This window comes from Amblyomma maculatum, chromosome 9 (genome assembly GCF_055883805.1).
Source record: "Amblyomma maculatum isolate TAMU_Amacu chromosome 9, ASM5588380v1, whole genome shotgun sequence".
Lineage (NCBI taxonomy): Eukaryota > Metazoa > Arthropoda > Arachnida > Ixodida > Ixodidae > Amblyomma > Amblyomma maculatum.
Genome location: NC_139352.1, coordinates 121,521,164 through 121,656,181, shown reverse-complemented (window position 1 = coordinate 121,656,181; position 135,018 = coordinate 121,521,164). Strand labels below are relative to the sequence as shown.

Below are 135,018 nucleotides of genomic sequence, written 5' to 3'. Positions count from 1 at the left end.
ATGAACTAGGACATACGCGTTCGACGTGCATATAGCCATGAGCCTGTATATCGACGTCCGCCGTATCTTTACGAGAATCGAATGGATACGTCGGACGTATCTTTCGACACTTCGTATATGGCGTCGCTGCCGTTTCCACCATGGTTTCCACGGTGTCCGCACCGCACGCAAGCTAGGCCTCGCGGCTCGCCGCCGACAGCCATCGGCTGGGCAGTTGCCGTCTGCTTGCGGCGCGCCGCCGACCGCCGTGCATGCCGCCGGGTCGCGGCCGGGCGCTCTCAAAAGCATGGAGAATCAACACGCGCGTCCTACATTCGGACATGACGTCATAAACTACAAATTTTGGGCCAATCAGCGTTTCCAGCCGAGCTACCCCGAAACGCTTGTCTTGGCCAGGGCGTTCAATGGTTCAATCTGGCTTCGAACTTTTTATTCTTTGCCCGGAGAAGAGCAAGCTCACGTATAAAAAAGGAGCTGCACAAGAATGCTAAATTGGGCGAGTTGGTGCATTCGCATTTTAGGAAACGTAGCGCAAAGAAGACAAGTGTGTGTTTCCTTCTTTTTTGTCCTTGTCTTCTTTGCGCTACGTTTCCTGAAATGCTCACCTATAGACAAGCGTCATGTTTGTAAACAAAGGTGGCGCTGCGATCGGCAGCGACATGGGGTGTAGGCAAAAGCGCAGCGTGCCTACACTGCGCAAAGCGATGCTGCCTTCGAAACCAGTTCGCGCGTGTGAATATAATAAAACGTAAGCTTCGCCTATGCGTAGAAATAGCTTGGTTTATGCCTAGAGAGTATTTCCGCACATTATCAGCCGATTACAGCTAGAATTACTTGGCGAAGAGCGCTGCATTGGCTTCCTTCTCCGTGGCCTCAACAGCGCTCGGCTGCGGTACGCAGGCGACGGCCGTGAGTGATTAAGATAAATAAAAACGAGAAAGCGCAATGTATAAGAAAGACTAATAGTCAACCCTGTTCAACTCCCAGGCCTATTCCTAGCGCATGCAAGGAGGACGACAATATGAATGACTGGAAGTGTGTTTTTCATATGACGAATCTATTGACTGCCTTTCTGTTGCTTCAAGCACTCTATTATCGGCAATCACATTTCTAGCTCACTTTACCGGCAACTTAAGTCATAGAATTTCGTATCTAATAAGAAGAACTCATCTTTTAGATCTTTTTAACATGTTGGCAAAGTGCACTGCAACTTGTTTTCGCCTGCATGCCCGATAAAAAAAGACGTTGACGTCTATCTCATCTTACAGGTGTAGCAAGGTCATTCACAGGTTAATATGTACATGAAGGCCAATACGAAAGCTCTCATTTTGTTCTCGAGACGCATGAGTGCAGATGAAACGTTCTCCACGATCGCTTGCAGCGAAATTTGCGTGATCTGCTGAGCTTTTTTTAATATACTTGGAAATTTTTTATTCCAATGCGCATCATGCATCTTATTCTGCTTATTTTGCACCCCTGATAGTCGATTCCTCTTTGGGACATTGAACTCCATGTGCCATTTATACTTGTACGTGGATATTTAATTCGTTCGTCAGGATCTTATAATGACCTCCAAAAATAAAATTTCGAAATGAGAAATAATGCTGCGGGACTGCCCGGATCATAACAATGTTTACTATAGAACCGGTACAAACAGAGAAAAGCTATACTTTACAGGTCCGGGCCTGTTATAGCCAGCAATATCGTACTGGAGTGACCGCGCTCAAAGTAATTGCAATTGCCTTCACAGCAGCGTTTGTGTCCTTTCTGTGTGAACATATGCACGGGCAGCACTGCAAGTGAATAGAACTCACAGTGCAGCTTCCCTGCGGGATCATACGCACACGGAATATATCGCGTCTGAACTTCTTACAACTTATAGTATATCAAAATGGGCACGAGCTGCAGGCGTTTGTTCTTGAGCTATTCGTCGTACCGCCGAAAAGCAATAATGATAATTAAGGGTTGCAAACGAACTGATCTAGTTTCGGTGAAGAACTGCAACGCATGTTAGTCGCGAAGGCAATCCGTCACCGAAGAGTCTACTTGTCGCGCTCAATGCCGCTGCCCTTCGCTCTCATCTTTATTCTACCACGAGAAACGTGTTAAAACAAGTTGCCATTTTGCTTTTTGTTCCTCGTGGCGCAACCAACCGCACCACAGCTCGTAGAAATAATGGGAATTATGCCCGAAAACACAGCAATCGCCGCGCATCCAATGCAGACGGCCCGCGCTTTTTGCCTACATCACGAAAGTCACTGCTGTCGCCAGCGCCACCGCATCTCCGCTGACGTCACGGGCTGACGCTTGTCTATAGGATAGGATAGGAAATACGTTAGTTTCTCTACGAGGGTCTTGTGCTAGTAGCGGAAGAGTTCCATCTTCCGTCTTCTCACAGGGTCGGTGCCCCTATTCCAGGGCTCCGCTGAGCTTCGCTGCTCGCTGGCGTGCTGGATTAAACCTAGTTGGCAATCCAAATCGCCGCTGGAGAGCCGGCTCTCCACTGTTCCGCACTCGGGTCTTTACGAAAGCTGTCGTTATTTTTACATTGCCACGTGATGTGGTATAGCGAAGGTTTGCTACCACACCATGGGCAGTGTCTCGATATTGTGACGGGTAAATTTTGCTCAGGGTATGCAGGTTAGGGAATGTTCCTGTCTGCAGTCTTCGCCAGTACACGGCCTCTTGTTGTTTTAGATCCCGATGAGGCGGCGGATAGCGGATCCGTACCCCCTTATAGTAGTTAAGAATGTCGGAGTACGTAGGGCCGACTCGCTCGGGTAGATCGTCCGATTGGGAGGAAGCTCGGCTCGTGTACCCTCGAGCTACCTGATCGGCGCGTTCGTTCCCCGCTATGCCGGTGTGTCCTGGCACCCAGTAGATGTTGTGTTTGACTTTTGATGGGGTCGTGCTATGGAGGAGCCTGAGGGCGGCGCGACCTATGCGGCCGTTCATGTAGTTACGGCACGCTTCTCTAGAATCTGTAAGAATGGTAAGGGACGTGTTGCATCGATACCCGGCTACCACCGCAAGAGCAACGGCCAGCTCCTCCCCTTCGGTTACCGTACATTCCCTGACTGAGGCGCTAGCTAGTTCCTTTAGGTTGGAATCAATAGCTACCGCCACGGCGCTATTATGTGAGCTTCCTGTATACGAAGCCGCGTCCGTGTATACCGTGGTGGATCTTGTAGCTAAATTTAGTTGTACATACTTCGCCCGGGCTGCTCTACGGGCCACATGCAAGTTGGGGTCCATGTTCCGGGGAAGGGAGCTAACCTTTAGCGTCTGGCGAATTGCGTCCGGTATGATCGCAGTACGGTTCTCGATTTCCGCAGTTGCACCTAGCCCCAGTCGCCTAAGAAGCGAGCGCCCCGTAGGAGTCTGCTGGAGCCTGGCTATCTGCGTGACCAGTTGGGCTTCTTTGATCTCTTCGAAGGTGTTGTGAACGCCAAGAGCTAGCAGTTTTGCGTTAGAGGTGTTCATTGGTAGGTGCAGGGCTGTCTTGTAAGCTTTGCGGATGATGATATCTGCACTTTCCACTTCTCCTTTGTTGAGGTTGAAATACGGGAGGGCGTAGCCTACGCGACTGAGTACCAGGCTCTGAACCAGGCGCAGGGTATCCCCCTCTCGCATACCGCTCCGCTTCTGCGACACACGCGTGATCATCCTGGCGACCTGAGTGGTCGATTGCTTGAGAAGGCCGAGCGTATGGCTGCATCGCTGATTGTTCTGAAGCCACATTCCTAAGACTCGTATCTTGTCTCGTTCGGGAAGTAGCTTTCCTTCGAGGGAGACATTGAGGGTCCCTTCTTTGTGTTTCCCTTTGTGAACTCGCAAGAGTTCGGATTTTTCTGTGGAGCAGGCGAGACCTCGTGCATGGACATATTCTTCTACGCAGGTAGCCGCTGCTTGCAGCCGTTCTTCTTTCTGGCCGAGCGATCCGGAGGTAACCCAAACCGTGAAGTCGTCAGCGTACATGGCGTGCTGTATGCCTTCGATCTTCTCAAGTTGTCTAGCGAGTCCGATCATAGCCACATTAAAAAGTAGTGGCGAGATGACGGACCCTTGAGGTGTGCCTTTGTTGGGGGTCGAGAATTTATCGCTGCGAAGGTCTCCGAGCCCAACCGTTGCAGTTCGGTTGGAAAGAAAGGCCTTCACGTAGCTGTGAATCTTCTCGCCACAGTGGAGGTTGTCGAGTCCTTCCATTACAGCCGCATGGCTAACGTTGTCAAAGGCCCCTTTAATATCAAGGGCCATGACCGCGTTCTCGCCAGCGCTGGGGACATTGGTGAGGACTTCCTCTTTGAGTTGTATGAGGACGTCCTGCGTGGAGAGGTGAGCTCGGAAGCCGAACATGCTGTGGGGGTACAGGTCTTCATCCTCCATGTAATTTTGGAGCCTCCGAGTAACGACACGCTCGTAGAGCTTGCCTAGGCAGGAGGTGAGTGAGATAGGTCGGAGGTTTTCGATCTGGAGTTTCTTACCCGGTTTTGGGATCATTACGACCTCTGCATGCTTCCACTCTTCAGGAACCGTTCCTGCGGCCCAGTGCCCGTTGAGGAAGGTTGTCAATTGGTCGACTGCCCCGTCGCTGAGGTTGCGTATGAGTGCATTATGGATCTTGTCTGCACCCGCCGCCGTGTTGCGCGTGCATACCTTTATGGCAGCGAACACTTCTTCCCTGGTGATCGGTCTGTCCAGGTGGGTGTTCGGTCTTCCCAAGTATGGTTTCGGGTATGCTGCAGGCAAGGTCGTGCCGTAGCATTTCTCTTTTACTTTATCTAACAGTTCCTTCTCCGTACCCTCGAAGGTGTGGATGAGTCTGCGGATAGCTTTCCCGCTTTCGGCCCTGGTTTGGATAGGGTCGAGAAGGGTCTTGAGTATACGCCACGTTTTGGCCGTGCTGAGGGTGCCGTCCAGCGAGCTACTGAACTGCTGCCAGCTCTGCCTGGCCAGTTGAGCTGCGTACTCCTCCGCTATCTTGGTGACTTCTGCAATCTTCAGCTTGAGTTTCCTGTTAAAGCGCTGCTTCTTCCAGCGCTTGGTGAGCCCTCGGCGTGCCTCCCATAGCCTGAGGAGCCGAGGGTCCACCTCTGGTGTTTGCTCGGTGCGATCCACTTCTTGAGTGTACTGCTTCTGGATGTCTTTGAGTTGTTGACACCAATCATCTATGGAAGTAATCCTCCCTTCCAGGTCCGCGCATGCCTTGCGGAAGGCCGGCCAGTTGGTGATCTTGGCCGTGCCGAGCTTGCGCTTGATGTTGGTGGCTGTTATTGTGATCTTCAAGATATAATGGTCACTGCCTAGATTCTCCAGCAGATTCTCCCACGTTGCATGTTTCGCCCCCCTGGCAAAAGTTAAGTCCGGACACGTATCCTGGCAGACAGAATTGCCAAGGCGCGTGGGTTGAGTTTCGTCCGTTAAGAGGGTACATTGGATCGCTTCCGCCGCATCCTCGACCTCTATACCTTTCTGATTATTTGTGGGGTATCCCCACTGCTGTCCGCGAGCGTTAAAGTCACCTACAATTAGCAGCGTGTTGCTTTTAGCAAGTTTGCTGGCCCCTAGAAAGAGTTTATGAAAATTCGCGTCCCGCTGGCGAGGCGGGCTATAGAGGTTTACGAGAAAGACACTCTTTTCCTTGTGCTTCTTTTTGGGAATAATTTCCGTCACTAAGTGCTCAATTTTCGTGTTGGGAATCGGGTCATGGGCTATGGTTACCAACTTTTTGCTCACCAGGGTTGCCGTGCGTCCGGTATCGTAGCACGTATATCCCCTGAGTGTCGGTGTCGTGTTAGTTTCCTGTAAAGCTATTATATCGGGTGTGGAGTCTTGCGTGAGTAGAAACTGCATTAGGAGTCCCTGTTTTTGGCGGTACCCCCTGCAGTTCCATTGCCAGATTTCTAGTGGTGTTTGTTTAGCCATGGCTTTGGGCGTTGTTCGGATTGGAGCCTTCAGTGACGAAACGGCGCTCTTGTATGAGCCTGTCCCGGGCCTCGTTTGTTATTCGTCGCGTATTTTGGCTTTTGACGTGGTCCTGCCACGCAACGTTTTGCTCTATTAACGTGACTTTCTGTTCTAATAGGTTGGTTTTGACATACATAGCATCTAATCTTGCATGAGTTTGGCGAAACTCTTCTTTGATGCGAACCGTGAAATTCTCCACGTGCTGCATGAAAGCTCTTAATTCCTCGGGGCTCACGTCTAAGGCGGACGGGGGTCGTTGCACTTCTGCCGGCGGGATCGGGGTCCACGGTACCTGCCCTGTTCTTTGAGCCTGCATCTCTTTAATGAGGTCATTGACTTTTTTACGGAGATATGCATTCTCCTCTCTTAGAGCTTTAACCTCTTCCGAGTTACGCGTAATATTCTTTTGATCCGAGTGCGTAAACAGCGAGTTTGGAGGGCCCGCTCCCCAGCTCACCTTAACGCCGCCCTTCTGTTGTTGCTTCTGCGACTGCTGCTGTCGCTGCTCCAGCTTGGCCGTTGACCGGTTTAGCGGCGGGAAAGAGTCCTCCCTGGATCGGCTCTGGCTGCGATCTTGCACTATGCTACGGCCTTGGCTCGAGGAGCGGCCATGGTCCCGCTCCGAGCTCAGCCACCTGGGGCCCGATCCTCGACATTCGCCTTTTCGGCCATGTTGTGACGTACCCGTGACGTGTAAATTGGGGCGGTGCTAAAACGCGTGTACACAGAAATTGATGACGAAATTTAAAAAACAGAGAAAAAAGTTACAAAAAATTAACGCCGTCGTCTGCTACTTGGCGCCGATTACAAAAATGCCAACGCTGCGATGCCGAGAAGCTGAAGGGTCGGTGCGAACCGTGTTTACGCTGCAGGGTAAGGCTGAGGAGATAGTGAGATACTTACGTATATATTGCGGCTGTACTGTACTATTAGTTATGGTCGTTGCGACCACAGTGAATCATAGTACACACGCTGTCGGACGTCCAGCAGCAGCTAGGCTGAGCGAACGGCGGTACTCGACGCAAACCCCACAAACAGCCGGTCGTCAAGTGTGAGCGATGCCTTACTTGAGATGCGTGCATGTGGTTAGCTGTGCGTAAGTTTCATTTATGGACTTAGTCGCGCAAAGAAATCGGCGAGTATCAGGATCATCTTTGCACATTCACTTCTCAGCTAGTGGGTATAAAGAAGTTGTTTACGAATACTGAGAATTGGAAGCGCCCAGCAGATTTTCGGGCTGCAGTTGCCACTAGAGAAGAGACACACCTGTTCGACAACAACGCTGGCCTTCTCAAGGTATCACTGCCGTTGGAAACTGCCTGCGGCAGCCCACCGTTTCCATCATGTTATGTCTGTTACGGCTACGTGTCGGCTTCAGTGGCGTAGCGTGCGGATATCGGCCCGGTGAAGCGGCGTAGTGAAAACACGCATAGTGGAGAGCTCGATTAGGCCATATATCTGGCGATCTTAGCCTGCGCTGACATCGGACCACCTTTAGGATGGAATTAACACGCTGGCGTGTTAATTCCATCGAAATGCGATCGTCGTGACTGGGCTACGCACATATACTGCGGGTCAGAGAGCCGGCGTCTGCATGGTTACACTTTTTATTGAGCCATCGCGGCGGGGACGTTTTCACGCAGCCGCAAAAATAAGCAGATAAGATTTTCTGGCAGCAATGAAAATGCAATAAAAAGTGTAACCAGCAACAGGTTAGGTTTCACGCTGATGGCATTTAATGTGCCCTGAATTAGACGTACATAGCACGTTGTATGCACATTTCACCGCATGCAGAGCGTCACTGTGTTGTGGCAGATGTATTAATTATCTCGTTAAAATAAAATAAAAAATCTGTCGGTATTATTCTCCTTGGTTTCTGAGCATGTTGCATAAAAACATTTTATAAAAGTAGCAACACTGCTCGTCTGATGCAGGTACACATCACACCACAATGTCACAAGTGAAACAAAATTTGTCAGGTACAGCCTAGTTCCTTTGCTACTGTTTACCAGTTTTGCACTTGCAATAGCATCTGGCACTTTCTTTCAGTGCAGCAAGGTTCTTCAGAGGAGAGAAGGGTGAAGAGGTCAGCTAGAGAAATGCCTTCACTTTTTTTATTTGACGCTCAGGAAGTGAAGGAATACACATGAAGAGTGAATATGATATATGATGCCTAATTACAATGAGCTAGATGCAGTATGGAAACCATTTTCTTGAAGCAATTGTCATTGAATGTAGCATTCATGCACACATTAACCAGTGCACATGCTACACAAAGCCCGAACCTGTCTCTGAGTGAAGCAAGGGAGCCAAAGGGGAAAACAAGCGTGACTTTAAGGACACCGTAAGTAAAAAGTAACAGCAACAAAAAAGGAAAACAGAAGTATGCACAGGGACAATATTAGACAAAAAGAAACATGAATTGCAAGGCTGATGTGGCCTGCAGTACATTATTTTTAGGAGAGACAGCAACACAATCGGGTGGTGTTCTGGATTTTTTGGCAAAGGGTCATTATTGCCAGGTGATAATACTGTATGATTTGTATTGGCTTTGCCATCCCCTGTGTGCTCTTCCAGCAATGCATAATGTCCAACGTGCAACTGTCTAACATCCACTCTCTACACTCTAACTCAAAAACATGCTCAAATGAACCTCACCTGAATATGGGCATAAATATGGGAATAAAGCATGGAATTTACTTTTTCGATATTCTGATTGCATATCATTGGAAAACTAAACGTGATGGCTTGTTTAAATGAGCGTATGATTTGCAGCTAGTGTGTCTTGTATGCATGGTTTTTCCAACAGGTTGCAGCATAGCTTCTGTCCTTTATTTTGGCAAAACATGCACACTTTAAGAGACCTGCTACTCACGCAACACATTCCCTGTAGCTTTAAACAGCTCGTCGTTGACTAACAATTGGTGTATTATTTGCTTTCGGTACTTTTTGGCATTTTTTTTACATGCACCTGACATCAAGCCTTGCTTATAAGAAAACTGAAAATTACAATATACAAAACAATACAAAATTTATTTACAGCACTCCACACTCTACAATACACAGCCTAAAAAATGAAAGGCTGTCACACATTCAAGTAATTACAGTATTGTACTTGTACAGCTCATCGCCATATCTGAAAGGTGGCACGGCCTTGGAGACCAAATAAGAGAAATTAGTTATACAAAGCAAGGGAACACAAGATAGGGTCAAAAACCCATTCTCCAAGTGTTTGGCCCAAGATAATCCCAGCACCAGCAAAGCAAGCACCCACTGTTTTACCAAAGAGTACCCAACACCACTGAGGATTGGTCCCCAAATGCTCAAACCACTAGGCTGCAACTACAGTCAAGGGATGCTATGCGTTTCGCAGTATTACCAGTATCAAAGTGATGTCGTATGTGCCAAGAGTTGATGTATTTAAATTTTCGTTTCTGCCTAAAACAATCATTGAATGGAACAACCTTGACCGAAGCGTATTTGAAAAAAATTGTTCTTTAGGAACTTTTGAGAAAGAGTTGGAAATTTGTTGTGCTGCTTGAATGTACATTGCCCACCCTGTAACAGCCCGGAAGGGCTAACAGTACTTGCAAATAAATAAATAAATAAATAAATAAATAAATAAATAAATAAATAAATAAATAAATAAATAAATATGGAACTCGTCATTTAAATGGTAGTCGGCACCTGCGACAGAGCAAGTATTCCCTGATTCTGTTATGGACAGGGCAAAGGTAGTTATAGTGTGTGTAAGAATGATTTTACCTGTGCATAAATGCCTGCCACACCTAGAATGCTCCCTTTATGCAGTCTACCAAAAAGCAGAAACGTTTGTCTCAGGAAGACAAGCCTTAAGCATTATTTCAGCAAGTCACTCAATGTGACGGCTATCAGGCAAACTAGCACAGCACTTGAAAACTTCATGCTCTAAAAACAATTGTGGGGACACGCAAGCTCAGCATTTACCGCTATGACACGACAGCTTTTATGGCTCCTGTCTGCAGACTCTCATTCGTGTGAATCGACTTTGCTACTGCTAACACCTAGTATTTATTCTATGATACATATCAGTAGCGTATACCTGTAAGTTATCCAATTATGTGGAAGACCACTTGTCTAGATACCTATAAAGCCCACTGTAACCAAGCTGTACGGATGCGTTTCCATGGCCTAAGGGTTGCCTGTCTTATTACCCAAAGATCCTGCAAGGTTTATCACCTCACACATTCATCTCAAAGGTGAAGCCAGAGACATCACATTGAGTACTCGGCCATGTCACCTGTCTGAAATGTGCCCAAGATTTTCCCCTCACAACGTCACATTTTGTGCAGAAAAGAGGCTTTAACGTTGCTGCATCAAAAAAAAAAGCAAGAAGCCAATAGCTGAACATCTACGCTACATTAGGCTCTGCTGGCTCGCAAGACATTTGACCACGGTGCCAACAGCCAAGTTATAGATGTAGCTGTGGCAGAGGCTGTACCACAGAAACAACAGACGAATGTGGTCAAGATAAATTGAAATCGCTTTGTTCACAAATTCTTCAATACATCATGAAAAAGAATGGCTCACTTATGGATAGTATGACGTCTACTGTGTTCAATAGGATTGTACCTTCAGGAAGTTATCTTTTGAATGCAATCTTAAGAATATATTGTAGTGTTCAATTTAGGCTGTACACATAGCAGACGTGCAAAATATGGAACACATTCTGAGGGTTAAATGCAGAGAGGTTTGCTGAAGCTGATATAATAGGAAAGCATAGGGATACTAGATAACGTAGAAAACAAATGTGACAATAGGATAGGTGTAAGTGAAACTAGTGCAGCTGTCACTTATGAGAGCAAAAAGTTATACAACTCAGTACTAGCACAATGGTACAAAATGTTGAAAAGTGATGATGAAACAAAAGTGTCCTTGAAAGTGCTTCCACATAAATGAGATGAAAGTGATTGGCATAAAATGTATGTCCCTTCCTTAAAATTCTCAATTTAAAGCTCACAAAGAACAATGAAGATAAGGCTACAAAAGCAACTAAAGAAAAAAAATAATGAAGCAGTTATACACAGCTGCAATCATTAGATAAACATCTCGAGTGATGAAGCCATGCTTCAGTGGCTTAGAGCATGAATATGTGAGCTTTTATGACTTGCAGATTATGACTAGCAGCTTACCGGTATCGCTCAAGAGGAAAGTATACAACAGTTCCATCTTACCTGTACTCACCTATGGGGCTGAAACGTGGAGGCTAACCAAGAGAGTTCTACTTAAGTTGAGGACAACCCAGAGGGCTATGGAACGAAAAATGGTAGGGGTAACATTAAGAGATAGAAAGCTTGCAGAGTGGGTCAGAGAAATAACTCAAGTTACCGACATTCTAGTGGAAATTAAGAAGAAGAAATGGACATGGGCAGGACATGTAGTGCGAAGAGAGGATAACCGATGGTCGCTTAGGGTAACAAACTGGATTCCAAGGGAAGGAAAGCGTAGCAGGGGGAGGCAGAAAGTTAGGTGGGCGGATGAGATTAAGAAGTTCGCAGGGGTCAAGTGGATGCAGCTAGCACAGAACCGGGTTAAGTGGAGAAATATGGGAGAGGCCTTCGCCCTGCAGTGGGTATAATCAGGCTGCTGATGATGATGATGATGTGAGCTTTACCAACCCTCTTTTAACATATGTGAGTGCCGGAGGGCATGTGGCAGCAGCAAGAATGTGTCAAGAAGCAACTAGCCCAGATAGCAGCCTCATAATAGGGGTATGGAAGGTCTACACACAACGCTATCATGGAGGGAGATATTTTATGGAACAAGATATGTAGCAATGTACAAAAGGAGCAAAGCATTTTGTAGAGCTGCAGTCAAAAATTTATGAAGGACAATCTTATCAAAAAGTTTTTATTTCATTCCTGCGCTTGTGCATCATTATTGTGACTATGGGTTATATAGTGTAACATGAAATGTCAAGCAATTTATCTCGTACACAAATGAATGCATTCTTTCCCCGGCGAAGCCACCTTCAAGAACTTTTGCCAGTGGGTGCACATGCACATCAATATCACCTAGTTACAAAACAGAGAAGTCAATAGTTGCCTTTGTAAAAAAAAATGAATACAAAAATGTTCATTGATAGCCAAGCCTCACAAATGATGCAGAGGTTAAACAGGTTATCTGGGATCTTGATTAACATGACTAAAAAGCATCGGTAATTGCAGTGCAAAGTGAAAATGGCAAATTTTGCAAAAGTGGAATCTAAAATTGCCAAAATGGGTTGACAAGTTGGCGGGGCCCTCATTTTTCGTGCATACAACAATGAAAGACATTGACCACCAAATAGATGCACAAATTATCCTTGGGAAAACTAGTTGATTGCTGTTCATCTACATTCAGCATATGAAGGAAGCAATAGAAAACAAGCATAAAGGCAACCAAATACAAAGAAGCACAGCTCGCTTCACTCTGCAGTTTGTGGAAAAACACAGTGGGCACCTCACGTTTCACCCTAGTAGCACACAAGATAGGTGTAACGAAATGGACTCTGCTATGGTAAACGACTGCAGACACATTCACCAGGGTACACGTATGTCAAATATTCTCACTGAAGTATGTCGCAGACTGCTTGCTTGCCACAAACACCAAAGTGAATTGTGAACTATATGTGCACGCACGTCCTACTTAGAATGGCACTTCTGGAGGTAGAAGAACGTTTTTGTACCTTCCTGCGTTTCACTGACATGAAGCACTTAATAAAATGCACACTGAGTTTAAGCAGAACACAAAAAAGCAAAGTATACAACAAAGAATGACAGCTCTCAGCGAGGGACACAGCACTTGTAGAATACACTCAGTATGTCTACAGCTGGTAGACAAAAAATTATAGCACCAAAGAAAGGTTTGGTTTGGTTTGTGGGGTTTAACGTCCCAAAGTGACTCAGGCTATGAGAGACACCGTAGTGGAGGGCTCCGGAAATTTCAACCACCTGGGGTTCTTTAACGTACACTAATATCACACAGCACACGGGCGCCTTGCTTTTCGCCTCCATCGAAAAGCAGCCGCCGCCCGCGTTTTTGGCAACAGTAGTCGAGCGCCGTAACCACTGCGCCACCCCAAAGCTGAACTTGGTTCTTGCATATGCTATCAACAAAATGTACACCAAAGAGATGGTTATATCCCAAAACCACAGACCAAAACCACAGAAAAAATTAAGACTTGGACGGCTTTTCAGCAGTATGCTATCGAACATGAAGCAGTAAGAATGTGCACATTGATCACTTGTGGCATATATCAAAATCATGACAGCGAGTGAAAATCTCAAGTGCAGGTGATCAAGTTGTTCTTGTCCAAGTTAATACAAATGTTGCACGTCCTCTTCCTTGTACTTGTCGATGTTCCTGCTGCGATTACCATTTGCAGGTGGCGTCAATGTCATGTGATCTGCACACACTACAAGCTGTAACGATCTTCAAAAAGAGCTGTCCATCTGCATAGCACTTCACATCTGATGTGGCCGTCCAGGGACAAGGCGTGGCCTCCCAGATTATACAGATGTTGAATATGGCCCCAGGACTTCTCACCATATGATGACTCAGATCGGAAGTGCTGCAACGGCTGCACAAGGTCCACACGATCACCTGCAAACGTTTAGTGCCTAAATTATATGCAAATAAAATATCAAACACGCATGGCACAGGAACATTCAAAATCATCAATGCTGCAAGCTAAGCTGCGGTAAAGTGTAATCTATGAATGCAAGAAATGGTCAGTGCAATACCTAAGTGAACCATTTCCGTAACAGGTAAAGACGGGTTGGTGGCGGAAATTGTAGTGCGAAGGTTAACTTTTTCTATTTTGCAACTAAAGGAACGACGACTTATATCAGGCGATTTCACGTCTTTCCTTTCTCGGTCGTCGAAACCATTAGCCAAGAAATCTTGACAACTACGAGCACACTCAGGTTGTTTTTTTTTTTTTTTTTTTAGTTCGTGCAGTGTAGAGAAGTTGAAGAAAATTATAATGCGTCGTAGAAATAGGCAGCTAAAAGCAACGCAAAGTGCTGATTAAAAATACCGGATTCGCCGCATGCGTCCTGTAAGTATTCCTTTAATCTTCAGTCATTTCCCGCCTGTGTACAACTTGAATGCGAATGACGCTGTATGAACAGTCACCTTTGCAGGTTTTCCTATTGCGCTTACCTCTGTGATGCTCGACGTGCTGCAGCATTTCCAGCAGATTGACTGCGTTGCCTTGCTGGTCGACACCCATCGAGAAGCCCGACACATTCCAGGAGCTCGTTGCTCGGCCGAACGAATACATTTCGTGCCATCCTACATCAGAGGCGTTCACCACTGCCGATTCCACCCGAAACACCAGTAGCTCAACAGTTCAACACTCCGAGCGCAGGGCAATTCTCGCCTCGGAGCTTGCAAAGCCGCCACACTATACTCCTCAGATCTGACGAGCTATCTTTCAAGACAATTTGACAGCATTGCTGTGCTGCAGCAAATCCTCGATCACTACTTGCAGACGACGAACGGCACGAAGACCACTCGTAAGCGTACCTCCCTCCAAGGCCGCCGCCATTGCTGGGTTATTATAACCGCGCAGACCAATAATTTCTTACCATGGGAAGAAAGGGTTTGAAATAAGAAAGCAGTTAGCGCCGTCACGCGGCCGCACGCTTCTGCCCCCATTAGAGATTGTCTCAAACGTCCTTTATTTCATACGCGCTCATAATTTGCCTTTCTATTCCGTTTAAAAAGCCATACAAGGTGTATATAAAGTTATCCTTTTACTTTTAATAACAAGCTAAGAAACTACGGTAGGCTAACGGCTGCATAAATCAGCTTGCCTGTCACCATAGTCTCATTAGCATAATTCGGGCACCTCGCCACTCGGCGAAATTATGGCGGCCAAACGTCAGCATTTTCGGTAATGGCGGCACGTCAGTTACGTCATGACGCGTCAATTTGACGTAATCTAAATATGCTTGCGTATCACGTGTTTCACGTGACATAGCTCCAGCCAATCAAATTTGAGCATCCGCTCCTTCCCAGTATGCCATTATTTTCATCACATTGGTTAATCGAGCGTAAGTGTTCTCCAAACCACCATCAGTAACTTTGCTTCCACTCCAAAATCATTCGTATTTGTCATCCAGGCAACAAGGATAGCTCCGGTTGAAATCAATTTTCACGGCTACGTCATTTTGACGTAACCGCTAAAAGTGCTTGCCACAACTGATGGTTTCGCGCCACAAGTTTGAAGCACGTGACTCTTTTCTGAGCCAATCAGAAAGACAATATGGCGCCGCCAGGGAAAGGCGAATATCGAGGATCGGGCCCCTGGTTCGGCGCTCTTGACTCAGGTTCCGGTTCCGCTGCTGCTGCTGCTGCAATTGTTGCAATTGCTGCTGGGGCTCCCACTGCAGCTGCTGCAGTTGTCTATAGACCAACACCGATCTGTGACGTAAGCACGATGCGGTGGCGCTTCTATCGCTAGCGTGGTCCGACTGGGGGTGAAAAATAGGCTTAGCGCCCATAGGAATACATGGAAGCGAAAGATTTCATTTCAGTTTTCTCATTTCAGAGAGCGCCTATGATGTCGTTATTCGGTACAGAGCAACCATGAACATCCTAGAACAGATCACGATAGTATGAAATCTCATTAATGAGGAGAAGTATTTTTAAAACACCGCGAAACGCATGCGAGTAAGTTGGGAGGGCGACCCATAGAAACACATGTAAACACAACTTACCGCAACATTTTGCTCGTTTCGCAGAGCGCCAGAATTGTGGTGGCCGGTCGAAAAACATTGGCGAGAGCTTTGAAGATGTGTGTGACAAGGTATGCTGCGTCATTACGGAGGCAATCTACATTTAAAACCACTCGTTGTCTAAAGGCCCGTTCACACTTGCGACTAGCAGCGGTCGCGCGACTAGCGACCAGCGCGACTGTTTTGGTCGAAAAGCGACCGTCACAAATCGTCGCACCGGTCGAAAAGCGACTGCCGCGGGCCGTTCGGGCACTGCTCAATTTCGCGATACATGCATGCCGTAATAAGAAAACATTTTGAGGCTTTATAAACCGACGTCCGTGCAGGCATGGTCTGCGCCGTACGGAAAGAAGAAAGAAAGACGAGGAGACCGCAGAAAAAGGGCAGCACGATGTATGACAGCCACAGCGATACCCCGGGGAGAAAGAAAATAAACGCTGAAATGTGTGGTACCGTAAACTGCGGGTTTGCAGCTGGAAGTAATTACACAAGAGTACACATCTGCAGTACAACTTCATCAAACTTACCGTCTACAGGTATATCCATATGATTATCGATCGCCATAAGCACGAATATCTTCGTAGACACGCGCACTGCACAAATCACTCCTCTGCACTCCAGCCGAAAACGGGCCCGCGACCGTTGACTTCTGAATGTCATAAAACCGCAAAAACACTCTCGAGCACGTAGCATATGATGCGTCAACGGGACTTCCATGGGCCGCGCAGTATTCAAACGAGCGACGAGGGCAGCGACGGTGTAGCAGGTGAAAGCAAATCCGCTCCAAATGCATCCAAAGTTCAAAACTGGAAGTGCGTAACATATGTATCGCTAGCAGGATTCCTGTCCGGACTCTCAGGTACCCTTTCGGGTTCGAAGGACGTACCGCACACCATTTCATGCTAACCGTTACGACCGTTATGACACAACTTTTTCAACCGAACATACCTTCTGCTGCTCATTGGCCGAGCCGCTCCAGCCAACTCGCCCCTTGCGGCGGGAAAAAAAGAAAAAAAAACCTTAGAAAAAGTTCAATTTCAGCGTTCTTGAAGCAGTATGTTCAATAAAGTGATCAATTGTTGTGTTCACGCATGTGTTAAAGCGAGTCGTATTTGTTGACCGGAAACAATGCGGGAGTGAAAGCGAAACTGAGATGGAGCAGACGACGCGGTTCACCTGAACAAAAAGGTCGCTGGCCGCAGTCAAACACGAGCAGGTTTATGCACCACTGAAATGCCACATTGGTGTGTTGCTGTCGGCTGCAATGAATCGTCGGAGAACAAAAATGCCAGTTTTCATCGATTTCCTGCCGATGAATACCGAAGAAAACAGTGGATTGTAGCTGTGGGCCGGCGACATTGGCGGCCAGGAAATCATGATCGTCTGTGTAGTCTGCATTTCGTGACAGGTAAGTACGCGGCTGTCAAATAACTTCCTCCTAGGACTTCCTGACGGCACCTTTACGTTCTTGTTTTTATCTCATTGCGCACAGTTCTTCGAAAGTTGCTGTAATTGAAAAATAATTGAAAAGACCACACTGCATACATATATATGCGGGTTGTACGTTGTTGCTACAGAAACGTGAGGAGGGAACACGAGTCATACATAATATGAAGTCGAATATCTGAAAACGTCGCATGAGCTGTGTTCTTTCTTTCGTTTTTTTTTTTCTCTCTCGCCGTCTACTAGCGCCGCAGCGCGAATGAGGTTTCAGCGTTTGCGGCAGCACTTCTATGGCCCTGGAACTTCGATTGCTTCGATTATCTCCGGATGCGCGCGTATCGTTTGTTGCTTTTGTTTCTTGCTATGAAAATGGAAATGTTCGGTTCGTCCAAGACAGTGCACTGAGTAGCGTTGCGTGAAAATCAAACGACCTGTGGATCGAGGATGGTGGAAGCGAGTGCGTTTAGTGTTGGCATAGGTTGTAGTGGCTGAGACACAGCACTGCCAGAAAATCAGGCGATCTGTGAGACAGGCTACACATCGCGATAGGCGTCCGTGGATTACGACAGTCTGATGTGGTCGTCTCCTTTCATTGCCAGTTACAAGGCTCGATAAAGGCCAAGACGCGCAAAAGAGTGGTTCCTGTGGTTTCTTCCTTTCGTCCCCGTTTGTTCGCGCTGTTTTTGGGATGATGTATCACCAACTCGCCCGCTTAACTATCCTGTTAAAAAAAAAAAAAAAAAAAGAGTGGTGTTTCACGGATGTGCTATCCGGCACTGATCGCATTGGAAGTGGTGTTCTGTGAGAAGTGAAACATGTACGATAGGTTGTACAGATATGGTGCCCTGATGAAAGAGGCTTCAAGTACAGCGTCATGATAAAGGCGGCCAGAGTGCGACGTGCCGCCTCGAGACATTATTGGTGACTGCATGCAAATTTATGGAGTGATTTTTCTCGCATCAGCTGTTTGTGGCGGGAACGATGAAAACACTAATATTATGTGGTAGTATAGTTGCTGTAACTGTGTTTACAGCCAGAATTTAAATATTCATAGCACTGCAGTACCGTTATATTCGGAAGTGAAGCAGGAATCGGTGCCATAGTAGCGTCAGCTGGTGATTAAGTGTGTGGTCTGAAATTACGTCCAGCGAAACTTGCAGATGAGCTACCTCGCTCAGAGTTTAAGACAGCACCAAAGCGGAATATGATGCATTTCTGAATGAATGTTGTACCCCGCGGTGTGACCTCTGCAAGCTGGCCTGATCCACTTGACTTGAGCGTCGCAATGCGCTGTTCACAGAAAATGGGCCTCCGGAGTAGGAATTCACAATAGCCATGTCCAAAATCTCTGATTTCTCAGCAGCTGCAAATCAATCAATTAGTCAACTTTTATTTCCAAACAGAAATACACAGAGGGGTATGCTGGCCAATCTAAGCACGCAGTGCTTGCAAAAAGACCAGGTAGTCAGTGTTGCACGTTTTAGAGGAAATAGTGATTACAAATTTAGAAGGATTCATCATTAAGAAAAAGGAAAAAACAAAAAAATACCAAGTTTTCCACTAGGCGAACAAAAATGACTCACATATTATAAGGCAAAGTTAAATGCCACTTGCCATGCACCTTTTAGTATTTTAGTTCGTGATATCCATTAAACATGATATTAAACGTGATATTCATATAATGTGATATTCAATAAACATCTCAGGTAAATAACAATTTCTGGTTTTCTTTCTATATTTATAATGCATACCCTCGGTCTAACATATCTCTCAGTTTCTGCAATGATACATCTTTCTTTACTAATATCTTAAATGTGTTTGAATAGATAGCAGGTCAGTACAGCATGTTCAAATAGCTCGCTTACTGGAAGAATTCCTAGAATGCGGTATTTTCCCTCTGTCTCTGCTTATTGCCATTCTGTTGCATAGGCTATGCTGGTGACAGTTCTTTTATTTACATGGTTAACAGTTTTTTTTTATTATCAGAACATGTACCATATAACATAATACCGTATGCAATTACTGATTCGGCTATAGCCTTTTACGTACACAGTTCTTCTAATGGTGACAGGACTTTTCCTCGCAGTCAATACATCACAGCCGTGACAGCCCTCAGCTTTCCGCAAACGTACGTGACATGAATGCTCCAGGAAAAATGCTGATCAAGCAAGATGCCTAAATACTTAAGTACTGGCTCGAACTGTAATGAGTGGCAAAATCATACGTTACAATTAGAGGTATGCATATATATGTTCCTTTACGAGAATTCCTGAAGCACATTAGTTTCGTTTTGTTGGTATTTATGAAAATTGCATTAGGAGAAACGTTCTACGACTGCTGATATGTCCTCTTGGAAGACTTCACGGCCCGTGTTAAAATCCTGAATTTCAAGCGCAAATGCCTTGTCATCTATGTAATGAAAAATGTTTTATTTGAGCAATAACAGGCCGATATTGGAAACCTATATGTTTAATAGCACTGGCTGTAGTGTGCTTCCTTGCAGCACACCAAACTTCACTATTTGAATTTCACTGCAGCAGTCCTCTAGTTTAATGTACTGTAGCCACACAGAAAAACAGTTCAGAAAAAAAACTGATAGAACATCACCCAACATGACGGTATTCAGACAGCTCCGACAGCAAGCTGTACAGCTAGTTTGCTGTTTTATAATGCGAAATGTTATCTCTTGTTACGGTGTGTAACAGAGAAGCTGTGCCAGCTGAGATGTAAAGGAAGATGTTTGAGACGTGATGTGGAGCTCTGTGAAGGAAGGAATACATCTTTTCAGCTTTATGCCTATTACAAGCTGCAAACAGTGAAACTGAATATTTTTAGCATGTATTCTAAAACCGTGCTCAATTTTTGCTACATGATGTGATTGACGTCTTATTGGCCAGATACAATCACTATTTTTTTTTGTGTACCTTTCTGCAGGGCCAAGAAGCAGTCCATTCTTGCACAATGTTAGATGCCTGGTTTATAAATTTTCAGTGCTGGTAGAATATTTCGGATGCCTAGTGCATACCTTTAAGCATCAGGCTCGACCAAACACAGCATTCCCACAGTACTGAACAATATAATTTGAGCCAGGTGCCAGAAAACAGCATCTGCAAACAGTAACACTCTTCACGCAGTTGTCATTCACACGTGAAATGTAGTAATTAAGTAAATTAGAAGGCTTTAGTCGGCCAAAAAAGTCGGTCTGGGCTGGCTATTCTACTCGCATGAGTAGTGTCACGGACAAACTTTATACTTCACCTCATGCTGCTATGTGATGTGATTAAGCATCTATGCATTCTCAGAGCTTGTTTTCAAGAAGTGCACACTGGTGGTCAGTGAGATTCTTTATGTAGCTAGGATAATAAAGTGCATGGAAATAGGCCAAGATGAAAGTAAATATATTTTGCTTTGCATGTATTCAATAAGTGTGAAGTAAGGAAATTCTACCCATTTCAAGTAAGAGAAAAGCATTTTAGATAGCATGTTGTATTTCTGCATCAGTTTTCTGGCTGCAGTTCTCTAAAGAATGCTTCCTTCCATTATGGAAAATGAAAGGACAAACTATGAGCACCCTGCTGCCAAATGTTTAGTTTTTTCATAACTACCGCTGCTTTGTATGGGTTAACTAGCTCTCATTAAATCATATATTTTTGTTATACTATAGTGTCAATGCATTTTGTTTGTTCCCAGTTTCAAAGTGCAATGCAACCTGCACTGCAAATGTTTCTTATTCAACGATTTTGTTTTCTGGGAGGACATTTGAAAAGGTGTTGCAGTCTGACAAGATTAAAAAGGTCAACTATGTGCTTGTTACACACATAGAATGTGGTGTTTACTTAAGACAGGTCTAGCTTATTTGCCACTGATGTGGAGAGCATGGTTTCTTTTGCAGTGGAAGTAGTTTCAGTTTGCAACAGAAAAGCAATGTGGATTGGCATCTTCTCTAGCAAATATTTGTGTATAAACAAGTTCAAACGTGGAAAACTGGTCTATGTGATACCGCGGTTGCGATGGCCAGAGCATTGCTTCTCTCCAGGTACCATCTTTGTCGTCAGGCACTTCTCCTTTTTAAACCCTTCTTCCTAGCCTGCTGCCTTGCCTATTTACTCAAACTGACTCGAGCCATCTAGTTTATTGTGTCTTTGTTCCACCCTTTGTGTAATACTCCTAACGGTGTCTTTAAGATATTAAAGTGAATTTAAATGAGAGAATAGAAGGTGGATGCATGCATGTCAACATGCTGCATAGACAGAACTGCGGGTTACATTGTCTTGGGTGAAACGTATAGTTTGCTGATAACTAATGTCCCACTGCAGAGTGTGGGCAGAAGCAGCAGAAATTATTGCAAATTGTATTAACTGTGGTTCTATCACCATGTTTCGCTTAAAGTGCAAAGAACAGGATGAAGACATGAGGTGACAACACAACGAACCAATTCATCCTATCACCAGCTGTTTTCACCCTGTTCTCTGCAAATAAAAACCAACTAGACAGACTGTAACAGTTCTTAGACTATGCTTTTTGTTTCCAAATGTATCAGAATTCTTATTTTTTACTAAAGTCTCCTTTGAAGAGGGGCAATGTGAGGTACGCGCTCTTCCAGTGTTTCTCTAATCAGTAGGTTTAGTCTTCAGCCACATAGTGATGACAAGAGGTGCATGCTAGTTTGCACGAATTCGATGTTGATTGAAATTCAAATTCAGAAATCATTTATTGCCTTGTTTCTGTCGGTCCTACCTTGTAGTGCCATGGCAATGCATAGAGTAGCAAAAGAAAGAGTTGCTGTAAATGCCTGTTGGAACCTTTGATAACGGCTCTGGATGAGTTCTGATAGATAAGAATGAGTGATCAGCAAATTAGATCCAGTAGTGATTGGCTGAATATTGGCTAATCTAGCAGAATGGTATATATAACTAGTAGAGCACTTGAGCCTGTTCATAAAAAAGTAACTTTCACTTGCAATAGTGACATTAAATGCCACCATGATGTAAGCATTCGTGTGTGTCATACTGGAGTATTGTCTATAAGTGCATTGAAGGGTTTGTGCTGACCAGTGATTGAGCTCTTGCAATCTGTCTATGTTAAGAAAGGTGTTGTACAACATGCCTATGTTCTGCATACAGGCAAACCATCATCGCTAAAGCAGCACCCAGACTATATACCATCACTGTTCCCCCACAACAACAGGGACAAAGAAACTGCACTGGAACGTTTGAGAAGAACAGAAGTGCGAGCTGCTGCTCGCGCAGCTGCTCGAGCAGCTTCCCGGACTGAAAATGGTAACAAAACCTCTGACAATGCTACTGGTCGATGTATTGCTGAATTTGCTGATGGCATTACCACAGGACATGATAACACTGATGCTATGCCTGCTGAAACAGAAGCCCCTGTTGAAATTGCAACTGTTGGGGATCTGCATTCAAGAACCACCAACACAGGCAAGAAGTGTTAACAACCCTTGTCCACAGTACTGGCCATTTTGTGTCTGCAATATAAGCACACCTATTTTGCAAGCAGTTGTTGGACGCATTTTAGGAATCATTTTTTGTAGGTGATAGACTATGTCCTTATTATGATACTCAGCTTGCCAATAGAGCTTGATGCTTAACTGCAGTGTAAGGTAAGGAAACATGTCGGCTTGTTAGCTTGCTATTGATGTAACGATGGCACCACATCTGTGTGTTCTTTCTTTCAAACATATTTAACATGTCATGTCTCAGCGTTCCTATCCTGAGCAGATATCGCCACATGAAGGCAAAACATGAGAGAAACCTAAATCACGTATGTTTAAGCTGAATTGTAGGGCTGTCATTATGTGCATAAGCATAAATTTAGTAAACAAATGTGCACCATGAAGTAGACATAACAGCCCACTATATTTAACATTCCACATACCTTTAGATCACAAGCATGTTATGCTATGACTGGGGGGGGGGGGGGGATAAAATTTACAGGATGCAAGACGAACAGGTTGTGCTGATAAAATGTTCATGCTGCCTTTCTTATGCATCCAGTTTCTTCAATTGTAATGGCGCGTTTGCTTGTTTGTGACTGTGTTTGCTTATTGCACCCATTCTGTATGCGGCACTAAAAGAGATGCAACAATTATGCCATTACATTTCCAGTTTTTAGGTCTCATGGTTAGCTTACTTCGCAGTGGCAGTCAGTGCAATTGCGTTAGCATGTATTGTTATTAAATGTGTCAGATTTCTGTACACAGTTTAGAATGAGAAGTATATTTGTAGCACTCTTCCAAGGGCTCTTTTGCTTAAATTGCACAGTCGCAGCCATCTCAACAAAAAGTAAGGCATTGCAGACATTTCTTCTCAGCTGCTGAATTGAATGAAAGGTAGCAAAGTGCAGAACTGTTTGTGGATAAATGAATGCTGTTGTGTTTCTTACGAGACTTCATGCATTCTTTACAACAGACGCAATCATTTTTCTAGCATAACAGCGAGTCATAGGCTGGTCAGGACTAAATTTTATTGCATTCTACTGCAGTTCACATTTTTGCACAGGTGTTTTAGCACAAAGTGAGAAATCTGCATGAAATGGCTTTTCATTGCTAGATGCATTTTACAGCAACTGCATGCTTGTTTTTGTTTTCCTTCACAATGAAGGGTAATTGTTCAGAGTGATTGCATATTTTAACTTGGTCACATTTGCAGAGCCCGAACTGGCATGCACAAGCCAAGCCACAGCAACAGACTTGATTTGTCAGGTGTCTGTGCCTTGCTACATTTGTAGTAAGACACCCTGGAAGCTTTACATCTGATGTGACCTGACATGAATGTGTTCGGTCAACATATTTTTATTTGTGATATGCACATATGTGCCAATAATGCCAACATATGGTATATTATGTGACGGATAATCAACTGAAACTGCGGTCGCTATCCTGTACGAACACCCATAAATAATTCCTTTCTATGCAGGTTGTGGTGAAGTTAGCATAAAAATGAACACTTGACCTAACATTGCGGTATTCACAGAGAGGTGCCCTGGGGCCATTTAATGCTTACTGTTTCCTTCGTGGCAGGATAATGAAAGAATGAATATGCAACATAGTAGTACGAATATGGATTACTGTGAGAGAATGCTGTAAAACTTCTGCCATTGCTCTATTTACTAAAGTATGAATGGTTCAATTTTCCAAAGTGTCACTAGCTATACGAGGTGCCATAGTGGAGGACTCCGGTAATTATGTACCTGCAATTTTCTAATTTTGCAATGCCTTACATTATCCATCAATTGCAATTGGGTCACCGTGACTGGGATCACACCTACAGCGGAGGGAACAGATGATGCAAACACTATTCACCAAGCTACCCTACAATTCAGCAATTACAGAACAGGTTTGATTAGGTCACTGGAACAAACATCTTAAAAGAGTGTGCATGAAATCATACAGTGAAATTGCATATTATCAGGTGCAGTATTCAGTGAACAAGATGTGGTAGGAACTCAGAATAATCAGCACAGTGAGCTCATGGTGCTTAATTATTGTGCACTTTGTGTCTAAGCTGAGCAATATAGCCTTAATTGTTAACATTATCCTGCTTTTGTTTTTTCATGCACTGTTATTCATTCACTGAGTGGTTGAAGACACCACTGCATCACCCCCGAAGCTAAGCAGGTCATACTGAGCATGCTGTGTTTCGATACCAGTCATAAAAACATATAATCATAGTGCACATTGTAAGCAATGCTAAGCAGGTATAGTTTCTTGTACATCTGCTGTCTAACTGAAACAAACACTAGTGCAGGCAGAAAATAATTCCTGAGTTAAAGACTTTAAAGCAGGCTTTGTTGCAGAATGCATATTATTTTATGTGCTATATATGTGAAATGTTGGAAGCTTTGATGTTGTGAAACGTGTGTACTACCTGTTACTGCAAGGCTTGTAGTTCATTGACATGATATTAAGAGGTGTCATGAGCACAGTAAGAAATTGGCCATGTGGAGGGGAAAAACATTTTTCCCACATTGACAAGCAGAACACTGATATGCTGATACACTTGCTGCACCCATAAGAACTGTGAGGCACAGCTTTCTTCGCAGTTGTGACATACATATGGCTGCCGGTATGTTCCACTGTTCCTAAATGACGTCTCAGGTGGTTGATCTTGCCAAAGTGGTGTGATACTTTTGTTATATTCGGTGGACCTCCCTAGTGCAGAGTTAACACGTTTCAAAATAATAGAATAAAAATATGTGTAAGACCAAAGGCTAGACTTTAAAATTAAGGCTCGGTTCCCGCCAATATATGGAGACACAGATGTCGGAAATGCAGTCACAGGTGCAAAGGAAACAATTTTCCGGTGCTTATTCAGTCAGCCAACTTTTGGCTGTGAGTGGCAACTACATTATCAGCCTGCAAGGACCAAATCAAGAGAACATTTTTGCTTATGAACAGGTAGCTAGCTTACACTAATGTGCATGATGTTACTCTGTGAGTTTGCGCTAGCACAAATGCAAGGTTTTCGGCAGTCATCTGTGTTAAAGGCACTAACACGGGAAATTTTAGAATGTGTTTAGGCTGGATGAAGATGAGACCGGGGGTCTACAGTGTCGCACATAAGATGCCAAGGCCACACTATGGTGACCTTATGGTGGTAGTCTCCGTAAAATGCTTCGTTATAAAATATTACCTCAGTTGTTCATTGGCATGTCATAAAAATGGAAGATCCTTATTGGCCACGCCGTCTTTACAGTTATATGCCGCATGACACGTGTAGCATTCTTGCCTGTTACATTATTCGGCACTCTTTTTTCCCTGGCATTTTATTGACAAGGCAATGCGCCAAGTTTTCGGGTCAGCTATTTTTTATGCTCTGGCCCGGCAGCATAAATGATGGAATGTTTTTTTTTTTTTGTATTTTAGCCTTACGGTGATTTTCAATCCATTCCTAGCAATACAAAGGTAACTGGAACTAACACAGCATGCGAATTATTACATATTACTCTGCAATCATAAAAACATCTGTGAAAAAAAGATATCTTGCCTGAGAGTGCTGCCTTAGGTGGTTACGTTCCTGTCTCTGCGGCAAAGGCAGGACACCATTGTGCCTGTGCTGGTGGAGATCTGACGAAGGCAGATCTTGGCGCCACGTGTTTTCTTTGACAGACAAAAAAGTGTGTAGCTGCAGTCATCCCACTCATTTTGAAACTGAAAAATTTGCACCCATATTTTCAATTGGCACCAGGTCTCACTACGTATTATCGTGACACGAAGGTGGGTAGATAAAATTGTTACTAGAGCACTGCACGGGCCTGATTTTGCGGCCCGTTCCCGGCTCAAGCCTAGCACTTAAAACCCAGCCCGGGCCCATGGCTGCAAGCCCGGGCCCGCCCTTACATGAAGCAGGCCCGAACCGAGCCCGTGCTGCAACGACTTGGCCTGGCCTAGGCCCGGCAGTCAGTCTGCGTGGACTCCTTAAGAATGTACAGTTAAGGCGAGTAAAAAAGCTTAGCTCCTTTTTATTCCATCATAAATGACCTAGTCTTGATTGACATCCAGCAGTATATAACAGAGTCCACATCCCGAATAATGCGAACAAAAATTCTAAGCACATGGAAGAAAAAAGATTTTCAAAATACTGCCTGGAGACTGCCTTTTTTATTGAAAGAGTGCGAGACTGCACTGCCAAGGCTCTTATTTGGGACTGTTAGTTGCAAAAGTCGGATGTAGTGGCCATCGCACGAGGAACTGCCCAACTGCCTTCTGTATGCGTCTTCCACGTGTGCTAGCCACTGTGTCCGAATCGAGGTTGTAATAAACTTACCAATAATATTGTATATTGTAAGAGTCGTAATTCTCTCTGTTGTCTAAATTGCTAGATCCGCGATGATAGGTGTGCTGTTCACATATTTTTTTTCGTTTGCTCATGACTGGATTTCATGTGTAATGTCTTAGTTTGCTACTATGAGTACTTTTGATCTAAGCAACGCATTCCTATCTTAGCCCTAAATAGGACTGATAATATTGTAAAATTAAATAAATACTAATAATCAAGATAGGAGGAAGATTTGACAAAATATTCTCGGCAGAGGGGGAGGGGGGGGGGAACTAGGCCACAGGAAACTGTGTGATCAAGGCCAGGAAAACAAAAAGATGTACAGATTCTTGTGCAACAATAATCTATTGAAGAACTCATGGCCGCTCTCTGCATTGTTATGGAGACGGGAACAAAATAAAATGACTGTTTATCGTGCATCATTATGTGTTTGAATACCCGAAGATTTCTAATACAATACGCTCTTATTCAATGGCGTTTCTTGTAGTGTAGAGATGCTTTTTTTTTTTCTGGGGCGGGGGGGGGGGGTGCGAGGTGAAGACGGCTGCCTGCCAAGCAGTCGATTAACGGTCCTTGTCCATTGGCTTTTGACTCCAAATGTCAAGTAGTCGACGGTAACATGAAACAGAAATGATACAAGAGTGTCTTCTGCTAGATCCGATGGAGTGTGCTCACTGATGGCTGAAAGATCCCAAGCTAGCATTGTTCTGTACTTTAAAAAGTGCGTATTCATGTTAACAAGCCATGTGTCATGCTTTGCAGCGCTTCATAAGATCTGCACTGTAGTAGAACACACTGCAGAGTTTTGCGCATTCTCTTTTTAACTTTTTGGCTTGTGTTGTTGAATGCCGAGAGGCTTGCGCACCCAATTTGACTTGAAAAAACCACTGAGTGCAGCTGATTAAACTCAGTCTACAACTGAGCTTTCTCTCATTCGGCTTTAAGAAATGCACTACACTTAGTTCATTCATAAACCACTTCAATGATTTTAGCGCCGCGATTTCTTCATTTCCGAAAGTAGCCGTACACAGTTAGCCCCAGCCCGGCCTGGGCCCGCCACTTCAAGCCCGTACCCAGCCCAGGCCTGTAACTTCAAGCACGAGCCCGACCCGGTACTGGCAAATCAGCAATTTTCAGGCCCAGTCCAGCCCGCGAGCCAGGCTGGGCCCGGGCTTTCGGGCCGGCTGGAGCCCGTGCAGGGCTCCAGTTGTTACACACATTGCCAGTATCATACAGAAAGGCTCATGGGGGCTAGAAGCGCATGCAACTACGCCACTGTTTTCTTTGATGCTCTCGGAGTGGAACAGCAAGAGAAACATGGGAAATACACAAATAACAGCCACTATATGTGGCACACCAAGTAAGTGGAGAGAAGGGGAAAATCTGTAGCAGTCTTCTTGTCAGTGGGATAAGATTTTTCATGCTGTTACTTTGCAACTGACTTCATGCATACTGCAATAAATAGTTTAGTTGCAACTGGCTGCAAAAACGTTTTTTAAGGAGCAGATCTGTTGCTGCAAAGTTCGCATTAGATGAACAAATTTTCAGTACCATTCGGGTTTGTTCTATAGGAATTAAGTGTCCAGGGTCTACCCCAACAAACAAGGAATAGTACCCATATTTATCCTCGTGAATGGCGCTGCAGTGCGTTAAAGGTTATTTTATGGCCTTGTGAACAAAAGTATTAGCACGTGTCACTTCAGTATATTTGTGTGTAAAGTAAGAATTGTACAACATTTAATTTTTATTTAATGCAGTGCTTATTTTGGCACTCCCCTAAGATGTGTGGCTTGTGTCTCTTGCATTCACAGAGAAAGAGTTCAAGAGCTTGCAAGAACAACTGCAGGCATCTCGCAAACAGAATGAAAAACTGAAAAGGGATGTCGAAATTCTCAAGAAGGCACAACACAAGGGAAGTGGCAGATGTACAGCAGCAGAACTGGACAACAGGTCTGCTAAGTTTTACACCGGTCTGAACAGCTTGCTGCTGTTTCAGTTTGTGGTGCAGTTGGTGCAGCATGCCAATATGTATGTGCCAGAAGCGTTATCGCTTGCTGATGCTGTGCTTGTTGTGCTCATGAAGCTAAGGCTTGCGCTTTTGAACACAGATTTAGCATATAGATTTGGACTCTCTGAAACTGTAGTAGGGAAAGTCATGCAAAACAATATACCAATACTGGCAGGACAACTCAAACGATTCATTATTTGGCCATCCAGACCAGATAACAGCTGTCACCTGCCTAGTGTAGTGCGTCGAACCTTTCCCAATTGCGGTTGCATCATTGACTGTTCCGAGTGTCGAATAGAAAGGCCATTGTCTTACACAGCAAGATCACAAACCTACTCTCACTACAAGGAAACTAACACTATAAAATTTCTACTAGCAATCACACCGCGAGGTGCAGTCTGCTTCGTTTCAAAATGTTGGGGAGGCAGAGCATCTGATAAAATCTTAATTCTTTCCTCTGGCCTTCTAGAAAAACTTAATCCTGGAGATCAAGTTCTTGCTGACAGGGGCTTCTTGGTGCAAGAGCATTTTGCTGGGAGAGGTGTCTCTTTGATTGTGCCAGCCCTCACGCGCAACAAAAAGCAGTTGTCCGCTGAAGAAGCTGAACAAGCTCGACGCATGTCCCGAGTAAGAGTGCATGTGGAACGCGCTATTGGTCGGATAAAAAATTTCCGCATTCTGAGAGACAGGCTCCCAGTGACCCTTGTCCGCTATGCCACAAGCATTGTTACAATTGCAGCTGCACTGACAAATTTCAGAGAAAAACTTCTTTAATAAATTTGTTTACATATTCCAATGCATTGAGAAATCAAGGAGTCTATGCCACAGGACAAGGGCACCAAGAGATCAATAATATAATAGAGAATATGCGTATAGATAGTCTCCAGGGGCAGTTGGTTTGCAAGTTGTCTTGCAGAGGAAGGCTTGCAATTGTTTTAAATGTGTCTGTTCTACTGCATGCATCAAGGATGGTGGCCTGATGTTTGTAATATGGAAATAGAAAAATCGGATCGAGGGAACAAATTAAACTTATGCATGCATGCTGCCTCGGCACTTTTGGTGTGGGTTGACACCTTTTTATCTGCTTGGACAATATATGGAGCGTCAGCTGCAATCCCTCATGTCTTCTTGCCATTGCAACCTATGAAAGTGAACACATAACATGCACATGTTGCCCGAAACATGCTGCTGAACATCTAGCCAAGTTAAAGGACCGAAAGCCAGAGCTGAATTCCAATAGGGGCAGCAGCCCATCCATGTAGAGCCTTCTTTGAAGGAAGTCGTTTGTAAACGTTCCTCGCCCTCAGTGTCCCTGCCAATCCACAATGACAGACAAAGTGTATTGTTTCGTTTTTTTCAAACCTTGTAAATCAATGCTGGTAAATGTATGACTTTCAGTTAGTTTCAGCATTTCTATGCTCCTGATCTCTCAAAATGAAAGGTCTGGTCCCTGTGGTAGCACTTGGAATAATTTGTTTTCTGCAGCCGCTTGTCAGGAACCCTTAACGGGGCAGTTTGTTTCAATACATTTCAGGTTAAATTTGTGCCGTAATGTGTACATAGCTATGTATATTACATGACAGTGGTAGATAACAAATTGTGAATAATCATGTTTCGCATCCGTTTTCTCTGATCCATAAACATGCTTCTTGTTGACTATGCTACCTTTAAGCTTATCATTGTCAAACAGTGCCACTGTTTTGGATAGTGTACCTCTCAGCTTGCTGCTAGTGATGTTCAGTGTTGTAGGCACCTCTTGCTGTGTTGAAAATCTCACACACCCACTCCTGCACCATAAACGCACATGCAAATCCATGCATACGTTTAGATTTTTAGTTCCATTCATTTCACTTATCATCCCAAATGTTGAAACATTTTCGCATTTCTTACATAATTGCCCCTGTGGACAACAGCTACAGAATAGCATATAATAACGCTACATTATTGCGTATCATCAATGTCGATCCTAACAGTAATACTTGATTTTTGAAGTGCACTATATAGCATTTATTTTAGTTCACTCCCGTTCCATTTCAGAAACACTCCTTGAATAGCCAGCAATTTCATGTCACTTTTGCTCTGTTAATAAGTGTTGCCTGCACTGCTCGAATTCTGTTAGGAAGTTTATATTTTCCAGCCTCATTTGTGCCATCGTATTAAATGGATACTTCGTGAAAGCTGTGTGGAACTCAAGGCAGTAGAGTTTTGAGAACCAAATTTGAAAAACCTATTACCGCTCACTCATGCGACAACAATTTCAGTTGCACCTAGCGGTGTACACAAAGAGGTACTCAAGAACATTTTTAATGCCCTACAAGTCAATAAAGTGATGCCTCTAGACAATAACAGTTGTCTTCTTAGGTGTGATTGGTAGCATTGGTTTACAGCTGCAACATGATGCTGCACAGCTTCCCTTAGCTGTTGCTTTAATGCAACAGGGGCTCACTGGGACTTAAATTTAGATGTATGAAAAACATTTTCAAAGAAATGCGCAAATTTTGCAGCTATGGAGACTATGTCTAACCACAGTAAAGTTTTAGAAGTGAAGCATTTGATTTTACTGCAGTAGCTAGCTACTAAAAGTGCATCCTTTGTTTGCTCATATTCCTCTCTTCTCTTGATGTGGCTGATCTACTGCTAGATGTTCATCTTTCCCAGCAGTGTATGTTGCTTGCTGGATTTTTGTGCAGAGCACCATTATATATATTGGTTTCCTTTTTTACCCTCACCATTAAAATAATATTTACTGCAATCCTTTGCCTGTCATACTTTTAAACTCTGTCTCATTATAACATTCTTTACACAACACTTAATGAATTAACATAAAATAAAGAGAAAGCAGGAAACACGAAAAATACAAAAACTCAGACGGCCAGAAAATACAATCACAGCCTTGGCTCGACACCCCATTGCAGTGGTAGAACTGTAAGTTGGCGATGGTATCTTCACCCGCGTCAGGCAAATCATTCGACTATATTTGCGTTTCCTTTGTTTACAACTGGAAAATTATGCTCCTCTCATTTATATCCTTACTGCTTTGTAGTCTGTATTGCCAATGCAACGCCTCAGTTTGCCAGCCAAGACAACGTTTCGACAAGTGCTCATATGAAGACAAGTCACCTTATCGAAACGGTGGCTTGACTTACAAACTGACGCTCTCCCTCAACTCTTGGTCAGTCGTATTTCATACTATGTAGCCATCTTTTTCTCATTCTACCCTGGATCTAGAATGAACTTGAAATTCCGTTTAACAATGGCGTACACAATGATTTCTGGTTGTGACAGTCTTCATCTAGCAGTTAACAAATGGAAGCATAGAAACATGCAGGAAGAGATCTGTATAAATAATCTGAAATTCCAAACCTGCGTCATCTTGACCTAACATTCAGTATGCCAAAGGGAAAAAAAATGTTGTGCAAAAAATGGCAGCATCTGCTAAGTCCAAACCACTTTGATAGTGTCCACCAAAAATAAGCAATCATTCAATCAAGATATGTCTTTTTTTAATTTTTCCTAGGACAATACAGCACAGAGAATGGTGTCTTCCATGAGGAGAATACTATGCGCAAAGTGCTGAAGTAACAGAAACTGCTTGAAAATTTATTTTTGTGCTGTTCACGAAACAAGGTTGTGTGGGAATTACACTCGCAAGTTGGTATATGTCCTCATAGTATTAGGGAACAAAGTTATCTACAGCTCCAAATGAATGCAGTAAATTCCAGTGTATGGTAAGCTCGGCATGGTTTCTTTGCGAAAAGCATTTCAGTTTGCAATCAATGTTTCTTGACACGTTCTTTATCAGCTTCTTCACTAGAATAACACACCAAAAATGTTTGTTGCACCCTGCAAAAAATTGGGATTGCAAGAAATATGGAAAAGATAGGCAGTGATTTCTGCAGTGCCATTTCGTGTTTCCACCTGTGCGTACAGTACACAGGGGCAGTTAGAGTCTATGCTTTTCATCACGTAATGCTACAAGTCACCCTGTAAACATTCCTCTATATGCATCATTGCATACCATTCATTACTAGCTGCTCTTATTTCAGGAGCTCGGGAGCTATAAATGTCGACCAAAAATTTTGTGCTTTTCTTCTTACGGGATCAAAAAATTCCTTGTCATACACAATATCTTGCACAAGAAATGCATGAGGACTCCACACAACAAAGTGGGCAATGTTTTTTTGGCACACATGTAACTGCGCCTGCACTTGGGTGTAGTAGGAGTGTGTCGCTTTCAATTTGTAGCCACTGTCAAGCCAATCTACATCTTCCAATGATGCGTCCGGCTCACGCAGAGACCAGGGGCACTTGACTTCCAGTATGCCTACTCCATGACAGCTACACTCCCAAAGACCATCAGGAGATGCTCCAAGGAAAGGGCTCTGTGACAAAAAATCCCAACCATTATTACAGTGCTGTTGTAGTATTTTATATTTCCTCATGTGATACAACGTACTAGGTTAATTGTGATGTTAAGGAAATTTATTTACAATTGAACATAACATTCACCACTTTTTGCCTGCTTAACACAGACATGCACACAGGGAGGTCACTGCGCACAGGGAGAACATGGGGGAGGGGGGGGGGGAGCTCTTAATCGTCTCAGGAGGGCGCCAAGTCGGCCCGTACTTTACTCTGTCGCACCTGCGCCGTCCTTTTTAAAGGTGCAACATTATGTCCAAGCAGGTTTTTTTTTAAATACTGGCAGCCGAGGACCCGTGCTGTTCATTTACACAGGCTGCTTACTTTAACGCCCGCAAAGCCAGCAGCACAAAAAATCATTGCGAGAAGTACATTGTTGTGCCATTTTCAATTTCATATACATGGCAAAGCTTGTTTTGTTATATAAGCACACAATATTTTGTATTGGAAGGGGAAAACAAGCGCTCTGGAAGCCACATAATGAGGAAAGAAAATGACAGGAAAAGCACTAACTCACCGGTTGTGTTGTAGTTTTCTTCCCTGCACGTGCACTTGTCAGTGCACTTTTTTTTCTCCCTTCCATATTAAGCTATGTACCATCTGGTACAGTTACAAGTTTTGTTAGTACTTTGTTTTTGTTGCAATTTCATCAAATCAAGTAAAAATATTTCTTACAGTAATTCCTCACCTTTGCACGGCATTTTGGCCGTAGGGGCCTTGCCGGGAATAAAGCTCAGGAGGGGAGTGGGGGGGGTGCTGCGGTGAAACTTGGCTCCCCCTAATGCAAAACCCTGCACACACATATGCTGCTTAAAACTCATATATGCGTGCAAGTGGTACTTGGTGCAGCCTCGGATACAGAGTGCTTGCCCAGAACATTCTTTGCTAAAAATGTGATATTGTTTCACTTTCCCGTAGTACAATGGCTCCTTTAGGTTCTATAATAACGAGCCCCTCATTTCCCCTTCAATTGTCTGCTTTCCCATAGTACATGTTTCACCCTTGAAGGATATCATACTCCAGCTTCTAGCCATTTAGCCACTTTTTTCCACATCACTTCTGAATTCTCATTCACAATATCATAAGGACATGTGGATTTAAAAAGTTGGTTGGTGATATGTTATGTGAATATAAAAGCACACATCACATCACAGAATGAAAATCATCCATTCATTCCTCGGCAAAGTATTAAAAAGCTGCTACGCATTGTGCTACAAAAATTTCACTGTCACAGTGCTCTACAAAGGAAACAGCAAAAAAGATGGGTATGCAGCAGCACATGATGGGCATATGCACAATGCTGATTTCATTTCTACCTTTGTGTCTATGACGAACCCAATGTCGTGTAACTTGAAGTCTTTGTGATTTGACATCATGTAATCTGAGTAATCCTTTTTCGCTGCAATCTCATGTTGCTTCCCCCACTGAATTGCCTCGGTATTCAAAGAGTAGTTCTCTTGCAGGACAGCATTTATAATATTCTTCGGATCTGTTGATGACTGGTGTGTCTTGATCTGTAATGTTTAATGAAAAAACACATACAGACGACACTAATGTCCACAGTAGAGAAAGAGGAAGACGATGGCTACACAGCATGCAACAGAGCCAAACAATGGTTGAGGGGAAGCCACAGGTTGCAAGTCAATGCAATGCAAAGTTTTGTCAAGCAAACTTTTCTTCATAGGCTAGACAAGTCCTCTTGTCAAAACGTTGCCTTGGTTTGCGAATTGAAGTAGTTCCTCAACCTTTTTTCATTTCTTTTTGCACTTATATGTGCACTGCCATATGTTGCGTGACTTTATTTTGGCCTCGCGGCAGGTCACCATGTGTGCAGGGCCTACTGGGAAGACAGTTGCGCAATATGATCACACCTTGCCAGGATAATTTGGAATACAGCTTTCTTGTTCATCTTTTAGACTCCATTGCAACTTTGCATTAAAAATATCAGTAGTAGTAGAAAGGCAGGTAATGGCACTCTTTTTGAGTGCAGCAGAACACTCATTATACCAACACTGTCCTGAAACATCTTACTTGTCCTAGTGTAAGATATATTAACAAGTTATTACAACTTTGTCCATTCACAGACACAACGCTTTAGAATATGTGGGATTTGCCCATACTGCAGTTGTATTCACTATTGAAGAGTGTTATATAGTGCAAGTTTTGAGATTTTCGGTACCGCCGCAAACATCGCTTAGAAGGATGTCTCACTGTCCAAACTTGCATTGTCACTTATCTACACTTTCAGGTTTCAGAGATATTTTAACTCGGGGTGGTCCATTGCAGTACAGTACCACATTTAAAAAACAATTTACAATTGGAGCATTCAAGGCTCAAAAGCAGGGGCTAATGAGGTACAAATGTTGTCCTTGGCAGCCGCTCTCACAAGCTATCTGTGTTGTTCACCGCATCCATGACATGTAATCCCGAGATTAGGCAACAATCGCGCTCACCTCAAGCTTATCCACATGGAATTTTACAAAATATTTAGGATGTATACTAACTATATCTATTCTTGTTTCAGTTTGGTGGTAAGCATCTATTGCTTTTTCTGCATTTCTCAGGTGCAGGATTTGCAAAATCGCTCAACAACAAAAGTAGAATTGTTATGCTTCACTCTCAATATATGCATGGCATGAAAGCCACAATAGATTTCTTGATTCCTCACCCTGTGAATGAGGGAAGCAGTGATTCTGCCAAAGCGGGCTTCAAACCACATAGGAGTGTTGCTTTGTTGCCTTGTTGCTCTTTCAACTTTTTGTATCTGACACAGGGGCACAAACAGGTCCTCTAGAAGAGAATACTGTGTTGAACCCGTTCTCTTGCAATGTCTGCATAATGAACAGATTGTGTAAGGCGAAATCCAGCAGCATACAGATTCAAGAAAACTATATTGAGCACTGAGCAGCATTGCACCCACTCAATGCCTTTTCTACACCAAAATGCACTTTATTTCCTCTGTTGAACATGCCCATGACAGCACAACATGCGAGGTTACGAAAAGCATATTTTGAGATTTCCTATACGTGCAGAAAACATGCACTTTGAATTAAATGATCAAAATCTCATGCGTATAGCATGGGGCATTTCTGTTTGTTTGAATAGCTACATTTCCTTCCCAAAGTAAGCTGCTGCTGTAAGTCAAAAGCATTATTGAGCTGGCCCTTTTGTGCATGACAGCGACATAATAAATGCACGTGTGTCGTGATGAAATAGCCTGAAATACCAGAAAATAATATATCCTTGTAGCACATAATTAGCATTTTTTTTAATAGAAAAATAAGACTGCCTGTCGTTGAGCTGACTGCTGCCATTTTTTCTATCGTGAGATATATTAATTACTAATTTTGTTGCTTGGTCAACCTGAATCTCCTCAACCGTACTAAGCTTCATTCTGTGATAATTTGACCATTTCCTCATGTTTTGCATGTAGGCAGCTGTTTCAAAACAGGTAGGTAGCCTCGGGAAAAACTGTAACGAAATTAAACGCAATACCATGTTCGGTTGTGCTGTTCTGCTGCAAGCTCATAACTGAAGGCACCTGCCATATGAATGTGTGACCTGTGGTCGGCTTTACATGGTTTAAAAATAATATTTGAAGCTCTCAGGAAGTGATGCTGTGATCAACTATTTGCACAGCATAGCAGAGAAGCTATGTGACTGCACAATTCTGTCAGTCTGAAATGCATTGTAGTGGTACACATGTCATTGTGAGCAATTCACTTTTGGAGGGGCTAAAATTTCTGCACATATTTCTGCTGGTAGAGCCACTGATTATATTCGAAGTTAATTCCCTCACCTGAATTTCCATCCTCATCTTTTTACAATTTTGTACTCTTTCGCTATGTATTATCAGGAAAGAAATGCAATAATGAAGGTCTCGCTGTTATTACTACAGGGGAGGAAGTATACGCGCTGTTGCACAGCTGAAAATGAACTGAATTAATGACTGAATTGAAAATACTTTTTCTCTTAGAATTCTTTCCTTGTGCTCTCCCTCTATCACCTCCAATATTAATGCTTATCTTTCATTATGTTTACTGCTAGTTATAACTGCAGAAACTGCTTCAAGTGCTTACCAGTTGCTTAAAATAAAGTATTTTCACAATAAACTAAACAATATGGCATATAGATCATACATGAAATTATATCATAAAACCTATATGGCCGAGATTCACTATTTTCTCATTGCAAACAAGGTACTCTTGTAGTGGGGTTGAAGTGTCTATGTAATAAATGATTATGATCGGTCCTCGAAGCTTTCCACCACTAAATTTCTCGACCACACAAGTTTGTATCAAATCGATCGCGGCCTTCAGTCTGTTCACAGATTTGTGCGACCTGATATTTTGGCCATTTGAACATAACTTTAATAACCAGCACAGACTTATATATGAACCCTTCATTTTCATCTTTGTAATAAATATTTCACCTCACTCTGGACAATGTTTGTAGGTAAGTTTTTCTACACTGTGCTGTAAGAATCATGTTGCTTTAGAAATGAAAATATTTGTGCACTGGTAACATACCTCAGAAATGTGTAACATTCTTCATCTTCCGATGCCGAGTCTGTCTCCTCAGGATCCAGTTTTGGTATAGATGTAAAGATTACAGCTTCTGGCTTGACTTCTTTAAGGCGTTCAAAGATAACCCTGTCTGTTTCATGAAATGTCTCGCTTATGCTGTCCGGTTCCGTAGGCAACAGACGCTTCTCTTTGCCTGGCTTGCTGAAGCTAATGCTGTCAACTGGGACCATTTGCACCTGTATGTTCGACAATACACTGCTATAAGTGTTCCTGTCCCATTACAACATTTAAAAACACTTTACCTGCTTTGAAACCTTTGAGGACCATGCACAGGGATTTGATGTGCATGCACCTTTTTCAGCTGCCATCCGCACTGTATATTCCATGGCATACAGCAGAGCAGCTACGTGACTGCAGACTTCTGTCAATCTGAAATGCATTCCAGTGGTACACATGTCACTGTGAGCAATTTACTTTTGGAAGTGCTAAAAATTCACATATTTCTCCTGGCAGAGCCACTGATCATATTCGATGTTAATTCCCTCACCTCCATACTTTTCCTCACATTTTGACAATTTTGTACTCTTTGGCTATGCATTATCAGGAAAAAAAATGCAAACATGGAGGTAACACTTAACCTATTTTGTTCTTGCTCTGCTCATGTGTCCATTAGACCTTTGATGACTGAGGTGTATTGCATGGCGTCAATTTACGATCCTCACACTTGTGAAATAAATGTGCTTTTTTGAACCTTCACTAATGAAAATATGTTGTAGCAATTATTCAACAAAGCAGCTTTGCTCACAGCAGTTAAATATACTGTACAATTAGGTGTTGCCATTGTTCCTGAAAGGTAAAAGCCACCTCTTAGCTGAATGACTTAACTTTGTTTATTTGCTCCTACACTGTCCGGCTACCCTCAAATTTCACTGACTGATGTGCCACATAAGGTGAGAATAATTACTATGCTTCAGGCATTTCTATGCTCGGATAACAGTGCTTTCAGTCATCAAACAAATAATGTTGAAGCAGTGCTCGGAAGCCGTGGTTGAAACCGATTGCCGTTTGGCATGTCACAAGCTTGAGGCAATTTTTTGTGCGTACAATAAGAATGAGGCATGCAAGATTCAAAAGTTCCTTTCTTCCAAGCCGACCAAGTACTGCATGCTACGGGTCTTCAAATTTCACTCACAATTGTAACCTATTTTTGAGCTTTCTGGTTGATATTTTTCATGATACGAGAGCTGCTGGAATTTCAAATCGCGCCGTCAATATATTTTACGTATGCAGTTTCTGCCATATGAGGGATATATGTGTCACTGCATCCTTCAATTGTTTTGAACTTGCGCCTACGGCAAACAATGAATGCATGTTTACGTTTTCTGCATTTCTTGTGCAAGTGAGCAGGAGCAGAACAGAAAGAATATGGCAAGACTTATCTCTCATGCAAGTGTACACCCAGTCCGGTACTGAATGCTGCATTAAACGACGGTTGCATATTATTGTGCAATGTTGAATGTAAATGCAGATACCCAGCTTTGCATGTGCAGTGGCCGGTTCGCACTTGGCCCGTCACGCTACACAGTGCAACCCATGCGCGGTGCGGGATTCCAGTGGGCTGTTGTGATGGAAGAATTTTCGCGCATATGATATGCACATTGCTGCTGGCTGACTTCCACATTTTGCAGTCCCGAACAAGGCCTGCAGAGAAGAAATATTTTTCACAATCTGGCGAAAAGCATGCATGCCTGTTGATGACCTTGCGTGCACCCACCTGATTCAAAATAATTGTATGCCTCTAGGGACTTGTATGCTTGGACGGTCTCTGCAGTGAAGCGACTCGGAGAAAAAATTAAATACACTACAATGTTTGCCATGCCCAATGGTGGCAGAGCGCCCGCGTCAGTTCGGAGGACTTCCCAACTTGTTTCGGGCAAATCAAATGGGTCCGGGTGCACAACGCCGTCAATGCACAGCTTTTCATTATAGCGCTGTTTATCCGCTTCTGACAAGCCTTTCACGTAGTCCGGCATCGCACACTACGCTCCCTTGCAAGTACTGCAAGTCTGACGATTTGCGGGACTGCGAGCACAGCACAGTAAACTGACCGCGCACAGTTGCAGACGACCATACACCACGACGCCGTCGCTAGCAGACGCTCTGGAGCTGGAGGCGGCCGCGTTGGGTATCGCCAGCTGCGCCGTCGTCTACAGCAATGGGCGATTCTCGTTTGGTCCATATTATCGTGTGGCGTTTGACAACTGCTTTTTAAATGAGCGGCAGTATTATCAAGCTATTTTACACCATGCGGCAGCGTATCGGCACATCTGGTGCGCGTGAACCGCGTCGTCTGCTCCATCTCAGTTTCGCTTTCACTCCCGCATTGTTTCCGGTCAACAAATACGACTCGCTTTAACACATGCGTGAACACAACAATTGATCACTTTATTGAACATACTGCTTCAAGAACGCTGAAATTGAACTTTTTCTAAGGTTTTTTTTTCTTTTTTTCCCGCCGCAAGGGGCGAGTTGGCTGGAGCGGCTCGGCCAATGAGCAGCAGAAGGTATGTTCGGTTGAAAAAGTTGTGTCATAACGGTCGTAACGGTTAGCATGAAATGGTGTGCGGTACGTCCTTCGAACCCGAAAGGGTACCTGAGAGTCCGGACAGGAATCCTGCTAGCGATACATATGTTACGCACTTCCAGTTTTGAACTTTGGATGCATTTGGAGCGGATTTGCTTTCACCTGCTACACCGTCGCTGCCCTCGTCGCTCGTTTGAATACTGCGCGGCCCATGGAAGTCCCGTTGACGCATCATATGCTACGTGCTCGAGAGTGTTTTTGCGGTTTTATGACATTCAGAAGTCAACGGTCGCGGGCCCGTTTTCGGCTGGAGTGCAGAGGAGTGATTTGTGCAGTGCGCGTGTCTACGAAGATATTCGTGCTTATGGCGATCGATAATCATATGGATATACCTGTAGACGGTAAGTTTGATAAAGTTGTACTGCAGATGTGTACTCTTGTGTAATTACTTCCAGCTGCAAACCCGCAGTTTACGGTACCACACATTTCAGCGTTTATTTTCTTTCTCCCCGGGGTATCGCTGTGGCTGTCATACATCGTGCTGCCCTTTTTCTGCGGTCTCCTCGTCTTTCTTTCTTCTTTCCGTACGGCGCAGACCATGCCTGCACGGACGTCGGTTTATAAAGCCTCAAAATGTTTTCTTATTACGGCATGCATGTATCGCGAAATTGAGCAGTGCCCGAACGGCCCGCGGCAGTCGCTTTTCGACCGGTGCGACGATTTGTGACGGTCGCTTTTCGACCAAAACAGTCGCGCTGGTCGCTAGTCGCGCGACCGCTGCTAGTCGCAAGTGTGAACGGGCCTTTAGACAACGAGTGGTTTTAAATGTAGATTGCCTCCGTAATGACGCAGCATACCTTGTCACACACATCTTCAAAGCTCTCGCCAATGTTTTTCGACCGGCCACCACAATTCTGGCGCTCTGCGAAACGAGCAAAATGTTGCGGTAAGTTGTGTTTACATGTGTTTCTATGGGTCGCCCTCCCAACTCGTACTCGCATGCGTTTCGCGGTGTTTTAAAAATACTTCTCCTCATTAATGAGATTTCATACTATCGTGATCTGTTCTAGGATGTTCATGGTTGCTCTGTACCGAATAACGACATCATAGGCGCTCTCTGAAATGAGAAAACTGAAATGAAATCTTTCGCTTCCATGTATTCCTATGGGCGCTAAGCCTATTTTTCACCCCCAGTCGGCTGCGGCGCCGCGAGCGCCCCCTTTGTTTGTAAACACGGTGTTGGTCTATGGGCCTGGTGCGCTGCAGCTGGGCGAGACTAAAACCCGCCATGAATAGGGTTTTTTCGGCTGAAATTTTGTCCCTAGATTTCCCCAAGCGCATTGAACGCCATGTTTTTACAAAGTACCTAAATGCTGACTATTATGTGCCTAGTTGAGTCTGAATTTGTCCCCAGATTCGTGGCGGGCTGGCGGGCTTTTCGGCTCTTTCCTCGTTGTCGCCGACGGCGTCCAGAGCTTTTGGATTAACGAGCTCTGGACGACGCCGTCGTCGGCGCATTCGGGCAGTGTTTGTAAAGTCTCTCAGTTTATTGCCGTGGTTTTGCTGCAGGGGAGGTAGTGCAACGCACCCTTAACATTAAACCATTCAACTGCAAAAGTCGGACGTTCGATTCATGGGTGCCGAGCAAATTTGCGATGTCTGCGTCAACGATCTGACATCGGCCGTCGCTTCTCACGTAAGCCATTGTCATTGCTGTTGTTTTTTGACATAGTGCGCTGAGTGCAGCGGTAGGTGGGTGTCGTGTCCATTTTTGTCCGCGAAATCAATGCGAGAGGTGTCATTTAGCAGTGCATTAAGCTAAACAGCAACCTGGTACTTAATTGTTTTTGAAATTAGCGTGCAATTTGTCAATTACTTATATCTCTGTGGCATGGATGCCACCTTCTAGCTTTGGAAAGCAATCTGAAGACGGTGCAAAACTCGTGTGTTTTATCAGAACATGTATGGATATATAAACAGTATAGCAAAAATGACTTTGGAAGGAATTAAATTGTTTCCAACAAAGCTTTGCGCAAATACATTTTTTTTTTCTATCAGGAGCTTGCGACAGCGCAACACGACAACGTAGGCACTATACTGTGTCAGCTTGCTGCTTATCTGCTTATCTGATTCTAATTTAAGATGATTAGCATTACCAGCATTTGTTGTTTTAGTGGTTATTTTATTACATATACAAAAGGAAAGAAAAGATGTTTGCCAGCCCCGGTATCTGATATCTAAAGCACCTGAACAGGGGCGGTGGAATTGAAGGGATAGTGAGGAAGGGGTAGAGGAAATCAAAGAGGTGAACGAGAGGGAGAAAGGGCAGGGTAGGTAAAAATAAAAAATATATATGTATACACTATGACACAATATACAGTAGTTCGCTTGAGGCCCAGAGTAACGAATGCAGCGAGCTGCCAAAATACGGCCAGGAAGGTAGCTTGCTTAACTTCCTTCAGGTCACTTGCAGCTGCCTTGTTACTGTATACGTGTTAGTAAACTATAAACTTTGTCTGATATCTCATATGCAATGCTGCTTGGTAAAGCACTCACTTCATTTCAGTGTTTACATGTGTATATGCCATTTTTTGTTTTTACTGTCAGCAGTCTTGGAGACGCAGCCGCTCGTTTATTCTGGACAACTTTCGCATCCTTGGCTCCCTACATGTACAGTACATGTACCAAGGTATATATATGTGCATTATATTCAGTATTTTCATTTTATTTTTCAGTGCATGAGTATTGTTTCTGCTATGGATAGCAATTTGTTAAGTGACTGAAAAACATTTATAGCTACAATTAAAACATATGAGTGTCAATCTGTGAGGCCACATTGTTGCCATTGTCGTTGGTATTGTCTGGACATGCCACACCCTATACCCAATGAATTACCTGTATAGTCATTCCACCAAACTGAAATTGAATCTGGGTTGCAATACACACTTATACGCTACAATACCCCAGCACTCAACCCAACACTACGTCTCGTCTCGTAACTGCCACACTTGTTGGCTGCTTACTGCACCGAGCTACTCCAGCACTTACTGTTAGCACTACACACCCATATATTGTTTTTTATTTATTTATTTATTTCAAATACCCTAAGGGCCTTTGCGGGCATTACATAGGGGGGGGGGGGGATTCATCAAATAAACACAAATAATTTACATTACAAGCAAAGAAAAAGCTGTAAGCAGAAATAGGTGCACAAAAAAAACATGAACAATTTATGTAGCGACATCTAGATGCTAGAATCTAAGAAAGAAGACATCTAGAATGAGAGCAGTTAGGGATAAGAGTAGATGGAGAATACCTCAGTAATCTGCGATTTGCTGATGACATTGCCTTGCTAAGTAACTCAGGGGATGAATTGCAAATAATGATGACCTAGACAGGAAAAGTAAAAAAGTAGGCTTGAAAATCAATATGCAAAAGACTAAGGTAATGTTTAATAGCCTAGGGAAGGAAAAACAGTTTACGTTAAGTAGCGAAGCACTGGAAGTAGTAAGCGAATATATATCTATTTAGGACAGGTAGTAACAGCAGATCCGGACCATGAAAGGGAAATAACAAGGAGAATAAGACTGGGATGGAGCACATTTGGCAAGTACTCCCAGATTATGACTAGCAGTTTATCGGTATCGCTCAAGAGGAAAGCATACAACAGTTGCATCTTACCTGTACTTACCTATGGGACTGAAACGTGGAAGCTAACAAAGAGGGTTCTACTAAAGTTGAGGACAACGCAGAGGGCTATGGAAAGAAAAATGGTAGAGATAACGTTAAGAGATAGGAAGCGTGCAGAGTGGGTCAGAGAAGTAACTCAAGTCACTGACATTCTAATGGAAATCAAGAAGAAGAAATGGGCATGGGCAAGACATGTAGCGCGAGGAAAGGATAAGTGATGGTCGCTTAGGGCAACAAACTGGATTCCAAGGGGAGGAAAGCGTAGCAGGGGGCGGCAGAAAATTAGGTGGGTGGATGAGACTAAGAAGTTTGCAGGGGTCAAGTGGATGCAGCTCGCACAGGACCGGGTTAATTGGAGGAATATGGGAGAGGCCTTCGCCCTGCAGTGGGTATAGTCAGGCTGAGGATGATGATGATGATCTAGATGCTTAAATTAGCATTACCTCATGGTATAGACATCCGCTCACTGGTCCTTGTTGTCATCCATGGCTTGGGCTTGCAACCTCCGACTGCTTGCTCCTTCACACCCTCGTAGGATAGTCGTGCATGGCGTGTGAGTGCCGTACATATAAACCAGTATCCTTCAGTGCTCTAACCTCACCCAGTATTATTGAGCACTAGACTGGCTTCAGCATTTTGCGCTGCCCTAGCTTAAGCATCTGTTGCGAAATTAAATATTAGCAGCCACATTCTCCTGATGTTATTCTTGCTTTAAATGGACATCAGTATACAGAACTACAGAATGATGATGGGAAATCGTATTTCCACAGATACAACACAAATGGAGTTTTAGGCCTCAGGAAAGCTTTAAATAAATATTTAACTTGATCTCAAACAATTCAGGCCTGCCATAGTCAAGCCCCCACTTCGCTAAAAAAAGAAAAGCAAACAAACAGCAACTGCACGCTAAAATGCAAATGCATATGGATACATTGACGTCATTTGAGAGGCTACACATTTCACATTCATGCGACGCAATCGTGCGCAGCCACTGTCACTTCCTTGATACTGTCCAGACCTGTACCTGCTCATTGTTAAAGTTAAGTTAAATTGGTTCACAGGAAGGGAAAGGCGCAGTAACTGTCACACTTGCTCTGTGGACACCCGAACCGCGCCGTAAGGGAAGGGAGGAAGGTGGGAATGAAAGTGGAAAGAGAGAAAGAGGAGCCGTAGTGGAGGGCTACGGAGTAATTTCGACCACCTGGGGATCTTTAACGTGCGCTGACATCGTGCCTTACGTTCCCTATTCCTGTGAACTGTTTCAAAGCTTTCTCCTTGTCAGCGGCTTGTGTCACCTTCTTCCCACGCTTACAGCCACTTTTGCCCTTGCATGCAACATGCTTGATTCCATGATCTTGAAAAGGCTATAACAAGTTCTGCATGCACATGGAAGCAAATTTGTAAATATGTTGTAAGGCACAATGCTTTGGTGTTATACTGCTACACTTGTCTGTTTATTTGTTTATCTGTTATGTCTAGGCAAGTTCTGTTATGTCTTTTTTTTTTTTTTTTGCCCTACTGTTATATGTGCTTGGTTTTTCCATAACCACTTCTCTTGATGTCATACGACTCGAGATGCTTGGGGCATTAAACCCCATAAACCAGTTACCAACCAACCGTCTCTTGGCACTAGCCTGATTTCTTTTATTCCAGTTTTTCAGTCGCAAGAAATCATGCCGTCATCAATCTTTCCTTCCTCCATCCTTTTGATCGCTATGTGGTTATTTCTTTCCCTGTATCATATAAGGGGGACGCTCTCCCATGTATAGATAAATCAGCAACCGTGCGGTACCCGCTTATTGCAACATTCTTAACAAACCATATTCACTGCAGCTTAAATGTGGTGCTGTCATTATATCATAAGCAGAACAGGCCTCTCGGCACCCCTGCTCCTGACCTGAAGCTCCGGATTCTACACGGCCTACCCCGACGTGAAGCAACTTTGCTGTGCTGCCTGTGGGTTTGTGTAGCATTCACAAATTCTCATTCGTTTGTGATAGTGATAATGATAAGTGGGAGGCTTAGCGTGGAACAGACAAGGACAGGAGAGGCACACAGGACGATCGCTAACTTACAACTGAAAATTGGAAGGGAAAAAGTACGAACTCGAGGAAACAATTCATTCATCCATAGACTAGGAACCGATAAGTGCGTAAGTGAAACGTCGGTTGTTCTGTTGAAAAAGGAAGCATCGTTTTTAAATGCTGTGTAAGTTTTTGTATGCTTCCGGTATTTCGTCTCTATACTGTTTTATCTGCCTTTGGGTGGCCCTAGATTATCTTGAATTATCTTCCCAGTCATGCAAATTCAGGGCTTTATAGAGCATGCGCACATATTGTTTCCTCGAGTTCGTACTTTTTCCCTTCCAATTTTCAGTTGTAAGTTAGCGCTCGTCCTGTGTGCCTCTCCTGTCCTTGTCTGTTCCGCGCTAAGCCTCCCACTTATCATGTATTACCAACTAGCCCAGAACTCTACTTTGCTCTCGTTTGTGATAGGTATGGCTAATAGCCCTGCATGTGCAACCTGTGGGTCTGACGAGACTATAGGCCACATTCTTTGCGAGTGGACCACATACAATGCGGAAAGACAGTTTCTCTGCCCTGCACTAGAGTGTCTATATGGACACCCGCTGACAGAAATCAAGAATATATGCCATTGGCTACGGCGATCGTCTGCGGTGAAGACCTCCCAGGCACTGCTCTGCTTCATGAAAACCACGGGCCTGATCGGTAGACTGTGATTTTGCTGTGATGCGACGTGATATGGCTGTGATGTGACAGTGCTGACTTCATATTTCTGTAACTTTCTTTTACACATCACTTTTATATCCACTTACCCCCTTCCCCCAGTGCAGAGTAGCAAACCGGTTTCTTCTTCGGTTAACCTCCCTGCCTTTCCTCCTCTTCCAACACCCCTGCCTATAGTTACACTCAGAACTTGCCTGTGCAATGAACCTAAACCTGAAGTTGCAAACCAAGATGAGGTGAAAAGCAACAAAGTACTGCAGTTCATGTTCAAGACTTTTATAGAGACTCCAATTATAGTTTGATTCAACGGCAAGTATCCGAAGGCTTTTTGCTATGCAGCACGCACAGTGTGGATGTTCTTGATTGCATACAGCTCCCAAATTTATTAAACTGTCAGCACATAGAAACGAAAGAATGCGTCATTTCAAGCATTTAGTCGAGTATCGAGCCACGGCCGCTCGATGGAAGCGCACTGGGTGCGGCCTGCTGCGTCGCGCCACCGTCAATGGGCAAGCGCGTCCTTGGGGAGTTTACAATTGCGCCCGCTTTTTCTGCTGAGGGCGCCACTGTTCGGGGACACGTCGCCGCCGGGGTCGCCGGCTCTAAGCGCGCAGTTTGCTTCCTTCCTGAGCGCGTTCGCCTCGCGTCTGCGTGGTAAACGCAAACTTTTTTGTGCGCGCGTGTGCAAGCACGTTAACGTTGAGACTGGATGCGTTTGTTTTTTAAGACGAAAGCCGTTCTAGGCCCATGGAACGAAAATTATGCGCAGAAGCTGTGCCTGTTATCTGTGCGTCGCATCTGTGCACTGGTGTGCCAGTCGCAAAAGCGGAAGTGCAAGGAGGGAGATTAAGAATGAAAATGATTGATGGTGATAGGTAATCAATAAAAGTTATAGACATTGTTAGAGATAAGGACTAATGCTAATATCTAATAATGGTTAAAAATGACTAAATGATTTGTAATGACCAGTATATCAAACTACGACATGTAATGACCGCAATTGATTAGAAATGAGTAAAAGTGCTTAGCAATGTGTGGTAATGACTATAATAGCTAGGCATGACTTATCATTACGGTTAATGACAACGAAATTATCAATATGTGAAGCGACATGTAATGACCACTGCTGATTCTAAATGAGTAACCTGCTTAGTTATGAGTGATAAGGGCTACAATTTGACTACGCAGGCAGACTCATCATGACTGAGAAACGACCAATATATCAAACGACGACTTGAAATGACGAACTGTGGCAAACGATGAGAGGCAAATGATAAGAGAAGGGTAGGCTTTCGCCGTCCTGCTCTTAAGAGACATCTAAGAGACCCTCTAATTTTATCTGTTGAGCTCGCTGCAGGCAAAGACAGCAGCGAGGAGTGGTAATGCACTCGCTGCCTCTGAAATGAAAGCGGCGTTGCGGTTAAAACGTCCAGATGCTGAAGCATAATGCCCTATCAGCTGCCATTGAATTTGCTACAAAGGACAGCAGATTGGACTTGTTGGTGATTAATTATAGGTTAACCGTGCAAACAACGCGACGGGAACACAGGAGAAGACGGCATAACCACGCTAGTTGTGTGGTCCTCTTTTCCTGTGTTCCCGTCACGTTGTTTAACCTATTTAGTTACCATGGAGCTTGCCAGTGAACTAGGATTTTTAACTATGTGTTTTGAAGCAGATGAACACGATGAGGTAGCACCAGAAGCTTTTCTCGCAGGTTATCTTGCGAGGACATATCAGAAAAAGCTACGAAGGTTTTTTTTTTTATATAAGCATGCAATTTGTTCTAAATTTTGCCGCGCTAGTCTGAGTGGCCTTGCAAGTAAAGGAGCCTGTGCGTACAACATTTGTTTATACTGTTGAGACTGTTTGAGCCGATGCGATAAAATGAAAAGCCACGTTCCACAGAAAATCCGGCGCCCGCTCTGTCGGCGGACAGTCGGAAAAACACCTCTCTGGTAAGAGGCACTTTAGTTGGTGATATGGCCAGACACCTTTGGCGCAATGAGAACACATGACATGTTCAATGTGGCAGGAGCTGCCAAACCAGAGAGAATCAATGAGATGTAAGGATGAAATGGGAATTATTGAAAGCGGGACCCTTAGATCCCAAGTCAGGCACACTATACTCCTATAGGGCACGTTCGTACGGCTGCGGTAAAGAGGGGCTTTATATAGCTATTGTAGGGTGCTATTTCATATAATGCGGTGGCTTAAGGCTGCATTCTAATGATGTGAGACAGAGGCAGCAATTACGGGATACGGTGAATAGGCAGGTAGCAAAGTGCGGGCACTCTAACGAGGCTCCTCAAGGAGACTTAAGATCCCCAAGTTTTGTTTATTACTAGGTTGTTGCTTAATTTATGCGATATTTGGTAATGGTTTTGAGGCAACATGTCAGTCGAGCAAGAGCCTGTTGCAGGAAATATAGTCAACTGGACCAGTTACAGGTTAATGAAAACCAAGGACAATGGAGGCTTGATATACCCCGCAAAGGAAGTAATCAAGCTTTGTCAGCTTACGAGCACCTTCATTAACAGGATGATGAAGTCTGAAGAGGTCCGGTTAAGTAGCAAGCTGTGTAAACTTTTGGTTTCATCATCGTTTTCTCACTGTACACAGTACCTGCAGCTAATCTGTAAAAACAATTATCGTGCCCATGCTAAGGCGCTATGCAAGATATCTTTAAGTTGCTGCCCCCCCTGATAGCGAGCTGGGCTGGAAATGTCAACTCAACAGTGGAGCGATGTGTATGGCTATGCATAAACCTCTCTCAAGAAAGGTTTTCCGTCTGCGATTGGTAATTTTCTTCCTTTTTTTTGTGTGGCCATTAAATAAGCGTACTTGGCTACTCGCTGAATCTCGGCTGCAGTTGCGCTCTGACGCGTGAACATTCTTGTGATCACAGCTAATAGTTTCACAACAGCAACACTCGATGTGCGTTCTTCCATTGAAAATTACGAACCAGCAAAATTGTAAGGGTTTGAGAGCAGCCAATAAAAATATTGTTAAAAACTTTCGGCGCATATACGTAGCACCTTGAGGCAGACCGGCTCTATCAAGCGCGCTTACTTTGTCCGGTCATGCAAAATGCGGGGAGCCATGACGGATAGCGTTCTGGCGTACAACGTTTAAGGTCTCCAACTGAGTCAAAGATCCCAGGTTATCATCTAGATTTAACCTAATAAACATCTTCATATTTCCACCGTAAAATTTGTCACAATGAGATAGAAAGGTTGGTTACACGTCGCATTTTCACAGAGGTTGCTCATAGTAGGACATTGTTTTATTGGATAGCGCTGGCAGCTTAGAACCGGTTGACATCAATTTCTGTATAAAAGCTGTATGCAGGAATGAGTAAATGGTATGAAAATGACACACGGAATTCGCGACACAGTTAAGTGGTTATGCATATAGCAGCTGAACAGCTTCGAATTGTTCACAGCCGGGTCACATTTTAATGTGGCGAACAACTGGATCCGATGCAACATCACGGTAATGCGACCTCTCCATTCGAGTGGCCTTCAACCACCGTGACTATAAGTTTTTCGGGGTACACTCCAGTGTACATCCTTGCCGAGCAAGCGCTAAGTGCTGACATGGTCGCACTAGACATGACAGTATATGCTAATTCTTGTTGCCAAATTGTGTGAAGCGGAGCTCTTATATCCTTAAAATAAAGCGCTTCTACCACGCCGACGCCTCCCTCAAAGCGCAGCCAGGCGCAGCTCTCCGCGCGCGGCTGTCCCCGAACGGTGGCGCCGCGGCGGTGGCGACTGGAAGTAGGCGCCTCCCGCCGGTTTCGGGCGATGTAGCAGGCCGCACCTAGTGCGCTTCCATCGAGCGGCCGTGATCGAGCACACTGGTGATATGTTCATGTTCTCCTTCTTTCCCCTGGCGGTCCGTGAATGGAATGGCTTAGCCGATGAAGTGGTTAATTGCTCATCACTAGATGGGTTCAGTTCACGGCTGGCAATTGTTCCTTGAGTACCCTATATATGTGTAGCCTGACCTCTGTACAAATATAGTGAAACATGTCTTCAGCATTGTATTGTATCATATCCTTCTTTTCCATTTCTTGTTCCACACTGCCATATAGAATTATATATAAATTAGACAAGTGTGGATTGCCAGTATTCCTGTCATTTGCTGTTTCTATATTATGCCCCAAACCTGCAACAGCCTCCAAAAGAAGGCTAGCAGTATGTATGAAATAAAATAAACCAGTTTAGAAAGCTTGTGCCTTTCCTTGCTTTTTGGACGGAACACAAGTTCTCGGGCCATATAGGATCTGCAACTGCTATGGAGGGTCGCACAGACAAGCTAGGCGCTGCCCGATCAGTTCATGTTTCATTGTCAGTATATTTTATGTATATACTAAGGGATACCCCCCCCCCCTTTTTTTTTTTTTTTTCTCACTGTGGCCAAGGCCAGACAGGAAAGGAAAGAGGACAGGCCATGGTCCTCTTGCCTTGTGGAAGGCGAGGGGACGGGTGAAAGGGATAAATTGAAGAGAAAGTGTAAGGTCACTAGGGGTGAGTTGGCTCTTTTTCCAAGGCTAGGGAACATTGGCCTATCTTGCCTTTTCTGCCTAGCCTTGGCCACGCTGCCATAAGTTGTCTCCGAGTGTAATTGAAGTCGAAAATGACTATTAGTGGGATTTGTTTTTATGCTATGTACGGCGTAAATTTTTTTTCGTAGACAAACTGAATCTCCCTTTCATGCCTGGCGTCTGCCTATAAACTCGTCGAATTTGCGCCTAATTTAAGCGAAACACGCCACCCTTCTGCGCAAATTAAATTTTCAAAATTCGCGGCCATTATCATCATTATCGTTTTTGTAGCGTCTTGCGCCATCTGTTGTGTATGTACACCAAAAAGAGAAAAAAACCAAAACATTCAAGATGGCTGCCTCCATGTTTTGCGCTGAGACGCATAAGTGACCGTCTTTTTTGAAGATTTCTCGTCCTGAATGTATACCCATAACAAAGTTTCACGGTCCTCGCTAATAAATAACACGTCCCGCATCCAAGGTGCTGCTTTTTCTTGCAGGTAAGGACATAAGACGTCAAAGGGCCGCCGCACGTCCTCGCGACGGCGCGATTGTTCAAGCTATACGAGATGTTGAGTTTTGTTGCGCCGGTTGTTTTGTGCTTTATGAAAGTTATATCTTTGTGCTTAGGTTCAGAAGTGTGCACCTAAGTGCCAAGGAATGGGTGACGCCGGGACTAAGGAGGTTGAATCAGGACAAAAAATGTAGGCTTTTCTCAGGCTGTCCGAACTCTATTGCTTACCGCTGTTTTTGCCCGAAGTCCATCGCTTTTAATATAATTTATTAACCTTTTTTCCTCGGCCAGCACATTGATGAGCACTGCGGCTACGTAGGGCCCATCGCGCGGTATTCGAGGGAACTGCTCTTGATGGCATAGAATGCCACCACGGTAGGGAAGATTTCTCCTTTGGCTGTACTACTCTTGTCTGCACCCCTCGCTCTGTTGATGACATTCGAAACGGCACCGCATTTTCATTTACCTTATGGAATGAAAAACGCAAGCGGTTTAACTACTACCGAGGCACTTTTTTGTGCGACTTTTATGCTTCTGAGTGTTCTTTGCTAGAAGCTCTCCGGCACCGATGCTTGCTGCTTGTGCTAGTGGAACGGTAGAAGTAGTGGCGTTCACGGTTTACATTGCTTGAAAGCAGTTTGTCTAGTGAACACTTCGCAGACTTGCAGCTTGTGTCAGCAATACGGCTATTTAATGCAGCAAAATAGAAAAATATTAATGCCATTGTCATGAGGCGAGCCCAAGCTTTTAAGAATGGAATTATCTAGTGGTTGCATAGCGTTTGACCCAACAGACAGATGACTCCACAGGCTGAGAATATTTAGTCAGCCATTTCCTTTCCTGTCCTGTGTACGTACCCTCTCTCTATTTTGTAATGTTGGTAATTTCCTACACCTAGAATAAAGCAGCTTGTGCTCTGCCCTGTGAACCATTTAACCATTTAACCTGCTCAGCACGAGTGCCAATGCTTTTTTGTGGGTAGTGCACCAATCAGGCCAGTAGAAGACTTTACTGCCAAATAGTGCCATAAGCTTGAGCTTATTGAAGGCACTGTGCAGCTGAAAAAAGCCATTTAGCAATCGCCATTCCTTGCAACTTTCAGGCTCCAGGGTGTTTCCGAAATGCAAATTTATTGAAGAACCCTGGCTAGTTTTGTTCAAGCTTGGTTGCGGGTTAAAATGATGCACATTAGCCTGCTGGCAAGCTTGCACTGCAATAATTTGCACAATGCTAACGAATTAGGCTGCTGGCAAGCTTGCACTGCAATAATTTGCACAATGCTAACGAATTAGGAACAGCCCAACAGCTTGAGTAAGCTTGAGGCTTTGTCACTGCAGCCTCCTTGCACACAGCGCAGGTTGTGCACAAATGTTGCTTGTTTGCCAGGCAAAATCTTCTAGAAAATGTTTCTGCACCTGAAAAATGTTTCTGCACCTGCCTACAGGTACACCAGCTGGGAAAACTTTTCATGCCGTAGATCTGTTTTCAGCCATGTTCACTTGTACCCTGCTGTGGTGGCTCAGTGATAAGAGAGCTTGATTGCCGATCCCAAGGATACAGGTTTACTCTCAGCTGCGGTGGCAGCTGATGGAGGCGAAATGCAAGGCGGCTTTGTACTTTGCGATGTCAGTGCACATAAAACACCCAGGTGGTCAGAATTTTCTGGAGCTGTCCGCTACAGCATCCCTCATTGCCTATAGACATTAAACCCCATAAACCGAACAGAACACTTGTCAACTGTAAACTTCCATAAGGAGAAAATCTATGCAGCTCAAAAGCAGGCCCTGTGGCTGCAGACAGTTCACCAAAATGTATATGCGAAATTAATTGCAAAATAAAGTACAATCCCTTTGTGCACGTTACATAAGGCATTGCAATCCAAGGCAAGCACAGATGGTGAAGGTAGGGCAGCGTATGTCTAGTTATCAAAAGGCAGTATTTCTGTGCATATCAGCAAAGTATATGGGGTTTTATTTCCAGGCTGTAGGAGGGCCACAATTTTAGCCTCTTGGGAACCTTTATTGTGCACTACTAATACTGCTGCATATCATACGGGCATTTTCGCATATTGCCTCTATTGAAGCAGCATCACTTTTCTATGTAAAAGTGAACATTCTAGTGTCTCATTGCAGGTCTGCAATAATCATTGTAAAAATGTTGAGAATCTTTCAGACGACTGTGTACAAACTTGACTAACTACACATAACTTTCCGCATCCACAAAACCATATGCTGGCTTAGTCCTTCATCTCAGAGCTTCATTTGTCATTGGCAATTGTGCCAGTATTGCCAGTGACAAGTGGCACTTGTCCAACCTGCTCTTACATTGCTTGCACTGCCAATGAAAAAGGAATAGATTTGGTAAATACATTGATTGCATTTTCAACTCTACAGAGCAATAGTTATCCATGGAAAAAAAATGCGCATTTCAGCCTTTAGTACACATTTTTGGCATGACAGAAGTCATTTTATGATAGTGCCACACACAAAGAGTGCCGGTGGCGGTGATGCCTCAACAAAAAAGAGCTCTTTCGTAAAGTAGTTCAGACAGCAGCTTCGCTGACAATCTAGAATTTGTACCTGACAGTTACTCTGACCCCGTTTGCGATGTGCGTACACTGGTAAAAAAAACAAAACAAAGATGGCAAAGTGACAGCATGCTTTACTAATGAAGGAAACTTTTTAGAATTAGAATGGTATGAAAAACATTACAACTAAACCTGCCGATGTTAGTATGTTTTTCGGGAGTTAATTTGGCGGTTACCGGGTTAACGTGCAGCTAACTCCATATAATTAGCATCAATTAAATGCTGTGTATCTTGGGGACCATCATTAACAATGTGATGCATGTGAGCCATCACATGCTTGAGTTCATTAAACATACAAGATACGTAGGCACCTTTTATTCAGACAGCATTTGTATACAAAATCAAAAGCACCATGGCAATGTCAGAAGCAGCTTAGGCATATAAGCACAGCCTATTTTGAACATGATGTGGAACAGGTTCCTTAGCCCTCTTATTTTTCAAAGTCGGCTAACAAACAGATGTGCATTTGCAAAAACCTGCATGGTATGCAGATGAGCCATTCCTGCCACTAACAAAATGAGCCACTTCACAGATTTCCATATGGTCCTTCCAGTCTTTGAACTCTGCAAAAAGAAAGATTTTCCAAGTTGTCAAAAGTGAGTCTCAAAAAAAGACAGCAAGAAACAGAACTCTTGTAGACTGGAAAATACAAAATGTAAAAAAAAAGTACAGGTATTGCCAACACCAACGGATTGCACAAGTAAACTGCGTATGTTGACATCAATTTTTGGAAGCAGATTTCAGAGGCTAGGCTACACTGCCATGCAGTCAGCCATAACTACTGCTGGATGAATGTCAACATATCCAAAATGAGTTATCAAGTTGTCCTTTGTGTGCCTTCATAGAGGCTCTGACTAGGCTCAAACATGGCAAATAGACTTGTCCTCCGCACTCATTGGTTCTTTACGATGCCTGTCACTGGAAAGGCCTAAAGCTTTTCCTATTGGTTCATTGACTTGAACGAGAACATCTTCGGTGTAACTCCGCCTGGTTGGGTACTTGAAACAAAAGTTTAAGAAACACCATCACCAACCAAATTTTTTATTAGAACCCGACGTTTCGGGTCCAACTCGATCCCTTCCTCAGGGGCGACTAAAGTTTGAGGCCCGCAGTAGCAGGCACACGTGGCGAAGTCCAATTGTGTAGCAGAGCCAGGGTAGCGTCCCCAGATTCCTGTTCACTGCTGCAGCTGTCAGCCGGATGAACCGAAAAAAGACGCGACGTCTTTTGAAAGGGTTGGTCTCCACCACATCAAGTATGTTCACCTCGCCAAAGGCGATTTTGTGGTCGGCGCATTCGCAGTGCTCGGCGAGGGGGGTTGCTTTTCGAGTTCAATTGCCGGGCGTCATTTTTGTGCTGCAATATGCGCAGACAGATTTTTTGTTTCGCCGATATAAGAGGCAGAGCACTCTGAGCACGAGATTTTATAAATAACGCCTGGTTATTTTTCTCTAGGAATACGGTCTTTTGGTAGCGGCAGAAAACGGCAGACTGTTGAAGTGGTTTGTGCGACACACAGACGTGTTTGCGCAGGATGCGTGCAAGCGCCTCACTGGTGCCCGCCACGTATGGGAGCACAATGCGAGGGCGCTTCGTCGTTTCCGTGTTGACCGACCCTCTTGTCCTGCAAGCTCGACGGCGGAAAGCACATTGGAATAAAGGCGCGTGTATAGCCATTCTTCTTCAGATCGGCTAAGCATAGGCCGCTGCCTGCTACTGCGGGCCTCGAACTTGTCGCCCCTGAGGAAGGGACCGAGTTGGTCGCGAAATGTTGGGTTCTAATAAATAATTTGGTTGGTGATAGTGTTTCTTAAACTAGTGGTTCATCACACTGATTAACAAGCTAATGGCAGAAGGAGCACAGGTAACCTGTTCAAGAGCCTACATATGCTCTTTGCAACCATGTGTTCTTATTCCATCATTTACTATCAGCCAAAAAGAACTCAGTACTCTGTTTGACAGCATTATCTGCACATTGGATTCACTTTCAGAGTTTATTTCGTTGCAACAATGTGCCAATCACGACAAAGGCACTGGTCATCGAACAACAGAATGCCCAGTGCTCAGTTTAAAGGCAACAAGGAAACAGGTAAACCTGCCAAGTACAACGATCAAGAACAATGTAGAAGCAGTGTTGTGTTGTGGCAATCATTCGAGGTAAATCTCTGTGCATCATCATTGTACAACAAAAAGAGTAAAAGCTGCATCCAGGTGGCGTAAAGCGTGAAAAAAAAAAAAAAAAAAAAGCTTTGCGGTATGACTTCCCCCTCAAAGAAGCATCGGCCCAATGCTCTACATTGAATAGAAAGGTAGGCAAAAATAAACATTAAGCAAAATATAAATAGTGTCCATCAGTTATAATAGGGCTTTAGGCACACAACATACAATTTCTGGACATGTATCACCCCTGGGGTACTGTCAGTAACATCTGGGGACAATTCCATAGCCCATTTCATCTAGATGAGTGAACTTGATTTGCGGAAACAGCAGCGTAAAATTTATAGTTTTCATTAAATCCACGATGGTGATTCAGTACCTAAACCTAGAGTCGGTCTGCTGGCTTGTAATTTTCATTGTCATTGTAGGTTACGTTAGGCATTGGTGCCTTGCTGGCTTTTTATGCTCAGCTGGGCGAGTCGTCGGGCTGCTTCTGCACGCCGAAGGTAGGCAGTGACACTGAGGCTGTCCTTTTCCGTTACATGTGGCATCAGCATGACATCGAGTGCTGTATTAAGGCGAAAGCCTTTAAAGGGAAACTGCACCAGTTGTAGATTTTGATGAGTTTCAAGGAATCAAATGATTACAGCTTTCAGGTTAAGCATGCAAGATATCTTCGCGCTAGCATTTCAAACAATGGCGCAAATAGCGATTTAAACCGCTTCAGCTATCGAGCTTCTCCTCACCACACAGCGACGCTTGGGGGGCACATAATGACATCATTGACGGCACCAGTATGTTTCCCGCATGGAATGGCTTGGTTGGAAGAAGTAAAAACAAGGCTACCAAAATTGAAGGCCCAGAAATATTGTTTGATGGCATCAAAAAAGGCACCGCATGATGTGGGCGAAGGTAACGTAAAGAAAAAATATTACCGTCCGTGATGTCATCATCGAGCTTCTACGCAGTCCTTCAGTGCTGTGAGGAGAAGCTCGAATTGTAATCGTTGATTACTTCATCAGTTTTAAAGATAGCACACAAACACTTTGCAAGCATTACCGACAGCTTATGGAGAGTCAAATTCTTGAATGTCGCAGAATTCTCGAAAAGTGATGCAGCTGCGCTTTAATGGCTCATACTGTCGGCGTTCATTCGGTCACAATATAGCTTTCAATCAAATTACATCACCTGAAACCGAAACTAATGTCATCGGAAAGGTAAAAATCCTGCATCCACCGGGAATCGAACCTGCATCCCTCGCATCGCCAGCCTAAGCTTTAACCAACTGTGCCACACCCGGGATCGTGAACTGCACATATATCTTGTCTACAGTGATTTGGTTTGGTTTGGTTTGCCGGGTTTAACATCCCAAACCGACTCAGGCTATGATAGATGCCGTAGTGCAGGACTCCGGAAATTTCGACCACCTGGGGTTCAATAACGTGCACTGACATCACATAGAACACAGGCGGCCTTGCTTTCGTCTCCATTGAAAAGCGGCCGCCGAAGCCCGGTTACGATCCCGCATTCTTGGGAACAGTAGTCGAGCGCCGTAACCACTGCGCCACCCCGGCGGGGGCCTTGTCTATCATGAGGATGAGTTAAAACACACATCATAATTCTCCTTGTCTGCGTGATGCTAATGCGGCCACTCCCCTTTGTAGCGAGGGATCACAGAGTTCTTCATTAGGCCAATAAATAAAGGAGTAGAAAAAGAACAAAAACTATACCAACGGCTGTGCATTGGTCAAAAGTCTAGAAAAAAGAAATGAGGAAGGAAAAGGGGGAGTCCTTCAACAATCTTTTCGTTTACGCCACCAGTCAAGGCGGTGCTTTGTCACCTCTACTGCCCTACCCAGGGTGTGCTCTTTGGGTGGTGACATCGACTGCAGACCAAGTGCTGTCGAAAGAGTCTCCATCAGTGCTGATGTCGCAGTTGTAGGGGGGAGGGCCACAGTTTCGGGCACTCGATCACAACATGCTGTATGGTTTTATCGGCTGCGTCGCACTCGGAGCACTTGTGCGCAGAAAACCACTCCGTGCCTCGCAGAGTAACCCGCTGCCGTCCGCTGTCTCGTGTGTTGTCATAGATGTTCTCATTAGCGATTGTGTGTTTTGTGCTGGAGTCCACCGCCAGGGATGACTTTGCCCGTGCTTCGCTGTGCCATCTCTTCATTTCTGCTTCTCAAACCTGGTTATGGATCTGCTCTCTCCACGCAAGCTGGAATATCTCCAACAGGCCGGCTTGTGGAATTCCGTACTCCTATGCCAACCTTCGCGTTCAAAGCATCCATCTGGTGTTGGAGCACTTGAGTACGATGTACTTGTATACCTCGCTGGACCATCTATGGCGAAGTGCTCAGCTGGCGCTGCAAGGCAAGCTTGCGGTTGTCTCACATGCGACGATAGTAGCGCTGACAATGACGCTGCAATTAGTGATAATGACAATGACGGCATTAGCAATGATAACGGTGCATTTAGTTAATAATGATAATGAGAGCAAACGGATGCACCGTGTGCACCAGCAACGCTCAGCCTTTCGCACTTCTGCAGTGTAGATTCCACAGTGCTTTTGGAATTTTCGGGCTCCCTGCCATACACAAGGTGGAATGGAGTTGACCTGCTTCTCCGCTCCTAGCCGGCAGCAACAGCGCGGCAGGCTACTGTGCTGACATTAAAGCGAGAAACTAGTTACATCGGCTTAACTTTCAGGCCGACTGACTGTTAATGCATGCAAGGAGGACAATGCCACGGACAACGAGAAGTGGGTTTTTTACACGACAGATATGATGTGCTTCTCGCTTTCTACAACGATAATTAGTCTGAAGAAGCCTTTGGCCCTTTGCTTCGGCGTTGCGAGTCAGGTAGTCAGTTGCTACTATTATCCACTTGTTGCTAGATGTCAATGTCGGGAAATGACCTAGTAAGTCCATGCCGATCTGTTGGAATGGCCTCGCAAGTGATTGGTTTGGTTGTATATCCTGCAGTCTTGTTAGCAGTGTTCGGTGGCGTTAGCAGTCACAGCAACTCCTGACATAGTGCGTGACATTAGCAGATAGACGAGGCCAATATGGGCCAATATTATTTAACCTGAATGCGACTCAGAGTAAAATAAAGTTTAGACGCCCAGCTGTGGGCTCATCATGAGGGGCCTGTAGGATTTCATCGAGAAGGCCCACAGGGACAAGTAAGTAGGCGGTCAGCGTGCGAACGCCATTATAAAGCGCAAGGGAGGATAGTCCACGTTTGAACACTCTTAAGTGGCAAGGATGACTTTCCTTCAAGGTAGTCGAAGTCTGAAGGTCTATTCACACTTGCGACTAGATGAAGTCGCGCGACTGGTAGTCGCGCGACCAGAGGAGAGGAGCTATGTTCACACTTGCGACTGTCGCCTTTTTGAAAAACGAGTTGGGAGTAGGAAAGCTGCAGCGCGATGACAGCGAACGTCGGTAGCAGCCGCTTGCCAGACACTTCAGCTTTTTCAGACGATAACGCCAACGACGAATAGACGGTGTCAATATAAAATGTTGCGCCTGCGTGAAAAACCCATTTCTCTAAAGTTCATAGTGCTTACCGGATAGTACGAATATCTTTCCAATCTCCTCCCAGGCCATATCCTTCTCCCTGCATGCCTTTGAATTCCGGATGCCGTTTGTTGAAAAGGTAGGGGTATCCTTTAATTGCATTGAGAAGGTGCTCGATCTAGTACTCCGGGACCTCGCTGATTGGAGAAATGGTTTGCGACTAGTAGTCGCGCGACTAGAAATTCGAGCAGTGACCGATCGGCCCGCGGCAGTCGCTTTTCGACCGATGCGACCATTTGCGACTGTCGCTTTTCGACCAAAACGGTCGCGCGACCGCTGCTAGTCGCAAGTGTGAACGGGCCTTGAGTGCTGAATTTGCGTGAAGTAGGCCCCAAAATAGCATCGTTATTGTCTTCTTCCAGCACTTTTGGACAGGGGCTCGTGAAAAGCAGTACCATGTGTGCGTGGCCAAAATAGGTGTTTAGAGCAGCTCTTCGAGCAAGCAAATATGCTTTTTGGAGCAGCTAAATGGAGCAGAAAGCAGGACAGACGTGCTGAAACAGCTATGGAGCGGAAATGTTAATGTTTTATAGCAGAAATATCGGCTTTTTGAAGAAACTTCAGAGCATGTGGTCAATTAAATCTCCAATAAGTCATAAAGGCCTTTCTACCCTTCTTGGCAGCAGAAATTGTGCTGCTTACAAACAGGCCCGCTGTGTTCTGAAGATGTTTTACTGCACACTGACTGTAACCAACATGTGACCAGCGTGCAGTTTAAAGGCCCATTCACGATTGAGGATTGCAAAGGGTGTGCGATTAAGGAACCGCTCAGACTGACCGATGTTCACACTTGCAAAGGCAAACGGTGGGTCGCTTTCCCAAATTGGCCTCATTCAGAACGAGACTTGTCGACCTTGACTGCTCACCAAAACAGAAGCCGAATGTAAACCGAACTTCGATTCATATCAACTGTGTTGCTGATTGGTTACCGATTTAAGACCAGGAAGGAAACGTTGGACATGTGCCTTTTTATATATGGGAGTGCTTGTTGCAAAACAAGCTAACTCTCAAAACGTAAGAATAATGTGCTTCAGATTGTATGCTTAAATAATACAGCATGAGCACATCTATTTTGGCCTTCTCGACAATCTCTAGACGAAGCCCAAAACAAGTCCAAGGATCGCTAAGGTTGCACACTATAGTGAAGGCTTGCCAAAGTAAAAATAATATGCGAATGAAATATTTTTGCTGAAGAAAGAAAAAGGCTCTTAGTGACCACAATCCACGGCATGCATGCAAGAGTGCCGCAGTCACCATGAATAGCAGAAAGCATGGGGATGATATCGTGTAACGTCAGCGCCCAAGGTTGCCAAACCATAAAGCTGCTTTCGCTATTAATAATAAAAAATCATTATAAACTATCTACTGCACTTTATGTGAATGGAGTGAAATGCAATAATCAGTTTATGCTCAGATTTTAGCTGTCATGACCCCTTTAAGTGAATATAAATAGTTCAAGCATATGGTACCAACATAAGAAACACTACAGAATTATATGAAAATGTCACTGAACTACGAGCACGTGAATGATTAAGCTGCTAAATTTGAAAATAATACACAAGACGCGGGCAGGGTCATTAAACAGAGCCCTAGAATATAATTTTTTCCATCTCCTCACCTTCAGGTGCATTATCTGCTCTGGTTTAGAGCTCTGCTCTTAGTTTAGTGACTTCATATAAAAACAGAACCTCATCTGGACGTAGAACTTCTCTATGCGAAGAGTAATTTTTCTGTCATGGGCAGAATATCCAGGCTCGGGAACATCTGGGCTTTTCAAAAACATCGCAAAATTATGAATGTTGCTTGTCTTAATCTCAATTATTGAAATGAAATAAATAATTTAAAGAAATCGAATTTTCCAGCGTGTTTACGAGCTTTGCAAGCTCTGCAGACGTATAAAGAAGACCTCGGTGGTCAAAATTTGAGATGAATTCTTTTTTTTTTTTTGTTTTGTTTTTTTGCACACATAATTTGCTCAAAATTAGATACAGAATAAGTACTACATTTTGATTTGTGCCTGAACTTTCGAGCCACATATCTTGCAATATACCGGGTGCACGAGGCATTTGAGGATGCAATGTTGGCTTCAGGCAGAGAATATCTCCAGCAAATATATATATATTTTCACCAAACTTTAGGAGATATTTCTCTTACTGTTTATTTTCACATTACTCAATGAATGCGCCACTTGCAGCAATAACCAATTCAATTCGGCTTCGGAAATGGCTGCATGCACGGATCAGGTGGTTCTTAGAGGTACTGCCCATTGAGTTCGCAGTGGCGACCTTAAGAGTTTTTTGTATTATGTGGCCTTTTGTCGGCTTCTCTCTCAACGACGCCAGTGATTTCAAATCTGGACAACTAGGAGGCCACAAGTTGGGAGTGATGTGGTTATTGGAAGTTGTTGGCCAGCCACTCGTGGGTGACGCAGGCGGTGTGGGCGACGCAGGCGGTGTGGGCGAGAGCCGAATGTTGCTGAAAGACACAAGATTTTCCTTTCGAAACAGTATCAGTCCAGGGCTTCACAACGGTGGCAAGCACCTCTGCGTACTCGGCAGCATTAACGCGGAGTCCTTCTGCAAAACAGTGTGGCAGCATGACATCACCCTTGTTGCCGACGGCTGCTGACACCATCACAGACAGAACTTTTGTGTGCAATGCTGTCGGCACCTCATTAGCGCTTCCGTAAAGCCATCTTTCATTATGGAAATTAGCTTTTTGGTCTTGATCGAAGTTCTTTTCATCTGAAAGAAAAAAAAAGCATTCCAGGCTCTTCAGCTTGCCTAGCAAGCGCTTGGACCAGAGCAGACGATTCTCTCGACCTTTACCAGAAAAGAATCACGCCCTCCTCATCACACAGAAATGGTACCGCACGTCCTCGTGCACAGCAAGCCTGGCAGCTGACTCTACGACATCGAGCTCCTTTGCAATGTCCCACATTGACTTCTCTGGGTTGTCACTCACGATGACTTGCAGCCTCTGAAGAAAATCAGGTGTTCTGACGACGTCTGACCGCTGACTGTGCTTTTTCCTTTTCGCCACAGCGTCACAGCACATCAGTTCTGTCCGCACTTTGTTAACGAAAGGCTTCGCAACATTCAGAAAGTTGGCAATTTCCAAGTCGCTGTGGCGCACGGCCAGTGCGATGAGGACTGCATGGCGTTTCATTTCCTGTGTCAACTTGTGCTTCCATTATGCAACAAACTGCGCAGTATAAATGATAAGGGGTCAACCAACAAGAAGTCGCATGCCTAGATACATATGCTGAGCCTGCTGGTGTCTATGGCGATAAGGAGTAGTAACCTCAAATACCTCATGCACCCAGTGAGCTACGAGACTGCTATAACTGTGCCTAGTGACGGGCAATCAAAGTAGCTTCAACGTCCTCGAGCCTTCCCTCGTGAAGCAAGTGGTCAAATTCATCATTCGCAAAGAACACGCAGTGAGCAAAAAAAAAAAAAAAAAGAGAAATTACACGCTCTCAATTTGTGTTGGAAGTTTTTAGGTGCAATCAAATCCATTCGCTACAACCCATCATGCTTCGAAAATCTTAATGAAAAGCATAGGTAAAAAATTGTTCAGAGTGCAGTATGAAAGACCTGCAGTAGACCTGCAAGTAGTGCTAAAGGAACACTGAAAGAAAAAGTAGGCTTGCAGCGATGGTATACTGGCTCCTAATCACAAAAACACCACTTTCACTGAAAACAAAACTCTTATAAGGTAGAAAAAAGAGAACAGAAATGCAGGCATTGCAGAAATACAGAAATCACAAATGCATGCACAATGACATGCAAGGGATCCCGGAGGCTGCCTAACATGTATTATGGTTGCATGTTTGAATTGTTAATTTTTGTTTCAAAAATGGCAAAAAGACAGGCTAAATATTGGAAGCCAAAAATAAATTTGCGCTTGGCAGTGCCACAGGCAGTCAGTTTCGTTGTGGTATGTTTTGGTTCTTCGAAGTCACAGCTATGCATTTGGCATGCCCACATGGTTTCATTTTTGATATACATGCTTTGGTTTACAAGTGTGGAGCAGCAGAGTTTTCCTCTGATGAAGTTCATGCCTCAGTAAGCGCTTCTCTATTGAAAAATCTGGGATGAAATGCACACAGGATTAAGTTATAACTTACTGGGCAGAATAAACCTGCACAGACCCGAGTGGAGCTGGGAAAGAAAAGAAAGGCTGGAAAAAGTAAGATTTAAATTGCATGGGTGCTTAAGAAAAAAAAAAAAAAAGCGACAAAAAAAAAAGAAGAAAAAAAAAAACGGCCTCGAACAGGATTTAATTCTAAGTCCTTTGGAGTTTTAACTGAATGTCTTAGCCATTGCACCACACGAACAGCTGAGACCTCTCGCATTACATTACTTGTGTAGTGCAATTGCATTTTTTTACACACATTTTTCACTCACCGCTAAACAATTGCATCCCAAGTGTGCTGAATGCTTTTGCTGGCTGTTAATAGTGTCACCGATGTCTCATATCTATGATAAGCATAGGAGTTTGCCAAACTATCTCGTAATATTTCTATTTCTCTATTTTCTACTCTCCCAGTGTGCATGCACAGACCTTACTGGCACATCAGTTTGCCATCTGCAGGGCAGCGACTCTAGAGTGCACCACATAAGGTGTAGACACCCAAGGAAGCATTGAGCGAAAGGGAGCTCAGTTGGTTCATATTAAGAAATACAATAGTGAAGGAAACTAAATAAATTGAGCAAAACAGGCCCTGTGTACCCCTTTTTTCTTTTAACTTTCTGCCACAATGCATTGTTCACCCCTTGCTGCTATTCAAAAAAGACGGATCTGTAGCAGTCTTTACTCGTCACTCGTGATGGTAGCTCGGCAATGTCTGTGGCTGCATCCATAGCTTCGCTAGCTACAAACTTTGCCGCCACGCCGGCACTCGTACATTCTATCCTGTTAGTCAAGTGACCTCAACTCTAAAAAGCACCGCATGCTCTGTGGGTGCAAAGGTCAAGATTCACTGCGAGAACTTTGCAGTCAAGCTCAAGATCTATGCCTGGTGCAAACAAATAGACGGCTTTGGCGAACTGTAGCTTTAATTTCAGCTGCTGCTAGATTGCACTGCTCGCTATGCATCAAGAATCACGGAGTCTATGTCTACACCATCGTTTGCATCATTTTCCCAAGTCTAAATCCCTTGGAAGGAAAACAGACCTCTTCAACTTCAAATCGAAATATCTCGGCAAGAAATGTGTCTTGCTGCCGGACAAGCGACAAAAAAGTCACGAAACACTGCACTATTAGATTCTGGCAACAAAAAATATTGTGATGGGTCCCATACTGCAGAAAATCTGGCATCCATGAAAAATTATGGGCATGTATCTGGCAAGTGGCAGGAAGGTGACGCAGCACTGCAATGACTGTCCGTTGCGTGACATCACAAGGCCACTTGACATGACCAAGTCAGCAGGTGCTGCCACACAGGGTGCTTTTTATGGTATCAAGTTAAAAAGGAAAACAAAGAGAACATCGCTTGGAGCAATTACGCACCACTATTTGTTTCTTGCAGGTGTATCCGTGACAAAGGTGCATGCAGGGCTACCTGGAATCACTTGAGGCAAATCCTTGAAGCCTTTGTTATGAAATATTAAATATTGCAGACGTTCAGCTCTCTTTGAACCAAGTCAAAAGCATTAGCCATCGGCCGGTGCCGCATTTGTAGCTGCCGCTTCAGTCTTGGCTTGATTCCGCATTTGGTAAGCTTCTCGGCAATAGGCTAGTCTGGCTTCTCGTTCGATGTCTTGGCAACCTGTCTGGCATGGTTGCAGTCTCTGTCTTTGACGCAAGTGGATTCCTCTACACCACACTGCCTCCTTTTGTCATGCCGCCTGGTGAATTCACCCAACACTATGCTCGCGATCTCGACTGCACTTACCCAGAAATGTTTTAAAGCAACGAACAGAATATGGGCGCACAAAACACAGACAACAGAACATGTTGGTGCCGCTGCAAATGAATGAACAACGAAATAGCTATTAGAAATGACAGCAGTGCCTACTCTGCTGGCAGAAATCTTGAGCAAAAATTTCTCGTCAATTGGCCCTAATTGGCTATACAAGGCCATGCGACATTTTCCCATGAAAATAGCAGTGACTGAAATTTTTCATACTTTCACAATCATCTTCTAGCAAATAATGACCTCCTTTTGTTTCGTACTACATGCGCCATAGTGTCAGCAAATAAATTGCAATGCTGTTTGTACAGCAAGCGACTGCAGGCAAGGGACACGTCTGGGTGATATTTTTGAGGTAGTCGTGTAAGCAAGTTTCCAGGGCAAAAAAATTATGGCATGTAATTTCTTCCTAACAAAGATTACCAAAGTACTGCCTGCTGAGAACTTATTCTCTGCAAATAATTTCAACAGTGTATGGAGCAGAGCATAAATTCGGGCAGCCCGAAAACCTGGACCGGGCTGGAAAATTGCCGTTTTTATGGGTCTGGACCTGGCTCGGGCTTGACATGCAGGCCTGGGCTTGCAGCTTGCAGTGGCGGAACGAGGCCAGGCTGGGTAAAGCTGTGTATGGCTTCTTTTGGAGATGGAATTCCAGCACTAAAATCATTCCGGTGGTTTATGAATAAACCACTACTAGTACATATGTTGACAGAGAATGAGAGAAAGCTCATTTGTAAACAGAGTTTAATCAGTGCCACTCGGTGTTTTGTCCAAGTAATTTAGTACGAACATGCCGGGCTGCATTCAATGACACAAGTGAAAAAAGTTAAAAAAGGAAAGGCTCAAAACTCGATAGCGAACTGTACTACAATGGAGGTGTTATGAAGTGCTGTAACCTGTCATGCATGACACAGCCCGTTTGCATAAGCACGTGCCTACTGAAGTACTCAACACCATCAGCTTAGGATTTCTCAGAAATCAGTGAGCAAGAGGGTAGCTTCTAACCTTTGTGTTACCGCTAACGGCTGGACATTTGAAGCCTTATAACAGCCCCTGGACAAGGACCTTCAATTGACTGCTCGGCAGGCAGCCATCTGTTCATAAAAATTCTGACTGCCCCCCCCCCAAAGAATGTCTCTACGCTACAATAAATGCTGTAGGATAAGAGCTTATTGCTTTAGGAATCTTTACATATCCAATAACATATACATGCAAAATGAACAGACACTACCGCTTTTCGTCTCCACAGAGATGTGACAATGTGGCTGTGATTTCTTCAATGAATATGTAAATTTTGGTTTTTTCTGCCCTTGCCCACTAATGTTCCTGGGGCAAAGTTGCCAGGGGCAGTATTTTTGTAGGTGATTAAGCAAAGAACTTGCACCAAGAGCCAATTGCTTATAAGGAGTCATAGTTAAAATGCCCATAATCCACACCTTTTAAATGTACATTGTGCTAGATAGCTTTACATAAAATGTCTTGTCAAAATATTCTTCACCATGCCTTTGCTTCTGTCGGTGCTTTAACTGTGCCCTTCTCAACCAAGAATATTTTGCAAGGTTTGTCTCTCATCTTGATTTAATGTTATGTGCTAGTTAAGCAATACATTTTTAAGGCGCCTGTTCAGACTTACTTTGCAGGTTTGGCACAGGCCCTGTCGTGGAAGCGCAGGCCGGGTCCGGGCCATTAATCATTGCCGATGGGCTTGGAACCATGGATCCGGGATGGTCTTCAAACGTGGGCCAGGGAAGGGGCTGGAAAATCCAACCCGTGCAGGGCTCTAGTAAGGAGTGTAAGAAACTAAAGGTACAGGAAAAAAAAAAACACACACACATAAGGGGAGTTCAGTAGCGAGTTCATTACTTCGAAGCACCTCTACGTGGTCTCCGTGCTACAATGGAGTTGTCTAAACGGTATTTACGTTATCATTTCTGTTGTCTCAACAGAGCTTATCCTTTTGTCGTACCCGACGCAAACTAGGCAAAATCTCATCAAGGGTACGCAGAATATCATCCATATAGCTGCCGCTTTTAGCTGTGAAAGGTTCAGTGCTAGTTTCGAGCTTTTGGTGCTCAATATGTATCACTAGTTTCAAGCTAGTGATGCTCGAGCGATATCATAGGCAAGTACTTCACCCGGATGTGATCAAAACGAACAGCGTATGGAGAATCGGGGCCAAGAACGTAAAAAGCATAAAATGAGCTTCGTCGCCCTAAGCAGCTAATCACTGACGAGTGCCGTGAGTATCTGGTTGATAGAAGACAAAGCATCAAGCGCCAGTTAGCAGCATCATAAGACAGTGCAGTGCTCGCCTTCAACAGTGCTAAATTGGCGCGTGCTGCAAGTGCATACCTTGGCACAAATCCCTGCAGTATGTGACAAATAAGAACGGTAAGCGGACAGCATATAACCACGAACATTGCACGCAAAACTGGCAGCTAAAATTTGAACATGGCGGCACCTTCATTGGCATGCTTTGTCCACAACTAAAATATTTTCACAGACCGGGCACTAACCTTTCTGTACCGAAGCCGCAGCAGATGTGCCAGGGTTGTTCATGGCGCGCACACCAGTAAGTTCGATCGCACCCGTCCGTGCAACAGGCACAGTCTCGTTTACTACAACAAAAGCCACGGCACCAAACCGCCGCCGCGGCACCGGCGGCATCCCCAAGCAGGGTGGGTGGCGGGCGATGAGCGGTGGCCCGCCGGGCCCTCAACTAGGGACAATCCGACCTAGGGATTGCTAGGGATTCAGGGCGGCTGTCCAGCAAAAATCCAGGCAACACTGGCATTATTCATGGCGAGTTTTAGCCGCTCCCCTGCAGCTTTGGCCGAACATGTGGCGCCGTCTGGGAGGCGCCGCTGTAAAAGGCGGCTGTCTGGATCCGCAACCGTGGGTAGCGCCGACGCTGTGTTCCGATTTCTTTTTGGTTCCCCGTAAGAATAAAAAATAAACAGCGACTGAAACAAGGGCCTGTACTTACTTAGTCATTTCGAATCTCATATCGCACCCATTGCTTTTCGTTTCGGCTGCGCATTTCCCACTTTTCTTTTTTTTTTTTTTTTGTACAGTACTTGACGCTAGGTTTCTTTCAAGCATGCACGAGCGATCTCTTTGTATCGAGCGCGCAACACGCGAAAAACACACACAAAAAAAAACGGGTCTTTTTTTTTTTTTTACTTCTGGACCCAACTCGAGCTCTAAAAGTTGTAACAACTACTAAAAGTTGTTGTAACCAGCGCTGGCAGGTCTTCGGACACAGCCTGTGTTGTAGAGAGCGCGGAGCCAATTCCTGCCCAACGGGAGCCTTTTTTTTTTTTTTTTTCTAACGACTTCCTAATGATAGTTCTCAGCTGTTCTCGGTGCTCGCTTTTGGGAAGCCTAGCCTGACGTAAAAGACGTAGAAGCACGACATGGAGAGCGAAGCACATTGCAGGAGTGTGCGCTTGCTGACTTGACACACGTTCATGGCTCCCCGCAAAGAGAAAACGTCCTTTTAAACTAACAGCTCGATCTGCTGTTGTGTTTACGGGTGTCATAATAGTTATAAAAAAAAACCGTCGGGAGGCAATCGAAAATCAAGTTGTTGTTTTTTTGCGGTTTCCTTGGAAATCATACGAGAGCGATGTGTCGCATCGTTAACAGTGGCACCCGGCCTTGCAGATGCAACAAGGCATCCGTGATATTGCGTGGGTTTGCCAACAACTACATACAAAAAAAAAATGAATTACATATGTGGTGAAGAGACGCCGAAAGGGCCGAATAAAACTTACCTCCAAGCTGACGTCGTAGAAGGCGGTTTTCATTTCGATAGCGCATTTTCTGAAGATATCCGAGGGCCCTTCTGCACTGTGAAGTTCCCCGTGCACTCCACGTACGTGCTGGCTTCGTACAGTTTCTGACCGCGCACCAAGTCTTAAATCAAGTGTCAACATTCCCGATCACGCGAAATCCCCCGAACAGCACGCGCTGTGGAGCCTGCTCATCTATGGCTGTTTTTCCGCGCACTGAACCGTCACCACTTATTTCGACGCATCGAGTAGAAAATAAAAACTACGGTAGAACTGCCGAGCGCCGAAAAAGCACGTGCACGCGAGGCCCGACGCCTTAGGGTACATCTCCATATACAGCTCGTCCTGTCCTGGGGAAGACGTGATTTCTTTTTTCCTCTTTCTTTTTTAAGAGCCTTTCTATTGACCAACGGAGCCCAGCTCTCGGCTGTCGCTTCTGGGGGGTCTAGCATGCCGTTTCCACATACACTGCCACCGAGGGGAAAAGCCAGTGCTGCTCATTGCACACTGGCTTAGTTTAGTTTATTTATCTCCTTACTTTCAAAGTGCCATATTGTTCGGGTTCCGAATTCCTACTTCAAAGGGAAAAAAAAAAAACGTAGAGCCGCCAGCAGAAGCGCTCGCGCGCCGACGATGCGCTGCGCCCAAAGCGCCGGCGGCCTTCTACCAGACGGCATGAATGGGTAGCGGCTTTCTTCGCTTTGGTTTTGGTTTATTTTTCAACACGCACACATGGTACATGTGTCTGTTATGTACGCGTGTGACACGAGGCAGGAAATGACCGACAAAAGTTTTCTTCTCATAAGGTTTCTGCCGAGAAGAGTAGACTTCGCGTTCACTCCGCCGCATCTCTTCGACGAGCAGACATACCACATATGGGTGCGCCGGCGGGAGGTGGCGCTACTTGTTCCGGAGCAGTGGCGCCTCCATACCAGCGCACTAGGCCCATAAGTTCAGCTTCGAGGAGAGAAGGGGAGTTGGGGGAGGTGGCAAGGGGAGAGATGAAGGAGAGGAAGGGTGGAAGAACGGGCTAGTTGGTAATTCATCCATATACAATGAAGGAGAGGACCGGGAGGCGACTCTATGTGTCCAACTGCCCACCTGTGATTTTCCCGCTGGGGTACGCCATCAACAACGCCTTTTTTTTTTTTTCTCTTTGAGGTAGGAATTCGGAACCCGCGCAATTTGGTACTTTGTAATTAAGGAGACAAATAATACAAAAAATAAGCCAGTGTGCCATGCGCACCCTTGGCTTTTCCTCTAGATCGGTGGCAGTGTATGTAGACGGCATATGCTAGACCCCCCGGAAGCGAGAGCCGAGTACAGCTGGGCACCATCGGTCAATGAAATCGCTCTCAAGAAAAGAAAAAAGCAAGCTTCTTCGCAGGACGGGACGAGCCCAGGTTGCATCAGGAGATGTGCCCTAAGGCGCCGGGCCATCGTGCACGTGCTTTTTCGCCGCTTGGCAGTTCTGCCGTAGTTTTTGTTTTCTAGTCTCGGTGCGTCGAAACGAGTGGTGACAATTGTGACAGTGCAGTGCGCGGAAAAACGGGCATAGCTGAGCAAGCTCTGCAGCGCGTGCTGTTCTGGGGATTTCGGGCGATCCTAGAATGTTGAGGCTTAATTTAAGAATAGCTGCTTGGTGTACGATCGGAAACTGTACGAAACCAGGACGTGTATAGAGTACGCGAAAAAACTTCACAGTGCAGCTAGAGGGACCCTCGGATATCTTCGGAAAATGCGCTATGAAAAGCGCCTTCTACGACGTCAGCTTGGAGGTGAGTTTTATTCAGCCCTTTCGGCGTCTCTTCACCACATATGTAATTCTTTTTTTTTTTTTTTATGTAGTTGTTGGCAAACCCACGCAATATCACGGATGCCAGTTGCATCTGCAAGGAGGCCGGATGCCACTGTTAACGATGAGTCGCATCGCTCTCGTATATTTCGAAGGAAACCGAAAACACTTGATTTTCAGTTGCTTCCCGGCGGTTTTTTTATATAGAACTTGTATGGCACCCATAGACACAGCAGTAAATCGAGCTGTAAGTTTTAAAGGACGTTTTCTCTTTGCGTGGAGCCACGAACGCGTGGCAAGAGCGCGCACTCTTGCAATATGTGCTTCGCTCTCGATGTCGTGCGCCCTCAGGCTAAGAGCGCCAAGAACAGCTGAAAACTATCACTAGGAAGTCGTTAAAAAAAAAAAAAAAAAAAAAAACATATCCCGCTGGACAGGACGGCTACGCGTTCTCTACAACACACAGGCCGTGTGCGAAGACGTGCCGAGCACTGGTTCCTAGCATGCACGCATAGTACAACTCTTAGGGCTTCAGCTGGGTCCAGAACTAAAAAAAAAAAAAAAAAAAAAGAGGAAGAATTACCCCGTTTTTTTTTTTTTTTTTTTGCGTGCCGTGTTCTCGATACAAACAAGCGATCGGTCGTGTGTGCTCCACGGCTGCGGATCCAGACAGCCGCCTTTTTCGACGGCGCCGTACATATACGGCCAAAGCTGCAGCGCACCAGGCCCATACAGCTAGTTTGATAGTCCGGATCTCTAGCCGATCGAGGAAGGCCTGGCCCCGATCTATCCCGCCCTCATTTTCCTTTAAAATATACTGCTAGAAACTCAATGAGACGCTTGCTAGCTTTGACTACAGCGTTTTCAAGTCAGTTGAAGATATTTGCGAAGGTTATTTCTTCTCGTCAGCAGCTTGTGACATTAGTCTTTTCGCCGCGCAACCACGCGCTGTCTCTCGCAACCTCCCGATAACTTAATTATCTCTTCATTTCTCCGACCACAAAGTTTCCTTCATGACAGTCAAGAACTGTTAGTGGAGTGTTTCTTGAAGGAATATGTGTTAAAATAAAATAGTTGTCTGTAATTGTACTTGTATTTTTTGCTCGAAATCTTTGCCTCAATCTATCAACAAAGATGAAACAACTGATGAGCTGCGTTCAAATTTCGCATTAGGAAGTAACGTAATCGTCGGCATATTTTTTTTTTTTTATGGCTCTTGATCAAAAGGGCTGTCTTTTTGTAGCGCTTTCACACGCCTGTCTGGCCGCTGAGAAAGCCACGTTCTTTTCTCATGTAGCTGTTGCGGTAACCCACGACATATGAAGAGAGAGAGGCGAATATGAGCCCATGAAGTGCATTTGTAGTGACCGTGAAGACCTTGGTGTTCCCAATCATGGAGCTTTTTTTTTTTTTTTTTTTCTTCCATGTTTCCAATGATCGTCCAGCGGACTTCTTCAGTTGTTCCGGACATTTTTGCGATCTGTCGTTTGCTCGATCCTTCAAACCGCCTAAAACATATTTCAAAAAAGCCGCTTTCTGAATGAAAAAAAAAAAAAAAATTGTACACGTCACGTGGTTTTAACGTCACAAACGTTTTCGCTAATCCGCCAGTCGCACGGATTGGGCAAGGTCGATGAGTGGCATGGAGGTCTGTCGCGGTAGTGGCGTGTCGTCGACCCTCTGCCGTCTCGATCGTGTGGTAAACAATATATGCTGTCGCGTGTTGTGCCGCCGTGAAGGGCGCTTTTAAATATCACTGGCGCGCCTTCTTGCTGCTGTCGTCCGAGCCAAAGTAGAGTGAAAAGCACGACGTGAGACCCAGGTATGGCCCCTCCGCTTGTGGAATATCCGGACCTCTCGTCTTTCCCGCCGTCGTACAGCGAGGCCACCCGGCAGCACGCATCTCTGGGCGGAGCACTGACATTCGTGGACTTTCTGCCGTACTGCATCGATCCGGGTGGTTTCACCAGCTCGCCAAAGTTCGAGCCCTTCGGGTAAAATTTCCTTTCCATTCGAGCCATGTCAATGTTGTTTCTCAACGCGCCCAGCGAAATAGAAGCGACGGATCGAACTACAGGGAGAGCGCGATTTATCCCAAGTTATCCCTCGGCAACAGGTGCGATTCCGTTCCGGTACGTTTAGTTGTTTCAGTTCGTGCACTGTGTATTAGTGCGCCACCTCAGCCAATTCTTCATTGACCTAGCTGTTATTGAACGTGATCGACCTTGGATGTTGCGTTGATGGTTTACTGCCGCCACTTATAGTGCCGTTGGATGTGAACTCTGTGGACCTTTGCGTGCTACGTGCAGGAGGGCTACGCGCGCACACGCACGCGCACACGCACGCACACACGCACACATACACACACAGAGGAGATACGACTGCATCCACATTGCGCACGTTTACTCTTGATGTCGTGTGCTGTCTTGTCGCTCGGGACTGAAAAAAGTGATCTAACACATTTGAAATGTTGAGAACCATCATGCATGGTGACATTTGCTAAATAATTAACTATACATGTCAACTTAAAAACTGAGCTGGCTCGTTGGCGGCCTTCTGTTTCTAAAGGAAAAATTAGGAAGTTGGCTAGACATTCTGTTAGGATAAAAATTTCAATTTGAGTTGTCTTTTAATGGCACGTAGCATAAAAATGTCTGCCAATTGCCACACAAAATTTTAACCTACACAAACTGTCCAGAGTATCTTTCATTGAGTTTGCAAGAAAAGTCTGTAATAAATAATTTGAGAAACAGGGTATCATATTCCAGCATGCGGTATTGTATTGTATATCGGCCTGTACACGCAGGGTCCTTGTGCAGCGTGCCAATGACTGGTTGAAGGAGAACTACACGTGGGAAGTGAAGACATGTGAGAGCGTTGAGTTCAAGGCATCTAAGTCGATCAACATAGAGCGCATGACCTACTACGAGTATGGCGAGTACAGCACTTGCTACATGCGGGGTCTCAGGTATGCATTGCTTTTTCCACCTATCTTTGGGCCTTACTTGGACTGAAACGAGACATATAAAAGAAAACCTATTTTCAGATTCTTGTGCATACTGTTTTGATGCCAGAACTATTCAAGAATGCATTCAGAAAGTTTAATCCAGATCTGTTTGCTAGCAGACAAGAAATTTGCATTTATTTGAGTACAAAGTGGAAGTTTCTAATGAGAGGATAAAATAACGTCACAGCCTCGTGCATTGAGTGTTGTTAATAGCATAGCATAAAATATTATTGAAATGTATTGTTCTGTTTTCACGAAATAGTTTTCTCGAGTAAGCATGTAGTCGAGCATTATGGTATCGCAGTGCTGGCAGACGAGGACAGAAGGACGAGAGAGACACACGCAACTGCGCTGAACTTTCAACTTTACATTGGACATGCTTTGATCTGTGCTTTATATTTGACAGAAGGGCATCGATGCGCAAGTGCACCTACAAGGCCGATATGACGATCTCAGTAGCCACGTTTTTTTTTTTTTCTCACGAAAAAACATGAAGAAAAGTCAAAGGCCGGCCCACAAAACCAACGCTACGCAGAAAACGCTAACGGGGCTATAAACAAGGCATAGAAGCAAGTAAAAACACAAGGCAAGATGACAAGTGAAAAATGGCAAGAAAGAGCGAACAATTAACAAGGCAAAATTCATGAAAACGTGAAGACGCATGAAAAATAAAGTAGGCTAACAAATAACATAGCAAAAAACTTCATAATAAAGCTAAAGATAAAAGCAGGTAAAAGAAATTCATAAATGAGGCAACGATTAATGACCAAAAAAAGAAAAGAGCTAAAATCAGGGGACAGGAGGACATAAGTGAGGCAAAAATTGACAAATGAGGTAAAAATAACAGCCGAAAATTCAATGAGAGCTAAAATCAGGTGAAAGGATGATGTGAGACGATAATTAACATGCCAAAACAAATGAGAGATGTAAGAAAAAGGTCTTTTACATGGCTTGGGATGCAGAGCAATCAAACGACCTGGACAAGAAAGCGATCTCTTTTTTTTTAGGAGGGCTGCTTTCAGATTGTTAATGATGGCAGCTTCAATTATTTCCCGCGTCAGCTGGTTCTTGTTTTTGCCAAGATTCTGGTGTTCGCAAAGTTTGGAGGGGTGGCTTTTGCAGGGTGAGCAGTCTCGACAGTTGATGGCCAAGTTGCTAGTTTTTTTGTCTTTTACATTCAAGTTATGCTCCTGTAATCTTTTGTTTACACAACGACCTGCTTGCCCAATAAATTCTTTGCCGCAGAAAAGAGGAATAGAATGCATGTAGTCACTTTAAATCTCAGTCTCCATATCTCCTGGTACGTGGCCTGATAATCCTGGCTGCCAGTTTTCAATGGGGGCAAAAAACAAGGTGACCATGTACTGTGTGGTGTCTGTGCATGTTAACAAACCTCAGATTGGCAAAATGTCCAGTGCCCTCTGCTACAACATCCCTCATAGCCAGAGTTGCTTTGGGACGTTATATCTTATATACCGAACTGAGCATAGAGTAATTATATTTGGTAGAGACGGTTCCAGTAGAACCCTAACTGCACCTTATGAGTTTTATAGAAACTGGTCCAGCAGTTTAGAAGCTTATTTTTCTATATATCTACCCCATTAATACAAAGTTCTCTAGCTTAGCATTTATTGAGGTAATGCAGTTTGAATGATATAGGTGCAAAAACTAACAAGAAATACTTCACAGCTACTGAGTTCAGACTTGTCGTTAGTTCGAAGAAAGGAAAAACTGCGCTGCAAAAGACAACGACGAAGGGAAGGAGCAAGCACAACACGACAGGTGCAGTGGTGTTGTCCTTGCTCCTTCCCCTTCGTCATCTTGCAACAGTTTTTCCTTTCTTCAAGCATGAAGCGACTAGCCCGCAAGGACATTCTTTTTCTTAGTGTTGTAGTAAGCAACTCAGATGATGAGGATGATGGTTAAAATGCTTGTACTCATAGCCACATTATACTACACTATGTAGCTGGTGCTCGTGTAATGGTCACATCTATCAGTGCTGCTAAGGCATCTTCTAAGCACAAGTAGTTTTAAAAGGCAAGTGTTCCTTGAACAGAGAAGGACTTGATGACCATGCTCTGCCAATATGTGGAAAACCTCTAGATTATCACTTTCTTGCTGGATCTTCATGGCATAGACTGCGTAGCAAATTCAACGAGGCTGAAGATAATAGCCGCGTTAGCTTTGGTTGTGAACCAGCACGCCAAATTTATTCAGCGGTTTCATTTATAAAAAAAAATTTGCCGACAATTACGTTATTTATTTATTTGATACCTCAAAGGCCCCTGGTATGGGGCATTACATGAGGGATGGGCATGAGAGTTAAACAACAATGGTCTTAATAGCATTCTTAAAATGGATGGCGTTAGTATGATGCACGGCATCCTGTGATAGATCATTCCAGTCCTGGAATGACGTGACGAAAAAAGGTAGAGAATGAGCGGTAGTTCTTGCGGAGGGGGCGTAGACAGTCTTATGGTGATTAATACGGCTTGAGAGACGATAAGCAGGTGATATGACTGATTCTCCTGAAGAGGAATGATAAAATATGTGAAAGAGGCACAATCGAGAAATTTTCCGTCGGGCGAAATTTGAGCGCAGCTCATCAGCTGTTTCACCTTTTTGATAGATTGAGGCAAAGATTTCAAGAAGAACACATATGTACAATTACAGACTTTTTAAAATTTTTCACACGTATTTCTTCAAGAAACACTTTACTAACAGTTCTTGGCTGTCATGAAAGAAGCTTTGTGTTCGGAGAAATGACGAGAGCAATTAAGTTATCGTGAGGTTGTGCGAGGCAGCGCGTGGGCCCATAGAAACGTTGCGGGACAAACAGATAGCAGCGACTGACTGATGCCGCTGACGTTGCTAGCGAGTGAAGAGAACGTGACTCTGCGTTTTGGCTTGGGATGCACGCACTGTGATCCGCTGATAGTGAGCCGGCGTTTCCGTAACCGGAAAGCACCCTTACTGCTACACAGGAAGAGGGGGCGAGGGGGGTATAAGCAGCGGCGAACGGGGGAGCGCGCGCAGCAATCAGATAACACGCGTGGTTGGCGCCACGCAGGAAGAGGGGGGCTGAGCTGGTTACGAGGTGGACGGCGACGTCGACGCGAAACCCAGGCCGTCGTTGCGAAACCCAGGAATGGGCGCCAGAGAGCTGCGCACTAAAAGAAAAATGCTGTGTCTTCAAACAGCAGTCTACTTTTGAACAGTGATTCCACATTGTACTACCAGCAGGAAAATAAGTTCAAGTAAACCATGTACAGCTATGCACTGCATGCAGAAAATGACCAGTCTGACAAGCACAGTCTTACTAGCTTACTACCTGCCAGCAGAGTAAACCATTACTGACATGAAAGTAATCTGGAAATTAGGAAAACTGGCTTCCATGGTCCAGTACGGTTAGTTTTCCTGCCAAAAATATGTTAGCATAATGGCTGCAGGGCATAATAAATAAGCTGTGTTCTAACCAAAGAAACCAATAGTCGTTGCAACAAAGAAGAGCACCGTATTTGAGGATTGTAATTCATAACTCGTATATTTTAAATGCAGAAGATAAAGAAATATGGGGGACACTCCCATTTAAGGGTATGGTGCACTTCTCATGTCGTTCCTGTCTCTGCTCGCTTAGTTACCTTATGCCACGATTTGCAGCAAGTTGTTAACTTACCAACGCGAGTGCATGGTTCTTCATCATCAATGCTTGATCTTGTCTTTGTGAGCAAAACAATCGGGGATTTTTCAGTATCAATTGAACATGGAATGTCTGATCACAAAATGGTGTTAAAAACATGCACCGCTAAGAAAGTAAAAACAGTACAAGTGAAGGACTTCACACGTGCCAGAGACGAAAGCGTGTTGGATCATCTCGATTTACACCTAAGCAATTTTCACGGAAGCAATGTTGTAGAACTTTGGGACAAGCTCAAAAACATTTGCACTTATTGCATCGAAAATGTTGTTCCAACGAAAAACAAGAAAATAGGAAATGAAAACCCTTGGATTACGCATGAAGTCATTCACTTGAAAAGAAAAATAAAGCGCTTAAGACGACGAAATGCCCCACGAACTACAGTGCAGAACTTACAAGCTACACTGAGCTCGTCAATTGGGCATGCCAAACGGCATTATTTTAGTAACGCCTTGCCACACTTTATTAGCGCGGCTCCAGAAAAAATTTTGGAAATTTCTGAGTAAAATGAACAAGGCAGTGGATCAAATAATAAAAGATGGCATTCTCGTCGTTGAAAAGCAAAGTATCGCCGAACACTTTAATGGATTCTTCCACAGTGTGTTTATTAACTCAGAAGAACTTGCTCTTCCCTTTTCACCTTTATCAAATGTACCTCTTGAATTTGTATCTGCCCAAGGTGTGCTTTCCATGTTCCTTAATCTAAAAACAAAATCTATCCGCGGACCGGATAACATACTGAATGTTTTTCTGTGCCGATACGCAGAAATGCTGTCACACTTTCTGGTAGTCATTTTCTGTGCGTCACTGTCCACTGCAGCCCTTCCTTCTGACTGGCGAACAGCACGTGTAGTGCCAGGGCGTAGGAAGGGAGACCCCACAATGATTACTAACTACTGTCCAATTTCGCTAACATCATCTTGTTGTAAGATGCTTGAACACGTCATAGCCAACTTCATCAGAGATTTTCTGGGGGATAACATTATACTTTCACCTGCGCAGCATGGTTTTCGTAAAGGTTTTTCTACGTTGACACAATTAATAACTGTAATCCATTCCCTTGCTCCAATTGTAGACAAATCCGGCCAGGTGGACGTTATTTTTTTAGATTTCAGGAAAGCTTTTGACCTTGTTTCACACTTTAAGCTTATAGAAAAACTTAAAATGATTAACCTTCCTCCTTTCATTATTAACTGGGTTGCTGTGTACGTCACTGATCGTAGACAGTTTGTTAATATTGATACTTACTACTCCCATGAACTTCCAGTTACTTCCGGCGCCCCTCAGGACAGTGTGCAAGGACCATTTTTGTTTTTAATATATATGCTAATGACATTGTGAACGTAATTACCGAACCCGTTCAAATACGACTGTGCAGACGATTGTGTGCTGTTCAGGGAAGTGTCAAGCGAGGATGGCCAGATAATTCCTAATAATAATCTTCAAAATATTCTTTCCTGGTGTCACTGTTGGGATATGCAATTGAATGCTAAGAAAACAGTGCATATGAAAATAACCAAGAAACTTAATAACCTTTCTTTTTCCTATGCCCTCGGGACAGAACCATTAACCGATGTGAGGGAGTATTGTACACGAAGTACTGTACAACTGATTCCCCGACAGCACTAATGAAACAACATGGAATATTGACACTGGAACTAAGAAGAAAAGTTCAGCGCTTAAAATTCATGTTCCTTCTTAAAAATAACCTTCTTGCTCTAACTCCTGACCCGTACATAACACCACTTATGGCACGCCGAACACGATATCGACACGACGACTCTAACGCCATGCAGCACCAGAACTACTGTTTTTAAATATTTTTTTTTCTCGCACAATAACAGATTGGAACAACTTACCTCTGCCTCTTCTAACCAAAATTGATTCACTTGAAACCTTGAATTGCTGATCTCAAATGTTTTTCTTGTCTGCTTTTTGGTTGCCCAAACTGATTTTTTTACTTGCTGCATGTTTGACAGTTCACTTTTGGATATTTCATTAATTGGCTTACTTCTGTTTGTTTACGTTCATGACTTTCCCTAATGAAGAGCTCGGTTTGCATTTCGTTTAGTCCTTGTTTTGCCCATATCATCATCATCATCATCAGCCTAACTATACCCACTGCAGGGCGAAGGCCTCTCCCATATTTCTCCAATTAACCTGGTTCTGTGCTAGCTGCATCCACTTGACCCCTGCGAACTTCTTAACCTCATCCGCCTACCTAATTTTCTGCCGCCCCCTGCTACGCTTTCCTTCCCTTGGAGTCCAGTTTGTTACCCTATGCGACCGTCGGTTATCCTCTGCGCACTGCATGTCCTGCCCATGCCCATTTCTTCTTCTTAACTTCCACTAGAATGTCAATAACTTAAGTTATTTCTCTGACCCACTCTGCACGCTTCCTATCTCTTAATGTTACCCCTACCATTTTTTATTCCATAGCCCTGTGGGTTGTCCTCAACTTAAGTAGAACCCTCTTGGTTAGCCTCCATGTTTCAGCCCCATAGGTGAGTACAGGTAAGATGCGACTGTTGTATACTTTCCTCTTGAGTCATACCTGTAATCTGCTAGTCATAATCTGCGAGTGCTTGCCAAATGCGCTCCATCCCAATCTTATTCTTCTTGTTATTTCTTTTTCATGGTCCTTGATCTGCGGTTACTACCTGTCCTAAGTAGACATATTCGCCTACTACTTCCAATGCTTCGCTACCTAATGTAAACTGCTGTTCCTTCCCGAGGCTGTTGAACATTACCTTAGTCTTCTGCATATTGCCGCGAAACCTTCAAAACAGTATTTGTTGTTTTTTAACAGCCGCCGGCATACAGGCTTATCACTCTGATTCTGGACCGCGTATCGGTTCCGTAATCTTTGTTTGTTAATGCTCGATGTCGCGAGTCACACCTTTATCAGTTTTGTTGTAGCACAAGATGCACCGAGATCTGTCTCGAAGGTTCCGGCCACTCGGGTGTCTTTCCACAATGTTCCAGCCCGTGCTGGTAGCTGTTTGCGACGTTATCTAGATTGTTCTGTGCAGCCTTTAAATTGAGCGTTGCCGAGTGTGACGGGCATTCTTTGTTCGACGATCGACGAGCACGTTTGTTTCTATCGCCGCCGCCGAGTTGCTTAGTTCTTTTGCGGGCGCAAGTCAGCCCAAATAAAGAGGTTTATTACTGCAATCATCGACCCTTCATTTGTGTCGTCGACCGTAATCCAGCCATCAAACAGCCCCTGGGCGGCACCAGTCGTTTTGGTGAAGAAGAAAGACGGCACCCTTCGCTTTTGCGTTGATTACCGCCGCTTGAATAGCATAACGAAGAAGGATGTCTACCCGCTTCCCCGCATCGACGACACTCTCGACCGGCTCTGCAGTGCAAGGTACTTCTCATCGATGGACCTGAAGAGCGGATATTGGCAAATTGAGGTCGACGAAAGAGATCGCGAGAAGACCGCATTCATCACACCGGACGGCCTTTATGAATTTAAGGTGATGCCATTTGGCCTCTGCTCCGCACCAGCCACGTTTCAACGAGTAATGGACACAGTCTTGGCAAGCTTGAAGTGGCAAATTTGTTTGGTATATTTGGACGACGTTGTTGTCTTCTCGTCAACTTTTGAAGACCACCTCAAACGACTACAGACAGTGTTTGAAGCCATCAAGTCATCGGGACTAACACTAAAAGCAGAGAAGTGTCACTTCGCCTACGAAGAACTCCGGTTCCTAGGTCACATAGTTAGCAAGGACGGTATTCGCCCAGACCCGGAGAAAACAGCTGCAATCGCACAATTCCCACCGCCTGCTGACAAGAAAGCTGTGCGCCGATTCCTTGGGCTGTGCGCTTATTATCGACGATTTGTCAGAAACTTTTCGCGGATCGCCGAACCGTTGACGCAGCTTACAAAGGCTGACGTACCTTTTAAATGGGAAGCGCCGCAAGGAGAAGCCTTCGACGAACTCAAGCGCCGCCTGCAATGCCCTCCTGTACTTAGCCACTTTGATGAAAACGCCGAGACCGAAATTCACACCGACGCGAGCAGTGTGGGCCTAGGAGCCGTTCTCGTCCAGAATAGTGCCGGACAGGAGAAAGTAATCGCCTACGCTAGCAGATCACTCACAAAAGCCGAAGCCAATTACTCGACGACCGAGAAGGAGTGCCTTGCAATCATCTGGGCCACTTCTAAGTTTCGTCCATACCTATACGGCCGACCATTCAAGGTGGTAAGCGACCATCACGCGCTCTGCTGGCTGGCTAATTTGAAAGATCCCTCCAGCCGCCTTGCCAGATGGAGCCTACGACTTCAAGAATTTGACATGACTGTTGTCTATAAGTCGGGCCGAAAGCATTCCGACGCAGACTGCTTATCCCGCGCTCCCGTCGATGCTCCCCCGAAGGACGATGACGACGACGCCTTTTTGGGACCGGTAAGCGCCAGCAGTTTCGCAGAACAACAGCGATCAGACCCTGAGCTGAAAGCGCTAGCCGATTACTTGGAAGGAAAGACCGCTTCCCCTCCTGGTGTGTTCAGGCGAAATTTATCATCCTTCACGTTAAGCAATGGCCTCCTCGTGAAGAAGAACTTCGCACCCAACAAGACCGCGCAGCTTCTCGTAGTGCCCAAAACCCTCCGGCAAGAGATTCTGCAGGCGTTACACGATGAGCCCACAGCAGGCCACCTGGGATTTGCGCGCACGTTGCATCGAATCCAGCAGAAGTACTACTGGCCGCGACTGCCTGCCGAAGTTGCCCACTACGTGAAGACGTGCCGTGAGTGCCAACGACGCAAGACGCCGCCGATCAGACCAGCAGGACTACTAAACCCGATTCCGCCCCCAATCATGCCCTTTCAACAAATTGGGATGGATCTCCTTGGCCCCTTTCCATCTTCGTCTATGGGTAACAAGTGGATCATCGTGGCCACTGACTACCTTACCCGTTACGCCGAAGCAAAAGCACTGCCCAATGGTACCGCGGCAGAAGTCGCCAAATTTTTTGTCGAACAAATCCTCTTGCGACACGGCGCCCCAGAAGTGCTCATCACGGACCGGGGAACGGCGTTTACGGCAGAGTTGACGCAAGCCATCCTGGAATACAGTCACACAAGCCATCGACGAACAACTGCGTACCATCCCCAGACCAATGGCCTTACGGAGCGCCTGAACAAAACGATCGCGGACATGATCGCTATGTACGTCGACGCTGAACACAAGACCTGGGACGCCATCTTGCCGTACGTAATCTTCGCGTATAACACGGCAATCCAGGAGACGACCAGAGCGACCCCGTTCAAGCTTGTGTACGGTAGGGAGCCCACGACGACGCTCGACGCAATGCTACCGCACGTAACCAACGAGGACAACCTCGACGTCGCCGCCTACCTGCAGCGTGCAGAGGAAGCCCGACGACTCGCACGGCTGCGTATTAAAGACCAACAGCGCACCGACAGCCGACGATACAATTTACGACGACGCCACGCAGAGTACAATCCAGGAGACCAAGTGTGGGTTTGGACACCAATTCGCCGTCGCGGATTAAGTGAAAAGTTGTTGCGTCGATACTTTGGGCCATACAAAATCCTTCGCCGCGTCGGACCACTGGACTATGAAGTCATTCCCGACGGAACATCAGCATCACAACGGCGACGCGCACGCCCAGAAATTGTACATGTTGTACGACTGAAGCCATATTACGCGCGTTAAAGAATCTGTGGTGTTTAAACTTTGCAGTGTTTATGTTTAAGTTCCTTTGTTTTGAACATCGAGGCGATGTTTTTTTAAGGGGGGAGTAATGCCGCGAAACCTTCAAAACAGTATTTGTTGTTTTTTAACAGCCGCCGGCATACAGGCTTATCACTCTGATTCTGGACCGCGTATCGGTTCCGTAATCTTTGTTTGTTAATGCTCGATGTCGCGAGTCACACCTTTATCAGTTTTGTTGTAGCACAAGATGCACCGAGATCTGTCTCGAAGGTTCCGGCCACTCGGGTGTCTTTCCACAATGTTCCAGCCCGTGCTGGTAGCTGTTTGCGACGTTATCTAGATTGTTCTGTGCAGCCTTTAAATTGAGCGTTGCCGAGTGTGACGGGCATTCTTTGTTCGACGATCGACGAGCACGTTTGTTTCTATCGCCGCCGCCGAGTTGCTTAGTTCTTTTGCGGGCGCAAGTCAGCCCAAATAAAGAGGTTTATTACTGCAATCATCGACCCTTCATTTGTGTCGTCGACCTCGTCACCACTACGTGACAATATTGATTTTCAAGCCTACCTTTCTACTTTTCCTGTCTAGGTCATCAATCATTATTTGCAGTTCATCCCCCGAGTTGCTTAGCAAGGCAATGTCATCAGCAAATCGCAGATCACTGAGGTATTCTCCATCTACCCTTATCCCTAACTGCTCCCATTCCAAGTCTCTGAATACTTCCTCTAAGCAAGCTGTGAATTGTACTGGGGAGATCGTGCCTCCTTGCCTAACACCTTTCTTTATGGAATTCTATTGTCCAAAGAACAAGTGTTTTGAAATTATTTGCTGTCTTCATTCTGTACACTGATGTTATTTGTGTTCCCCTCCTGCTTGGGCTGTAAAGGCCTGCAGTATTGAATAAATAAATAAATAAAACAATTGTATACACAGAAGAACTACTACACTTCTATGTCCTCTACCAATTGCGGTCTTTCTTCTTCTACCTCCAACACACGTGCTGATATATCATGCATTCTTATGGAGCGCTAAGCTATCCAGCTTCCGGTTGTAGGCATCCAACCAACATATAAAGTCCCACTTGAACCAAGCCGTATGAATGTGCCTGCATTGCATAAGAGTAGTGCGCCTGACTTAGCATCCAAGAGCACTGGAATCGCTACCTTCCCAGCTTACGTGAGGAGCCCTAATTGGGAGCTTCTCCCTCTGATGTCATGTAGTCTCGTCAAGTCGCTCAAACCGTCCGAGGATCGATGCTCAGTGATGTCAGCTGCCAGCACCACACTCGTGATTTTTCTCTCACAATGCTGGTGCCCGGCATTCTGGAGAACGGCGCACTTAACATTATCGCATTATAACAGGGCCTTTTAAACCAGCTAGGGAAGTTGTGTGCGATATTTTTGTGCAAGGATATCTTCATTTATGAGCCACCAGTGGCTTAATGTTTTGCTATGAACGTTAGCCTCTTATACTTATTCAGGTGCTTAGCAATAAGAGCAAAATGGATTTACGACCAGGCAGCCAAAAATTTCTCTTTAGGGAGGAGGAGCTGAGGACAGCTGGGCATGATTTCAACCTTTAAGAAAAGAATTCGGCATTGAATCAGTACATTTAATAGAGTCAGCCAGCATCGGTTTGTATCTTTTCCGTTCCCTCACAATGCACACACCTCATGCTTTTTTCCGGGCATGGCAGTTGTATTTTGGTAGAGGTGAAATATTTCCATAGAAACTGAAGCGGTACCAGTGTACGCTATGTAGCCAAAATTCTCGGTTGTGGTGTCTCTTTCCCGTCTTTTAGTCCCTCACAGATGAGGTTGGGTGGCGACTGAGAAGTGAGACAGTGCCTTTTCTTATTTTTTTTTTCCTTAACCTTGAATGGCTTGTCTTGGCTTTGGCACAGGCTGTGGCTGGTGCCGCGAGTGGAACAAAGCCGACCTGCACAGCAGCTGGGTTATGCCAACCTGATCCCGCAGCAGACAGCCCCTTCAGGAATGTTCAGCAACCCCACGTTTGAGACACTGCAAGAGCTCCTGGAGCGTTATAATAAGCTGCTTACATACCAGCCGGCACCAGGTAGGCACAGACAGCCTGCATATTCAAAGTAGTGTTCAAAAGGAGCAGCACTTGCACACTGAGCCATTATTTCAATTATTGGCCAAAAAAATGGCAGTTCCCCTGATTGTCCTCCTTACCATGCATTTCTGCCTCACTGTGAGGACACGATTGCCAACTGGTTCGGAGCATCATTGTTAGTGCTCCTAGTCTCTAGCATTGCATATCAAAATGGTAAACAGTGGCAATTTCCAGAGCACAGGTGGTTCCGCTTTGTAGACGAATCACGTTGCAGGACATAATATTGTTCACCTACATGGTTCCGCTAATTCCTGCACACAAAGGTCGTGTCCTGGCTGTGGAGACACAAGAAATGAAGGTGCCCAGCTACTCAGACTTCAACCCCGACCGGTCTTACTGGACTGAACATGGCGGCCGCAATCGTCTCTTCCTCTTTGTTATTCGTGTCTTCTACGAGCTTGGCTCTCTGGGGCGGGAGGAAATTGGTGAGTAGATTGCTGGCTTTGAGATGACCAGTTGAACTTGTTCTTTAAAGCTGTTCACTTGTGGCACAACCAAATGCATGCTGCTGTCGCTCAGGCGCTTTTGATTGTGATTGAGGTAATCAGGATCGAGTTGCCGCATGGCCAGTTCAATTACGAATGAGCCTGATCAGAGTCCAGTCCCTCAAGCACACTTGAATGCCGCTGCCCCTGTGCTCAGAAAACAAAATAAATTTAAATGTTGAGAAGGGCATGCTATGAAAGCTGCAAAATTTTAAAGTAGTTTTTATTTTATTGCACTGAAGCCTGATTTCCAAAACAGCAATGGACTGTAAGCAAACGTAGCACCTTTTTGCAAGAGCGGCAGGCATGCACTTGCAATAGAACTTGCTGTACAGCTATGGAACTTTATTCCTTACAAACCATTTGTGTACCACCGTTTATGCGGGCATACATTTGCTGGGATTGAGTGTTTGCACACATTAGATTCGAAGCTTGTATTCACATGTTTTGTGAGAAATGCTTTCAATTTTGTAGTGGCACCACAACTGTGTGTCCATGTTTGGAAATGGGAGCATATATATGCGCTACGCCACAGGTGCAGCGGTGGCGTAGCTGTAGAACATCCGCCTCGCAATTCTCCACAGGATAAAAAAAAAAAAAAAAAGCGCGGGTCGATGGAATTGCATAAACAGGTTTGGGGTGCGACCTGATGCCGGTGAACACCTCCGGCAACGCACTCCCTCACCAGAACATGAGTTGGCCACCCTGGTGCAGTAATTGGCCGCAACCTCTCATGATAAGCTCCATAAAACCCCGGCCCTCAGTCACCAGTGGCTGCTGAACAACTGACCACGGCGGCGGTCAGACCTGTGATGCAGCAGGGGGTGCTAAGAATTCTTGGCTCCGCTGGACAGGCCGCCATTGGAAACTGACCCTGGCAACGTTTAACGCAAGAACGCTAGAAGTGAAGCTAGTTTAGCTGTGCTGTTAGAGGAACTAGAGGGTATGAAATGGGATATCATAGGGCTTAGTGAGGTTAGGAGGCCGAATAAGGCATATACTCTACTGAAGGATGGGCATGTACTGTGTTATCGAGGTTTATCAGAAAGGCGACAACTAGGAGTAGGCTTCCTTGTCAATAAGTATATAGCGGGTAATATAGATGAATTCTATAGTATAAATCATGCCCAGCTGTCCTCAGCTCCTCCTCCCTAAAGAGAAAAAACAAATTGTTTTTTCTGGGCCTTGGAGTAAAGGGCTTAGGCTTAGTTGTGAGACAGCGCTTGTACTGTGGCTTTCTTTTATCTTGTCCTTTTTCTTCGTGTTCGCGCTGTTTATATTAATAATGAAAAACAGTCAGACGTTCCACCAGTGACGAAGGACGAGGTCAAGAAAGCATTAGAAACTATGAAACGGGGGAAATCAGCTGGAGAGGATCAGATAACTGCAGGTTTGCTGAAAGACAGGGGGGATATCGTGCTAGAAAAACCGGCCACACTGTATACGCAGTGCCTGGTGTCATCGACGGTACCGGAACCATGAAAGGATGCAAACATTATCCTCATTCATAAGAAAGGGGACTCTAAGGACCTTAAAAATTACAGACCAATCTGCTTACTGTCTGTTACATAGAAGGTATTTACTAAGGTAATCGCTAATAGAATCGGGACAACCTTAGACTGCAATCAAGCAAAGGATCAAGCAGGTTTTCGGAAACGGTACTCTACTATCGATCATATCCATACCATCAATCAGGTGATAGAAAAATGCTCGGAAAATAACCAGCCCTTATAGTACATAGCATTTATTGATTACAAAAATGCATTTGACTCAGTTGAAACCTCGGCGCTGATGCCGGCATTGCGAAATCAGGGGGTAGACGAGCCATACGTGAAAGTGCTGGAAGATATATATAGTGGCTGTACAGCAACCATGCATAGTTCTGCATAAAGAAAGTAACAGAATTCCCATAAAGAAAGGTGTTAGGAAAAAGGAGACACAATCTCCCCAGTACTATTCACAGCTTGCTTAGAAGAAGTATTCAGAGACTTGGAATGGGGGCAGTTAGGGATAAGGGTAGATGGAGAACACCTCAGTAATCTGCGATTTGCTGATGACATTGCTTTGCTAAGCAACTCGGGGGATCAACTGCAAATAATGATTGGTGACCTAGACAGGAAAAGTAGAAAGATAGGCTTGACAATCAATATGCAGAAGACTAAGGTAATGTTCAACAGCCTCGGGAAGGAACAGCAGTTTACATTAGGTAGCGAAGCACTGGAAGTAGTAGGCGAATATGTCTACTTAGGACAAGTAGTAACCGCAGATCCGGACCATGAAAAGGAAATAACAAGAAGAATAAGATTGGGATGCAGTGTATTTGGCAAGCAATCGCAGATTATGACTAGCAGCTTACCGGTATCGCTCAAGAGGAAAGTATACAACAGTTGCATCTTACCTGTACTCACCTATGGGGCTGAAACGTGGAGACTAACCAAGAGAGTTCTACTTAAGTTGAGGACAACCCAAAGGGCTATGGAACGAAAAATGGTAGGGGTAACATTAAGAGATAGGAAGCGTGCACAGTGCGTCAGAGAAATAACTCAAGTTACCGACATGCTAGTGCAAGTTAAGAAGAAGAAATGGGCATGGGCAGGACATGTAGTGCGAAGAGAGGATAACCGATGGTCGCTTAGGGTAGCAAACTGGATTCCAAGGGAAGGAAAGCGTAGCAGGGGCGGCAGAAAGTTAGGTGGGTGGAGGAGGTCAACAAGTTCGCAGGGGTGAAGTGGAGGGAGCTAGCGCAGAACTGGGTTAATTGGAGAAATATGGGAGAGGCCTTCGCCCAGCAGTGGGTATAGTCAGGCTGATGATGATGATGATGAAAGCGAGCACGCACTTGCCTCCATAGCAACCTACCTAGATCACGCCGGAAAACCTAAAAAAATAAGGGGGACACTGATACTCCGCTGTTAAGACGCTATAGTGTTTCGCACATACAGACAATGCTTGTCACTTTTCATTTTTTTTTTTTTTACAATTTTTACTCACTGATACTTAATATCTGCTAACATTCTCCTTCCATTCTCAGCGGTACATCTCTTAATGCATTTTCATTTTTTTTACTATATCAATTATTTAATTGATGAATTGCACACTCTAAAATTTACTCAATTAGCATCATAGAGCATTGGCTTCCATTCTGAGCTTCCTGACACCATTTAATCCCCTTTTTAATATTTTTTTATTCCTCGTTCAGCTAGCTTCAGTGATTTCATTAACTCGCTATCATCGGTCACAAACCAATCGGTCATCAATCACTAGAACTATAAGGATTACCACGGTATGATTTCTTTTACTCAGGCCCCCTATTATTTCCGAAGCGCGGTGCAGACTACAACTACTACGCTGGCGAATGTTCTAGCGGAGTACTTGCATAACCTATCATCATCATCATCATCAGCAGCAGCAGCAGCAGCAGCCTGACTATACCCACTGCAGGGCGAAGGCCTCTTCCATATTTCTCCACTTAACCCGGTTCTGTGCTAGCTGCATCCACTTGACCCCTGCGAACTTCTTAACCTCATCCGCCCACCTAACTTTCTGCCGCCCCCTGCTACGCTTTCCTTCCCTTGGAATCCAGTTTGTTACCCTAAGCGACCATCGGTTATCCTCTCTTCGCACTATATGTGCTGCCCATGCCCATTTCTTCTTCTTAATTTCCTTAACCTATCACTTAACACCTAATGCGACTGGCAGATTGAGTCACTGTCAAGTGTTGGAGCACGCGGTAGTACCTGTCATTGTTTGCACGTGTATACGTACAGGTATATGTACGCAGGCATGAAAACCAAATTGCGAAATGCACACACGCAAAAAAAGTGACTGTTCTGCCCAAAGCGATAGTTACCGCAGATGCCCATTTTTTTCTATGCAGCAATTGTCCTTACTGTCACGGCACTCAAGTTCATAAATCTGTAACGCACAGATATGGATGCCATAAATCACGAGCAACGCTTCGGTGCAGTTTGGGACGCAGAGTGGAGCGCGGCGCTTCTGTAGCAGGCGACGCTCTTCCCTGGCGCAAAGGTTGACAGTAGCGCCGCGGTGGCGGGAGCAGCGGCGGGCTGCCTGCTCCCCGCAGGTGCGCCGAGGAGATACGGAACTGAAAAGGATCTATTAACGTTGGTACTTCGAACAGGTGGACCACAACTTTGCCACCAATGGTGATTATAAGTGGCAACACACACACACCCATTCCCAGGTGGAGCATATATGGCTCAGTTCAGTTTAGTCGTTCAGTCGTGTCCGACTCTTCGTGACCCTATGGACCATGTCACGCCACGCTTTCCGGTCTCTCACTATCTTCCTAACATCACATAACTTCATCTGCAGTGCCTCGAGGATGCCATCTAACCAACGCGTTCGCTGCCTACCCCTTCTCCGGCGACCCTCAACCTTTCCCAACATCAAATCTTTCTCCAGCGACTCCTCTCTTCTCATCAGATGACCAAAGTAGCTGAGCTTTAACTTTAAAATTTGACCCTCCAATGAGCAGTCAGGGTTTATGGTCGACAATATCGACTGATTTGGTCTTCTGGCAGTCCAAGGAACTCTCAAGAGTCTTCGCCAGCACCACAATTCAAACGCGTCAATTCTTCGGCGGTCAGCCTCTTTCACAGTCCAACTCTCGCATCCATGCATCACAACTGGAAAGACCATAGCACAAGTTATACGGATCTTGGTTGGCAGACTAATGTCTCTGCTCTTTACTAGGCGGTCAAGGCTAACCATTGCTCTCTTTCCCAGAAGCAGGCGTCTCCTAATTTCATGGCTGCAGTCTCCTTCCGAGGTAATCTTGGAGCCCAAGAACAGAAAATCTGTCACAGCTTCTACTTCTTGTCCCTTGATGCTCCAGGACCTGATAGGGCGAGACGCCATGATCTTTGTCTTTTTAATGTTCAGTTTAAGCCCAAACTTCTCACTCTCTTCTTGTACGCGGATCAGAAGTCTCTTGAGTTCCACTTCACTGTCTGCCATTAAAGTGGTGTCATCCGCATATCTAAGGTTGTTGTTACGTTTTCCAGCAATCTTCACTCAAGCTGAAGACTCGTCCAGACCGGCCTTCCTCATGATGCACTCTGCATATAAGTTAAATAGGCAGGGCGACAGTATGCAGCCTTGCCTCACTCCTTTCTCGATCGGAAACCAATCAGTAAGACCATGCCCAGTTCTGACTGTGGCCTCTTGCCCTTCATACAGGTTCCTGAGGAGACAGATGAGGTGAATTGGAACTCCCATCTCTAGGAGAGCTTGCCACAATCTGCTGTGATCTACGCAGTCAAACGCTTTCGCATAATCAATAAAGCAGAAGTAGATGGGTTTCTGGAACTCTCTTGCTTTTTCCATGATCCAGCGAAGGTTAGCAATTTGGTCTCTAGTTCCTCTGCCCTTGCGAAACCCAGCTTGCACGTCCGGAAGCTCCCGATCCACATACTGCTGCAGCCTACCTTGGAGGATTTTCAACATCACCTTGCTAGCATGCGAAATAAGCGCGATCGTGCGGTTGTTGGAACAATCTTTGGCACTGCCTTTCTTTGGAATGGGGATGTAAACTGACCTCCTCCAATCCTGCGGCCACTGCAGGGTTGTCCAAATCTTCTGACATAATGTATGCAGAATGTTAACAGCGTCATGGTTGAGGTTTTGAAGCAACTCAGCTGGAATGCCATCAATTCCGCTAGCTTTGTTCTTAGCAAGGCTGGCTAAGGCCCATTCAACTTCACTCTTCAGGATGCCCGGCTCGAGATCAGTAATCACAACCGTCTTATGTTGGGTTTGCACATTCGGGTCCTTCTTGTACAGTTCTTCTGTGTATTCTTGCCACCTCTTCTTTATCTCTGAGGCTTCAGTGAGGTCCTTGCCTTGTTTGTCCTTTATCACGCCCAGCTTAGCACAGAAGCTTCCTTTGATATCTTTGATTGTCTTATACAGAGCTCCAGTGTTCCTTAATTGGCTGTTGTCCTCAACTGCTTGGCACTGTATGTTCAGGAAGGCATTCTTATCTCTCCTTGCTATTTTCTGAAAATCCGCATTGAGAACCTTGTATCTTTCTCTTTCCCCCATAACTTTTGCCGTCCTCCTTTCCTCAGCTATTTGCAAAGCCTCTTCAGATAACCAGTTTGCTTTCTTGCATTTCTTTTGCTTTGGAACTACCTTAGTAGCAACTTCTTGTATTATATCACGAACATCAGTCCACATCTCTTCGGGCTCTCTGTCTTCCAGATCTAATTCTTGAAATCGATTCCTCACTTCCACAGCATATTCTAATGGAGTTTGATCCAGATCATACCTGAAAGTCCTCCTAGTTTTCTGCGTTTTCCTCAATCGAAGCTTAATTTTGGCAACAAGAAGCTGATGATCGGTGCCACAATCGGCCCCAGGCCTTGTTTTTACTGCTTGTATAGCGCTTCTCCATCTCTGCCGGCAAAGAATATAATCGATCTGATTCCTGTACAGACCGTCCGGTGAAGTCCATGTGTACAGGCGCCTCTTGGGCTGTTGAAAATGAGTATTCGCTATGGTCAGGTTGTTTTCTTGACAAAACTCTACTAGCCTCTGCCCAGCTTCATTTGGCTCGCCAAGACCGAACTTGCCTATAATTCCAGATATTTCTTCACTCCCGACCTTAGCATTCCAGTCTCCTAGGAGAAAAACGACGTCTGATGATGGGGTGCGGTCTAAAAGGCATTGTAGGTCCGCATAAAATCTCTCAACGTCAGCTTCTTCAGCAGCAGTGGTCGGTGCGTAGACTTGGATAACTGTTATGTTGAAAGGCTGACCTTGGATCCGAAGTGAAATCATTCGGTCGTTTTTGGGGTTGTACCCTAGCACTGCTTTGCCCATTCTTCTGTTTACTATGAGAGCGACCCCATTCCTTCTCTTGGATTCGTGCCCACAAAAAAAGACATAATGGTCGCCGGAGTTAAATTCTCCCATTCCGGTCCACTTGAGCTCGCTGATACCCAAGATATCAATGTTCAATCTGTCCATTTCTCGCTTGACGACATCCAGTTTACCTTGCGTCATAGATCTTACATTCCATGTTGCTATGTGATATATGGCTGGTCAATAGTTAATGCAGCAGTGATGGTGGGGCCTTGGTCACATAGCTTTGGGGAGTAATGATGTCACACATGGCGGAATAGGTGATGGACTCCATTGTATAGGTGGTCACATGGTTGGCAGCTAAGAATATATTTGCAATGCTGTAACTATGATCACGTGACTGGTCACCATCTTGAATCTGAGAGCGACACAGAACCGGATGAGAAACTGACGAATGTAAGTAGCAAGATTGTGTAGAACAGCGCGAAAAAACGACAGGGACGAAGGAAGGCGACAAGAGAGACGATCTTCCTTCGTCCCTGTCGTTGTTTTCGCGCTGTTCTACACAATGGATTACCAACATGCCCAAGCTTCTGTTTTAAGTAGCAAGAGTTGGCACTCTTAAAAATTTAACCTAACTCACACCTTCATCTTAGCAAATAGCAAAAAAAAAAGGCCAATGCAGACTTATGGAAAGAAACTTGCATCTTCTGTCTTCTTGGTGAACAGGTGTGGCCGATTTTGTGCCGGTGAGACTCACAGCGGGTGGCACTTTCACAATGCCAATGTACGAGCCCTTCAGCAATGTCATTGCCCGAGCAGCCCAGTGGTGTGCCCAGCAAGGTTATCTGCGTTTCTGCAATGCCCAGTCCCTCGAAGTAAAGCTTAAGTCAGGTGAGGAGAGTACCTTTGACCTGCACTACATTGGTTGAATTTTGGTTTGGTCACACTAGCCAATGCTTGCATGCTGAGACTACCTTCACAAGTCACTGTGCAGTGTTTAGTTTTTTATATAGAAAATGGCAGTGACGGATGTTTATCATTGGAGCAGTGCTTGCAGCAAGCATATCTGTGTGTCACTAAGTTCAAATCACATTTTGCTGCAAACTGGCTGGAGTCGCACAGACGTGCTCTTGATTTTTGTCAAAAAGGTACCAGTAGTATAGTATCCTGTACTTGCGGACAGCTTTTTGTGGCTCTGCAGTAGAAGCTATGGCAAGAAAGGGAAGGAGACATACCTTTTTCTCCTTGCCATGGCACGTATTGTTAGGAGTTGGGGTTAGAGAATGAGTTAGTGCATTCTCCATGGGACAGGGACAAAAGCCCGTCACCTTCCTTTTCTTGCCAAGTCTTCGCTGCAGAGACATAAAATGTTATCCGCGTGCATAATGTCAAGAATGTGCTTTGACCTGCGGAGGGCAAGCAACAACTCGGTCTGCAGTGTGCACAGTTGCAACGACGCATGTCGTGGGGCTGACTGGAGGTCAAGAGCAAATGCATTGAAAAAAATGGCGTCTTATGGTGTGCAGTTGCCACAGCTTGTAGTGCACACCTGACAGTATGTGTGCTTTAGCAAACAAAGTGACGAGTTTATCTGCATTTTTAAATGGCCCTGCATTAACCTCTTTATTTTCATGCTGTTATTATTGTGTTATTGTACTTACGACATGTTTTAAATGTGCTTGTGCTGTTGTGAACTGCTGGTCTGTTCTGTCTAGCAGAAATTTTGCTCTTTTCCTTGTCTGTTCAAGGGCGTATTTTTGTTGGGAGGATGGGCTGGAAGTTACTGTGAAAAATCATGCTGAAGCCCCCTTTTTTCACGAAAGAAATAAAAAATAATGCATTGCTAAAAAAAGATGCCCCACTTTCTTTCTTCCTCCTAGAGCAACTCATAAATTCACCCGTGTGTTTGTCTGTATACTATATAAGGCATCACCAACTTGTCCAAATTACAGCCCTAGTAGGGGTGGAAATGCCCATGCTCACTCACTGCGGGAAGTAAGAATGGCTCTCATCATCCTCCCCTTCTCATTAGATCCAAATCATACTGCCTTCCTTGACACTGCAAGCAGCCGCACCGTGGTGGACACACAACGCATGTCGTACATGGAGCATGCCAAGGCGGTTACCTATTACGCGCGTGTGTTGCGGGTGGCCTACAGCAAGGAGCCTGCACCTCTGGATGGTCTGCCCCCATCACCACCCCTGTCGTTGCACTGCAAGACATTCATGCCACTGCCGCTGTCACAAGGCACCTTCACGCCCGAGTTTGAGGGCTTGTCGGCCACCAAGAAGCGCGTCGAGGCATGGATGAGGGCCACTGGTTTGTCCTTCTCTTGTCTCATCCTTTTCGTAGCGCTCGTTCTTTGTCATGGCACTGTGAATCCTGAACTGCCATGATGTGCTATTACTATGCCTACAACAGTGCTTCATATAAAATGGCTTACAGCTGATCACAGGGTGTCAGTATGCAAGAACTGGCCTCTGTGCCTTCTCTGCACTGCACAAAAACAGCAGAAGTTTGGACTATTTCTGTCTTCCATCACTGTGCATTTTATGCAACTGGTATGTGAAAATGTATGCCTACTTTAACGGGACATACTCCTCAATAACTTTATTTCCCTAATATATAAAGATAGGTGAATAAAATTTACCATTTTTATTCAAACCTAAGTATTCCCATTTTTTCACAAACGCAATTACCAAATGGGAGGAGTGATGCCTAGATCCGAAAAGTAGAAAATACATTAGAACTTCGTCGATACATTCTCGTTTCATACGATTTCCCGTTTCATATGGCCAAAATCGCAGGCAGTAAAACATCTCCCATAAAGTTACATTATTTTTATCCTGGTTAATACATTCCTGGATTTATCCAGGAATGATTTCCCGGTTACTGCCTTTGAAATTTCGACAAATTGTGGTCACACAATACATTTGCAATCAACTCGCGAAATTAAAAACTGATCAGTGGCATCCCCTGCTATAGCTACTTTTCTGCAGTTCCTTACGTGCAGCGGGGCAAAGCATCAAAGAGACGAGTCAACATATGAGGCGCTCGTTCTCGCTGAAACATGACTTCATGAGAAGGAAGGCGGTTACTTTTTGTGGTGCTTCAGGAGCATAGAGGCAAACCATGTGACAACTACAACTATTAGCAGAACCGAAAACTGGGCGAGTTGGTGAACGTTCAACATTATGTACAGCGCGAAAAACGAAGACAGGGGAAGAAACACGCAAACAAACAGTTGATAGTCATCGCTTGTTTGTTTGCGTGTTTCTTCCCCTGTCTTTGTTTTTCGCGTTGTACATAATGTTGAACAACTATTAGCTTGCATACGAGTGGGTCGGGTCTGGGGTACGCAGCATAAGCAAAAATGCGGCGCCTGTAAGCCATTGTGATGGCTTCTCTACATGCCACTAGTGTAAGGGGGCGAAGCATCTAGAAACACCTAAGGAAGCGATCCTGGTTTGGAATTATCGTCGAAGAACTGAATCTGTTCCTAAATCTCTCCAGCCCTTAGGACAACGCAAATACGAACTGAATTCTGTGAAAGCTTAAAAAGGAGTTGAGCATACTTAATGTCTATAAATGCTAGTCTACACTTTTATGCCGTGAAAGCCTGAATTTTGAATTCCATTGTACCTCATTCAGCAATTAAATTTTTTCTAAAGCAGGCAGTTCGGAGTGTATGCTTTCCTGGATAATACGCTTTCCCCCGTATTTTTCCCCCTCTTGTTTTCGCGGTGATATCTTCACGAGACGGGTGTGAGAAATAGCATTTTGTTTGATAAACATCTTCAGTAAACGCGATAAGAGTTTGCTCGAACTTCTAGCTATAGCAGCTTTCTCCAAACTCATTCTGATATCTGTTACGGCTGTCAAACAAATCATCGCGGGCCCTAAATGCCTGTAAAACGTGCCAAGCTCCGGTGAATGACCACCCATTCCAGGTCCACGTCACAACACGCTGATAGAGTTATTGAGGTCGCTTTAGGCCGGCTTTTGACATTCTCTGCGACCAGCTGTCAGGTTGTATCAGAACGCAGCAAGACAAGAAGGGGGAGATCGCACCGCGGAGGCCGCGCCGCCTTGCGACTTCGATGGCTCCGGCTCGACGCCTTAATGAGCAAGTGCGCTGGCAGCCTTGTCTACGCGTTCATCCTCGCAAAGAAGGAGTGCTTAGAATCACATACAGATTTTTTTTTTTTCAAAAATGTTTTTGTGAAATTGGTGGGGGAAGGGGATGCTTAGTATTGCAAAAATATGGTGATATGTAGGAGTGTGCAAAATTGAAATTTTCTAATATGAATTGAATATGAATATGGGGTGAAAGAAAGGTGTTAGGCAAGGAAACACGATCTCTCCAGTACTATTCACAGCTTGCTTAGAAGAATTATTCAGAAACTTGGAATGGAAGCAGTTAGGGATAAGGGTAGATAGAGAATACCTCAATAATCTGCGATTTGCTGATGACATTGCCTTGCTAAGTAACTCGGGGGATGAACTGCAAATAATGATTGATGACCTAGACAGGAAAAGTAGAAAGGTAGGCTTGAAAATCAATATGCAGAAGACTAAGGTAATGTTCAGCAGCCTCGGGAAGGAACAGCAGTTTACGTTAGGTAGCGAAGCACTGGAAGTAGTAGACGAATATGTCTACTTAGGACAGGTAGTAACCGCAGATCCGGACTAAGAAAAGGAAATAACAAGAAGGATATAAGACTGGGATGGAGCGCATTTGGCAAGCACTCGCAGATTATGACTAGCAGCTTACCGGTATCGCTCAAGAGGAAAGTATACAACAGTTGCATCTTACCTGTACTCACCTATGGGGCTGAAACGTGGAGGCTGTAAAGAATATATAAAGAAAAAGAAGAACCGACAATCCCGTAGCTCGACTTCAGAAACGAAAAAGGGCCATTAATCTGAGCACAAAGCAGAGAAGAAATGCCGAGCTCTTGCTCCCAAAAGAGCAGCCAGCAAAAGTCAGCGCGTTCCTCGGTTTCAAGTTACAAACCGAAGACGGCATGGTCCACTTTCCCGGAACGACCGGGTAACGCGCGATTGGAAACAAGGGTCGGCGTGGCACCCCGCTGAGGAGAAGGAGGGGCTTGGGCCGGCGACAAGGAGGCTGTGCGCACGTGTGGGGTGCAAGTGCTGCTGGGAACGACTGGCCGAGAGAGAGAAAAGGGGACGAGACAGTGTGGAACGCACCCTTCGTGGGAGAAAGACGTGTGTAAACTTTGCTGAATATATCCAGTGTTTTTGTTACCGTTAAAGAGTTTTTGTCCGCGTGTGATTTCTTCACTTTTATTCGAATGCCCTAAAGTTCAAAGTTGTAGTAACAAAGTTCAGTCTAGTATCAAATCAGCAACTACTACATGGTGCCGAAACCCGGGATGAGAAGATAGTGGCGAAATCCGAAAAGACCACGATGGACCAAAATGGAAAAGCTCAAAGCGAAGAGGCGAAGTCGACGAGGCCACAACAGCACTGCCGACAGCCAACGTCCAACAGTTGACAGCTCTGCTTCACAGACTGGAAGTCAGCAATGATGAGCTGCGGAAGATCATCGACGAGTTAGAGAACTATCTACCGGAGAAAGCATTTGAGACCGAGTTTACAGAAAGCGTCGAATACGACGACCGGGCCATAAACCTCATCGGCCAACTGAGGGCTCGGATCGCGGCTTCACAACAGACTGCGTCTGAACAGAACGCCGAATCGACGCAAGCGTCCGTGCTGACGCCCAGACTCACTGCAATCAGGCTTCCGAAGCTGCAGCTCCAGTCTTTCAATGGTGAGCTTGCCAACTGGCAGTCTTTTTGGGAATGTTTCCGCGAAGCGGTGCATGATAATCAGGCCCTGTCCAAAGCGGAGAAATTTAATTACTTAAAGAGCCTCCTCACTGGGCCTGCCGCATCGGCAGTAAAAGGATTGCACGCAACTGAGGCCTGCTATGACGACGCGGTACAGATACTGCAGCGCCATTTCGGCGACAATGGGCCAATCGAACAAGAACACATGACCAAATTAAGGATGCTACCTCCAGTGTTGTCATCAGGAGATGTCAGAGGACCCCTCCGGCTCTACGATCATGTTCAAGCCCACATTTGTGGGTTAACGGCCCTTGGAGTGACCAAGCATGCTTACTGTGCAATGCTTTGCGATATTATCCTGACGGCGCTGCCGCGAGACATGATGTTGGAGTTTCACAGCCTGGCAAGCTGAGCGACCAAGACAGATGTATTGTCGCCGCCCGATATAGTCCCGCATCACCAGCGCAGCAGTCCTCCGCCTCGACGCAGGCAGCAGACAGATCAGAGAGAAGGCTAGGAGGTACTACATTTTCTGCTGGTAGAAACAGAGTGTCGAGAGCGATGTAGGCAAGGTCCCGCCTTTGAGAAGCCTTCTTACAAGGAAAACCTCGGCAAACGCGCCAGGCAGCTGACTCCGAGTGCCGCTGTTATTTATGCGCAAGCAGGCAAAACAGAGAAATGCGCATTTTGCGATTCGAACAGGCACGGCACAGAGATCTGCATGGCTGCACTGACGAAAAAAGGAAAAGTCGAAAAACTTGCCAGGACGAAAAGGTGCTTTCGATGCACAAGGTGGGGACACCAAGCAAAAGACTGCAGGCGAAAGATAAAATGCGGGAATTGCGAGAAAAGGCACGCTACCTCAGTGTGTAACCCCAATTGGGCAGCGATCAAAACTGACGTGACAACAGAAGTCACTGCCACTAGTGTGCATGCAGAAGCCAAAACAGAAGAAACGCAAGAGACGGCACTGCAGACTTTCCATGCCTTTGCTTAGGGGAGCACCAAATACGGCTACATCCGGGGCGTCATGGACGGTGGAAGTCAAAAAACGTTAATTCAAGCAGATATATCAAAAACACTTGATTTGAAGGTTTTAGGAAAGGCTGACTTCTACTTAAACACCTTAGGGACTGCGGCCACACAAGTCCAAAGCTGCCGGCTGGTAGAAATTCGCCTTCGGAGCCAATACGGAGATCACGAAATAGCAATAGAAGCTATTGATGTGCCCTTCATATGCAAGGACGTCAGGTGCCCACAGATCACAGTTTTGTGCAAAAGATGGAATATCGAGGAGCGCTGCTCGCAGACAGACTGATCCATCCGGACATGTCTTCAGTGCCAGGTATTGGATTACTAATTGGAGCCGACCACATTTGGAAATTTCAAACGGGAGAGGTGCAAAGATGCAACGAAAATGAAGGATTAGCAGCAGTGAATACAAAGTTTGGTTGGACGATTCAGGGACGATTCAGGCGTCGGCAAGAATATTCGACCCCTTGAGCCTCGTCGCACCGTTTGTGGTGCGAGCAAAGATCCTTTTTCAAAGGCTATGGCAGAGAGGTATTGAGTGGGACGACCAATTACCGAGCGACTTGGAAGCAGACTGGAGAAGTTAGTGTTTAGACCTCGCCAATCTGAGACAACTCTCCTTCCCACGTTGCATCCTACAGAACGACCACATTTCCGGGCAGCTCCACATTTTTTGCGACGCAAGTCCGACGGCCTACGGGTGCTGTGTTGTCTTTCGTTGTCTTCTCCGCATTGGAGAAGACAACAAAACGGTGAGCGTCAACCTCATCCTTGCCAAGTCACGCGTGGCGCCTCTTAAGGCCTTGTCGCTGCCTCGGTTGGAGCTGATGTCGGCTGTAATTGGATCACGCATGGCCACCTACTTTCAAGGAGCAATTGATCACCAAATGAATGTATTCTATTGGACTGACTCGATGATTATGCTCCTATATCCCTTGGAAACGCGCATAAAATGAGTTGCACTCATTTTGGGGGGGGGGGGGGGGGTGTAAAAAATATATAAAGAAAAAGAAGAACCGACATTCCCGTAGCTCGACTTCAGAAACGAAAAAGGGCCATTAATCTGAGCACAAAGCAGAGAAGAAATGCCGAGCTCTTGCTCCCAAAAGAGCAGCCAGCAAAAGTGAGCGGGTTGCTAGGTTTCAAGTTACAAACCGAAGACGGCATGGTCCACTTTCCCGGAACGACCGGGGAACGCGCGATTGGAAACAAGGGTCAGCGTGGCACTCCGCTGAGGAGACGGAGGGGCCTGGGCCGGCGACGAGGAGGCTGTGGGCACGTGCGGGGTGCAAGTGCTGCTGGAAACAACTGGCCGAGAGAGAGGAGAGGGACGAGACAGTGTGGAACGCACCCTTCGTCGGAGAAAGACGCGTGTAAACTTTGCTGAATATATCCAGTGTTTTTGTTACCGTTAAAGAGTTTTTGTCCGCGTGTGATTTCTTCACTTTTATTCGAATCCCCTAAAGTTCAAAGTTGTAGTAACAAAGTTCAGTCTAATATCAAATCAACAACTACTACAGAGGCTAACCAAGAGAGTTCTACTTAAGTTGAGGACAACCCAGAGGGCTATGGAACGAAAAATGGTAGGGATAACGTTGAGAGATAGGAAACTTGCAGATTCGGTCAGAGAAATAACTGAAGTCACTGACATTCTAATGGAAATCAAGAAGAACTGGGCATGGGCAGGGCATGTAGTATGAAGAAAAGATAACTGATGTTTGCTTAGGGCAACAAACTGGATTCCAACAGAAATAAACCGCAGCATGGGGCGGCAAAAAATTAGGTGGGTGGATGAGGTTAAGAAGTTCGCAGGGGTCAAGTGGATGCAGCTCACACAGGATCGGGTTAATTGGAAGAATATGGGAGAGGCCTTTGCCCTGCAGTGGGTATAGTCAGGCTGATGATGATGATGATGGGGGCGGAATTGTTGCGTCGTGGATGAGGCGGCTGTCGAGAAGGCGAAACGAGACTCTCGCGTCAGCCGTCCATGTTGAGAAGCCCTTTTATTGACGAAGTGCCGGATATTTATAGGACACAGACTATGTCACAGATAACTACACAATCCACATTCAAAGACAAGCACAGTCACAATCCATGAAACAAACCGAAACAGGACGAAACCGAAACTAGTACAGCATAGATAGAGATGCACGATATCACAAATATGCTTTTGAATATAAAATCATTTACAATATAATGTACATTTTGGAATAATCTCTATCCTAGAAAGATATCTGATCAGTGAAAGAAAATGGAAAATTAAAAAATAGTAAACATTGCCTTGTTTATTTTAGAATTCACATGGTGTTTGCAAATAAGAATTGCACAGAAATCTATACCCTACTGAAAAATCCAGTATAAATTTTATACAGGATTTCATGTACTGGTTTGCTGTATAGGCATGGAGCTGTCATATTGCTGCGGAATACAGCAAACACCCATTAATTCAGCCTTTGAGGGACCAGAAGAAATATTCAAATTAACCGAAAGCTCATATTATCAAGTGGACCTGAAAAACCTGCAAAATAAAATTGGGGGGGGGGGGGGGGGGGGGGGCATGGCTTGAACCTACTTAATTATACAAGTGAAAGATAGTTTTGTATGGCCTAGCAATGTTGTGTACTACACTGTTTGACGGTTTGATTTAGGGCGACACTCAAAGTTCACCTTTTTGAGTATACACATGCTAGCGCCTGTAATACTGCCCTTTCATTCTGTGATTTTAAAAATATGTTTAAAGTTTGTTTTGGAGGAAAGGAAGGTGCAGTATCTGTCTCATGTTTCAGTGGATACCTACACTTAATTTGGTCAAAGGCCTATCACCTTTTCATTCCGTGATTTTTTTCAAATATTTTTTGTTTAAGTTGATTTTGGGGAAGGGATGGTGCATTGTCCGTCATTTGGTCACTCAGACCCGATGAGGTGAATTCCAAAGTCGCACCCCGCGAGAGCTTATGCTGTTTGCATCTGATAGACACCTGCACAATGGTTGTCTGCATTTAAGTGGAAAGGTTTCTCGTCAAGTGCTGCGCTTTGTGTCAGGAAGGGCTACCCAGTGCAATCTGGTAACAGTGGTCCCTTTTCACAAAACACCACTTTTCAAGATTGCTTCACCACCAGTTCACAAGCATTGGGGTGAAACTGCAGCGAATTTGAAAATTTCTGTGTATATCTGCTCATTTTGGAATATATACTCGGAAAATTTTGAATATCAGATTTTTAGTCGAATAGGAATTGAATAACAAAAATATTCTATTTGCTTTTGAAATTTTTAATATTCACAATTCCTTAAGTTATACTGTGATAGTGTGGAATCTTTTCTTTTCAAATATATTTTTTTGGGTTCAATGCTTTTCGCCTTGGTTCAGTGCAATAGTTCAATGCATTCTTTTTTCTAAATGCTACGCATGAGTAAAAATGCACAGAATAGTTTTCTTGCAGCCAGTTTGCACTGTCATTTCGATGAACATTTCTACGAGGCATGTGTGCATTCTTAAGCACATAAGCTGTGGGCCAGAGCCTGCTATGTGCAAGAGTATTAGAGGACGAACATTCTTGCAATGCTGTCCACAATTGCGCTGTGCCCAGACATTCAGATGCACAGGCCAACAGGATCAAAGAAAAATAATGGTATTGCAAACATTGCACACTGCATGAAGCTGAAGATGTTGCTGAAATTAACATTGCAGATGATAACTGCCCTGCAAGTTCTTATTTGCCAGCCATCTGTCACGGTATCTTAGTCATAGCTACAAGTGTTACTGATGGTTTTCTATTGCTTTTAGAGAGAGAATGTTTATGTTTTTGCCAACGAAGAACAAAAAGGGAAATGTGGTTTTTGCAGTGTCACACAAGCACTGAATCTGCCTCGCCAAGCATGTCCTATACTTACGAGGCAGCTAAAAACAGCGCTAACATGAGGAGAGGGATCCTTCATCTCATGTTAGCGCTGTTTTTAGCCACAAGATCATGCACTAACCAGCTCAACTTTCCACCCTGTTAAGAGGCAGCAAGTGGAAAAAAAAAAAAAACTAGTTTCATCGATGTTACCTGAAATTGCAGTGATAGCTATACATGAATGGGGGACATTCTTCAAATAGAATCGCACTGGGTTTGAAATTTGTAATACCCCAAAACTCTCATCTTGATCCGCTTCCCAACTGAAGTACGACATACACCGAAACTCTCATCTTGACCCGATCCTCAAAGAGGGTGTTTCCCAATTCAACCGAAGCTGTAAGTACAGTAAAAGCTCGTTGATTCGAACTTCACGGGACCGGGAAAAAAGTTCGAATTATCGAATGGCCTCGAAAAAACTAACCAAAACCATTTGTATTACGTTAAATGTACGGTATTTAGTTGCGTAACGAACTCACTCGCATAATGAATCCACCCAGCCCCGTTCGTGCCTACGAATCTGAAGAAAAAAATAATAATAAATGCGTCAGTCGTTAGCGCGTCCCTCCGTTTTACGCTTTCACGGTCCACAACAAATTTCTTGGCAGTGCGCCAAGATGCTGCGCAGCGATAACGGCGTGTTTATCTTTTGACTTTAGCTCCGGCAGGGGGGAGAAAATCGAGCTGGGCAAAGTGCCAGCACTTGTCCGGTTGTGCAAGCCTCCTTTTCAGTACGTTCGCTAATGCTGGGGCGGGCGGCGCCGTCTGCTGCCACTCCAATCATCGGTTTCAATTATCGGAACGAACGGTGCTAAAAGCCGGCGTCATGATCGCGGCTGACTCGCGTGCTTCCGTTGACGACTGATGGGTGGAAGGATAGATGACTATCGCAAAAATAAAAAAAAAAGTTTAACCCATAGTGCCCATCCGAGATCATAGCCTTTTATGGGCGTTGGCTGGAACCGCGCCGACAGTACTCATCCCTATTTCCAAATTAACAGGGTTAGAATTAACGAGTATTTAGTTGCGAGCTACGGAGGTTGCACAGAAGAGAGAGCAGGCAGCCGCTGCTGCGCGGCCATGCACTGACCTTGCCGCGGCCGCCGTCCCCTCCCTCCAACGCTGCCGGCCGGCCGCCACACCAGTCATGGTGCCATTTAAGTTTTACCCACTCTTCCACAGTTTTACCTGGTTCCATTGTCTGTCCCCGTTTTGGACGTGCGCAGCCTCTAATTATGCCTACCGATCGCGGAGATGTTTCTTTACTTTTTTTTTTTTTTTGCCGTGTGATGTGCGCCAAGCCGCCTAGACGCGGCGGCGCATAGTTCGAATTATCCGTAGCGGAATCGACTCGCGTTCGAATTAACGGGCTTTTTTATACACAGATCTCTATGGAGCTTGGCCGGACCAAGTAGTGTAGTTCGAATTATCGAGGTTCGAATTAACGAGCTTTCACTGTAATATGTCAGTCTAGGAGTGCATGCACTCGTGTGGCTGGCACATTGGTGAACATTTAAACTGTTGTTGCCACTTGTTCATCAGAGAAGAGGGCAATTAGAGCTCTTTATCCTCCATTCTTGCCTAAAATGATTGAAACATGTTTACAATGACAAGTGGCGCAATTTAATTCTCGAGTGGGTCATGGATTACACACAAAAAATGGCCCACCTATTCTACCTCTTCCGACTGGCCAGTAGAGGAACAGAGAAGAATATTTTCTGTTACAATACACTACAGCAATGTCTGGCATATTAAAAAGAGTGCACGACTCTTCAGCTTAAGAACTCATTACAGAGACATCCACAATGGACAGTCTCCTAGTGATGTTGCTTTCCAATGACATGATGTGCAGGCGCTCGGGTGGTGAGCTGCGAGACAGCGGCCATGCGCCTTTTCACTGGCGGTGAGGGTCATGCGGGTGTCGAGAGCAGCTTCACTTACAACCTTGGCAAGCGCAACGAATACTGGATATTTGTGCTGCGCGTCTACCTGGATGGGGCCTACCAAGAACCACCAGCAGAAATGCTGCCTCCTGTGCCAGAGGTAGCCGACACTGGATGCTGTACTATCATCTGAACTGCATCTATATTGAGCTCTATTTGTTTTTGTTTTCTCGCTCCATGCTTGGCCTGCTTTTGCTCCTTGAGATACTCTGCCATTTTTGCAGGCTGTGCTTGGCATTTTCGGGTGCTTGAACATGTCCTAGTTTAACTAGTCACGAGTTTAACTGGTGTCTTGTGTTGGCTGGTGCATGGTGTGCTCTCGCAAATTTCTGGACGCTTATTCGAGACACTGTGGGCTCACTGCAGACATTCTGTTCTGCAGAATTCACTTATGTTGGTGTCCTTCATGCCAGAAGCCTGGACGTCTTTATGCGCTTGTGCCTGTCTGGTGTTGACGTAGCGTGTCTCATTACACTTAGCAGCTTTTGGCTTTTGAAGGAGTGTGTGCAGGCATTGCGCCTTACCTCGTTGGGCATCCTCATATTAGTGACTGGAGCAGGACCGTCCAGTAAGAGCCCCGTTATCTGCTCATTGTGGATGCCTAATGTTGTGTGATATGCTTGCATAATTGGCTTCTAGCCATATAGTCTGCCATGGTGCTTTTTGAAAAGTCATCTGATGTTCGAGACTGCATGGTGTTATGTTTGGGTTCGCGTGCGCCTGGGTAGCGTACCGCTGCCAGCAGTTATTATGTGCGGCGCGCGGCCCCTCGGTAGCGTTGGACTGGCGGCTCCGTGGACGGCGGACGGCATCAACGGTTCCAGCAAAGACGAGGCGTCTTCTAACGAAACAACCTTTACTGCAACATTATGAAGAAACAGGCAGTGAAGCTGACACGGAGAGATTACAGACACTCTCACACAGCTGGTGTCTAGCGTCGTGCCAACGGCGCGTCAAAGTAGTCTCTATCTCAGCGGAGTCGGCCGCTGCTTTTTATAGTTTTTTCAGTTCACAGGGAAAGGGTAAACCCTCACAGGAAAGGGAGAGCCCAACAAGACTGGGCAAGATGGGATGACTCAATCGCAGGTGGTCCGGTCGCATCTCCTCCACCTCCTGCAGACGGGCAAGGGCGGCGCACTCTCTCACGAGCTCCAGGCTTGGCCGGCGTTTGCACACACACGCACGCACACACATTTGGCGCCTGGCAGGATCACGTTGAGACTCGCCCGCGGGAGGAAGCGTTGCGCGGCTGATGAACGGCGCCGAAATGGCCGATCCGCTCGCGGTTCTGCCTGTTGCTATTCGGTGGCCGCGTCAGCTGTCCCACTTGTCGGTGGGGAAACGTAACAGGCTGCCCCACCGGGGAAGCGAGATCCCGAAGGGCAGGGGACTGCATCCGCTGTCCGGGCGGATCGAGATGTTGCTGCTAGCCGGGTTCATCCGACTCTGTTTCTCTTGAGCCAGTCAGCCTGAAGAATTCCTTGGCAAGTCCGGGTTTCCAAGGCACTCTGCAACTTGTCTTCAGGAGAGATTTCTGACAACCCACAACGTCACAACCACGCTAAAAACTCAACCGGTCAGCCAGCGAGCAGGGCACAATCTTCACTAAGTTATGCCAGACTATTTCTCTCTTATGCCCCCATCTATACTGAAGGGCAGCTCAGCAGCACTTGGAACGCGTTCACAAATTTGAAAATTGCGCTTTCAAAAACGTTCCTTCAAACAAAAATAATGCAATACAATATGTTCAAAATCCTATGCCAGGAAGAAAAACACCAAGAAGTGAAAACTGAGGCTTCTTCTCACGTTATGGGCTTCGACTTAAGCTATCGGCATTACCGTTGAGATCACCCTTTTCACTAATGCTCCGGTTGTCCGTTTCACGGAGCAACCTTGCCTTCCTGTTTCTATGCAAAGAAACACATGAGCGCGAGTCGCTCACCTTTCTAAACAACCTATCCCTTTCCTTACGCTTGGCGCACCAGTCACGCATTTTCTCGGCACGGGCGCATTTGTGCCTTCGGGATAGTTGCTTTCTTTTTCGCGATAGTCTCAACTTGCTCCATTCTTTCTCGCGCCTGCCTTTCCGTTTTTTTCTGCGGCAGCACTGGAACACATGCTTTCTGCTTTCTTTTTGCAATCGTTGGAGTTTTCTCTCCTTACGATGGCAGCATTCTTTCTCGCGCCTGCCCTGCCGCTTTTTTCGGTGGCAGCACTTGAATACTCTAGTCCTACTTTCTTTCGGCGTGAGCTCTGGCAAGCTAGCGGTCAACGTTCTAGCAGTAACCGGAGCTAGTAGGACATCGGTGTCGTCAAAGTGCGGCGCCGCGTCTGCATCGCGGCCAGCAGCGCAGGACTCACTTTCAGTCAAGTCCGAACAGCAACGGCTGACGTCAGTCGCATCAGCCCCCCTTCTAGGCATTTGCTATGGCGGCTCGCCACTCAGTGCGTCGCCTCGCTCAGAGCTAACCGGAGCACGATCAAGCTCCTTCGACAGCTGGGGCGCTTCGGATTGTGTGAGGGCCATGTGTGCCACGTCTGCGTTCGCACTAGGGTTGCTTTCGCGAATACAACCTAGCGTGGTATTGGGGCACGAACGATTCTGACTCTGCTCTGGTCGCTCGCTGTCGCCTTCGCAAGTCTCGCTCTCTACAGCGGACGCGCACTCCTCGTCGGTCTGCCCTGGCTGATCACAACTCGCGGGCTGCGCAGTTTCCCTGATCGGCACTTCGTTTTTCTGCGTGCCCTGCTCTACAACACAGCTGATTTCGGAAACCGCAATTTTGTCATTTCCTAGCTGGTTTCCATCTCCGTCGCGCTCTACACAAGCTTCTGCTTCTGACTCGAGAGGTGGTTCAGTTACTACCAGTTCCCCACACTCATTTGATGGAACTGTATCTCCTACAGCTACTTGGGTCGGCATGCAGTTCACCTCGCTGGACAGCGTCCCTGCGGATTTCTCACCGTTGGAGCCGGCGCTAACCTTCTCAGCTAGTGGCTCGACCAAGGTAACACGATGCTCTTCTGTTCAAGAATCGGTCGGCTCACTACTGCGGTCACATTGCTCGGCCGTTTCCCCAAGCTGTTTCTCGCACTCCGGTGCAAGTTCGATTTGCTCCGGAACTTCGGCACTGTCTAGCCATTCGCTTACAGCGGCTTTCAACTGATAGGCCAAATCAAAGTATGCCGTGTTACGATGTTTCTCGCTCTCATATCTTTTCCGAAGATCCTGAGGCGTTATCCGATATCGTATCAGCAATGACTCTTTTAGTTCATCTTAATTTTTCAAGCGGTCGCCAACCAATCGCTTGATTTCTTCCGACGCTTCAGCGGAGAGAAGAGCTACCAACTTCTGCGCCCAGCTATCTCGCTCGAAGTGTTTACTTCTACAGACATTCTCAAAGTCTGCCAAATACTCGGCCACATCCTCGGCAATGAGGAACGGTGGCGGACCATCTCGCGGCATTGAACCGTTACACTGAATGGCCTTGCAAGCTTTAATCCTTTCCACGCTCATTCTATGTGCTGATATCTCCAGCTGCATCAGTTTCCTTACGCGGGCGACCTCTTTCTCGAAACGTTCCCTACGTTCACGCATCTCTTTCTCGTGACGTTCCCTGCGTTCACGCATCTTTCTCGTGACGTTCTCTACGTTCATGTTCCTCTTTCTCTTGACGTTCACGTTCCTCTTTCTCGTGACGTTCGTCAATGATCTCACGGCATTCCGAAAGCTCGTCATCTTCAGCTTCCAACGCAAGAATAGCCTTTAACACTTCTGGTTTTCTGAGTTTGTCTGACAAATCCAGACCCAACTCCTCCGCAAGCTCCAGCAATTTCAGTTTGCGCAACGACTTCAAATCCAAACCCATGGCTGTTCCGAATGCTGCCTTCTCTACTGCCCACTATTGCCTTGCTGCACTTAACCCAGCAACGACAACACAATTACCAGCTCTGTTCTCTACTTAACAAAAGCCTGGCAAAACTCAGTAGAAGAAAGTCCCGCACTCACCAAACCTCGCAGCCAAGAATCCAACGCAGTCGTTCCGCTGCAGGCAACCAGTCATCACACAGGGCTCTTTGCACTGCTCCCGACTTTGCGCTGAGCTGCTTTGATTCACGGGTCACGCCTGGGACATCTCCGCTCTTCCCACCAGATGTTGCACCTCGGTCAGGCCTGGCTCGTTTCACCGACCACGGTCACTGCTTGGTCGTCCTCGTCCTTCCGCTGTTCACCAATTGCTGGACGACGGTGTCGCTTTGCTCGTCTGACTCGTCCTTCCGACCACGGACCACGGTTATGGCTTGGTCGTCGTCGTCCCACCGCTGCCTACCAGTTATTAGGTTTGGGTCGTGAGTGCCTGAGTAGCGTACCGCTGCCAGCAGTTATTACGTGCGGCGCGCGGCCCCTCGGTAGCGTTGGCCTGGCGGCTCCGTGGACGGCATCAACGGTTCCAGCAAAGACGAGACATCTTCTAACGAAACAACCTTTACTGCAACATTATGAAGAAACGGGCAGTGAAGCTGACCCGGAGAGATTACAGACACTCTCACACAGCTGGTGTCTAGCGTCGTGCCAACGGCGCGTCAAAGTAGTCTCTATCTCAGCGGAGTCGGCCGCTGCTTTTTATAGTTTTTCCAGTTCACAGGGAAAGGGTAAACCCTCACAGGAAAGGGAGAGCCCGACAAGACTAGGCAAGATGGGATGACTCAATCGCAGGTGGTCCGGTCGCATCTCCTCCACCTCCTGCAGACGGGCGAGGGCGGCGCACTCTCTCACGAGCTCCAGGCTTGGCCGGCGTTTGCACACACACGCACGCACGCACATTTGGCGCGTGGCAGGATCACGTTGAGACTCGCCCGCGGGAGGAAGCGTTGCGCGGCTGATGAACGGCGCCGAAATGGCCGATCCGCTCGCGGTTCTGCCTGTTGCTATTTGGTGGCCGCGTCAGCTGTCCCACTTGTCGGTGGGGAAACGTAACAATGGCCTGTCCTGTGCATGCCTAATGTGGAAGCACAGGTCAGAAGCGCTGTGGTTTCGCATTATGCCAATAAAGGGAGCATTTTTGTGGCTGGGACTGTCTTATCAAACATGTTTACATGCATATTAATGCTCTGTGTGCCTTTCATGTGCTGTTTTAGCAAATTTATTCGCTGCTGCAGTTATACTGCTTTGTAAAAGGTCTTAAAATTGGCTTCTGTATCACAAGCTTTGGAGCTTGTTAGCAGTTATCAACCAAACATATTTTTTGCTCTTTTAGCTAAACTTTTCTCACAGGCTAGCTATTTGCATTGTCTGTGCTTGCGTGAAGAGTGCTTTTTTGGTTTGAAGTGAACTGAAGTTAATTAGGAGGGAATTTAGAGTGAATACTGATTTTTAAAAAATAATTTTGAAGTGGATATTTTAAATACTTCTAGTGCTAAAAAGAGGCTGAATGGCACAATAGGGATTTTCGAATTTCTGTATTTTTCTAACACGGTTGTAGGGATATGAGAGGGCCTTTGCCCTGCAGTGGGTGTAGTCAGGCTGCTGGTGGTGCTAATTTTCTAATGTGCAAGGCCATTATAATAAAAAAAGTGCATTGGACCTTTCCTACACTGATTTAAGCTGTGTGAAACTTTTGCAAAATTGTCATGGGAAGTTTGGGAAATCTGCCTGCAGATGGAGCTGACATATTGGTGGGGTTAAAAATTAAGGACGTTAAAGTAGCAAACCGCTGGAATGGAAAGAGGAAGCCATTGAACAACGACGGGCTGCTTCAAGGAAACACTGAGAAGCAAAGAAAGTACAGGTATCTCAGGAGGAAATCAATCAAAAATGGGAATCATATCAACAAAAGAAACTTGATGTACAGGCCCTCATCCAAAGTCAAATAAAGCAGTCCACCGATCGCTGGATAGCTGACATGCACGATGCCTCTAGAGGCAGACCAAGAAAGTTTTGGAACCATATAAGCTGGCTAGGTAAAAAGAATCAAAGAAAGCAGGGCCTGATTCAAGATAACGAGGGAAATTGTTTAAATGGAGACAACGCAGTGAACTACATTATATCAGTTATAGCCGAGTCATTTAAGAGCGACGATAGGGTAATCTTCGCAAATCAGGAAGCAACACAGGATAGCAGAATACAAAGCAGCTTAGAACTGACTAATCTAAACTGGAAAAGGGCAGAAAAAATATTCCTAAAAACACATCTACAGGAATAGATGGAATTCCGATCAAGCTGATTAATGAACTTGATCCAAGAAGTAAGGAAACGTTGTTAAAAGCTTTGCAAACAGTCATAACGAATAAGCAAATTCCGGACAGCTGGGCCATAACGAATAAGCAAATTCCGGACAGCTGGTGGCAGAGTAAAATGAATTTGATTTGTAAAGGGAAAGGAGAAAGGATGCACACAAAATCCTACAGGCCGATTACCATAACATCTGTTATGTACAGATTGGCCATGCAGGGGTTGAAATTAAAGGTGCAAGCATGGGTAGAAAGTAACAAGATACTCGGAGAACTTCAGAACGGCTTTAGAAATTGTAGGCGCTTAGATGATAGCCTGTTCGTGCTTACCCAATGCATCGAAATATCTAGAGTGGAAAATAGACCTTTGTATTTGGCCTTCCTGGACATAAACGGGGCGTACGACAACGTAAGCAGGGAACTCCTGTGGAACATATTAAAAGAAGAAGGTATCGGTTATGAGATAATAGAGTTCCTACAGGAAATATACCGGGATAACAAAGTAGAAATTACATGAGAAGGAATAAGAAGTACGGAAGCTGTCAAGGTATCATCGTCATCATCATCATCAGCCTGACTATACCCACTGCAGGGCGAAGGCCTCTCCCATATTTCTCCACTTAACCCGGTTCTGTGCTAGCTGCATCCGCTTGACCCCTGCGAACTTATTAATCTCATCTGCCCACCTAACTTTCTGCTACGGTGGCTAGATGGGTAGGTGTGCCGACCGGCAGGGCACAAAGCGTAGTTCCGCGTGCCTCCGCTTCATGACGACGAAAATGGCGCTGCTGTTCTCCGCCCGGTGCTCACCGGCGGATCGTCTGCTACTTGTCGCAATCGCATCGCGCGTTTTGTTAACATCATTTTTGTTTAAAAACATTACTTACTATTTGCGTTATCAGTCAAAATAGTAGCTGAAACTGAGACTTTTGCGGTCTGGCATTGAAACAATAAACAGACGACACTAGCTACCTGTTTTCTCGTCTGTTTGCTGTCTGTCATCGTCCACATGCAAGAGCCGTAGCGGAGCAGGTGCTGTGCTTTTTGTGAGAAGTGATCGGAATGAAGACCATAAAGGACACAACTTGTTTCGCACCCTTCTGCAAATCCGGCTACAAGTCATGGAGAAAAGGACTGAAAGTCTCGCTGTTTTCGGCGCCGCGGGATCCCGAACTGTTCAAAAGGTGGGAGCTTGCTCTTCATCGTGCCGACAAGAGGTTTCAGCCACACTCCGTTGTGTGTGAGCGGCATTTTGACCAAGAGTGCATCGAACGGGATTACAAATATATGATAGAAGGCAACGTTGTTAGCCTCCCACGTTCTCACCCACGATTGACGAAAGATGCCGTGCCTTCTGCCCTGCCCGATGCTCCTGCTTACCTGTCAAGAAAGGTGACCGCGAAACGAAAGACGAAGAATTCCACAGGCTGCCGCCCAACCAAGGCTGCCAGAAATGACAGCCACGACCTTGAGACAGTGCCGGACGATCCAGTACCTTCAAGCTCCAGTGAAGGTATCTGATCTCTACGTCTGTAACCGAAGTGTCACCTCATCCGGTTGACATTGACTTCACTACCTGCACGGTATCCCACAGTGGCTGGACACATCACTCTATTGAAGATTCTGGCGCCTCTGCGTTCTCGATTTGCAGAAAAAGCGGACAGAGCATCGTTCTGATGAAAGTAATACTCCTGGAGCACTGTGCGTCAAAACTGCGAGCCACCGTGTCCGTGCAAGGCGCCGTAACACAGAAGCTGAATTTGGAAACTCGTGAACAGGTTGGGGACCTTTTGGCTGACGTGGATGCCATGATTCCATGTCAGGGCATAAAATGCAATGACCAACTTGACACCGTCCTCGCGAAATCCAAGAATATAAGAATCCACAGAAACACAACATTCAGCTCCAAATGCGTCGGCATCGCCACAAGTCAAGGAGACTCCTGTTTGCATTGCCGATACGCAAAAAAGTTGCTGCTAAATCAGCTGTCGTACAAAAGAAATGACCGGAGGTCGAGGGAGCGTGAAAAGAAGAGAAAGCTTGTAACCGCAAAGTTCAAGAGACTGAAGCGAAATATGTTTACTCTTGAGACAAAACTGGAAGAGATGAGGAGGAAGAATTCAAAACTAGAAAGCTGCGCGCTCATGTCAAGAATAGAAAATTTGCCAGTAAGACAACAGTCACAAGTCATGGCCTGTTTATATGCTTCAAAGCGGAAAAGCACGAAGGGTTTTAAGTACCAGCGCGAGTGGCTGTTCGAATGCTTGATAATGCGGATGAGGAGCAAACGGCTTTATGAGCACCTGCGCAAGGAGAAGATCATGCTGCTGCCCGGCAGAACGCGTCTCCAACGGTACCTGTGCGGATTTCGAAGCGGATTCGGCTTCAACAAACGGGTGTTTGCTGCCTTGAAGGAAAAATGCATATGCATGACGGAGCAGCAACGTCATGGTGGCATTATGATGGATGAAATTAAACTTTCTGAGAGCCTGATGGTCAGTCACTACGGAAAAGTGAACGGTTTGGTGGACCTAGAAAAATTTTCATCTAGCTCCAGCTCAGAATTGGCGGATCACGCCCTAGTTGTTCTCTTCCAACCATTCACGGGAAAGTGGCACCAGGTGCTTGGCGTTTTCGCCTCGAAGGGGAACGTGAAAGCTGATGTGCTAGCAAAAATTACGGTGGAGGGTGTGATAATGGCAGAAAAACGCCTCACTTTTTGTGGATTTCATAACAACAGACACTGCTAGCTGGAATCGTTCCATGTGGCGTATTTTTGGAATTTCTGGGAAAGCAGGACAAGCTGTCTGCAAGTCGCCGCACCCTGTGGACAAGAACCGCTCCTTGCACTTCGTCTCCGATTTTCCCCATTTGGTGAAGAATGTAAGAAACAGCTTGCTCCAGCACCCTTTAACAACTCCTCAGGGCGTGGCATCCATCAGTCACGTTGATGCCGCATGGCAGCTAGATCAACGTAGCCATGTCGGCTTGAAGGCAATGCCCAGGGTGCACAAAGCTGTTGTAAGGCCAGACACATTCGAGAAGATGCGCGTAAATTATGCGTGTGGTTTTTTCACGTATAGACAGCAGATTGAGCACAACCACGGTTCAGTTCACGCGACTGATGAACTTGTCAAATTGATGCAGGAGATCATCAGCATCATGACTTCAATATTTCCAGCTGCCGCCCCCCGCCCGAACTCTGCGAAAACTCGGCGACTTCGTGACTTCCTCACCTATCTTGATGAGTGGCAACGCTGTGCTCAGGAGGAGGGATTCTTATCAGGGAGCACTGCAGAAGGCCTCCGAGTCACGCTGTCGAGCACTCTTTCCCTCTTGGATTATCTGTCGTCCAAAATAGGCTACAGGTACTTAATGACCGCCAGACTAAGCCAAGACATCTTGGAGCAACTGTTTGGGGTTTTGCGACAAATGACAGGAAGTAACGACCATCCAACCCCCGTTCAGTTCTTGATCTCCATAAACACTCTGGAGTTCATGAACTTGGCCAAGTCACCTGATCATGGGAATGTTTCACCCGGTCTACTAAGCAGCTTGCTTGATGTCATAGCAAAAGTAGAGACCCAGCAGAGGTATGTGGACGACTTACTGGACATAGGGAATGTGCAGGCGGCACACGAAATGCTCAGCGCTTGCCAGTTTGACAACGGCCACAGCAGCCTGGCGGTAGGAAAAAGTGATTCGCGGCTGATTTTCTATTTGGCAGGATACGTGGCACGAACGTTTCTTTCAAAGACTAAATGTGCCGATTGTGCCACTGTTTTGCTGGCATCGCCAGAAGCTCCCCTTCCGCCTGTGGCCGCTCTCACAGCCCACGTAAGCATGGGGAACTTAATATTCCCATCTGATTCTTTGAACAGTCTCGTGACATCTCTCGAGGAGACTTTCAGTCACTGCTTCACAGTCACTGAACTGAGGCGAGAAAGTCTCGCAGACTTCGCCTCTTTTCTGCAGCTCAAACCTCCGCCTATGATCGGTTGTGAGGAGCATAAGATTGAGATCACTAACAGCTTCTCAAGTTTTACTCTATCATGCGCCTCCACTTCTTGGTCAAGAGCAAGAACCTGGCCCGTGAAAACGCGCGAAAAAAAAGAAAACACTTGAAATTGAGAAACGTGCTTTGAACGCATAGGCATGATTTTGGGGTGTGTTACTTCACTGACTCAAAAACACTAATGTGTGCATGTCATTTATTGCACTTTCAAAAGTTCAGCTAGAAGATACCGTTTTGCAATACAAGCTTATGCACTCGTTTTATTTTATTTATTCGCAAGGTCTGCTTACGCCCATGCACACGCATAAATCACAGCTGAGGACTGTGTTAATATATATTCGCGTTGCCTTGTGATGGCGTGGAACATTTAATGAAAAAAAAATTAAGAACGAGGAAGTGACATAAGTGTTTGGAGTTCCTTGCCTGAAAAATCAGGAACGCAGCAAACACGCTGTATGTAAAAAAACAGCCTTAAACTCGGCTCCCCTGCCTTTGTAATAGGTTTACATCCCTTCCCTATTCCCGTAAGACAGCTTGTTCGCAATAAACTCATTTGCACTTGGAAAAAAGTGAAGCGAGTCGCTTTCTGTCATGCGTGGCGACGGCCGGAGCAAACGGTCATGAACCGGGCTTTCGCTGGTGGCGCCACTGCGGCGTCATGAAGAAAAGGCACGCGTTACCCCTGCCGGTCGGCACACCTACCCATCTAGACATCGTACTTTCTGCCACCCCCTGCTACGCTTTCCTTCTCTTGGAATCCAGTTTGTTACCCTAAGCGACCATCGGTTATCCTCTCTTCGCACTACATGTCCTGCCTATGCCCATTTCTTCTTCTTAATTTCCACTAGAATGTCAGTAACTTGAGTTATTTTTCTGACCCACTCTGCACGCTTCCTATATCTTAATGTTACCCCCACCATTTTTCATTCCATAGCCCTCTGGGTTGTCCTCAACTTAAGTAGAACCCTCTTGGTTAGCCTCCACGTTTCAGCCCCATAGGTGAGTATACAGGTAAGATGCAATTGTTGTATACTTTCCTCTTGAGCGATACCGGTAAGCTGCTAGTCATAATCTGCGAGGCCAAATGCGCTCCATCCCAATCTTATTCTTCTTAATATTTCCTTTTCATGGTCCGGATCTGTGGTTACTACCTGTCCTAAGTAGACATATTCGCCTACTACTTCCAGTACTTCGCTACCTAATGTAAACTGCTGTTCCTTCCCGAGGCTGTTGAACATTACTTTAGTCTTCTGCATATTGATTTTCAAGCCTACCTTTCTACTTTTCCTATCTAGGTCATCAATGATTATTTGCAGTTCATCCCCCGAGTTGCTTAGCAAGGCAATGTCATTAGCAAATCGCAGATTACTGAGGTATTCTCCATCTACCCTTATCCCTAACTGCTCCCATTCCACGTCTCTGAATACTTCCTCTAAGCAAGCTGTGAATAGTACTGGGGAGATTGTGTCTCCCTGAATAACACCTTTCTTTATGAGAATTTTGTTACTTTCTTTATGCAGAACTATGGTTGCTGTGCAGCCACTATATATATCTTCCAGCACTTTCACGTACGGCTCGTCTACCCCCTGATTTCGCAATGCCTGCATCACCGCCGAGGTTTCAACTGAGTCAAATGCTTTTTCGTAATCAATGAATGCTATGTATAAGGGCTGGTTATATTCCGAACATTTTTCTATCACCTGATTGATGGTATGGATATGATCGATAGTAGAGTACCGTTTCCGAAAATCTGCTTGATCCTTTGCATGATTGCAGTCTAAGGTTGTCCTGATTCTATTAGCGATTACCTTAGTAAATACCATATACGTAACAGACAGTAAGCTGATTGGTCAGTAATTTTTAAGGTCCTTAGAGTCCCCTTTCTTATGAATGAGGATACTGTTTGCATTCTTTTATGGTTCCGGTACCGTCAATAACTGCGTATACAAGGTGGCCAGTTTTTCTAGCACGATATCCTCCCCATCCTTCAGCAAATCTGTAGTTATCTGATCCTCTCCAGCTGATTTCCCCCTTTTCATAGTTTCTAGTGCTTTCTTGACCTCGTCCTTCGTCACTGGTGGAACGTCTGACTGTTTTTTCCTACCGCCAATCTCATTACGGTCCTGACTACTTTGGCTACTGTAGAGATCTGTATAGAACTCCTCGGCTACTTTGACTATCTTGTCCATATTTGTGATGATGTTGCCCGCCTTATCCCTTATCGCATACATCTGGTTTTTGCCTATGCCCAATTTCTTCTTTACCGCTTTAAGGCTTCCCCCGTTCTTTACAGCATGCTCAATTTTCTCCATGTTATACTTCCTTATATCGGCCACCTTGCGTTTATTGATTAGCTTTGATATCTCGGCCAATTCGATCCGGTCTGTTGGATTGGAAGCATTCATACTCTGGCGTTTCTTAATCAAATCTTTCGTTTCCTTAGACAGCTTACCGGTATCCTCTCTAACTATCCTACTGCCTACTTCAACCGCGTCTTGCTTCTAGGGTAATGTCGCCATCCTCGGTTAGAGCTGAATACCTATTCTGAAGCGAGATCCTGAACTCTTCTGCACTCCCCCTCACCCCTAATTCGTTGATGGGTTTCTTTCTTACGAATCTGGTGCATTCCTTTTTCAGATTTAGGCCAATTCGGGACCTCACCATCCTGTGGTCACTGCATCGCACTTTCCCGATTACCTCTACATCTTGCACAATGGCAGGGGTTGAACACATTATGAAGTCGATTTCATTTTTAGTCTCCCCGTTCGGACTTTTCCATGTCCATTTCCGGTTCTTCCGTTTGCTGAAGAAGGTATTCATGATTCGTAAGTTATTGCGCTCTGCAAACTCAACTAGTAACTCCCCCCTGCTATTCCTAGAACCAATGCCATAGTCACCTACTGCCTTGTCTCCTGCTTGCTTTTTCCCTACCTTGGCATTGAAGTTGCCCATTAGTACAGTATACTGCGTCTTTACTTTTCGCATTGCCGATTCTACATCTTCGTAGAAGCTTTCAATTGCCTGGTCATCATAACTACATGTAGATGCATAGGCCTGTACAACCTTCAGTTTATACCGCTTATTAAGCCTAATTACGATGCCTGCAACCCTCTCATTAATACTATAGAATTCATCTATATTACCCGCTATATACTTATTGACAAGGAAACCTACTCCTAGTTGCCGCCTCTCTGGTAAATCTCGATAACACAGTGCATGCCCATCCTTCAGTACAGTATATGCCTCATTTGGCCTTCTAACCTCACTAAGCCCTATGACATCCCATTTCATACCCTTTAGTTCCTGTAAGAGCACTGCCAAACTAGCTTCACTAGCTAGGGTTCTAGCATTAAACGTTGCCAGGGTCAGTTTCCAATGGCGGCCTGTCCAGCGGAGCCAGGAATTCTTAGCACTCCCTGCTGCGTCACAGGTCTGACCGCCGCCGTGGTCAGTTGTTACACAGCCGCTGGTGACTGAGGGCCGTGGTTTTGTGGAGCTTATCATGAAAGGTTGTGGCCAATTACTGCACCAGGGTGGCCAACTCCTGTTCTGGTGAGGGAGTGCGTTGCCGGAGGTGTTCACCGGCATCAGGTCGCACCCCAAACCTGTTTATGCAATTCCATCGACACGCGGACATTTTTTATTCCGGTGGAGAATTGGGCGGCACCGGGATTTGAGCCCTGGTCCTCTTGCATGCGAGGCGGATGTTCTACTGCTACGCCACCGCTGCACTGCTGCAAGGTATGCAAAGGATTAGGACAAGGTTGTCCTCTTATCACCGCTGATGTTCATGCTTTATATGATAAACCTGGAACGGAAGATACAAGAAAATAATCTAGGTTTTAACCTGTCATATAGATCAGGTGGAAAGGCGGTAGATCAGCGCCTCCCCGGTTTGATGTATGCAGACGATATTGTGCTGCTAGCTGAGAGTCTGGAAGAATTGCAAACTCTAGTTAAGTATTCCGGAGACGAAGGGGATGCTATAGGCTTCAGTTGGAGTGCAGTTAAGTCGGGTCTGATGATTTTCAACAGCTCAACTGATCAGGGTCCTAAATTACAAGGCCAAGAGTGGCAGAATATAAATATCTCGGTGTATGGGTAAACGAAGGATTGGCATACATTGGAAAGCATGAGCAATCACTTAAGGCCAAAGGGCGACGGAATGCCGGGATAATGAAGCTTAGAGCATTGTGGGACACAACAGGTATGAGGTTTTGAGGGGTATTTGGAAAGGAATTATGGTGCCCGGGCTTACTTTCGAAAATTCAGTTTTGTGCCTAAAATCAGAGGTACAGTCGACATTAGAAATAAATCAGAGAGCCGTCGGACAATTAGCACTAGGGGCCCAAAGCGAAACCACAAATGAGGCGGTACAGGGAGATATGGGCTGGGCATCTTTCGAAGTACGAGAAGCTCAGAATAAAATATTATACGAGGAACGCCTGAGGAAATTGGACAGTAACATCTGTTAGTGGGCAGCTAAAGTATTTAAATACCTGTACTTAAAAAGCATTGACTCACAGTGGAGGAAAAGAACTAGAAAACTAACTAGTAAGTATGCTAGTCACAAGGACGGAGAAATAAAGAGCTTTGAGCAACAGGTGAAAAACACAGAAGGTAAAAATAGGATAAATTCGATGGAAAAGAAAGAGAGTGTGGAATTATACCGAAAGTGGAAAATGCAGATCAGGAAGGAAGCTTTCTTTGATAACTCAAGAGGCAGTGCCCTACTTTTTGAAGCTAGATCAGGGTGCCTTAGAACACGCAGCTACAAAAAGAAATTTAACAATCGAGATGACGCATGTGCTGTATGTGATAACTCCAGTGAAATAATTGACCATGTTATACTCGAATGTAATGGTATCCATCCGGAAGTTGATGCAGGCGCAGTCACTGTTCCTGAAGCTGTGGGGTTTAGAGATACCAGTGGCCGGGTGAATAAACCGGCGGTGGAAGCTAGCAAAAAACGACTGGAAGATTGGTGGCTTGAAAGCAGAAAAGTGACATAATGTTAGTAATGTAGAAACAAAGATTCGATAAACAGAATGATTGTATAGTTAACCAAAACAATAATTAAGATATAGGAAGAAAAATGAGCATGATAGCTACTGCTACCACCCTGTTCCAAAGGGGACGCTCCTATATTCCATCCATTCCATCCATCCGGTATGGGGTCTTTTTGTGGGACCTCGGACAGCTGTTTTTAATTGGAGCTCCTTCATCATACCAGTTGGAAACGTTGGTGGAAATCTTTATCACTTAAGCTAGTTTATGTAGCAGTTCCCAGTTGCATCCAGCCAGAAATAATTGGAAATGTTTCCATAATCAGCTTAACTGGTCGGAAACTTGGTTTCAAGAGGCGACTATTTTAGTTAGCACTTTTTGAATGCTTACGTGTGGTGGCATTATATAGAAGGCACTAAACAACTATCAACTAATGTTGCAGTTGTTTTCTGACTTTTCTTCATCTTTTACATTTTGATTTTCCTAATAACATCTTGAGAAACCAATCCAATTCAAAGTTTATTGGTTGGACTGTTATTTCTGTTAGTTTTTGACACCACATTTTTTTCTATTGATGTTTTTTGCCAGGTGGTTGTGCATTTATCAAGAATCTCAATATTTGCAACTTAGACACAGCTTACTTTAATTATCGAGGGTATCGCTGCAAACCATCATCTCCAAAAGTTCGGCCAGCTCACCTGCAGATTTTTATGCATGGACCATATGGGAAGTTTTGCAACTGGTAATATTAAAGAGCTCTAGTTTTAATTGCGGTCGTAATATTTTGTGGTTGTGGCTTGTATATGGCATCTCCATGCGCATCTGCAGGCCATATGCTTTGTGTGCTTGTGCACCACTCTGTGTCAGGTTTCTCCAAAGAGCACCCACCTCCATGTGCCTCGTGCTCTCCAGCGTGCACGTTTGGCAAATTTTATGGCGAGAAGAGCGCTTGAGGTGAACTCCGACTTGTCCCACGGAAGTCAAAGAAGCCGTGCCTCCTCCATGTGGTGCCTGTGCATTTGTGGAGCGAGCTGTGCCAGGCACAGACACCTGGCTTGCAACTGCTCATGCCCACATGAATGCACAGACTGTCTTCAGCACATGTGAAGGCATGCAGCATATGCCTATACTCTTCCTTGCAGCAGTATGGGAGCCCTGCTCCTCTGCGCTGTATCATCTGCATGCTGCATGCTCATGGCATATGCAGATGTTGTAAAAGAGCGTAAATAGATACTGTGTACATACTAAACTTTGAGAAAAATTCGTAAGTTTTAGGCTAGCATTTTGAATAATGTTACGCTGTTTGTCACATTCACACCTTTAGTTCGTCATACACAAACAAAGCTGTGATGGCAACTTCAGCCTTGTGGCATTATATAGTTCCCTGAACGGAAACCATTTCATCACCGAAGCAACTTTTTTCTTTAGGCTCACGAGAGGTGAAATCATTTACAAAATATAGAGTAAAGGTAAATTAACGCTTTAGAATGTTGCTGTAGGAGAAATGAGGCCAAATGAACGTTTGCTGGTGCATTTATAGCCAATGAACAAATAAAAATATTGCTAGGGGGTACTTCGGACCACTAAAGTGGATGCGGCGAAAGCCGTGGTCGATAGCCCTCCCTACGACACCTCTCGCTCATCTTTCACTCCCACCTTCCCCCTTTTTCTTATGAGTCGGTTCAGGTGTCCGCTGAGAATTGTGACTGATACTGTGCCTTTTCTTTCCTGTAAACCAATTTGAAACTCCACTGATGCCTGCTCATAGGCGTGCACAAGGGTCGGAGGGACAGAAGGGTCATGGTCGCAAGTATGAACCAAAAGGCACAATCTCGCGGTGTCCCACAGAATCTCGCGAAGAAGTGTGACACTTCTCATAGCCAGACGGACACAGTCATGGCTGAGAGTATGAGCCATTAAAGGCTTTCGCCTTAACAACTCATCAGTAGCTGACTGCGAACCAAGATGGCCTGCTTCGAAGCATACCCTCACGTTGAAAACGTGATTTCAGCCTACGCAGGAGCCATACATGAAACTCTGGAAATAGCATATGTATACAGAGTTTACATTAAGGTTTGATTTGAAATGGTGCTCCTCGAATGCACGCTTTTAAGCTAGTCATCCCATAAGCTTTACTGCAGCTTCATACTGGCATTACATTCTGCATTGTTGCCTCTGCACTCACTGTAGCTTCGGGAGTGCTGCTAGGAATCGCTGAGATAGAATAAGGAAGGGCTCATAGAGACAGTCCAAAGTTGCGCATGCCGTGTGGGGGCCATACTGAAAGAGGTATACGTGTAATAGCAACCGGACGAAGAAGCACTCCAGAAACATTCTTTATGTGAGATGAATTTGATGTTTCAAATTCCAAACATGCAGGTTGGATCGAATATTGAATACTTTACTATTAAACCAAATATTTGAAATTGTCAGATATTTGCACTGGTCATATTAACTCTTGTTGGAATTTAAGAAGAAACGCAAATGCAGCCAGAGTTGAAGGAATATGTGTTCAACTCAATCAACAAGTTGCATGTTGAATGTCTCTTCTGCACGTAACCTTCTGCCATGCTTGTGTTCATTCCTAAATCTAATTGCATGTCAACATAGTAGTCCTGTCATCACGTGAAGCATTTTTAAACTCATTGCTTGGTCATTCAGCAATCAATCTTGCAAGATTGTAATTTCCACAGACATCTGCTTTGTGTGCACTGCCATTATATACTCTCCATAGAAAGAGACATTTTTCTTTTTTTTTTTTATTTCTCACTTTATGATTGAGACGAGGAAACTATTGACTTGCATTATGTAAAGGTATATTGAGCCTTTGAATGACGTCGCCTGCCTCTCAAGGTAACTTTACTTTTTTTTTGTCATTGGTGTGTAACCTTTATTACTGTGCTGGCAGGCAAGCTTTGTAAACATCTTTTTGTTTCAAGCAGCTCTTTTTTTTTTTTTGTAATCTCAAAAACAAAATGTGCATTGTACTGTATCACTTGCCAGAACAAACATTTTCTCACTTCTATGTAAGGCTGCAGCATGTTATATTTTCCTCTTCTGCAATGCAATTTTATGTGCATTTATTGAAATGTGCTTTTAGGGCACATGGCATATTTGCATAATGCCTTTTGTCGTGCTGGTGCCTTATCATAAATGGTCACTATGTCAATGCGCGTGAGGCAAAATATATTTTGGCTATAGCATTTTCTTTTTTATTTTTCTTCACAAGATGTGGCCATTTATGCTGGTTCCACTGAAAATTGCTGGTGTAGCCATAGTGATCGCTGAGCATCAGGAAAATGTATTTTGGCTGTTCTACTTTCTTTTTGTTAATTTCCTCCCACAAAAAAAGTGGTGTTTATACTGTTTCTGTCTAGCTGTACTTAGTGACACGAAGTGACTAGTGTTGTAGAAGAACTTTTATATGAGCACCATAGTAAAAGCTCTGCTGCACAGCAAGGAAGAGCTGCGATTGCAGTGACTTGCGTTGAATGCGTGCACTTCCTAGCGTCTTGATTTTCATAAATATATGTTTTATTATGTTTTGGTGGATGTTTTCTTGTTGCCTATGACGAAGGGCATGCATGGACTGTGCAGCCTTAGTTGTGACAGTATGAATTTGAATCAAGACTGGAGATGGCTATGAATTCATATGTGACTGCTTAGAACACTTGTTGAATGCTTTAGTCATATATAGTGCCAGAATGCAGCAACTAATGCTGCTCAAAGCAGGTCCTTGATTAAATGACATTGACCTATTGTCATGACATCCTGTTAGGCAATGCAATTATAAAGTCACTGATTGATGTACATTTTCCACATTGATTGCAGGGTCAAAGGCCAGTGCTTTCTCTGTAGCAATATAGACAATATATAATATGCATTAAAAGCGTTAATTGTTGGGCTAGTTGATGATCAGTCTCAAAATTCATCTTGTTAGCGCAAAAGGACAGGACATACAGAAGGAAGACACGTACACCATAGGCGCTTCCTTTTGCGCTAACAAGATGAATATGCATTAATGTCGCTATGCTGATATTTGCACTCTCATTCTGATGTACTGTGCTAAATTGTGAGTTTAGTGGAACCATCATTTAAAACGAGAGATGCAGCGGAACAGCTACCAAGGAAAATACTTTGCCATTTTCAGTAAAAGAACTAATGTTCCCTTTCCATTCTCTGTTGCTTGGTTAACTAACTAATCCATAGTGTTTCCCTTTTCCTATTCAGTTTCAAGCGATTTCTATGAATTATCTTGTGCCTTTTTTTTCTTTAGTCCACAACTTAGAGAATGTAGCATAAACCATAGCTTAGGAATGGTAACCGGTGAACTTGTCTCTGAATGTTTGTTAGAGAACTTATGCTGGCGTGCTAATCACAAGTGGTCACAAAAGTGCTAATGCTTGTCTGTAGAGTTAGCTTTCCTAGTATTGTTGAATTCTTAATTCCATTGCTGTGATGTTGCATTGTTTTGAAGGAAGAACTGTGGTAAATTTTTTTTTCATGTCTCAGTTTTGGTTAGCGCATTTGGTGTTTATGTTATCTTTCACATCTGGTTGTGTTACTCCGGGCATTCAGATGCACTGGAATTGAAAATAGTATTGTCCTTTCATCATTTCGAGGTTTTCTTAGAGCTTGGCTTTAGAAATGGCAGCATGTTCGGACAGTTTTGCCATTTTACTGCGGCCGGCGTTGCTGCGACCCGGTTGGAATAAGCTAGAAGCTTGGTGCAACCGGGTGAAAATAAGCAAATCGTTATTGCAACCCATGGATTGGCTTGGCTTTGTTTATTATTTTCGGATTGGGGTTTTTGCAGGAAAGCCAAAGGCAGATCACGTGTCGTGTGTTTGTAAACGACGTTTGGAATGTGTGGTCGTGTGAATCGCGATTTTTGCGCCGTGCACATTTCGTGCCTCAGTGCTCATCTTGCAGTTTCTTCATGGATTACGTTAGTAACGACAGAGGCGATAGACACAGTAGAGGCTTCGTGCATCCACGGAAGTTGGAAGAGTGCTCCTACCTGCGGACCCCCTCGGTCTCTCCGTTCATTCTGCAACAAATCATATTTGCGTGTTGCTTCACGAACAGGGCGTCATGGATTTATTTTTGAAGCATGAATGGTGCACAGTGTGGCATACTAGAAACCAAAAGTACCAAAAGCGTATGTAAAAGGCCTGTGTATGGGGATCGTGATTTGGTTTGTGCTGCCATGGAAGAATATTCTCAACGTGTAGGTGGTCTTGGCTTTCGTTTTGAAGGTTGCGGTGTTTATGTAATCACCGTATGTGATCGCTTGGCTGATTCTGGAAGGGTGTTTATGTGCTCCTTCTTTTGCAATGCCTAAAACGAGTCTTTTCGAAGCTGCGAGCAGTTTTCCCAAAACTGCCTTAGCGAAAGGACACTTCTATTTCGCGTTATTCACGAGGTGTGCGCGTTCGCGTAGTGTACAAGAGTGTGTAAAAAATATTTAGCATTCACCCGTTCCTACGTTCCCTGAATCGCACAGGGTATAGGCACTAAGATGGAGCCGAAATGGTGCCTTTCGCCCTCCATATATCCCAATATTAACTTCGAAAAATATCTAGCAGGTTCGGTACTCGATTTTCTTTTACCGCTTTTCCCAAGTTGCATCGCCAGTCTGCACGCATTTTTCACGTTGCCCGCATTCTGCTGAAGCTGCCTGAATTGAACAAACCTCTATCCACTAGTTTGATCCAAGGCTTTCTGACCGACCGCTCGCGGTTTGTTACTGCTAATACCCAGTCCTCTTTTTCAAAGTTTTCTTTCAGCTATGTGTTCCACAAAGCACTGTCCCTTACTCTTAACGATCTCCCTTCAGTAACTTCTACCATCCACATTTTAGTTGATGACTGTGTACTTCACTGCTCTGTAACCAACTCGTCCGACGCTTCTGCCTTATATCTATATCTAATTCGCATACAATAGTGATGTGCTATGTGGCCTCCGTCCCTGAGAAGCTTTAAACTGTTGATTTCTTCTCACCACTGCCAAAACAACACATCCTACTTACAAAATTAACACTAGTACTACTTTTTCAAAGAATTCGTTTAAGTACCTTGGTGTTCACCTCACTAATGGCTTAACATTGTCTTGCCTTGTAAGCCATGTAACTAATTACTCTAATAGAACTGTTGGATACCTCTATCGTAACCTACCCATGGCTGGCACCTTGTGTAAAATTACTAGATTACAAAATCCTTGTGTGATCACAACTTTAATATACCAATCATATAGTTGATCCACACTACTGTAACTTTACTGAACCTTATGAGCCTGTTCAAAACCATGCCACCAGTTTCATTCCCTCGAATACTCCTTCAGCATCTCTGCCATGAAATCTCTGTTACAGTCTCTGTTCTCGTCACTGTACTTCATGCCCCTGCCTTTATCACAAGCTTTTCATACAAGACCTCATGGCAGTCGTCTCGGCTAACCTGTGTATAGAACACCTCGCACAGGTCATCGTAAAAGTGGCGTTTCACCGCATGCCCGCACAACTACATTTCATGAGTCATTCTTCGCAAGCACTGTTCACAACTGGAATCATCCCTCATCAGTGATCCTGTAAGCTTCAATACTGCCATCGAAGAACCTGTCTAATCATAGCCATGTATACCACTAGCCTGTCGCCATTTATCACTGCACAAGCCCATTCCTTCTGTAAAGTCTTGCATTAGGACCTCTGAGGTATCAATAAACACATAAATAAAAGCATGGTTGATAAAGATTCCTTACAATATGAGAACTGTGATTATGTTCGGCAGGAATATATATATATATATGTAACTGGATCATGTTGAACGGTGTTAAGCTTGAGCTTGGCACAATTGTCTTTCCTGTGATATTGAACTTAGAAATTAGGATACTGAGTGATAACACTGACATGGTGGCTTGCCTTTTGAACTTAGAATAAACTTAGAATTTAGAATTTGATTGCAGTATTCCTTTCTTTGCATTCATCCTAAATGCAGGGGTGGAAGTGCTGCTTCATTCTGCTCCAGCCTGCTTTCCCTGCTCCAAAATTGCTCCAGCTCGACTGCATCAATGTTCTGACATTAAATTTAGTGGAGCACGGTTTTGCCGCACAGTGGGCCATTACTAGTATTGACAGCAAGAACCACAATCCGAGACAATTAAGTTAAGCGACTATGAGAAGCGCAGCTGGGCAATGGTCTGTTATGAGTTCTGTATACAAGGTATGTGGCTGGTGTAGTCAAAACGATGGCAGCACACCGGTAGCAGAGGTGTAATGCATCTCACCCGAGCCTAATACATATAAAATTTTAATATTACTTTTAGTATGCAGCATAATGTTTGCTTATAAGCAAATTTGAGGAATTCGTTACGGAAAATGTTCTGTGCACTTGATATAGCACCTATTCCCGGCCTTTTGAATCGCCTGTGGTGAGGGAAATGAGATCAGCGAGTGAAGCAGGCGCACCAAACTACTACGAGGTAGCGAAGCACTGGAAGTGGTAAACGAATATGTTTACTTAGGACAGGTAGTAACCGCAGATCTAGATCATGAAAGGGAAATAACTAGAAGAATAAGATTGGGATGGAGTGGATTTGGTAAGTATTCTCAGATTTTGACTAGTATCTTACCGATACCGGTATTGCTCAAGAGAAAGGTATACAGCAGTTGCATCTTACACTTACTCACCTATGGAGCTGAAACATGGAGGCTAACGAAAAGGGTTCTATTTAAGTTGAGGACAACGCAGATGACTATGGAATGAAAAATGGTAGGTGTAACGTTAAAAAATAGGAAGCACATAGAGTGAGTTAGAGAAATAACGAGTTAATTACATTCTAGTGGAAATCAAGAAGATGAAATGGGCATGGGCAGGGCATGTAATGCGTAGAGAGGACAACCGATGTTCGCTTAGGGTAATAATTCTAAAGGAAGCAAATCGTTGCAGGGGACAGCAGAAAGTTAGGTGAGCGGATGAGGTTAAAAAGTTTGCAGGAGTAAAGTGGATGCAGCTAGCACAGGTAGAGGAGTATGGGAGAGGCCTTCACCCTGCAGTTGGTATAGTCTGGCCGATGATGACTATGAGCCATTGGAAACTTGTCCAGCTGCAACAAACTACACGGTTTGTTTGTAGTGATTCTGCTGTGAATACAAGCAGGTGCTTCACCATCTAGCCTCTCATGCCTACGACAGACAAAAGCACACTTGGAACTCTTATGGAGGTGATGCCACTTAGGTGCCAGTCACTAAATGTGTTTTCAAAAGTGTTGGAAAGTCATACAGGGCCTATCGCCAGTGTGTTGAAACTAAGATAGCTCAAGCAATAATTTGAGCAGCCACAGAGGGCCATAAAGTAATGAATTTGAAGGGGAAAAAGGCTATACTTAAAGTGCCACCTATCTTCCCTGAAGGCGTTACTGGCCAGTACCCAGAAATTTATCGGCACAGGCACAGGATCAAAAAGAATATGCACAAGATAGAAAGCAGACATGTACTGTTCATTGATGTGAACTTCAAACTAGTGGCAATACTTGAGTGCATCAAAGTGGTGATGTCCACCTTTGAACCTTAAAAAACAGTATAAATCTCTTAGTTAAACAATCTTCAATTATGAAGTGTAGAAGGCAGCATTCCATTTGCTGCTATTTAACCCTTTGACTGGTTTTGCCGTACAGGTGCTGCGGCTGCATGCCGTCCCGCAGCGTTTTTGCAGTACGAGTATTGCGCTAAACGCATAGCGTTTGAAATAGTTCGACACTGGAGGTGATTTTTCTTTTTTTTTCGGAATATTCGATAGTCAAAGAGTTAAGTGAGGAAGCTAGAATTCTATTATTAAAAGCTAGTCTAGAATCTTGCTCCAAGACATAATGTGATTGCTCCAAAACTCTCGGTTTATTGCTTCAAAGCTGCTCCGAAGTTACTTTATTACTGCTCCCTGAGCTGTTCTAAAATGCTTGAGCCTGCTTCCACCTGTGTAAATATGATTACTTTCTTCCTCTGTACGGCGCTTCAACCAAGAAAAAGCTCGGTTATAATTTCTTTTCCGTGTTTTTTTGTTTGTGTGACTAAACTATTTAAACTAATATTCTGCCTTAAGGTCTAAACCAACTTAATAATCTCCTTAATAATAAGTGAAGCATATAAGCAGAAGGAGCGATCACTTTCACTTTGACATTAGATAGTCAAGTTCATCATGGTTGACAGCAAAGTCTTATTCATTGTAATAAATTTATGGCTGTATCAATACTTGTGCATGTTACTATTGGAATGAGGTCTTTGAGATTGAGATAGATGTGGTCAGAGGTAGGGAGATGAACACAGCACTGACTGTCAACTGAGGTTTATTGGAAAACGGAGGAATTTATGCACATTTTCATAACATGTGACTCAGCCGAAGTCAAAACGTCATATACACGTATACCAGTTTTCTCTCCTAACAAAGCATTGACCAAAAAAAAAAAAAAAAAGTAACAATAAACAAGAAATCACAAAAATCCAAAACGCAAGTGAAGTAGTATACACCATGAGCAAGCACAGGCCTCACCGCTAAACATTCGATGAAGACAAATGAAAAAGCCAGGTTGAGCTGTGTATGGGCTTCTGTTGTCAAAATGTAAAGTATGAATGAGCAGGATTAAGTCGTGTCGTTAGCCTTAAAAACCACCAGATATAGAACCGAAGACTGCCATACAAGAAAAGATATAACATACTAAGCGTTTTGAGTAAGCCTACGCTACTTACAGGATCTCAAGTTCTTTTTCACTGAGCATTATCGAAGGTGCACTGACGCACAAGCCCCTTTTTCTGTTTGATGACTCTTGCCTCCAGAATCTCTTGTAATCTGCTTGTTGCTTCTACCAATAATCTTTGTTTTTTGAAGCCCAGTGCTTAAAGTTTGGCTCAATCGGAGGGGGTCTGTAATGATTCGAGCATTGGTGGAAAGGGAAATAAAGAGAGAAAGTGGCTGGTTGCCTGTTTTGCAAATCGTTTTATACAAAGGGGAGAAATCATTATTTTTCTCCATCTCTGGTTTTTATTAATACTCAGCGTGAAACTGTTGATATGATAGAGAAAAAATCTTCCAATTGCACCACTGACAAGAACAAAACAATGGTTACCTGGTTTGTATTCTTACAGTCCTCATGCTTGAATTCAAGCTTGTGGGGATCTCGGACCCAACCTGTGCACCTGCTGCAGTGCAAAGCAACGTTTCCTTCGCAGATGTTTCTTTTTTGCAAGTTTTTCATAGGTATAATTGTGTTCTCAGAGCCGTTTGTTCAATGTAACGTTTCCCACAGCTTAATGGGATCTCATACACCACACCTGTGCTGCAGGGTACAAATAAAGTCTGGTGTTTTATGCTACATGCGCGTCGCTGCACACCACAAGTTTGAGTGATCCTACAAAGCTTCGATAACTTTTCCTACTACTTCGATATTTACTTTTTTGCCTATTCGTTTCAAATCATGCGATATGCTGTGCAGATAGGGTATTGCAACCAGATTTTGTTGTTGTATTCTATCCACTGTGTTAGGCATAGCTTCCTTGCTGTTTGTTTCATTTTTTTATAGGTTCCTTCAGCAACTGAAATGACACCATGTTCAAGATAGCCGGCTTCTTTCAACCTGTCAATTTGATGAATGAAGCTGCTTTCCAGGCATTTTCGAGATTATCTCATTCTTCTTTTGACACCTCTTCCTTTCTTCTGTCACTAAATCTTATATCAAACGTAAAATGGGAACAAATTTTCTCACCATCCCGGCACATTTCATTTTCCTCACTTTTGTTTCCCGACCTGGTGGGCTTGGCTATTCTTGCATCAGCTGACGGACTGGTTGGCCTTGGTGACCCGTACACAGGACGTTCTCGGTGTCTAATACTCCGTGTCATTAAAGTTTCTTCCTCCTTGTCCCAGTGCATTTCTTTCCTTACCGTTTACACCTAAAGCATCTTGTCCTAACTATATCTCCCATTTGCATTAACCTAGAACACTGCTTTTCCTTTGCACCATTGCCATTCAGTCCCCCATTTATCTTGACTCTCCTCCTTTTAATTGGCGTACCTGGCTGGAGTCCTCCATGTCGAAGTGACAGATGGCCCTGGTTCTACAAGTTGCAAACCTCTTTGGCACTCATTTTTGTAGCCAAGTAAAGTTTATTACTACTACTTCTACTAGGTCTTGAAGTACAGTTTAAAGAGTTGAGGAAAGGTCTACAGGGACCAGCATAGCTAAGAGCGAAACTTAAAAAAAACAATTAGACCTTAAACGTGGGTCGTTTTATTTTGCAGTTCATAACTTGTATTTTGGATAGTTCCAATGAAGCTCTGAATGGTCGCTTTTGATCGTGCTTCTATACCTTAACATTTCTAACTGAAGGTATGAATACATTCTAGAAAAGAAAGCAAAAGCCTTCGGGGCTAGCCTCTTTTTGTGCTTCTAAGTGTTGCAATTTTTTTAGAAAAATTTGGCATTGGCAGAACAGCCAAGTTGAGTATTAAATTTGGGTAAAATGAATTCTGCTTTAACCATACACTCTAAAATTGCCCAGTACTCTTGCTGAATTTTGGGGGTGCTATTAAAATCACTTGTTTTCACATTTCAAAAGCCTTTTTCTGTTTCTTCCTTGGCTGCATATACTGCAGCTAAGTCTCTTGATTTTAAGTGAGTATCTCAATTTTAAGGCACTTTAGATGACCCAGTACTCGCGTCTTTTCCTTTCTTAAAAATTTTTGCCTCAAATTCAAGTTAGTTTTTTATTTCATACAAAGAGGAAGCAGCCACAGTTAAGCAATTACTGTAAGTGTCTTGATGAGCTGGCCCATCAGGTGATGAGGAATGCTTTGTATATACTGATTCACTAAATGAGAAGCATGGGCATGTTCAACTCAAATAAAATTATCTACCTTTTCTTAATCTTCAAAAAGCATTTGATACAGTGACCCTTAAGATTTTAACTACCAAACTGAACTACTTAATTGTCTTCTGCTGTCCATTTCTTGCTATTCTTATGAATTTTTGCATCACATTAAACAACCAAATCAAACCTGGTGATAATGTATCAGTAAAGGGGGTTGTAAAGGGTGGGGTTTATTCCATCTCCCATACTTTTTTCCTTAATTTAATAACACAAGCCCCAAAATTTAAACTTCCACGAGTTTGTCCTTCTAGAATGAACAAATTATGTCACTAAGTGTTCTGACAATGCAGTTTCAGTGAATAAGAATCTGTTGGCACCATGCAGGGGGTCATGCCGACGCCCATGTCAGTATCTGTATCAGTGTAAACTTTCCCAAAACATAATTCTGTTGGCGTATTTAGCTCAAGAAATTTTTATGCGCGGGCTAAATTGAAACCACTGTGATGATCGAGCGCGTACCTGGCCATAACCTCCTCTATTTTTTCGAAAAAATAGAGGAGGCTATGACCTGGCTCTCTTATGAGCCCGTTTCATATGTGCAGATATACCTTGCTCTCGAAGCTTGCCGTCCCTCCTGTGCGCTACGAAGGAGCAAGTGACAACTTCGGAGCAGTACGCTGCCATCTACGCTACCTGCTCGGGTAGTTTCGGCCGTACACAGGCGAAACCGAAACTATACAGCAGGTGAGCGCAAATCGCCACGCTAGTCATGCATGCTGAATACGCGCCACGCACCGCCGCGGGTGTCACTCCTTTCATAATGTTCGGGAGCGCCCGGGAGGAATGGCTAGCGAAGCGATCGTACAACGTACACCCGTACATATATATGCCGCGCGCACTAAATTATCCTCGACCGAGAGGTTTCGTTTTCTGCCATGCGCGGCCTAAATTCATGTGCTAAAAGCGGGGACGATAATGGTGTTTCCAAAATTAAAAAAAAAACTGATATATATATTATAATTGCGACCTCAGCAAACCTATAGCTGTTAGTAAATGAGGCGCTAGTGCGCATGACTAGTTCAAAAGTATTATCAGTTATATACCAGCGCCTGCTTAATTAATTGTTATCGCACCGCATACACGGGCACAATTAAAAGCCTCCAGCCGAACCAACCCGTGAAACTGCATGTTAATTCTGCAATGCCCGCAGTCCCGGCATAGTTTCTTTTTTCACGACTCGCACCCGCAGCAGCGGAGGCTGCAATGAATTGCATGCCGCCCTTAAGCGTGTACGTGGCATCGATCGGCATTGCAGTGCACCGTTGTGATCATTTAAGAGCCAAGAGATCCCGTACGTCTTTGTTGGCCAGCGTGTATAAACGAACTGTCTCGCGACTCGAGCAGGGTAAGCCATGCTAATTCGACCAGGAGGCGACTTCGTGCCAGGAATTGCATGGTTGCGATTTTATAGGAAGTTGAGATTGAATTGCGATGGCCCAGTCGAAGCTAGGTGGAACGGGACTGC

General features: G+C 44.9%; 4 protein-coding genes across 5 annotated transcripts; 2 read left to right on the top strand and 2 right to left on the bottom strand.

The window, feature by feature from the left end:
• Window positions 1-13,098: 13,098 nt before the first annotated feature.
• LOC146180276 (uncharacterized) lies at window positions 13,099-14,655 on the bottom strand. Its single transcript, XM_084579479.1, has 2 exons — window positions 14,152-14,655; window positions 13,099-13,590 (listed from the first exon to the last, which is right to left on the bottom strand). The coding sequence occupies exons 1-2, from the start codon at window positions 14,270-14,272 to the stop codon at window positions 13,403-13,405; spliced, it is 309 nt and encodes a 102-aa protein (XP_084435605.1). The 5' UTR covers window positions 14,273-14,655; the 3' UTR covers window positions 13,099-13,402.
• Window positions 14,656-17,618: 2,963 nt separating this feature from the next.
• LOC146180275 (uncharacterized) lies at window positions 17,619-29,917 on the top strand. The gene is made up of 3 exons (XM_084580360.1): window positions 17,619-17,631; window positions 22,298-22,612; window positions 28,783-29,917. The coding sequence occupies exons 1-3, from the start codon at window positions 17,619-17,621 to the stop codon at window positions 29,751-29,753; spliced, it is 1,299 nt and encodes a 432-aa protein (XP_084436486.1). The 3' UTR covers window positions 29,754-29,917.
• A 24,983-nt stretch (window positions 29,918-54,900) lies between these two features.
• LOC146180274 (uncharacterized) lies at window positions 54,901-68,964 on the bottom strand. The gene is made up of 3 exons (XM_084579478.1): window positions 68,778-68,964; window positions 67,895-68,041; window positions 54,901-55,163 (listed from the first exon to the last, which is right to left on the bottom strand). The coding sequence occupies exons 1-3, from the start codon at window positions 68,926-68,928 to the stop codon at window positions 55,048-55,050; spliced, it is 414 nt and encodes a 137-aa protein (XP_084435604.1). The 5' UTR covers window positions 68,929-68,964; the 3' UTR covers window positions 54,901-55,047.
• A 4,510-nt stretch (window positions 68,965-73,474) lies between these two features.
• LOC146180273 (uncharacterized) lies at window positions 73,475-132,415 on the top strand. Of its 2 annotated transcripts, XM_084579485.1 has the most exons (8): window positions 73,475-73,844; window positions 74,657-74,818; window positions 86,147-86,319; window positions 86,643-86,804; window positions 94,422-94,586; window positions 95,728-96,015; window positions 106,297-106,487; window positions 132,207-132,415. In XM_084579485.1, the coding sequence occupies exons 1-8, from the start codon at window positions 73,675-73,677 to the stop codon at window positions 132,243-132,245; spliced, it is 1,350 nt and encodes a 449-aa protein (XP_084435611.1). In that variant the 5' UTR covers window positions 73,475-73,674; the 3' UTR covers window positions 132,246-132,415. The 2 variants fall into 2 exon arrangements, with proteins under 2 accessions (XP_084435611.1, XP_084435612.1); XM_084579486.1 differs by lacking the exon at window positions 132,207-132,415 and having other exon boundaries at window positions 73,476-73,844; window positions 106,297-125,184.
• The last annotated feature ends 2,603 nt before the right edge of the window (window positions 132,416-135,018 follow it).

What these genes read in the sequence shown, in the direction of transcription:
- LOC146180276 (XM_084579479.1), bottom strand. Translation starts at nt 14,272, where the DNA reads ATGTATTCGTTCGGCCGAGCAACGAGCTCCTGGAATGTGTCGGGCTTC. An exon ending in GCACGTCGAGCATCACAGAG is followed by an intron (nt 13,591 to 14,151) that starts GTAAGCGCAATA and finishes AAACGTTTGCAG; the next exon opens with GTGATCGTGTGGACCTTGTG.
- LOC146180275 (XM_084580360.1), top strand. An exon ending in TTCAAGAACCACCAACACAG is followed by an intron (nt 22,613 to 28,782) that starts GCAAGAAGTGTT and finishes TTGCATTCACAG; the next exon opens with AGAAAGAGTTCAAGAGCTTG.
- LOC146180274 (XM_084579478.1), bottom strand. Translation starts at nt 68,928, where the DNA reads ATGCCGCCGGTGCCGCGGCGGCGGTTTGGTGCCGTGGCTTTTGTTGTA. An exon ending in TGCGGCTTCGGTACAGAAAG is followed by an intron (nt 68,042 to 68,777) that starts GTTAGTGCCCGG and finishes ACTCCTTACTAG; the next exon opens with AGCCCTGCACGGGTTGGATT. An exon ending in GCCTGTGCCAAACCTGCAAA is followed by an intron (nt 55,164 to 67,894) that starts GTAAGTCTGAAC and finishes TTCTTTTTGCAG; the next exon opens with AGTTCAAAGACTGGAAGGAC.
- LOC146180273 (XM_084579485.1), top strand. Translation starts at nt 73,675, where the DNA reads ATGGCCCCTCCGCTTGTGGAATATCCGGACCTCTCGTCTTTCCCGCCG. An exon ending in TGCTACATGCGGGGTCTCAG is followed by an intron (nt 74,819 to 86,146) that starts GTATGCATTGCT and finishes GCTTTGGCACAG; the next exon opens with GCTGTGGCTGGTGCCGCGAG. An exon ending in CGAAGTAAAGCTTAAGTCAG is followed by an intron (nt 94,587 to 95,727) that starts GTGAGGAGAGTA and finishes CCTTCTCATTAG; the next exon opens with ATCCAAATCATACTGCCTTC.